Source organism: Capsicum annuum, chromosome 4, assembly GCF_002878395.1.
Source record: "Capsicum annuum cultivar UCD-10X-F1 chromosome 4, UCD10Xv1.1, whole genome shotgun sequence".
Lineage (NCBI taxonomy): Eukaryota > Viridiplantae > Streptophyta > Magnoliopsida > Solanales > Solanaceae > Capsicum > Capsicum annuum.
In genome coordinates this window covers 163,231,237-163,375,415 of record NC_061114.1, presented here as the reverse complement: position 1 = coordinate 163,375,415, position 144,179 = coordinate 163,231,237, and the positions used below count along the sequence as shown (strand labels likewise).

General features: G+C 34.0%; 2 protein-coding genes and 2 long non-coding RNA genes across 20 annotated transcripts; 2 read left to right on the top strand and 2 right to left on the bottom strand.

The window, feature by feature from the left end:
- Positions 1-26,301: 26,301 nt before the first annotated feature.
- On the bottom strand, positions 26,302-26,814 carry LOC124898004. Its single transcript, XM_047411623.1, has 2 exons — positions 26,569-26,814; positions 26,302-26,454 (listed from the first exon to the last, which is right to left on the bottom strand). The coding sequence occupies exons 1-2, from the start codon at positions 26,812-26,814 to the stop codon at positions 26,302-26,304; spliced, it is 399 nt and encodes a 132-aa protein (XP_047267579.1).
- A 34,966-nt stretch (positions 26,815-61,780) lies between these two features.
- Positions 61,781-65,633, top strand: LOC107852503. The gene is made up of 3 exons (XR_001669468.2): positions 61,781-61,897; positions 62,002-62,096; positions 64,538-65,633. It is a non-coding gene; the product is annotated as an uncharacterized LOC107852503 (long non-coding RNA).
- A 4,172-nt stretch (positions 65,634-69,805) lies between these two features.
- LOC107852484 lies at positions 69,806-126,215 on the bottom strand. 17 transcript variants are annotated; one of them, XR_007054272.1, is made up of 7 exons: positions 126,057-126,207; positions 125,211-125,320; positions 86,237-86,316; positions 85,840-86,078; positions 85,625-85,751; positions 85,266-85,546; positions 69,824-70,214 (listed from the first exon to the last, which is right to left on the bottom strand). XR_007054272.1 is itself a non-coding variant. In XM_047410352.1 (5 exons), the coding sequence occupies exons 2-4, from the start codon at positions 125,280-125,282 to the stop codon at positions 85,634-85,636; spliced, it is 426 nt and encodes a 141-aa protein (XP_047266308.1). In that variant the 5' UTR covers positions 125,283-125,320; positions 126,057-126,207; the 3' UTR covers positions 85,492-85,546; positions 85,625-85,633. The 17 variants fall into 17 exon arrangements, 3 of the variants coding, with proteins under 3 accessions (XP_047266308.1, XP_047266309.1, XP_016552996.1); XR_007054269.1 differs by having other exon boundaries at positions 69,806-70,214; positions 85,840-86,316; XR_001669442.2 differs by lacking the exon at positions 86,237-86,316.
- On the top strand, positions 121,556-124,047 carry LOC124897547. The gene is made up of 2 exons (XR_007054277.1): positions 121,556-122,046; positions 123,823-124,047. It is a non-coding gene; the product is annotated as an uncharacterized LOC124897547 (long non-coding RNA).
- Positions 126,216-144,179: the final 17,964 nt, after the last annotated feature.

The window sequence follows — 144,179 nt, the reverse complement described above, 5'->3', positions numbered from 1 at the left end:
TAAGACTAATTGACTGTATCTGACATTCCTGATTCTATAACATGAAACTGTGGGAAGTAGTATCTAACTGACATGCCCCAAAGGTGCTATGAAAGCTGAGCTGGGGTCCAATCTATGCCCTAATTGGAAGGGTGTCGATACCTCGCCACTGGTAAGGAAAACATGTGAGTAACCCTCATATAACAGGTAACTCCAGCAAGAACGGTAGGAACCCTCACATAACAGGTTAAGTCACCTCATCTACCCTCATATAGCAGGCTATGAAGTCTCAGCCTATGCTAGCTACATAGTTGTGGAATGCAAGGATTGCTTCTAGGAATCACACCCTCGTATAATAGGTGAGTCCCCATCCTTGGGTTCACTCAGTGATAAGTCCTACTCCCATCTGAATGGACACTGAACATGATTTATTGAACTGAACTGAGCATGGACTGAGTTACTAAATTTCTGTGACTGACGAAATACTACTGATATCTGATAACTGAGTGAGTCATGAGGTCATGGAAATTTTTCCTGAGTCATAAGACTATCTGAAGTCTAAGAGTTCATAGCTTGACTGAGAGTATCATGAAAACATGACATAGATCTAGGCACACAGCTAATATTTTAGGTATAAGTACCTCTAGGACTCGATGGAAGGAAACTGACATGACTTGATATTATTGAATACATGATAATCACCACAATACGTTTATTGAAGTATTCCATCAAACGTCCAATAGGCATAAGCTTGTACATACATAGGGATTTTCATGATATCATGCTAGTTCGGAAAATTTCCTTCATCTACGCATTTAATCAAACATATTGTAGGCATAGTACATGTAAAGCAAATTATACAACAATTAAACATCATGCTTCAATTCCAATTCCATCATACAAGGTGTTAGTCATGAGATTTTCATAAATATTTATCTATACTAATAAACCCACATGGAATTTATCATCAAATCATGGAATAGAAATCAATTCCTTATTTATCAACATGAAAAAGAACATACAAAGCATGAAAACATGAAGAAAATCCATAACTTATAGTTAAAAAGGATTCTTGGACTTCCTGGATGAAAGGAGTCTAAGAATGAACACTATGCATACCTTAGATCATGATTTTGTAAAGATTGATGGTGAAACCTTCCTGAATTTGAATCCCTAATAGAAACCCTAGTTTGTTCTTGAGATAAACTTGAGAGAAATTAATATGTTTTGGGTGAAAAGTAGCTGAATCATGTGTTAAAGGGATTATATAGGGTTAGGAAGTTGACCCTTTTAACCCTGAACACATAAGTAAATTTTTAGTAAAATTTCCTGGTTGGCCCCTTGGCGCGACGTTGCGTTATCGCATCGTGTCACTGGAAATTGATATTTGGGAAACTTCACGGTGGCGCGATGCGGAGCCATCGCGTTACCACCTTGTCTACAACCTGAAAGTTTGGCACGACGCATCAGTATCACGGAGTAACACTAGAAATTGACAATTTCCATTTGACCTACCTCCACGACGTGTTGAAGGCTCACGTCAAACACTATCTCACTATAAAGGCTCTAACTCTTCGCCCGGGTTTTCGGATTTGGGCAAATTATATATCGATGGAAAGCTTATTCAATTTCCCACGTGATAAGAAGTAAAAATTATGGAAACACTTCATGTATAAGAATGAATTCTTATTTTAAAGCAAGTTATAACATCTTTGAGATGATTTTCAAGATAAGAAAAACCATGGGTATTACATATATGTTAGGTTTGAGTCACCCTCCCTAATTCTCTATCTTGAACCATTGATGGGAGATTGTTTACTACTTGATATGTAGACTGTCGATTTGATGAAATAAATTCCCCCCAATTAAGGAGATAGAAATATGAACTTAAAAGAGAAATTGCGTAAAATGTTTCACCATTATCTCATTTTTATCCACGTACACCCATATATAAAAATGAGGTCCAAAATATCATTCACTTACATATACTAGCAAATCAAATGCAAGACGCATTTACTGATTTAAAAAAGACAGCTAAGTCATATATCCCTATGGTGATTATTTCTGTCTGAATTGAAGTCCCAAAAAGACCATCTACTAAAATTTTAGCTTCTAAATCTCAAACACGTCTGAAGCATGGAAGGCCATTGGTTTCAAAGGATAAAAATCCTAGAAAAAAAACACCAAAAAGGGTAAAAATAACATTAAAAAAGTTCTTTTAAAGAGACTCAAAATCTGGTTAATCCTGATATTCATGAAGAAATCAGTGAACCTGAGACTCAAGTGAATAAAAAACTTTCAGTAAGTCCTATTTGTGATAAAGTAAATTTAGATTGATAAAAAATTATGGTGGATAATATTTTTACATATCATGTCTCACTAAATATTATGCAAGACAATGAGGTTTTGAACCTCTATCTGTCGAATAATATAGATGAAGAAATGATTGGCAAAAATGGCAAGAGAAAATTCAATCAGAATTGATCCCACTTCCTAAACAGGAGGTTTTTAGACCTGTAGTCTAAACCCAGATAGTGTAAAATCAGTCGAACATAAATGGATCTTTGTACATAAAAGAAATAAGAGACATAAAATTATAAGATATAAGACACGTCTTGTTGCACAAGGTTTAACTTAAAGACCCGGTGTCAACTATAAAGAAATATATTTGCTTGTTATAGATGCACATACTATTTCGTTACCTCAGAAGTCTAGCTGTACAGGAAAATCTTGAAATTCATCTAATGGATGTGGTTATATCTTATCTTTATGGCTTACTTGATAATGAAATTTACTTGAGGATCCTAGAAGGATTAAAAATGCCTGAAGCATATAGTTCAAAGTCTCAAAAATTATATTCAATCAAATTACAAAGATCGTTATAAGGTCTAAAACAATTAGGGCATATGTGGTATAATCGCCTAAGTGAATACTTGATAAATAAACATTATATAAATGATGTCATTTTTCCTTGTATTTTTATTGAGAAAATAGCCTCAAAATTTGTTATGATATAAACCTCATTGGAACTCCCAAAAATGTCCAAGAGAAAATTGAAAATCTAAAGAAAGAACTTGAAGTAAAAGATCTTGGGCAGAAAAAACTTTGTCTTGGTTTACAAATTGAACATTTAGCATATGGGGACTTCATCTACCAAACTACCTATACCGAGAAGGTTTTTAAACTATTTTACATGGACAAAGCATATCCATCAAGTACTCCAATGGATGTACAATCACTTGAGGTGAGTAAAGAGTCGTTCCAACCTCTAGGAGAGGGTGAAGAGATTGTTGGTCCCGAAGCACCATATCTTAGTGATATTGGTGCACGTATGTATCTTTCTAATGCTACAAGAACGAATATAATATTTTTTGTTAATTTGATAGCAAGGTATAGTCCTTCTTCTATGCAAAGACACTAGAATGGAGTTAAGCATACATTGAGATATCTAAAAAGAACTATTGATATAGGTCTATTTTATACTAATAAAGCTAGTATAGATCTTATTGGTCATGCAGATGCAGGTTATTTATTTTCCCCATATAAAGCTCAATCTCAAACAAGCTATATGATTACATACAAAGGTACTACTATATCATGGCGATCTAGGAAGCAGTATATCGTTGCTACTTCTTCAAATCATGTTGAGATAATGGCTATTCATGAAGCAAGTAGAGAATTCATATGGTTGAGATTAGTGATACATTTCATCAAAGAGAGATGTGACATAAAGTTTGATATCAAGGTACTTACAATCATATTAGAAGACTATGAAATATCCATAGCTCAATTAAAGAGAGGCTTTATAAAGAGAGATCGCTCAATTAAAGGGAGGCTTTATAAAGAGAGATAGAACAAATCACATGTTGCCAAATTTATTCTTCACATATGATCTACAGAAGAATGGTGATATTGATGTACAATAAATCTGTTCAAGTGATAGTCCAGTTGACTTGTTCACTAAATCTTTACCAACTTTAACTCTTAAGAAAATGGTACACAAAATTGGAATGCGAAGACTGAACCACATGAATTGAGGTCTATATCAGGAGAAGTAGGAATACACATTGTACTCTTTTTTCATGCCCCAGCCTACACCCTGGATATGACTCAGTACTTGGAACCATGAGTGGCCCAATCTAACCTTTGTCCTGACATGAAACATAAAACTTGAATCGTAAAGTAATGCGGAAACTAAGACATGGGTTACACTTTTATGAATAAATAATGAAATAATTTCATGGCTGAGAAATAAATTATTTAAAGTCTGGGTACAACTGTCTGACTGTCTATGAGCCTTTACTATTATTAATTAGTCATTGAAAAAAGCCCCCAATCTAACTATAAACAACAAAAAGGGACTAAAATAGAATGAGAACTCTGAATAAGTTGACCTCGAAGGATGAGGACTCACCAACAACTGACTATTCTTCTTGCACTTTCTAGCCAAGAAACTATGAGAAATACCTGGATCTACATTATGAAATAATGTAGGTACAATAAGTATGCATAAGTACTTTGAATGTACTGGCATGTAAAGCAGTAATGTAAAAACAATTTTAATATCTGGGACTAATAAAGATGATAACTGAGACATGAATAATATAACCGTAAATATAGCTAAATAACTGAAAATATGAACCACTAACTTGGAGGCTATAACTTAATGTATTATAAGTAAAATCTTCTAAAAACATATTCATAAAACTAAAACTGAATGACTAAAGTCTCAAAAAAACTTAAAAATAATGCTCCATTAAAATTCTCTTTAAACTGGTGGCCTTGACCAATCATACATTATCTTAAAATAAATAAGTTTTTCTCTTGAGAGTTTCTCTTAACCGACATAAACCATGTGAGAAAATGGAGTCCATTGTCTTTCCCACATTGAGAAGAGCCGTCATTTCCATGGTGTAAGACAAAATGCAACTTATGGATCCAACTCTTAGCCCGAAGGCAAACCTATGGTGGAAACATAGTTATGGGGCATGTAACCTCGGATTCATACCCAACTCAGTGCTAAATAATCCTCCCAAAATATATTAGTTGCTCATAATGTAGTCTTAAAAATACTTTCTAAAAATCATGCTTGAGTTAATGTATCGTATCAAGAGTGTTTATATATATATATTTGTGAGGCTTGACTCTAGTTCTCTTTAACTATTCTTAACTTTAACTTTTTGAGATACGATAAGCTTTTTAATTCTGTTTTCAAGGAATGGTATATCATAAAGATCTTTTGAAAATTTTTCATGAACATATACTTGAAAACTATAAACCAAAACGTATGGAAATAATGAATAATCTAACAAGTCATGAAGTGAGTTTCTTAACAACTTTAAGGAAATTCATAAACTTTTCTGGGAAATTCAATGAACATGAAATGAGAATCAAATCAAGGAAAAGACTCCAAACTCATAGAGTTTTTACTAAAAATCATAGAACGTTCAAAGAATATCATCAAGAAATCAAGAACCTAAATTAATAATTTCAACTCCTAAAAACCCTAACATGATTCGTGGCTTAAATTAAAATATAACTTGGTTTGTGGGGAGAACGGGTTTCCATATGAAAGGCTTAACTTTACATACTTGAGAAACCAAGAAACTTGAAAAGATTTGACAAAATTTTACTTGGAGATCCTAAGCTTTGATTTTTCTTAAAATTTTAGCCTTAGGATTTGGGAAAGAAGAAAAGGAAATAACTCAAGGAATTCTTACTGATTTGGGGCAAAATAGGGTTAAAATAATCAGACTACGAGGTTATTTAGGGTATAAAAACCATAATGTCCCAAATATTAATTAAAAGCTAAAAAAATTTCTCAGAATGTTACAATATCTCTCTTTTGGGATCATTTTTCCTTGAATGATGGCTATGAACCTTTTCAAAGATCTACAAAGAAGGAGAAGATGGTATAGCTTCAATTTGGAACCTTTCATGACTCGTAAATATAAATATCTCATGAGAAACCTCATGTACAGGATGCTAGGAAGACATGTTTACATGCATTTTAAGATATGGGGCTTGAATAAACATGGGATAAAACATGATGCCATGGAATATGAATAGAATGATCTTATCTTAAGCGACACATCTATCGACCTTTAAGCTTATCAACATTTCTCCACTATGACCCTCCCTCCAGACGTGATACTTCATCACTAATAAATTATGAATCTCATTAATACACACAAAACTACAAAAGTCTAACATGTTCAAGCCTTCCTCAAAAATTCCGTCCCTAGGCTCTCTATTCCTTCTTACTACTTTGACTTGCTATCCCACGAGCTTCCATTAAAGACTACACAATTAAATAGTCCACATGTACCTCACGTGATATTTAGGTCTATTACTTAAATTATTTCATGGACATCAACACAGAGTCAAACCATAAAACCCTTTATAACAATTACATATAACAATAACCTCATCTCACTTTTTCTCTGAACTTATATAATTAGATGAAAAAAGTGCTCTAATATCATCTCCCCTTAGATCAAAAGCTACTAAGTCTAGCTTGTTCTTCTATTCTTAAATCTAATCTATAAGCATAATAACTTGCATCGCCGGAGTATCACTATTCGCAAGAATGCATAAACTCTCCTGAAAATTACACATGAAAATAATATAGTTCTTGCAGTCTTTTTTTATTTCTTTCTTAACTTCCTTCTTACCTCTAAGATTCCCACTAAGGGATTCACACTCTTATTGTTTTACCAGAAGCATACTCCCAATACTCTAGCCACCCATATAATAGATCAAATCTTATTCTAAAAGTTTCAACATGACTCATCTACAATCCCCCCTTTGTAACTCTTAAGAACTCCATGTAACACACATTAGCCTCCTCCACACTTAGCAACTCAAGGGTACTAATTAGGCACACATAACACTTACAAACTAAGAGCCCTCTTCATTTATAAATCTAAGACTCCTCTTTATCTACTGACTTAGCCATAATTCGCTAATAAAACTCTAATCCACATCTAAATTAGGATTACATACTTTCACTTCTTATAAATTATCAACTAAAGCTCTTTCAGATGCTATATCAGACCAACTAGATGTACTTTCATAAAGTCTTCATTACTGCCCCAAACAAATACTATTTCTACCTCAGTGATCAATCATAATTCAAACTTAGAATCTAACACTAAACTAAATGGTTGCACAACCTCCCACATACTTTATGTACTTACAACTACCAGATGAGAATCAAGAAATACTAGTCCTCTACAACCTCATGATAAATAATTGATCTTAACCTTACGGTCTTAAGCATAAATTTCTTCCACTCACACTATTACTTGTTCAATCATTTGTCTAAACTAACTTCATAGCTCTATAAATACCAAAGGATTCTTTCTCTCTTCAAAGTCACTAGGTTCAATCTAGATTCATCCCTATGCATCATTAGAACCTATACATGATCTATACGAACACAATGACAAGATCTAAAACACTATAACCTATAACTCCTCCTCTAAATACTACCATGAAATATTCACCACACTTATTACACCTTAGGTGATACTTAGGAACATAACACCCAATCACCCCTATCTCTCAGGTTAATTTACTATCCAAAAATTTATGTATACATTCTCCCCTCTTAAGGTTGTTGCCTAAACCAAGAATTAGAGAAGGTTCTGAATACTCATCTTATTTGGGTTTAAATGCATTATTCATAAGAACAAGGGTGAACTCTTTTGAATCAATAGACATAAAAACACTGACGAGTTTTATTAAACCCTTGTGTAATCTCTTAATTTTCAATTGGATTTTTATGAGGAAAAAACTTGATAAGAGTTTGATCTCTACTACTTCTACCATCTCAAAAATAAGGAGTAGTTTGATGAACTTGAAGCAATGCATGAACTTGTACAATTTTCTTAGGGAATTACTTTAGTGCACGATCTAGAGTAAGAAAGAATAAGGAATTTTTATTAGATGTCCATAGTCCCTTATTTATAGAAGTGAGGCCCTCACAACCATAAATAAGATCCTACTGATACTACTTTATAGACTCCCTAAGAGACTTGAACTTTGTTCTTTGATACCAAGTTTGTAAGGCCCCAAGCCTATTCCCTAGACGTGAAAAATAATTGGAACCATGAGTGGCCCAAGCTAACCCTTGGCTTGAAATAAAACATAAAACTTGAACGGAAAAGTAATACGGAAGTTGAGACATGGGCTGCACTTTTATAAATAAATAATGAAATAATTTTATAACTGAAACATAAATTATTTGAAGTCTAGATAAATTTCCTGACTGTCTATAAAGCCTTTAGTAATACTGATTAGTCATTGGGATAAGCCCCCAAGCTAACTCTAAACAACAAAAAAGGACTAAAATAGAATGAGAACTCTGAATAAGTTGCCCTCAAAGGATGAGGACTCACTAACAACTGATTGGAATCTACTTGCAGTTTTTAGCTAAGAAACTACAAGAAATACCTGGATCTATATTATTAAACTATGTAGGCAAAAGAAGTATGCGTCAGTACTTTTAATGTACTGTCATGTAAAGTAGTAAAGTAAGAATAGTTTTAATATCTGAGACTAATAAAGATGATAAATAAGAAAAGAATAATATAATTTTAAATATATGTGAATAACTAAATATGTGAATGACTAACTTGAAGGCTGAAACTCAAAGTTTTATAAGTAAAATCTTCTAAAATAAGTTCATAAAACTAAAACTGAATGATTAAAGTCTCAAAAAAACATAAAATAATGCTCCATTAAAACTCTCTTTAAACTTGTGGCCTTGATCAATCATACATTATTTTAAAAAAAACTTTTACTTTTGGGGAGTTTCTCTTAACCGACATAAACATGTGAGCAACATGAAGTCCAATGTTTTGCCCATATTGAGAAGAGTCATCCTACACCTTGCCAGGAAGTAAGACAAAATGAACTTATGGATCTAACTCTTAGCCTGAAGGCAAACTGTAATGCTTCAAATCTGGTACCCAAAACGTTACACGATGCTTATGACCCCAAAAGACCACAAGGTAACCCATGACTGATTTCTGTACCTGTATACTGTATAATATATTGAATAATGCGGAAACATGAACTGAAAGGCCATAAGGTTCACATAAATGAAGTAAAATATAATGTCTAAACGGGATATGAGATACCTAAAACAACTAAAATAACTGTCTGAACATAATAGTCTGGAAAGCCTCTAACTGACTGAACTATCTAAGTAAGGAATTGATAGGACATTTCCCTAACTCTAACTAATAAACTAATTAATGAGATAATAAAGAAATAATCATCTCCTCAAAGGATGAGGACTTACTGCTAACTCTGACTGCTGATATCTGGAATCTACTGATGCTCTAGAGCTTGTGTCTCTAAACCTATGGTATAAGACACCATAGTGCAAATGCGTCAGTACTTTGAATATACTGGTATGCATGTGAGGTAAGCTGAATGCATGGGGTTCATATGCATGAACAATACTGGCTAACTAACTACTATGAACGTGAGAATACATCCATACATATATAGTAACTATATCTGAAATCATGATAACAAGAGTATGTTGATGACTAACATGACTAATGACTAAATTCTGATAACTAATAACATGAGTGACTGTATCTAACAGTCCTGAATCTGATGGAACTAGCTGATTTCTATACTATATCTGAGTTGACTGTATCTGACAGTCTTGAATTTTGAAGAACTGTCTGAGTTCTTTTACTGAGACTATGGGAGGTAGTCATCTAACCGATATTCCCCAAATGATGCATTATAACTGAATTAGGGTACAATCTATTCCCTGATTAGAAGGGTGTCAATACCGTACCACTGGTAAGGACAACATGTGAGTGACCCTAATATAACCAATAACTCTAGTAAGAACAGTGGGAACCCTTATATAGTAGGTTAAGCCACCTCATCTACCCTCATATAGCAGGCTATGACATCTCAACCTATGTTGGCTACATAGTTCTAGAATGCAAGGATTACTTCTAAGAATCACACCCTCATCTGATAGTGTATGTTTCCATCCTTGGGGTCATTCGGTGCTAATTCCTACTCCTATTTGAATAGACTCTGAACATGATTTTTCTGAAACTGAACATGGACTGAGTAACTGACTTCCATTAACTAATGAAATACTACTGTTATCTGACAACAGACTGAGTTCATGAGATCATGGTGATTTCCTGAGTCATAGGACTATCTGAAGTCTAAGGATCATAGCTTGACTGAGAGTATCATGAAAACATGACATGGCTCTAGGAACACAACTAATATTTTGGGAACAAGTAGCTCCAGGATTCGATAGAAGAAAACTGACAAAGCATGACCTACTTGAACACATCACTAACATCATAATCCATAATACATTTATTGGATTATTTCATCAAACATGTGATCTGCATAAACTTGTAAATACATGGGGATTTCATTATATCATGCTAGTTGGGCATTTTCCTTCATCTAGGCATTTAATCAAATACATGATAGGCATAGTATGTGTAAAACACATTATACAATAATTAAACATCATTATTCAATTCTAATTTCATCATTCAAGGGTTTAATCATAGGTTTACATGAATCTACGTCTATACTAATCAAATCCACATAAAATTTATCCGCCAACATGGAATAAAATTCAACATGAACAAGAGCAGCCCAATCATGAAATTCATAAAGGAAATCCATATACTTAAACTTTTAAAAGAGATTCTTGGGCTTCATTGATGAAAAGAGTCCATGAATAAACACTATGCATACCTGGGTTGAGTTTCTTGAAGTTCTTGAACTTGAATAATTTGAATCTCTTAGTTCTTGAAGAAGACTTGGATTTTGTTCTTGGAGATTAATGTTAGAGAGAAAACCCTAGTTTTGTTGTTGTAAAATAATGATGAACAAAGTAAGCTAGGTCGGATATAATTGGGTATATAAATGGGTGGTAAAACACCAAAAATGCTCTTTTTTAAAAAATGACTTAAAATAATTGAATGGGACCTGTGATGGCTTGTGTGACGGTCCGTCGCTGGCTCGATGGTCCGTCGTTCCGACCATCACGCATAAACCTGAATAGGGTCTCACTGCCTTGGCTACGATGGCATGGGCGATGGTCCATCGCATGTTCGAAGATCCGTCAACCTGCCCATCATACCTTATCCAGAAGGTAGCCTCACTGTTTCCCTTGTGATGGCATGAGCGGCGATCCATTTATAGTACGACGGTCCATCGCTAGTTCGACGGGTCCATCGGCCTCACCGTCGTACCTAGGCAGTTTTACTGCCTTCTATATTTTGGCCATAACTTTCTCCTTCGATATCGGTTTTGATGAAATTGATATCGTTGGAAAGTAAATTCAATTTCCCACATGATAAAAGTGAAAATATTAAAAATACCACATGTAGAAAAGTGGATTCATCTTTCAAAGTAAGTGTCCAACATTCTTGAGATGATTTCAAGCTATGGAAAAGTATGGGGTATTACAATATCTCCCCCTTGAGAATATTTATCCTCGAATGAGACTGAGAGTGAGGGAAGAAGATAACCAACATACATACTGAACATGAACTAGAACATGATCTCATGACTAACATGACTGATAAATGAATATATCATACTGAACATGCATATCTGATGCATGTGTAACTGATTCATGAATGCATGACTGGGTATTCTGGTGAACTAAGTTTATCACAATGAGAATACATGTCTGATGCATAATTATATAACTGAGTTGATACATGAATGCATGACGGAATATGAAATGGTATTTAATACCAAGTTTATGACGAACACTGAACATGAAACTGAGTAAGCTTAAGGAGAACTGTTACCTTGATCTTGATCTGAGTTGTCGGAGAAGAGGTGAGGATACTTGGTACGCATGTCTGCTTCTGCTTCCCAAGTAGCTCCCTCGAAAAACTGATTTCACCAAAGAACTTTAACTGGAGGGACTTTTTTGTTCCTCAATCTACAAGTCTGTTAGTCTAGGATTTCAACTGGGATCTCTTCATAAGAGAGAATGTTCTGAACATCGATGCTCTAAATAGGGACTACAACTGCTGGGTCATGTACATAGTTCTTGAGAAAAGAGATATGGAAGACTAGATGAGCTGAGGCTAGATTTGAAGGCAAATCGAGCTCATAAGCTACCTTGCCAAAGAGACTGAGAATCTTGAAGGGACTGACATATCAGGGACTGAGCTTTTCCTTCTTATCGAACCTCTTCACTCCTTTTATAGGAGAGATCTTTAGATTGATCTAGCCACCAATCTCAAACTCGAGATCCTTTCTACAAACATCTGTATAAGACTTCTGTCATCTTTGAGCAGTTCGAAGTCTTTCTCTGACCAACTGGACTTTTCTAAGGCGTCGAATACCAAGTTAGACCCTATGACTAAGGCCTTACTAACTTCAAAGCAACCAATTAGAGATCTATATCTCCTACCATAGAGAGCTTCAAATAGAGCCATCTTAATACTGGAATGATAGCTATTATTGTATGCAAACTCAATCAAAGGCAAGTGGTCATCCTAAATATCCTTGAAATCAATTGCACACGCCCTTAGCATATCTTCTAAATTCTAAATGGTCCTTTCTGCTTGACCATCTGTCTGAGGATGAAAGGTTGTACTATGATGAACTTGGGTACCAAGACTCTTTTGGAATGCTTTCCAAAAATGAGAGGTGAATAGGGTACCTCTGTCTGAGATAATAGATAGCGGAACACCGTGTAATCTAACCAACTCCCTGATGTAGAGTTTGGCATAATCCTTGGTTAAATAAGAGGTATGGACTGGAAGGAAATGGGCTGATTTGGTTATTCTATCTACGATGACCCAACTTCCTACTTCCAAGTAGGAATAATGAACTCCTGCATAGGACCACTAGGCTTCTAATGTTTCATCTTAACCTGCTGACATGTAGAGCACTTAGCCATAAACTCTGCAACATCTCTCTTCATCCTACTCCACCAATAGATATCCCGCAAGTTATGGTACATCTTTGTGGCCCCTGGATGAATAGAGTAGCATGCACCATACGCTTATGCAAGAATTCGCTGCCTTAAGTCATCTACACCTGGAACACAGAGACGACCCTGACAGCACAGAACACCATCTCCTCCTTGGGAGAAAACCTCTATTTTCTGATTCTGAACTGACTCTTTTAACTTGACAAGGTTGGGATCTCTATGTTGCTTTTCTTTTACATCAGAAACTAGAGATGATTCTGAACTACTCTGAACCCATATATCTCCCTCTGAAGAATCGACTAAGAGAATGCTTAGTCTCGCAAGCCGATGGACTTCCTAAGTTAACTTCTTCTTACTGTCCTCAACATGAGCAACACTAGCCATGGACAGTCTACTGAGAGTATTGACCACTACGTTGGCCTTGCCCGGATGATAAAGAACACTCATGTCATAATCTTTCAAGAGCTCTAACCATCTTCTCTGACAAAGATTAAGATCTTTCTAAGAAAAGACATACTGAAGACTCTTATTGTCTGTGAACACATCTACATGAACAACATTTAGGTAATGCCTTCAAATCTTTAAGGCAAATACTATGGCTGCTAACTCAAGATCATGAGTAGGGTAATTCTTCTCATGGGTATAAAGCTGTCTAGAGGCGTAGTCTATGACCTTACCATGATGCATGAGGACACAACCTAAACCCACTTTGAATGCATCACAATACACTACGAACCCATCTAAACCTTCTGGTAACACTAAAATTGGAGCTGAGGTGAGTTGAGTTTTCAGCTCCTAAAAACTCTTCTTGCAAGGATCTGACGACTGGAACTTGACTTTCTTCTAAGTCAATTTGGACATAGGGGATGCAATAGAAGAAAATCCCTTAACAAACCACTTGCAATAGCCAGCCAAACCTAAGAAATTCCTAATATCTGATGGAGAGATAGGGTGAGGCCTGTTTCTTATTGCTTCGGTCTTTTGAGGATCTACTCTAATACTATCACCAGAAATGATATAACCAAGGAATGCTACTGACCTTAGCCAAAAATTGCACTTACTGAATTTGGGAAATAGCGGATGATCTCTAAGAGTCTGAAGTACTATTTTGAGATAGTCTACATGATCTCACTCACTGCAGGAAGAGACCAGAATATCATCTATAAAGACTATGACGAACATGTCCAAGTACTGCTTGAACACATGGTTCTCAAGTCCATGAAAGTAGCTGGGGCATTGGTAAGACCAAATGACATAACTAAGAATTCAAAGTGACCATACTGAGTACGAAAAGCTATTTTTAGAATATCACATTCTCTAACTCTGAGCTGATAATAGCCAGATCTGAGGTCTATCTTGGAGAAAGAGCTAGCACCCTAAAGTTGGTCAAATAAGTCATCAATTCTGGAAAGAGGATACTTGTTCTTGACTGTGACTTTATTGATTTGAAGGTAGTCTATACACATTCAAAGAGAACCATCTTTCTTGCGCACGAATAATACTGGTATGCTCCACGAGGAAATGCTGGGTCTGATAAATCCCTTATCTAAGAGATCCTTCAACTGATCTTTCAGTTCTTTGAGTTTTGCTGGTGCCATTCTATATGGAGAAATAAAAATGGCTGAGTATCCAGAAGAAGATCAATGCCGAAGTCTATTTCCCTTTTGGGAGGAATTCCTGGAAGATCTTCGGGAAAGACATCTGAATATTTGTTCACGAATGGGACTGATTCAAGACTAGGAGTTTCAGAACTAGTGTCCTTAACTCGAACAAGATGATAGACACATCATTTAGCTAACATTTTCCATGCCCAAAGGTAGGAAACCAGCTGACCTCTATAAGCGGATACACTACCCTTCCACTCTAGGATGGGATCATTCAAAAACTAAAATTGAACTATTCTATTTCTACAATCGACTGTGGCATAGCAGGAATGAAGCCAATCTATGTTAAGAATGACATCAAAATTAGTCATCTCTAATTTGACTAAGTCTGTTGAAGTGACTTTCAAGATATCATAACCGGGCAGTTCCTGTATACCCACTGAGCTATGATTATTTTACCTACTGGGGTAGAAACTGAAAAGGTCTCTGCTAGAATTTAGGGACTGAATTCAAAATCGACTGCTATATAAGGAGTAACAAAAGACAAAGAAGCTCCTAGATATAGCAAAGCATAAATATGCACATAAAAGATCTGTCACGTACCGTAACCACCTCAAGAGAATTTTCCTGATCTTGTTGGGACTGAAGAGCATAGAGATGATTTGGACGTTGCCCACTAGTAGCACTGGAGGTGGCACCCTACTGATTTGGGCAACCAAACTGAGCTGAGGAGAAATTCTATTGACCCTGTGGACCTGGCTGAGGATAGTCTCTGACTCTGTGGCCTGGCTTGCCACATCTAAAACAAATACCACTGCCAGCTCTGCAAATACCCTGATGGTGCTTGCCATAAGTCTGGCAAAGAGGATAGGTGCGGGCACTACTAATACTGCCCTAGGACTTAGATCCTGGCGCTCTATCTTTATTACTCTTTCTGAACTTAGGAACTAGAGCACTGGCTGAAGAAGGAGCTAGAATTAATAATTTAGGATGAAACTGCGAATGTTTTCCTTCTTCTGACTTAGGCTGAGCAAAGTTAAAACTTCCTAACCTTGCTCTCTTATTCTGCCTCTCCCTCATCTTAACTTTCTGCTCCTCTATCTCTGGGCATGAGTTATGAGCCTGGCTAAAGTCATGTCACTATTCAACATGGCAGATTTGCACTTATTAACCACGCTATCGTTCACCCTTAAACAAACTTACTCATCCTTGCCCTGCTATTTGCAACCACATAAGGGGCATATATGGCTAATTGAGTAAACTTAAGAGAATACTCTTTCATTGTCATATTGACCTACCTGAGGTTGATGAATTCTAGCACCTTAGCTTCTCTAAGCTCTAGGGGAAAGAATCTATCAAGGAATGCTGAAGCAAACTCCTCCCACTCAACTGACCCTACATTGTCTTCCTTCTCTGACTTTTCTACTTGAACCAAGTATGAGCCACATCTTGCAACTGATATGCAGCTAGCTCAGTACTCTCACTAGATATAACCCCATTATGTTTATAACCTTTTACACCTAATCTAGGAATTATTGAGGGTCCTCATCTGTCTTAGACCTAAGAAAGGATAGAGAATTCATTCGGGTGAAGTCCCAAATCCTAGCTGCAGCTGAATTGGCCACTGGATTGTTTGGAATAATAGTTGGTCATTTATTTTGAGCAGCAACTGACTAAGCAAGAGTAGTGAATGCAGCCCTAAACTCTGCATGAGAAACATGTTCGTCCAAGGGGTCTTCTTGGACAGGCTGGGTTCTTCTCTTAGGAGGCATGTTCTGAAATAAGGAGAAGAAATAGGTTAGACTGAGAGATTAGATTGAGATTATGCTCATTAGCATGACATGAATATTAAAAGAAGGGAAACTGTTCCTAGAACATCTTATAGCCTCCTGCACATAAATGTGGCGCGTAACATACCCATGTACAAGACTATACTAGATGCAGTTTTCAGACTTCCTAGGACTCTATTGAACCTTAGGCTCTAATATTAAGTTTTTAACATCCTGAATCTGGTACCAAAAATGTTACACAGTGCTTATTACCTCGAAGGACCACAAGCTAACTCATGACTGATATCTGTACCTGTATACTGCATAATAGACTGAATAATGCAGAAACATAAACTGAAAAAGGCCATAAGTTTCACATAATTGAAGTAAAATATAACGTCTAAATGAGGTATGAAATACCCAAAATAATTGAAATAACAGTCTGAACATAATATTCTGGAAAGCCTCTAACTGGCTGAACTGTCTGAGAAAGGAGTTGATTGGACATGTCCCCAACTAACTTCAACTAACAAACTAATTAATGAGATAATAGAGAAATAATCATGTCCTCTAAGGATGAGAACTCACTGCTAACTCTGACTGTTGATATCTAGAATCTACTAATGCTCTGGAGCTCGTGTCTCTGAACCTATGGTATAAGACACCATAGTGAAAATGCGTCAGTACTTTAAATGTACTGGTATGCATGTAAGGTAAGCTGAATACATGGGGTTCATATGCATGAACAATACTGGCTAACTTAAGAATACATGTATGAATACATAGTAACTATATTTAAAATCATGATAACAAGAGTATGATGATGACTAACATGACTAATGACTAAATTTTGATAAATGATAATATTAGTGACTGTACCTGACAGTCCTGAATCTGATGGAAATAGCTGAGTTTCGTACTATATCTGAGTTGACAGTATCTGACAATCCTAAATTTTAAAGAACTATCTTAGTTCTTTTACTGAGAATGATACTAGATGATGGGAGGTAGTCATCTAACCGACATGCCCCAAATAATATATTATAGCTGAATTAGGGTCCAATCTGTGCCTTGATTAGAAGGGTGTCAATATCATGCCACTATAAGGACAACATATGAATGACCCTAATATAATAGTTAACTCTAGTGAGAATGGTGGGAACCCTCATATAGCAGGTTAATCCACCTCATTTACCCTCATATAGTAGGCTATGGTGTCTTAACCTATCCTGGCTACATAGTTCTGGAACGCAAGGATTACTTTTAAGAATTACACCCTCATCTGACAGTGTATGTTCCCATCCTTGGGTTCACTCAGTGTTAATTCCTACTCCCATCTGAATAGACTCTAAACATGATTTTTCTGAAACTAAACATATACTAAGTTACTGACTTCTAATGACTGACGGAATACTACTGATATCTGACAATGGACTGAGTTCATGAGATCATGGATATTACCTGAGTCATATGACTGTCTGAAGTCTAAGGATCATAGCTTGGCTGAGAGTATCATGAAAACATGGCATGGCTTTAGGCACACAGCTAATATTTTAGGACTCGATAGAAGGAAACTAACAAAGCATGACCTACTTGAACACATCACTAACATCATAATCCATAATACATTTATTAAAACATTTCATCAAATATGTGATCTTCATAAACTTGTACATACATAGGGATTTCATGATATCATGCTAGTTGGGCATTTTCCTTCATCTAGGCATTTAATCAAACACGTGGTAGGCATAGTATGTGTAAACAACATTAGCCAACAATTAAACATCATGATTCAATTCTAATTTTATCATTCAAGGGTTTAATCATAGGTTTACATGAATCTACATCTATACTAATCAAATCCACATAAAATTTATCCCCCAACATGGAATAGAATTCAATTACTCATTTTCAAAATGAACAATATTAGTCCAATCATGAAATTCATAAATAAAATCCATAAAGTTAAACTTTGAAAAGAGATTCTTGGGATTTATGGAAGAAAGAAGTCCATAAATGAACACTATGCATACCTGGGTTGAGTTTCTTGAAGTTCTTGAAATTGAAAAATTTGAATCTCTTAGTTCTTGAAGAATATTTGGATTTTGTTCTTAGAGATTAATGTTAGAGAGAAAACCCTAGTTTTGTTGTTGTGAGAATGATGAACAAAGTAAGCTAAGGTCGGATATAATTGGGTATATAAGAGGGTGGTAAAAGACCAAAAATACCCCTTTTAAAAAAAATAACTTAAAATAACTATACGGGACCTGCGACGGTCCATCGTTTCAACTGTCACACGTAGACCTAAATAGGGTCTCACTACCTTGGCTGCGATGGCTTGGGCGACGGTCTGTCGCAAGTTCGATGGTCTGTCAACCTGACCGTCGCACCTTATCCAGAAGGTGGCCTCACTGTTTCCCTTGCGATGGCCTGAGCGACAGTCCGTCGCTAGTCCAACGGTCTGTCGGCCTCACTGTCGCACCTAGATAGTTTTACTACCTTCTGTATTTTGGCCATAACTTTCTCCTCCGATGTCGAATTTTGATGAAATTGGTATCCTTAGAAATCTAATTCAATTTTCCACATGATAAAATATGAAAATCTTAAAAATACTATATGTACAAAAGTTGATTCATCTTTCAAAATAAGTTTCTTACATTTTTGAGACAATTTCAAGCTAGGAAAAAGTACGGAGTATTACACAAACCTAAGGTGGCAACGTAGTTATAAGGTATGTGACCTCAGGCTCATACCCAACTCGGTGCTTAATAATCCTACCAAAACATACTAGCTGCTCATAATGTAGTCTTCAAAATACTTTCTAAAAATCATGCTTGGCTTAAAGTATCGTATCAAGTGTGTGTGTGTGTATATATATGTGTGTGTATGTGTGTATGTATGTGTGCATAAGCCTTGGCTCTAATTCTCCTTAACTTTTCTTAACTATAACTTTTTCAGATACGATAAGCTTCTTAATTCTCTTTTCGAGGCTTGATATATCATAAAGGTCTGTTACAAATTTTTCAACTTAGTGCTAAATAATCCTCCCAAAATATACTAGTTGCTCATAATGTAGTATTAAGAATACTTTCTAAAAATTATGCTTGGCTTAAAATATCACATCAAAAGTGCGTGTGTGTCATGCTTGGCTTAAAATATCATATCAAGAGTGTGTGTGTGTGTGTGTGTATGTGTATATATATATGTATATGTGTGTGTGTGTGCGTGTGTGTGTGTGAGAGAGAGAGAGAGCCTTGGCTCTAATTCTCTTTAACTATTCTTAACTATAACTTTTCGAGATACGATAAGTTTCTTCATTCTCTTTTCGAGGCATGATATATCATAAAGATCTTTTATAAATTTTCATGAACATATACTTGAAAACTATAAAACAAAATATATAAAAAATCATGAATAATTTAAAAAGTCATGAAATGGGTTTCTCAATAACTTTAAGAAAATTTGTAGTCTTTGCTTAAAATTTCAATGGACATATAATGAGAAACAAATCAAGGGAAAGACTCCAACTCATAGAGTTCTTACTAAAAATCATAAGAAGTTCAAAGAATATAATCAAGAAATCAAGAATTTGAATTAAGAATTTCAACTCCTAAAAACCCTAACATGATTCGTGGAGTAAATTTAAAATATAACTTGGGTTGTAGGGAGAATGGATTTCCACACGAAAGGAATAACTTTAAATACCTGGGGAATCGAGAAACTTGAAGAAGATTTGAAGAAACATTGCTTGGCAATACTAAGCACTGATTTTTCTTGAAAATTTTGTCTTAGGATTTGGGAGAAAAGAAGAGAAAATAAGTCAAGGAATTCTCACTGATTTGGGGCTAAATGAGGTAAAAAATATCAGACTAAAAGGTTATTTAGGGTATAAAGACCATAATTCCCCTAATATTAATTAAAAGCTAAAAAAATTTCTTGAAGTGTTACCTTTTTTTCTTAACCATGAGTTTATCCCACTGAATTTTTTTAGTAAGGTTTTCAATGAGGCAGCACTCAAATACATATTCAGTAAAAAAATTTTTCATGAACATCCAATGGAGAGTGTTATGAAACATGGTAGATGTCTATGTGTCAAATATAGGTGTCATGTGTCTTACTTATAGTTAAGCTCAAATACAAATCATCCTCCACCCCTTGAAATAGATAAGTTCTCATTTTGTTTTCATTTTGGGCTATTCTCACACCCTTTTTTCTCTCAATGAATCGAAGTTAAAGGATTTTTCCAATTAATGTAACGGTTTTGAATAAGAATTATTTTTATCACTTTTTAGAGTTGCTAGTGGGAATTGATTTATGGTGTTCCAAGTCACCTAATTGAACCCCTAATCAAAAGAAAATGACTATTTATTGGTCTGCAAAAATAAAAGACCGCGTAAGGAATTCTGTTGACTGAGGGGAAGGTGTGAGGCATCCCTCGAGTCCCATGGTTCTAGCATAGTCATTTTTATCAACTTAGACTTAACTAAAAATATTTTGGATAAATTGTTTAAAGGCCTTGATTTGCTCATTTTAATGTATTAATGAGATCTATATATACCTCTTGGATTAGGCTAGTAGAAGTTAATTTAAGGACGATCTTTGTTGAGGTGCAATATCGCATCCTTAAATTATTTTTAAATTTCTTGTAAAGATACGCACACTGCATTCTTAAGTGAGATAAATATTTTAAACATACCTAAAACTTGCCTAACGTTAAAGGCATTAGTTATTCTATTATAAATTCGGAATAATTTTTCGTATTCATTTTATCCTCATTCTTATCTCACTTAATTTCTTATACTTAACTAGTACAATAAAACTACAATAAGAGAATCTCTTAAATAACATGGTCTAATCATATTGCAATCTAATCCATCGTGAATGAAAAAACAATCAAATATTTTACGTTTAATAATTTAAATAAAATTAAATAAATAGTATATAGACCTGCCGGAAAAGAAAGAGAACCAACTGGTAGCTAATGGAAGCAGTCATATAATTAAATAACTCCAAAAAAATTAAATTAATAGGTGGATGCTTATTAATTAGCTTCAATGACAATAAATTGAGACAGATCGAGAAACCAGTGTATTTTCCACCCCATTTGATTTTCTCCTCAAAATGACAACTATAAAGAAGCAAAAGTTCATTTTCCTTCAATTGCTCTATGACTTCAACTTGACTCTTAATCTTTTTTTTTATCAAATTTTCAAACAAGATCTGCTCACTAAATGAATTGAGGAAAAAAAATCCCTAACTCACATTATTAAAAAAAAAACTACCAACACTCCAACAAAATTCACCAAACGAAACCCCACATCCCTTTTTTTAACTTGGTAAAAAAATTGAGAATTGAAACTATCAAACTTGAGATCTAACACCAAAATCAAGAAAAATTAGCTAATAATTATTGTAATTAAACTATAATTAATTTATTTTTGTAAGACTAAATTTCACTTTTTTCCACTTCGTCAGAGCTCCGATAAACTCAACAATGGCGAACATTGAGAAAATGGGTTGGGTTTGGCGGTCAACTGTTGGCCGGCTGAGATCCGCCGAAATTTGCCGGCAGTAATGAAGGTTGGCGGCGTAAAGAGGAAAAAAGAGATAGGAAAGAGAGAGCGATTTGACTAGTGGGAGGCGGATCATGGTTCGGCTGATGGTGGAGGCTCGCTGGAGGGGCTTCATCCAATCGGTCATGGCGGTAACGGTTGAAATGGGGCAGCGCGACTTTAGAATTTTCTTGTGATTTATTGTTGGAATCGACTACTAGGGTCAATTTAATTGGTTTTCCGGTGGATTTTGTCAGAACACTGAATGGGTACTCATGACTGCCCAAATTTTGATCAATTTTTTTGGTTCTACTGGTGTGTTTGACCGGATTTTGGGGATGGTGTGATGCGTTTCCAACTAATATGTTAATGAAATAGTAACAAACCCCAGTCTTTGTTTCTCTTTCAACTCTCACTACCCCTCTGTGTTTTGTGTGGGTGTGCAGAAATTGTTCTGCGGAGTGTGTGTCAATATAACTGTGGAAAAATTAAAGAACTCAATCAAAAATATGATAATATAGGCTGACAAATGAATATGCTAAATTTTGAATTGATGTACAAATATATAAGTACTCAGTAACTCAAATTCACACACATGGTAACGAACAGATTCACATAATAAATTGATAGCATATACTAAATAATAGATTAAACTATTTAAACAACTTCATTCATGTTTTGGTTCCTAATAAAATTTATACAATAAATAACATAGGATCAAATATGAACTTGTGTGACGAGTTAAGTAGAAGAAAAACACGAGCTCATCATCAATAACTCGAACGTAAACCCGAATTCAACTTCACACTTTTTTTATCTTTTGTCTGTCTTTTCTCTCTGTCCTTTTTTTTTATCTCCATCTATTTTTCTCTCCGTGTTTTTTTTTTCTCTGTCAATGTCCGTATGTTTTTTTGGGGTGGTGGTGATGGTAAAGGAGTTATATGTTAGAGAAGTTGAGGGAAGTTGAGTGAAAATAGGATAGTGGGGGAGGTTGGGTAGTCTTATTAGGATAATGCATTTTTTTATTTTTTATTTTTAAATTTTAATTTAAAATATATAAAATAAATAATAATAAAGATAAAAGAATATTAACTAATTAATTTTTATTTAGAATAAATACAATAAACTTCATAAATAGTCTAAAATAAATATAATTAAGATAATACTAAAACTACTAGCCTATTTATTAAAATTAAAAGAGAAATATATTGTTAAATTTTTAGTATTATTCTATAATCAAAAATGAAAAAAATAAAAAAATCTCAAAATGTAACTTTATTTATTTTCATCTGAAATTTATAAAAAAAATGAAATAAAAGCTAAAATAAATATCAGACAAAAATATAAATATTTAATGTTGAAAAATAAGTTAAAACCCAAGGAGGATCAAAAATCACGTGTTTATGTTTTTCTCCTTTTTGTTTGAAATATCGAAGAGTTTTCATAAAAATAAGTAGACAAAGAGATGAGTTTTGACCCTCTGATTATTCGAAAGGTGAGGATAAAAATAAAATAAAATAAAATAAAGGATGTGACCAAGTCCTGGTTTTGGACCTCCTACCTATCCCGGCTTACAAAGGAATCAGGTCACGTGTAGTTTAAAGAAGTAAAATTATGAGACAATGAGTTAGAGGTCGAATCAAGTACTGTCGAGTCTCCAATTCATGACTTCTACTTTTATATCCAAATGAATAGAAAAAATTGAAGAGAGGTGAAAGATCCGATCTATGCAGCTTTTCTGAAATCTTGACTTGAATCTTCATAACTTCTCAAATGGTGAGATAATCATTATTTTGAGTTGAACTTGGAAAATGAGATGTTCCTCCATGTTGAATTTTGATACTGGAGAGGAACTTGACAATTGACTTATCCTTCTGACTTGGACTTAAAATTCTCCACCCTATTTTTCAGGCGGACTCCTAAACTTGCAATTGATAATCTTCATTCCATTCTCCAGACGGGCTCCTGACTTGTTATTTCTTTACCCTATTTTTCGGGCGGGTTCCTGACTTGTTATTTCTTCACCCTGTTCTTCAGACGGGCTCTTGATTTGTTATTTCTTCACCTAGTTCTTTAGGCGGGTTCCTGACTTGTTATTTCTTCACCCTGTTCTTCAGGCGGGTTCCTGGACTCTAAAACTAAAAACAATTTTGATTCTCCAAATGTATTCATGTACTCAAAGTAAATAGTGAAATAGAAAAATAAAATCTCATTATCCAGAAGGGTCCTGAGCAGAAAGTAAATTCTCATTATCCAGGAGGGTCCTGAGCATAAAGTAATTCTCTTTATCCAGAAGGGTCCTGAGCATAAAGTACATACCCATTATTCAGGAGGATCCTGAGCATAAAGTAAATTCCATTATCCAGGAGGGTCCTGAGTAGAAAATAATTTTTCTTTATCCGAGAGAGTCCTGAGTTGAAATAAATTTTCATTTTCCAGGAGGGTTCTGAGCTGAAAATAAATTCTCATTATCTAGGAGGGTCTTGAGTTGAATTAAATTTCCATTTTCCAGGAGGGTCCTGAAAAGAAAGTAAATACCCTTTATCCAGGAGGGTCCTGAGCAGAAAGTAAATTCCCATTATCCAGGAGGGTCTTGAGCTAAAATAAATTCACATTTTTCAGGAGGGTCCTGAGCAGAAAGTAAATTCCTATTATCCAGGAAGATCCTGAGCTGAAATGAATTACCATTTTCCATGAGGGTCCTGAGCATAAAGTAAAATTCCATTAAACACGAACAAAATTTTTGCCCCAGTTTAGAGTAAAAAATTTTATGAGTGTCACCAAATCATAACTTTTGAAAAGTACAGAAAGGAGGGTGAATCAAACTTTGATAACTTTGGTAAGTACATCTCTCAAAGAATAAAATTTGTTATGACCATAACCCAGCATCTTGTGTTGTAACCTTGATTTTTGTATTGACAGAAGTGTGGAATTGCACCCTCTATTTGCAAAACTTTAAAGTGAGAGAAACATTCTTGTTTCAAACAAAGAGAAATGGTGAGTTTAAAAATATGTCGGTTGGTTTGTGGATTTTTGGTATTGATGCGAACGCTCTTGTACATGTCATACTCAGCTCTATTTCAATTGTTGATAAGCATCGTAGACTTGTACCTTGACCCTATATTCTGACTACTAAAACCTTTTGACTCAAATGATATTTCTCTTGCATGATGCCTCTGGGTTTAACTTCAAATACACCTTCTATACTTCTACGAGTTCAAAAACTGTTGGATGACAAGCATTCTTATGTACCTTGCTTTATTTTTGAAATGTGTGGCCCTTTGTCTCGGTTCGAACTATTGAAGGAGTTGGTAGAAAGTTTTGAAGTCCTTTATCATTTGTCTTGACATGAATTTGACTCAAAATACGCAAAAGATGATGATAATGACTTTTCAGTTAACAACAAAGACACAAAAATAAAAAATAAAAAGAAAACAAAGATAATTGACATCTTCTTTTCAAAAATGTCAAAAAGAAAAACTTATCAGGGTGTGGCAACTAATTCCAGTGATTATGACATGCATTTTGAATTAAACAACCAGATCAACCCATACCAATTATTTATAAACTTTTTCCCACTTATTGAATTTGAAATTAAACCACTCTTGAACTTGTCGCCTCTAGATTACAATCCTTTTTAGGCTAGTGGCACCTCAATAGATTTTCACCAACGAACCTATCTCATTTTCATTTATTTCTCAATTTATTGTCTCCTTATGGTAACCATGAGGGTTTTAACCCATAAGACTCTCTCATTTTTATTGGTCTTACAACTTACTGTCACCTTATAATGCCCGAGAGGGTTTTTACCAATAAGACTCTTTTTAAGGAAAATGATGCCCAAAATATGAAACGTCATGTACCCATAACATGTTTAGCCTTAAAATTATCAAAGATTGAGCTGAAGGTCTATCTTTGATTTTAACTTGGCTTTTGGATAGGGTTAAAAAGAAAGGGCAGCATGAGGCTCAAAAATTTACTTGACACTGGGTGAAGCATACAACTTTTGGAATCGACTCTTAAGGAAAATAATTTTTCCCCAGTTTTATTTCATACTGGATAACTTGAATGTTCACTTGGTTTGACCGAACCCCATAGTAGGGCTGCCTATGTATCTTGTCGAAGCAACAATCAGGTCAAACGTAGTTCAGGCTAAACAATCAGGTCAAACGTAGTTCAGGCTAATCATTCTTTTTCTTGATTTTGATTTTTGATTTTTTTTCATCATTGTTTTTTTTAATTCTTTTGATCTTTTTACTTTAATTTGATTCCAAAAGAGGGGTATGAAAGAAAAATCAAATCAAAGATCAAAGGAGGTAAGCAAGGGTTGATATAGTATTTGGATAGCAAAATAATATGTTTTCCTCATTTAAATCTTTTAAAATACAAGTACAAAACATATATAACATAATTGTACATAAATATCATACATAATATCCTTTAACTGCATTAGCATTGACAATCATTTCTTCCATTTTGCTGGCTATATCAGTCAAATATAATGCACCATTCGGTAACACTCTTTTTACCCAAAATGGACCTTGCCAATTAGGGAAGAATTTACCTTTGGCTTCAATCTAATGGGGAAGGATGTGTCTTAGTACTAACTGACCAGCTTCAAAATATCCGGGATGCACCTTTTTATTATACGCCCTTGTCATTATCTTTTGGTATAGTCGGCCATGACATACCGATATCAATCTTTTTTCATCAATCAAGCTTAATTGCTCCAATCGATTTTTAACCCACTGATCATCATCAATTTTGTCTTTCACAACTACTCGAAGAGAAGGAATCACAATCTCTACAAGTATAACTACTTCAGTTCCATATACCAGTGAGTAAAGAGTTGCACTTACTGAAGTCCAAATGGTAGTATGATAACCCAATAAAGAAAAAGGTGACTTTTTATGCCATTGTCGGAAACCTTGCACCATCTTGCGGTGTATTTTTTTAGGTTCTTGTTGAAAACTTCCACAGCCTCATTCGCCTTTGGGCAATAAGGAGTTGAATTCTGATGCATAATCTTAAATTGCTGATAAACTTCTTACATTAAATGACTATTGAGATTTGCAGCATTATCCATGACAATTATCTTTGGAATCTCAAACTGACAAATAATGCTAGAGTGAATGAAATTAACCACTGCTTTATTAGTTATTGACTATAAATTCACTGCTTCCACCCATTTTATGAAATAATCAATGGCCACAAAGATAAACCTGTGTCCATTCTACACGTTTGGTTCAATTTTTCCAATTACGTACATTCCTCAGGCTACAAAGGCCATGGGACAATCATTGTATTCAACTCGGATGGAGGCGAATGTATCAAGTCCTCATGTACCTTCCATTCATGACACTTATGAACGAAACATATGGAATCTTGCTCCATGGTGAGCCAATTGTAACCTGCTCGAAGTATTTCCTTTGCCAAAACATACCCGTTCATATGCGATACACAAATCCTAGAATGTACTTCAGTCATGAAATTTGAAGCTTTTTTATCATCTATACATCTTAAAAGTCCCAAATCTGGAGTCCTCTTATACAAGATTCTCCCACTCAAGAAAAATTTGCTAGCCAGTCGTCGAATGGTTCTCTTTTGGTTACCATCAGTATGTATTGGATATTTTTCAGCCAGAATATATTCTTTGATATCATGGAACCAAGGCTCCCCATCAAGTTCTTCCTCAACCACATTGCAATATGCATATTGATCATGGACCTGTATATGCAAGGGGTTAATATGAGTCTTGTTGAGATGTTGAAGAATCGAAGATAAAGTCTTCAAAGCATCAACAATCTCATTATGAACTCTGGGAATATGTTTAAACTTTACTGAGAGATCTTGCAAACAACTTTGATATGATATAAGCTTTGAGTATCGAGTCTCCTAATCTCTTTGGATTTGGTGGACTAGTAAGTCTGGGTCTCCTAACACCAATAGTTCTTGGATTCCCATGTTAATAGCTAGTCTCAAACCTAGAATGCAAGCTTCATATTCCACCATATCATTGGTACAGTATAATAGAAGTTGGGACAAGATAATATTGTCCCAATTTAGAAATAAGAACTGCTCCTATCCCTCCTTTTACATTAGTATCTCTATCAAAGAAAAACTTCCAATCTGAGTGGCAATCATCAAAAATAACCTCATCAACATACAATACCTCTTCATCCAAAAAATAAGTCTTCAATGGATCATATCTCTTAGTAATAGGATTTTCAGCCAAATGATTTGCTAAAGCTTGAGCTTTTATTGTAGTTTGTGTCACATGGATAATATCATATTTTTTTAGCAACATCTTTCATTTCACGAGTATTTCTGTGGGCATAGGCTTCTGAAAAATATACTTTAAGGGATCTATACAGGAAATGAGTAAGTAGTGTAAGATGAAGGTAATACTTCAGCTTTTGTGCCACCCAAGTCAAGGAGCTACATGTCTTTTCAATGAGAGTGTACTTATCCTCGTAAGTGGAAAAATTTTGTTAAGGTAGTAGATAGCTTATTTTTTCTGCCCGTGACATCATATTGACCCAATACACATCTGAAAGAGTTGTCTAAAATAGATATGTACAATATCAAAGGTCTACCTGGATCTGGTGGAACCAAAATTGGTGGATTCGACAAGTATATCTTGACTTTGTCAAATACCTCTTGACATTCTTCATTTCATTCGACTTCAGCATTCTTTTTCAATAACTTGAAGATTGGCTCGCAGGTTTTTTTAAGTTAAGAAATGAATCTACTGATATAATTCAACCTTCTGAATAGGCTCATTACTTCCATTTTGTTCTTTGGTGGAGGTAGTTCTTGAATAACTTTTATCTTCAAAGGATCTAACTCAATATCATGTTTACTAACAATAAACCCCAAGAGCTTTCTAGACAGGAATCCAAATACACATTTTGATGGATTAAGTTTGAGATTATACCTGAGAAGGCTTTTAAAGAATTTTCTCAGATCCTTGACATGTTCGTACTGCTCTTTTGACTTAATGATCACATCATCCACATAAACTTCAATCTCTGTATGCATCATGTCATGAAATATTGTGGTCATCGCCCTTATGTAAGTTGCCCCAGCATTCTTTAGTCCAAATGTCAGGACTCAATAACAATATATTCCCCATGATATGATAAATAATGTCTTTTCTGCATCTTCTTAGTCCATAATGATTAAGCGATACCCCAGGTAACAATCTACAAAAGATGCAAGCTCATGTTTTGCATAATTGTCTAACAAAATATGGATATTGGGAAGTGAAAAATTATATTTTGGACTTGCTTTATTTAGATCACAATCAATACATATCCAAACTTTGCCATCTTTTTTTTTACGGGAACAATATTTACTAACCAAGTAGGATATTGTGCCACTCGAATGACTTTAGCCTCAAGTTGCATTGTAATTTCCTCTTTGATTTTTACACTCATGTTAGTTTTAAGCTTCCTTAAATTTTGTTTGATAGGAGGAAAATCAGGATCAGTTGGCAACTTATGAACTACCAAATCAGTGCTCAAACCAGGATATCATAATACGACCATGCAAAGATATCCTTCTAATCATGCAAGAATTCAATTATATCTTTCTTTTGTTGTGGTCGATTATGTACACTTATCTTAGACTCCCAAATATTTTCATGATCTCCTAGATTGATTACCTAAGTTTCATCCATATTGGGGTTTGACTTATTCTCAAATGATTTGAAATTTTTGCTTATTTCCTCAAATACTTCCTCTTCATCCTATTCAACTTCTTTATTCTTCATTTCATAATTAGATTAAGTTTGAAGATCTGGTTGACAATTTTTCATGCATGTCATATCACTAGAATCGGCATAGAAAGAACTATATAATAGAAAATAAATAAGTAAATATTTGACTCAAAATAAAACAAAGGGAAACTACATTTCATTAAAAGCAAAGATAGAAGAGTTTTAACCTTAAAACAATAAGATAAAGATATGAATTATAGCCCTAGAATGATTCAGATTACATAAAGAAAATAAACAAACTACCCAAACTCCTTTATAGTAGGGAGAGGAGTGGCCTCCCAATTGTTGAGCTGGATATCAAGGCCGATAAACTACATATCTGCATTCTGGTACCTTCCATAATATCAATCATATCAGCTTTAATTAATATATTCTAAAAGAGTTCAATCAATTCTGTATCATCATTATTCAATGAGCTTATGGAAGGTAATATAGAGGACCCAACAACATCGATTTTTATGAACGACTCTTTGAGTAGAGGTATTGTCTTAGTAAGTGACCATGAATCTTTCTTATGCTTCCTAGCCTTTTTTCTATCCTCAAAAGTGGGTTCGTATCCCAAACCAAAGGTATTGAAGCTCTCAAGGAGGTATACTAGATGAGCCCTGCCTTGTAAAGACATCCCAAGACCTTTCCTTGGTTAAAAAATATGCTTTAACATTTTATTCACTACCATAACAGATGCAAGGGACAATTGTGGTCTTGCGATGAGATCCCCTTAAGGATATGCTCAACAACCAGCGCCTCAAGAACTTGATAAATTGGTGCTCTATCTGTATTGCAATCCTCAATAGATGAGATTGAATAATCTTTATACATGGAAAAATCCCCTTCACCATGAACAACTATTTCTTGTCTGTCATTTTTAAATTTGACTATTTGGTGTAACGTAAATGGGACTACCCCATCCATATGAACCTATGGCCTACCTAATAACGTATTATATGAAGTATCAATATTCAACACTTGAAAATCCACGAAAAAATACATAGGCCCTATTTTCAGTATAAGCTCTATCTCACTAATCACATTTGTTTTTACTCTATCAAATCCTCTGACACAACATTATTAGGTCGGATCCTATGTCACATTTGTTTGACATAGGAAAAATATTAGCAACAGATCCTCCATAAATCAATACTCAAGTGATATAGGAATGCTCACACTTTATAGTAATATATAGGCCTCGATTATGTCCAGTACCTTCTGCGAGTAATTCATTATCTGAGAAAGTGATCCTATTTACCTCAAAGATTCTGCCAAAATTTTTCTCCAATTAGTTCATCTTAATCTCACTAGGCACGTGTGACTCATTCAAAATCTTCATTATACCTTTATGATGATTATCTGAGTGTATTAGTAAAGACAACAGAGAAATTTGGGTTGGCTTCTTCCTCAATTATTCCACAACAAAATATTCCGACAATTTTATCTTTTCCAAGCATTCTTTAGCTTCTCCTTCGGTAACTAATTTCTTGACTAGAATCGGTCTTCATTACTTATTTTATCTTTTCTTAACTCATCTGGGGCATAACACCTCTCAAAATGGGTTAATCCTCCTACTCCATCCATTTATTTAATAACTTCTTTCTCTTATATTTCACCATAATGGGATTGTAGTTCCAAGGGACTGTCTTGGAATTAACTATGGGAAGTTGTGACACCTATTTATTAATAATGGAAGCTATGGGATCATCTTTTATGATTAAGAGAGGCTTGGTGGGCCATACAAGAACAATAATCTTTGGTTTTATCTGACCTAACCTAATACTTTCTGAAGTTTCTTTCCACATAACCAAAGAAGTATTCGATGGTTTGGGTTTTGTTACTACCTCCTCTACTTTTGTAGGTTTTACCTTTATTAAATCCATAAAATTTGATGATTTTTCCATATAAGTTTTGATCTTAATGATAAGCTTGAAGGAAACTACAACCTCCTTACCACTAGGTATCAACTCGAGTATATTTGTTTCAGTATGAGTCAGTAAGGGATTCTGATTAATGTTTGGAATATTTGGAATTTGCATCGTAATTTATTATGTTTCGATTAGCAATTGAAATAAACTTTCAAGTACCAGCATTTTTCTGTGTCATGCCCTGGGATATCTAAAATAAGCACATCTTCTAGAATAATCCAAGTTTTTCAAAGAAGGATTCAAGATCTTTCTCGCAATTAGGCTTAGAACATTCATATCCCTCAGTCTATGAAACAAAATGGCATAAGATATTCCGATAGGAGTGAAATTATCTTTGCCTATGTTAGCCTTCTTGTAATCTGCTTTGGGCCAGAAATTTGATTTATGGGGGACTTGTTGAACTTGTGGGATTAGAGGATGATTTTGAATGGCTGGTGCATGCCAGCGTGGGTAATAAAGAACTCAACCATATGGTTGTAAATTATACATAGAATACTGAGGACATGGAATGGAATATAATGGATTTTGGGGGGCAGCATAGTATCGTGAATGATTATCTGGATCTTGGACATAAATTTGAGATTGAGATTATGCGTATGGTTGATGTGCACAACTAAAATTTTGTCGAGGACCTGGAACAACAATAGCTATATCCTCCTTTCTTTTCTTCCCACCAAAACTTCCTGAACCATTTTGAATTGTCTGTATTGTTGCTTTCAAATCATCTTGGATTATGATTTTTCCAGACTTAATTCCATTCTCTACCATCTCACCGACCTTAATGACCTCAGCAAATATACTTCTAGTAGTAGAAAGAAAATGATGGAAATAGTTAGGTTCCTACGCCTGTAGAAAAATATCAATCATCTCCAACTCTTTTATTGATGGTTTGACTTTTGTAGCTTTCTCCATCCATCTAACAATATATTCTCAAAAAATTTTAGTTCTCTTTTTTCTCATGTTGGCAATTGTAGTGCGATCCAACACTATATCAATATTATATTAAAATTTCTAGACAAAATCCTGAGCCATGTCATCCCAAATGTGCCAACGAGAAATATCTTAGTCAATGAACCATTCTGAAGTTATCCCTTCTAGACTTTCTCCAAAGTAAGTCATCAATAATTCTCCCCCCTGCTCCTCTCAGTTGATTACAAACCTTTCCAAATGAGCCACATGAATGCCATGGCCTTCGTACTTTTTAAACTTAGGATTTTTAAATCCTAGAGGAAAATAGACATCAGGAAATATACACAGATCTTTGTATGAAACACTTTTTTCCCTCCTAGTCCTTGTATATTCCTCATATTCTGTTCCAAACTTCTCACTTTCCTAACCATCTCTTCTTGTTAATCATTTTTAACAATCTTCTCAATCACGATAGGAGAACCATATTGATGAGCAGGGTAATATGAATTTTAGGTTTTGAAAGTCACTTCAGGAGAATAAAATTGATCATGACTTGGTTCACCTGTAGTCTTCTATACTGTTGATTAAGGAACTACATTAGATGGTGCTAAAAGAATAAAAAGTGGTTTGTTTGTGAGAGATAGATTTAGTGGGCGCATGGTAGAAGTACCAGCAGCACTAGACACATTAGCATATGGGCCAAATCCAAGTGGATAAAGTGGATCAACATTTTGGGCTAGAATGGAATTTGGATCATTCGTATTTGAAAGTTCAGGAATTGAGGAAGCCAGGGCTTGCCCATTCATCCAAGATTAATACATACCCACTATTTGTTGTTTCAACAACCTATTTTCTTCCATTGATGCGGATTCTTATGGAATAACTGATTTTGATCTTCCTCATTGTCAAACTCTACGCCCTCTTTGTGGGTCATATTTCTCTTTCCATTGTATCTTATGTTGTAAGGATGATATGCCAGTTTAAACCACAAACTAACTACCAACTACTTTATATTTTCAGTACCAAGTGGCAAATAGGTGAGTGTTATATATTTAACACATTATAATGACACATTGTATGTTATGCCTCTACACGTATTTCTCAGCCGATCATGGAAGGCTTTGTTGTTTCATCCTGGCTTTTCTAGGTGCATTTTTTTAAAAAATAAATTATCGAACCCTTAGGAAGGTTGCCTACGTATCATGCCAGGGCATGCATCAGATCTTTGCATAGTTCGGGAAAATCTTAGCAAAATGATATTTTTGAAAGAAAATAAATAGAGTAAACGAAGTAAAACATATGTAATATATATATAGAGAGAGAGAGAGAGAAAGAGAGAGAAATAAACGATCAACTTCATTATATTCAACAATTTTCAAATATAAATATGATAGAACAAATGACACAACTCTTTAAAGTAGACCTACCAACTGACATCTAATAAATAAAACTAATCTTAAAAAAAATATTAATTGAAAGACATAAAATCTAGAAAAGAAGTTCTAAGACTAAAACTAAAATAATGCAATAAAAAAATAATTATCCATCAATACAACTAAACTCCAGTGTCTAAAGGTCTTCAACTAATTTCCACAACCTCAACATGCTCGATTAAGGAGATTTTAACTTTATTTAGCCTCCCAAACCCAAGTATATGTCCTTCAACGAAGAAGTGAGATGTTGGGCAAAAGCTGGTACTTGCGCCAAAAATTATTCACGATTCAACTCTTGGTATTCCAAACCCATTCTTATAGTATGATATTCCATAAGACGGACCTTTCCTCAAAGGAAACTGAAAGCCTAATCCCATCCTTAGACTTGATGATCACGGGAGGCAATTATCTCTTTTTCACGTTGCTCTCGAGCGGAAGCTACCTCTAGTTGTTCTAGTAGTATCCCCCTTTCACATATCCACTAATACCTCGCTTGATCTAATTAGGTCTATATCTTTTCTTTAAATTCTTGCAATTGTTGGCGGCGAGATCCATCAAGTTCTGCAATGTATGACCCCCTAGTTGTGGCCAACTTGATTTGTCCTCGAAGTGCAACCCCAATATCTGCCGACTTAGCTTTCTCCTCAGTAAATTTCCTCTGTTGTTCTTCAATTCTTTCTCTGGCTCATTCTAAATTAGCATTTAGCACCTAAATAGTGGACTGAGAATCCCTTTCTACCTCCAATCATGCTTACTTAACTCTCACCTCATTCATTGCTACCTTATCTGCTTGTTGTTGAATCAAGGTTGCACTATCACACTCCAATTCTGCTCTCAAAGCTTGATTGACATCATGATGTTCTCGCATAGCCATCTCGATCCTTATCCTTATTGTAGCCTCTTGATCTATGGGTCCTATAATTGATCTTTCCAGTCTAACTGGTAGAGTTAGTTGTTTCTCAAACCATTCATAGTAGCCTGGGTGTACTTCTCCTTTCTCACATTCTATGACCATTGTTTTAATTCCCATAAGATGATAACCATCCCAAATCTGCTATGCCAACCCCTCTCGAAGGGGAATCGCTAGTCTGACCTCAAACACAAACTCTTTTATATTTTCTATTATGGGAATTATTTGATGTCTACCTAGCTGACATAGAACCCTCTAATACCCATGAATAACAAGAAAGGGCGAATAACGGATCTATGTAGGACCTACCTCCAAGGGAACAAAGGGAAGTTCCAAGTTACCTTATCTAGTGGCAGTGAACAAAAAAGCTTATTCCAATCATTAACTCCTTCAGAAAATTTTGCAAATGACAGACCTCTACATAATTTAAATCATAAATTTTGAAGAAAATACATCTAAGTATTCTATAAAAATAAAACAATCTTCAAAAAATGTAATCATTTTATATATGTCGTGCAAAACTCAGCCTCAAGACCCCTAGAGGTTCACGGTTGTTAAGATTTATATTATTTTATTTTTTTATTTTTTTTAAAAAAAACCTAGCCTTATGAAACCTAAAGAATTAGGGATATATATATATATACATATATATATAAATTAAACTTAAGGATAAGAAAAATGTTTAATTTACTTAATGCACTCATAAGCGTTCGCATCGCTGCCCTAGCTTTGTGGGAGGTGAGAACTTGAAAGTGAATTATTTAGTGGTGGGGTGTTCATAGAACAGGCCTCTCGCAATTCTAAAAGTACTCATATTTTTAAAATATTTTCCAATAAATCTATGAATAATTTCTCAAAAGACAGGGTTGTATCTAACATGACCTGAACACCAGGCCATGTCGTATGGGCACCTCAAGCTCACCTGAATTAGAGGTCACCCCGATAACCCAACCCAAACATCTCATCATACCGTAGGAGTTAAAGAAATTCCAACTCATATGCCAATATTTGCGAAAATAATAACATAAGTCAACATTAGATTTCATCATAATAACTACCCAAGTTTACAGTTGTTCACAATGCCTCTATACAAAACCAAAGTCAACAAATGTGTATGTCGAGACAAGCCCCCAACAATAGCCAACTAAGTTTTAAGGAGACTAAGTATAAAGATAGAGAACAAGAGGTGAATTCCTTCTGAAGTAAGGAAGCTCACCACTTCAAGTCAATGCACGAACTGCTTCAATCATCAAGTCACTACATAGGAAAAGAAGAAGAAGCTTCGGCCCCTACATCGCTTAATACCCCAAATCTATACCCCTGATGCGACACGGTACTTACGACCCTGAAGGACCACAAGCTAACCCATAACTGCTATCTCCTGTGAGCACTGAATAATTATACTGGAAAAAAATACGAAACATAGGCTGAATTACCACAAAGTTCAAAACATCTAAAATACTGATAAAGTATCGTACTGAAATAACATCTAAAAATATTGAATACTATCTAAAAACTAGTCTGAAAAACCTCTAACTAAGCTGTCTAGAAGTGGAGTTGATGGGATACACCCCCAACTAACTCCAACTACCGAAACACTAAAACTACTGAAATACTAAAATAAAAGCATATCATCAATAGATGAGGACTCACTACTAAAGTTGCGACTGCTGACTGGGTCTGTCTAAGCACGGTCGGGAACCTGAGTGTCCAAACCTATGATATAATACATTATAGTGCAAAGAAAGAGTATGCATCAGTACGTGGAATGTACTAGTATGTTAGATGAAGTAAGGCTGAATGCAAGAGTTCATATGCATGAACAGTAACTGACTGAATGATATAGAGTGACTGAATATAAGAGTACGTGAATAAATGATACTTCTGAAATCACTGAGTATGCAATACTGTGGACACACATAGATATATATACTGTATTTGAGATTTTCTGAAGCTAACTACTGAGTTTTGATAATTGAGTTACTAATAATTTGAGATTACTGATAACTGATTTACTAATACTGGTTAACTGTGTCTGACAGTCCTGATTCTATAAAAATGAACTGAGTTCCAAACTAAAGGCTAAAACTAAAACTATGGGAGTTAATCATCTAACCAATATTCCCCAAGTCTGAGCTGATAAGGGTCCAACCTGTGACCTCAGTTGGAATGGTGCTAATACCGTGCCACTGGTACTAATAATGGGTGTGTCAACCCTAAATAAGCAGGAAGACATCTTTTCAACCCTAAACTAACAAAAAGACTCATAAGAAATGTATCAACCCTAAACTAACAGGAAAACATCTCAAAACTACGCTGGCTACGTCGTTCTATAACTCAAGGATTGCTACTAAGGGTCAAACCCTATACTAGCAGGAATACCCCCATCCCTGGGTTCTCTCGATACTGAATCCTACTTCCAACTGAAGATACTGAACTGATCACTAGACTATACTAGGCTTGACTGAACTATTACTGAGCGAGTTAACTGACTGGATTGGACTGATACTAGTTTCACTAAGTTTTCTTGAGTTCTGTAACTAACTGAGTTCTACTGAGTTCTATAACTGACACTCGCTTTAGGTAAATAGATAAATTATCGGGTATTAAATACCCCCAATATTCGATAGCATAATCTTGAATAACATAACATTGTTCAGTTGCTTATAATTCATCCATAGACATTTTATCAAACACTTGTAGGGAATAAGCTTGTACATATACTAGCATGTCATGATTTCATCACTTAACTCACATGGACATTCTATCAAACACTTGGGGAGCATAACTTAATGCACATAATCATGGATAACATATAAACATGGTAACTACAATTCACATAATTACCCCTAAATACTATTCTATTTTCATGAATCTTATAATAATCATGGATTGAAAACCAAATTAACATCATAGATACATTAATTACTTTGTAAATTCAAGGTTTTATCAAGATAATCACATATTCATCACACATGTTATTCAATTCCATGAAACTTGCACTTAAATCATGGATTGAAATCCAACTAATATCATGAACATGAATTTAATCTAATTCAAACACGAAAATCATAAATATGAGATCTTGTATGATTAAAAAGGGATTCTTGGACTCTATAGGTGAAAGGGGCCCATAAATGAACACCTAACATACCTTAGAAGATTCTTTCTTGAAGGTTCTTGGAGGAATTCTTGAGCTTTGTTCTCGATTTCTTGAACTAGGGTTTTTGCCTCTTTGAGAGAAAATGTTCTATTCTTGAGAGAAAGTGAGAAAATAATGAGGCAATAGGTTATTTAGGGGTTCAATTTTGTGTTAAAAGTTGACTGGGGTAAGGTAGAATACTTAAAAGCCCTTGGAATTTAAAACTCAGAATTACTGAAATTTTCTCGATTTGACAGGCTAGCGTGACGCAGCGCTATCGCGCCATGCTACTAGAATCCACTGGAAACTATTTTAAAAAGGACGACTAGGAATTTAACCTATGGAATGATATGGTACAATCGCGGAGCACCACTGGAAATTGACAATTATGAAAATGACTGGTGGCGCGATGTGGTGACATAGCATTTGAATACTGGAAAAGGACAACTATGAATTGGTCCATGACGTGACGTACCAACATCGCAGAGCAACACTGGAAAGTGACCATTGCCATTTGGATGGCCTCCGCGACGGGTTGAAGTGCCAGTTGGTACATTTTTTTACTAAAATGGTTCTAACTCTTCGCCCAGGTATTGGATTTGAACTGTATATCGTTGGAAAGCTGACTAAATTTCCTACGCATTGCTAAGATCTAAACTTAAAAATACTGAGTATTTAGAAAATTTTATATTGAATAACTCATGAACTAATAGTTTATATAAGCTAGGGAATTACGGGGTATTATAATATCTCCCTCTTGGGAACATTCATCCTTGAATGAGACTGATTAAGCTTAGAATCACTGATAGACTGAGTATATATGCTGAACATGAACAATTGAATCATGACTACACAACTGGACTATTGACATACTGAGTTCCCTTATTAAATATGTATATATGATGCATAAGTACATAACTAAACTGATTTATGAATTCATGACTGATTCTGCAACGGTAAGGGATACCTAGTTTAAAATAGCAACTAAACATGAAACTGAGAAAATCTAAGGAAGGTTGTTACCTTAGGCTAAGAATCCTGGTGAACCTGAGATCATTTACTGGACACGTATGAATAGGAACATGAGAACATTACTGAGTATGAAACATGACACATGGACTGACTATCATGAACTGAACTGGTTTCCTTGAATACATGCCATGACTTGAGAATGGTCATACGGCAGAGATTGGAATGAGAGGGTCCACTTATGGGTACCAACTACTCCAAAATAGATTCGTTATGTGAAGAGAAACTAAAAGGTTTAGGACATGAAAGATCGGGGATTATAGTGCTTCTCCTCTTTAGGACACTATGTCCCTCGAAGAATGCTTACTTGGCTAAGATACTAAGGAGAAGCTGAGTCAATGCACGAGGCACCTATAAACTGAATCGTGACTGAACATTTTGGATCTTAAATTGAGGTATGATACATGAACTGGATGAACTCATAACTACTAGGATGCTCTATCTTGGAATGATCATATTCGTGAGACTTCGGATAGGACGATTGGGTGAAAAGATGGAAAAATATACGAACTTATCTGTTTGACTGCTAAACTGAATTGCTGGTTGTATGGACTAACTCATGCTGAAAACTTATACTCAACAAGAGCGTTCCTTTTACACTCTTTATATAAGGTTCTAATAACTATAGAGAGAAAGAAAATCTTGGCATAGTCTGAATAAGACATCTGAATAAGAAATCACAACATGGTTAAAATTTTGTAATATGGGCACTGATAACCCTACCTACTGAGGTCTAAGGAATAGAATATCTACATCATGGATTTTCCAAGAGCTCTAAACTGAGAATACATGACATAGTCTGAATTTAATTGATTATTAATAGCGTAGCATGAGTCATAGGAACTGAGCATATTATAAGGTATGAGAACCTGAGTCATGAGTTGCATGACCTGAGTTGGAGTTTCTGTGTTCATGGATCATGATTCGTTATACTGAGTAAACTGGAACTCCTTCTACTAGGAATTGGAAGAGTACATAATTCTCGCAAATGTTCACAAATATGAGCTATGATCATAGAGCTTACATATAATGCATGAGTAGATATCATGATAGCTGAAGTACAAAACTTTGCACTGAGGTAAGAACGGGTTGGGCATCAACCTCTCCCAATGATTTTTCTACACATACTGACATTATTACTAAAATCTGAAAGCCTAGTTTGGTTACTTGTTCTGCCATATTCCTCTTATCTTAAAGCCATTATTCTAAAGTTGTGAACCATTTAATCATTAAATCTAAACTAAAATGTCACCACTTTATTCTAGAGTCTGGGGGGAGACACTGAGGAAGGTTCTGCTAATATTTTGGGTCTGACACTGAAGTAGATGGCTATATAAGGGTTATAAAGAAAGTAAAGCCTCAGGATCTAACAAGGCATAAACATAAAGATGAAAGACTCATAACATACCTGTAATAATATTAGGAAAAATTCCATGGTCATGGTGAGATTAGAGTGTATAAAACATGTTCTGGCGTTGACCACTAGTGGTACTGGAAGTGGCGCCTTGCTGAGTCGGGCGATTAAATGGAATTGGAGGATGACTGTGCTGACTTCGTGAACCAGCCTTAGGATATTTTCAAACTCTGTGACCTGACTCGCCACATCCAAAACACACATCACTGTTGGCTTTACACACACCTAGGTGATTTTTACCATATTCTTTGTAAAGTGGATGGGTATGACCACTGCTCACACTATCCTGGGTTTTAGAGCCTGGTGCCCCATCCCAATGATCATTCTTAAACTTTGGTACTAGCGTACTAGATGAAGTTGGAGATGGAACTAAAGATTTTGGATGAAACTGGGAATGGTTACCACCTCCTCACTTAGGCTGAGAAAAAATAAAGCTACCCATTCTGGCTCTTTAATTCTCTCTCCCCTTCTTCTTAAGTTTCTGCTCCTTAATCTGTTGAGTATGGACCATAAGCCTAGATATGTCCATCTCTTTAATCAACATCACTATTCTTTACTTCTTAACCACACTATCTAACACCCCAGATATGAACTTACTCATTCTGGACCTATTGTCTGCTGCTACATGGGGAGCATACCTGGCTAACTAAGTAAATTTGAGGGAATACTCTTTCACACTCATACTGACTTACCTGAGATTAATGAACTCTAACACCTTGGCTTCTCTCAGCTCTAAAGGAAATAATCTATCTAGAAAAGTAGTAGCAAACTCTTCCCACTCTATGGGCTCTGCATTTGTGCCCCTGTCTACCTTCCACTGCATAAACCACGTATGAGCTACATCTTGTAGCTGATAAGCGGCTAGCTCAGTACTCTCACTGGAAGTAACTCCCATGATATTTGTGACTTTCTAAACCTAATCGAGAAACTCTTGTGGATTCTTTTCTGACTTAGATCTTGAGAATAGGGGAGGGTTCATTCGGGCGAAGTCCCGAATCCTGGCTACAGTAGTATTGGCCACTAGGTTGGCCTGAATAGCAGCTGGCCGTTCATTCTGAGCTGCTATGGAATTGGCTAGAGTAGTAAATGCAGCTCCGAATTATGCATGAGAGACATACTCATCCAGGGGATCTGCCTGAACGGGTTGAGGTGCTGACTGATTTTCAGTTTTTCTTTTATTAGTCCTTTTAGAAGGCATGTTCTGTAAATGAAAGGAAGAAGTGGATTAGACTGAGAGTTTAACTTGAGCTCATGCTCACTCGCACGACATGAATACTGAAGGTAGGGAAACTTCTCCTAAAACATCTCATAGCCTCCTATCCATAAATATGGTGCACTACACACCCATGCACAAGACTCAGCTTGATGTGGCTTCTAGACTACCTAGGACTCTGTTGAACCTTAGGCACTAATACCAAGTTTGTAACACCCTAAATCTATACCCCGGATGCTACACGATGTTTACGACCCCGAAGTACCACAAGCTAACCCATGACTGATATCTACTGTGAGCACTAAATAATAATACTAAAATAAATACGGAACATAGACTGAATTTCCATAAGATTCAAAACATCTGAAATACTGATAAAGTATAGTACTGAAATAACATCTGAAAATACTAAAAACTATCTGAAAACTAGTCAGAAAAGCCTCTAACTGAGCTATCTAGAAATGGAGTTGATGGGATAAGCCCCCAACTAACTCCAACTACTGAAATACTAAAACCACTTAAATAAAAGCATATCCTTAATAGATGAGGACTCACTACTAAAGCTGCGACTGTTAACTGGGTCCATTTAAGAACGGTTGGGAACCTGAGCGTCCGAACCTATGATATGAGACATCATAGCATAAAAAAGGAGTATGCGTCGGTATGTGGAATGTACTGGTATGCTAGATGAGGTAAGGCTGAATGCAAGGATTCATATACATGAATAGTAACTAACTAAATGATATAGAGTGACTAAATATAAGAGTACGTGAATGACTGATACTACTGAAATCACTGAGTATGCAATACTGTGGACATACATAGATATATATACTGTATATAAGCTTTTCTGAAGCTAAGTACTGAGTTCTGATAACTGGGTAACTGATAATCTGAGATTACTGATAACTGAGTTACTGATACTAATTGACTGTGTCTGACATTTCTGATTTTATAAAACTGAACTGAGTTCTAAACTAAAGACTAAAATTTAAACTGTGGAGGTAATCATCTAATCGACATGCCCAAAGTTTGAGCTGATAAGGGTCCAAGTTGAGACCCCAGTTAAAAAGGTGCTAATACTGTGCCATGGGTACTAACAATAGCTGTGTCAACCCTAAACTAGCAAGAAGACATCTTGTCAACCCTAAACTAACAGGTAGACTTAGGAGATATGTGTCAAACCTAAACTAACCGGAAAACATCTCAAACCTACGATGGCTACATAGTTTTGTAACTCAGGGATCGCTACTAAGGGTTAAACCCTATACTAACAGGAATGTCCCCATCTCTGGGTTCGCTCGATGCTGAATCCTACTCCCAACTGAAGACACTGAACTGATCACTAGACTATACTAGGCTTGACTGAACTGTTACTGAGCGTGTTAACTAACTGGATTGGACTGATATTGAGTTTTGCTGAGTTTTCTTGAGTTCTGTAACTGACTAAATTCTACTGAGTTCTATAACTGATACTCTCTCTAAGTAAACAACTAAATTGTCGGGTATTAAATACCCCCAGGACTTGATAGCATGAAAACTAAAGCATAGCATAATCTTGAATAACATAACATTATGCACTCGTTTATAATTCATCCATAGAGACATTTTATCAAACACTTATAGGGCATAAGCTTGTACATATACTAGCATGTCATGATTTCATCACTTAATTCACATGGACATTCGATCAAACACTTAGGGAGCACAACTTAATGAACATAATCATGGATAACATATAAACACGGCAACTACAATGCCCAAACTTGCAATTTCATGGGTTCAACATGCAATTCACATAATTCCCCCTAAAAACTATTCTATTTTCATGAATCTTATCATAATCATGGATTGAAAACCAAATTAACATCATAGATACATCAATCACTTTTTAAATTCAAGGGTTTATTAAGATAATCACATATTCATCACACTTGTTATTCAATTCCATGAAAATTGCACTTAAATCATGGATTAAAACCTAACTAATATCATGAACATGATATCTGAGATCTTGTATGATTAAAAAGATATTCTTGGACTCTGTGGGTGAAAGGGGCCCATAGATGAATACCTAACATACCTTAGAAGATTCTTTCTTAAAGTTTCTTGGAGGAATTCTTGAGTTTTGTTCTCGATTTTTTGAACTAGGGTTTTTGCCTCTTTAAGAGAAAATGTTTTATTCTTGAGAGAAAGTGCAAAAATAATGAGGCAATAGGTTATTTAGGGGTTCAATTTTGTGTTAAAAGCTGACTGGGGTAAGGGAGAAGTACTTAAAAGCCCTTGGAATTTAAAACTCAGAATTACTGAAATTTTTCCAATTTGGCAGGCTGGCGCGACGCGGCGCTATCGCTCCATGCTACTGGAATCCACTAGAAACTGTTTTAAAAAGGACGACTAGGAATTTAACTTGTGGCACGATGCGGTACAATCATGGAGCGCCATTGTAAATTGACGATTATGAAAATGACTGGTGGCGTGATGCGGTGACATCGTGTTTGAACACTGGAAAAGGACAACTATGAACTGGGTCTATGGCGCAACATGCCAACATTATAGAGCAACACTGGAAATTGACCATTGCCATTTGGTTGGCCTTCGTGATGCGTTAAAGTGCCAGTTGGCACGCTATTTTACTAAAATTTCTCTAACTCTTCACCCGGGTATCAAATTTGGGTGAACTTTATATCGTTGTAAAGATAACTGAATTTCTTACGCATTGGTAAGATCTAAACTAAAAAATACTAAGTATTTATAAAAATGTATATTGAATAAATCATGAACTGATAGTTTATCTAAGCTAGGAAATTATGGGGCATTACAATCGCATGGGGATGTAGCATCCGGAGATGGTTAGTGGTTGGAGTGCTAGCATGTAACTCAAGGATAAGTAATCAAATAACATCATTGTTCAAAAAAAAGTCAATATATCACATTGTATCACATTTATACACTTATCTATACATAAAGGTATATCACATGGCACACAAGAGTAGAAGTCTTATCAACACTTTTAACCATTCATTAATCATATATGAAATAGAGGACTACGACATTCCACACTTATAGCTTCAATATTTTCAATAGACAGAGGATTTTAACCACATTCGTATTATCATTAGACATGGGACTTTACCCATACACACACTCATTAATCACGAACCTTAACCATATATACATTTATTTAAACAAAGGACTTTAACCATACATGCATTTATCTAGGTAAGGGACTTCAACCTCATTCTCGTTCATTAGACAAGGGACTCTAACCACATGCCATACTTGGATTTTAACCACAACCCTATTCATAAGGAGAGGTACTTTGACCTCAAGAGCTCACTTTAAGCAACAGACTTTAACCATGTATGTTCATTGGATGGGGGACTTTAACCTCAAGCCATTTCGTAAGGCAAGGAACTATAACCTTAATCCATCACAACAATCATTAGGTGACATTGAGACTTTAAACCTTTGCCCATGCATCAACATACATTCAATTCATACTCAAGGACTTTAACCATTTAGCTAATTCAATACCACACATGAACACATGGTATAGATGGGAGTCTTCTTGCTCAACCATTTCAATAGGTCAATGCCCTCAATCAATTCATCATACAAATAATTTTATGGTTATCAAGTCTTTACTCAATCATGCATCTTTCATTAGAATTCACATACTACAATTTAATTACATGTCAAGGGACTTTGGCCCTCTTTAGCCATCATGCCATCAAGATCATAATTTAACACATAATATGGCTAACAATAACATTACAACACCAATCCTCAATCATTCATACTCATTGGTCCATTGTCTTAGTTCACAACATTGTCAATATGTAACTAGTCAATTCACTTAGACATTTTCACAAACACCTTATGTGCATTATGTGCATACCTTCAACAAAGTTATATTCATGGGAGAAATCATCAAGACTAGGGTTACTCAAGACCCTTATGTTAAACCACATATAAAAAGAACCCATATATGCAATCTACCATCAATAACATGTATAAATATAAGTCTAAGCAAGAATCATCATTATTCATCATTAGGCAACAAAACTCTTTTCATTTGATTTCAAAGCCACCATGTACACTTAATAATCCAAGTGTGAAATACATGGATTTAGAGTTATTTATAAAGGGAAGAGTTACATTCCTTAAACAAGATAACACACCAATAATCTTGATTCTTCCTTGACACTAGATGAGCTTCCTTGAAACCCTAGCCTCCATTTCTTCAAAGATGAGCTTGAGAGAATATTTAGAGTGTTTGATTCATCTAAATAGATGTTTATGAGGCTACACACACTTATATAGGGAGATATTTTAGGTTTTTAGTCATGGGAAATGACCAAAAGACACTTAGTTAAAAGCTGAAAAATGCACTCATCTAGGGGTATGACTCCCCCATATGATTCCCTTAGAAATCATACCCTAGGGTTTGAGTGGTACCCTAACTCATAACCTAGGATTCTCCTAGGTCAACCATAGTATTAAAGCAAGTAAATTCAATATCAAAAGCTTGAATTCTAGTTAGCCGCCCGAGATGTCACACCCTTTTTCATTCAATGGATCGAAGTTGAAGGGTTTTTCCAATTAAAGTAACTATTTTGAATAGGGATTATTTTTATCATTTTTAAGAGTCGCCACTTGGAATTGAGTTATGGTGTGACAAGTCACCTAATTGAATCCTTAATCAAAAGGAAATGATTCTTTATTGGTCTACAAAAATAGAAGACCGGATAAGGAATTCTACAGATTGGGGGGGAGGTGTGAGGTACCCCTCGAGTCCTGTGGTTCTAGCACGGTCACTTTTATCAACTTATACTTAACTAAAACAATTTTGGCTAAATTTTTTGTAAGCCTTGATTCACTCATTTTAATGTACTAATGATATCTATCTATACCTCTTGGATTAGGCTAGTAGATGTTAATTTAAGGACGATCTTTGTCGAGGGGCGATATCTCATCCTCAAATATTTTTAAATGTCTCATAAAGATGTGTACACCACATTCTTAAGCGAGACAAATATTTTAAACATGCCTAAAACTTACCTAACGTTAAAGGCGTTAGTTATTCCATTATAAATTCGGAACAATTTTTTATATTCATTTTACCCTCATTCCTATCTCACTTAATTTCTTATACTTAATTAGTACAACAAAACTACAATAAGAGAATCTATTAAATAACATGGTCTAATCATATTACGATCTAACCCATCGTGAATGAGAAAACAATCAAATATTTTATGTTTGATAATTTAAATAAAATTAAATAAATAATATATAGACCCACCAAAAAAATAAGAGAATCATCTAGTAGCTAATGGAAGCAGCCATAGAATTAAGTAACTCCAACTAGATCAAATTAATAGGTGGATGCTTATCAATCAGCTTAAATGACAATAAATTGAGATTGATCAAGAAACCAGTGTATTTTCCACTCTATTTGATTGTAACGCCCTGAGAATAAACCCTGGATGCCACACGGTTCTTACAGCCCCGAAGGACCACAAGCTAACACATGAACTGATACCTATTGTGAGAACTGATTAAAATCACAAGGAACGTATGCGGAAATTTAACTAGAAAATCCATAAGGTTTTAACAACTGAAATCAATATTGAATAATGGTTTTTAAGTGTCTGAAAACATACTGTCAATACTGATAAAATGAATGATAATAACAGCTGAAAACTGACTAACTGTCTGTACTATCCTGAAAGCCTCTAAACTGAGTGAATGTGGAGTTGATGGGACAAACCCCCAACTAACTCCAACTGAATAGAAATACTAAACTGATAAGGTAAACTATAAACAAACCATGTCCTCGAAGTATGAGGACTCACCACTGCTACTGCTAATAATCTGGTAAGTCTATGCGCAATCAGTCCCTGAGCATCCGAACCTATGATATTAAACATCACAACGCAAGAAATGAGTATGCAATCAGTACTTTGAATGTACTGGTATGCTAAATGAGGTTAGTCTAATATGCATGGATTCATGTGGATAAGTAATAACTAACTAGATGAATAGCATGAGATACTGAGTAAGAATGCATAAAAAACTATAGAGACTAACAATGCATGACCAGGCATAAAACGTGATGCTGATATAGTCTGTAAACTGAGCGACTAAAATACTGATAACTGGATAACTTATATCTATATGCTATGGTCAAGCAAAACTAAAACTGAATACTAGATTAAGATTGTAGGAGCTATCATCTAACCGACATACCCCAATTGATCTAATTGGGGTCCATCCTATTACCGCGGTTAGAAGGGTGTCAGTACCATACCATGGGTACTAACACTGGCTATGTGGATCCACTAAACTGGAGTCTCAAAGAACTAAGGGTTACCCTCAATTGGCAGGTACCCTAATGAGATATGTGTCAATCCTCAACTAGAAGGTTAACATCTAAACCTACACTAGCTATGTAGTTCTGAAACGCAGGAATTGCTACTAAGGATCACATCCTTTACTAGTAGGTGAGCCCCCATCCGTGGGTTCGCTCGGTGCTAAATCCTACTCCCAACTGAAAGACCCTGGACACTGGACTGAACTATATTTTACTGTTTATCGTAACTGACTGAAATGATAATGCTCATAACTATTTTAAAGCCATTCTATAGATACTGAAAAATAGGTAAGTAGCTAAGTTTCGGGTATTCAAACCCCCCAGACTCGATAATGATCACAACAATATCACACTAAAACCTTGAGCACATGACATGTAAGCATTTATTCAAAACTCATTCTCTTGGGCATTTCATCAAGCACTTGAAATTCATGGCTTAAGCATAGGAATAGTTTTAACATGTAAATCTAAAATCATCAATTAAGGCTTAAATCAGCGAACAGACATCATTCAAAATATGTAAGGTTTAATAACAATAACAATTACATGTAAACATGATATAAAATTGAGATTCATGGAAATTCATGGGTAAAATTCATGATAACATGCAAAAACCATAGCTTTAAAACTTGAAATTGGGTTCTTGGACTTCATGGGAGAAAAGATCTCATAGATAAACATCAACATACCTTAGTTGGTGAAGTTGAGAAAGTAATTGATGAATTTTTGAAGATTAATCTTTAATGTTAAAAGGGATAGGGCTTATTCTTGAGAAAAAATGCTTTCAATTAGAGAAATTTTAAGAATGAGAAAGTAAATTATGCTTTTGGGACCCTAAATCCCGTGTTTTGGATCAGTTGGGAGAAGGAAAAAGGACCTAAATGCCCTTGGAAAAATGTTACTAAAAACTGGAAATACTCGGGGCACGATAGAGCATGTGTCGTGGGCTCTGGTCCATCAGAATGGACTGTGTATTGTGGACACTACCATGGGCTTTCCCCAGGGGTGAAATAGAGGGCGCGTCGTGGGCTAATCGTATGATGCTTCTATTTTGGAAGTCCAAACACTCTCTTATTCTGGTCCAAAAATTCTGAAACTCACCCGAGATGTACTATTGACCACCCCGATTATGAATCAACTTAAAAATTGACATTCTAAGGTCGAAAAGGTTGAAATAAAATTCATCAAAGTTAAGAGGCCAAAATAAGACTAAGTCCCCAACACTTAGTCAACTTTTCAATTTCTAAGCCTCTTACACATGCACTGTGAGATGAATTGAGTTAAGGCTAATGCGGGGTATTACATTGATTTTCTCCTCAAAATGACAACTATAAATAAGAAAAAGTTCACTTTCCTTCAATTGGTCTCTGACTTCAACATGACTCTTAATCTTTTTTTTTCAACTTTTCAAACAAGATCTGTTCACTAAATGAACTGAGGAAAAAACCCCTAACTCACATTATTAAAAAAAATACCAACTCTCAAATGAAACCCCACTTCCCTTTTTTAAAACTTGGTAAAAAAAATCAAGAATTGCAACTATCAAACTTGAGATCTAACACCAAAATCAAGAAAAATTAGTAAATATTTATTGTATTTAAAACTATAATTAATTTATTTTTGTAATACTAAATTTCACTATTTTTTCCACTTCGCCGGAGCTCCGGTAAACTCAACAATAGTGAAAATCAAAAAAATGGGTCGGGCTTGGTTGTCAACTACTGAACGGTTGAGATCCGCTGGAAGCCGATGGTAATGAAGGTTGGCAGCATAAAGGGGGAAAATGAGATAAAGAAGAGAGAGATATTTGGCCAGTAGGAGGTAGCGCATGATCCGATTGATGGTAGTGGCTCACTGGAGTGGCCTCATCTAGACGATCATGGTGATAATGGATAAAATGGGGTAGCGTGACTTTAGGATTTTATGGCGAGTTATAGCCGAAATCGACTACTAGGGTCGAATTTAAATGGTTTTTAGTGGATTTCACAGGAACATTGAATGGGCAGTCATGACTGTCCAGGTTTTGATCGATTTTTTTAGTTCTATTGGTGTGTTTGATCGGATTTTAGGGATGGTTTGACGCGTTTCCGACGAACCTATCAACAAAATGGTAACAAACCCCGAACTATGTTCCTCTTTCAACGTTCGTTACCCCTTTATGTTTTGTGTGGGTGTCCATGAATTGTTCTGTAGAGTGTGTGTGTGTCAATATGATTGTGGAAAAATGGAGCATTCTCAATCAAAAATTCGACAATATAGGCTGACAAAAGAATATACTAAATTTTGAATTGATGTACAAATATATAAGTACTCTGTAACCCAAATACACACACATGGTAACGAACAGATTCACATAATAAATCAATAGCACATACTGAATAATGGATGAAATTATTTAAACAACTTCATTCATGTTTTGGTTCCTAATAAAATTTATATAATAACATAGGATCAAATAGGAACCTGTGTGATGAGTTAATTAGAAGAAAAATACAAACTCGTCACTAATAACTCAAACGTAAACCCGAATTCAACTTCACACTTTTTTTTTCTCTTTTTTTCTCTCTGCCTTTTTTTTCTCTTCGTCTATTTTTCTCTTTGAGTTTTTTTCTCTCTGTCAATGTCCGTATGTTTTTTTTTCTTTTTTTTTTGTTGGGTTAGGGGTGGGGTGGGGTTGAGGGAGTTATATGTCAGAGAGGTTAAGGGAAGTTGAGTGAAAATAGAATTGTGGGGGGAGGTTGGGTAGTTTAATTAGGATAATTCCTTTTTTTATTTCTTTAATTATAATTTAAAATATATAAAACAATAATTATAATAATAATAATAATATAAAATTAACTAATTAATTTTTATTTTTTAAGAAAAATATAATAAAGTTCATAAATAGCCTAAAATAAATATAATTAAGATAATACTAAAACTACTATCCTATTTATTAAAATTAAAAGAGAAATATATTAAAATTAAAAGAGAAATATAAAAATAAATAATTTAAAAAATAAAAATATCTCAAAATGTAACTTTATTTATTTATTTATTTTCATCTAAAACTTATAAAAAATGAAATAAAAGCTAAAATAAATATCGGATGAAAATTTAAATATTTAATACCGAAAAATAAGTTAAAACCCAGGGAGGGTCAAAAATCACGTGAAAACTACAACTATAAATAGTGATGCAAGTTCGAAAAGTGCTAATTGCATGGAAGGATTTGAACCTGACATCGAAAGTTCATAGTGTATCGCGAGTGTGAAAATTAAAGAATCAACACAAGAGAAGATTAACACTATATTTTACGGTATTTTTTGGTCATAATATGATGCATATGTAATCAACGGCATTAATGTATTTTTATATCTTAGCTTACCCTAGAGGTATAAATAGAATAGGGTACAAGATTTTTTCTTTAGACAATATTTTTTGGTTGAACCCTCTTTGGTGAATTTATAGGTTTATCCATTTGTCTAGACAATGAATCTCTCTTGAATATCTTTTGGTAAGATTATTAATGTATGAGTTCAATTCACTCCTTCCTTGAATTAAACATGAAATTGTTTGTTCAAATTAGAGGATTACAAATCAATATTTGTTCATCTCTAGTTTACTTCAATTGTTGGATTATTCTTTCTTTCTTCCTATCTCCCCTCAATTTCTTGATTATCTCTTAAATCTATATATATTGTGTTTCATTTTACATAAATTAGTATCATAGCAAGGCTAAAGAATTGTTCCTATAATTCTTAATCATTGTCTTGTATCGTTTGAAAATTCAAAAAAAAAAAAAAGAAAAATCAGAAAAACTAAAAAATAATGGATTGAAAAATGGAGAAATTTTCAATTATGTATTGTTGGATTTTTTTGGAAATAGTTCAAAGTAATTGAATATCAAATTTGGGAGCATTTATTGTTGATTTGGAGTTGATTTTGCCCATTTCCTCTCATTTCACACTTGAAATTTCACCACTTTCTAATGTGCGAAAATTTGAGTTTTTGTGATCTCTTGTGCAAATTTACTCCCATCTTTTGTATTTAAGTTATTTTTATCATGGATAAACTATATTAAATCTTAATTTTTGAATCTAAGGACGAATTTGAAATCAATTTTCGATTAAAAAATTAAGCATTTTTTTCTTGTGAGAACTTTAGTAGAATTTTGAAGTTTAAGTTGATTTCTTACTTTGAAAACCTTTGGGTGATGCTTAAAAATGACCCACATTGATTGGATAAACTTGATTTGAGTTGAGTTTTGATATATTTGATGAATATGGTTTTTTGAGCTTGTTTTGAGTGATAATTTTTTTCAAACTCTAAAATTTTGAGTTGTTTGATTTATGAGTAAATCATATTGTATGTCAATCTATTTATCTAGATTATATTGAATATTAGTTATACTTGTGTTATCTAGTTATTGTTTTATTCATATTTCATTTTATGTCAATTTCTTTCATATTTTTCTCTTTTAATTTTCGTTCTGTATTTATTTCATTCCTTGTCCGTTAGTGCATTTTGTCCTTCTTTGTTATTGGCACAAACTCTTCTCTGGACCGATACTTGAAAGCTTATTTTGAAATTATTTAAGATTGTAGAACCATGAAGAGCTTAAGGAATACCCTTGAGTGGTGAGATCATTTAAATGTGGTCCTAAAAGCCTACAATCTTTGAGTCTATACACGAGCGAAAAAAATTTGAGTGCCATCATTTGAGTTACCTACGTGAGGGAGTGACTTTTGAGGTCCATAACTAACCACTTTTTTTATCCTAATTATGTCTTATATAGGTTCAAGGAATTACAATGGAGGTTTGGATGTCAATGAAGAAAGGAGAATTTCATCTTATAATTCTACTTTTAGTAGAAGTTATTGTGAAGTTTTTCATGATTATAGTGGTGCTTCAAGAAGAAAGCGAGAGAATGAGCCTAATGAATGTTTGACTAAATTTGAAGTCATTGTGAAGGAATATGAAAGTGGTTGCACATTTGGTTGCACTTTAGATGTAGATAAATTATGTTACACCAATTTCATTAATCCTTCTTTGGTTGAGTGGTTGGATATACCTTATCATACAAAAAGTTCACTATATAAATTTGGTGAAATATTGGTTGACAAAAAGGTGAAGATCATTTTTACCATGGAAGCCATCAAGGGGTATTTGGTGTGATGTCTACCCTTTGTCTACTTGTTTGGTATGTTTAGGAGCTCCTTGGTTCAATTGTAATAAATTTTGGTGTGATAGGAAGTTGAAAAAGTTTTTGTTGTAGACTCAATGGAACAAAAGCATGTATTAACTCATAGGACTATTAAGGAATCTTCAATAACAAATGAGAAAGTCAAGAAAGTGAAAGTAAAGACTACTAACTTGAAATTTGATGTACAAAGTCATTTCAATAATTCAAGTTGAGTCTTTAGAGCTTCTAGTGATGCTAAGTTGAAAATTATTGTAAAGAGTAATCCCAATGATTCAAAAGGGATCCTTAGAGCCTATTTCACTCCTAATGATATGAGTGAGAGAGAAAATAAAAAGAGAAATGAGGGAGTGAATAGTGAAAACTCAAAGGAGAAAAAAAAAGAAAAGATATTTGGAATGGAGTGAGTGGGTGGCTACAAGAACAAAAGAAAAGATAGTTGAAAAATGAAAATGAATTGTCACACGAAGGAAAGAAGAAGAGTGAAGCAAGTGAGAGAAAAAAAATAAGATAATAGAAAAACAAGAGAGTGTGAATGAGAGATTTTCTTATTCCAACTCTAACCTTTTGAATTTTTCTTCTTCTAGTGCTTCCACTTCTTTTATAAGTATTCTTGAAGAAGAGCACAAAAATAATGATTTAACATGGAAAGAAATTCGAGAATCGAAAGAATCAAGTCAAGTTGGGACTACTTCAAGAGAGCAAGTGAGCTTAACTTTAGAAAATCAAGGTAAATAAGATTCTTTAAGTATTCATTAAGGTAAAAAGGCTAATCCTATCTATTTAGTTACTTCAAATGAACGTGATAGTGACTTGAGTGTGAATGTTAGACCATCTTTAGTGAGGCTGATTATTTTTTACTTTGTGTCAATAGACAAATGAATGATGATCATACATTAGTTGAATATGATTGCAGAACTAAAATTGTTATTGATTGTGATCTTAAAATATTTCAAGCTAGTGTTATGTCAAATATGAAAAAAATATGATGTTCCCTTGAATTCTTGTGATGAAGATGAATATATTTCTTTTTTAGCTACTCGAAACACTAAAAATGTGATTGATGATGATTGTGTCTTTGCGAGTGAATTTCATTGTAATAATTCTTTATCTCGTAAGGACATGAATTTTTTTGGTGGAAGTACTCTTGAAATGGAGCATGAGGTATGTGATGATAGTCTTTTTAAGCTTAAAGAATATCAAAATTTTAAAATTTTTGAAAATTCTCTTTTTGGTGATTTTCAATTGAATGATCATTCCTTGTTGACTTATATGAAGTTGATAAAAGTGATGATCTAAAATTTAAAGAGTGCGTGACTTGTAAAATTGATTGTTGTAACTTGTTTGAGGGTGTTAATTGTTTGGATGTTAGCTAGATAACTCTCAAATTGTTTGTTGAAACTTGAAAGTACTTCTTGCATTAAAGCGTCCTCTAAAATTGAAGAAAATCTTATAAATAATGGGAGAGGCACATGTGATTGGAGTAGTGAATTGATAGATACTAGTTTTTATGTAAATTTATTTACTTACTCTAATCTTACCTTTGAGGATATAATTTGAGCTGAATTTTTAAATTCTTTTTGAAGAAAATATAAATATGATCTATTTAAAGCATTGCCAAATATCTATGGGCATAAATATGACAACTCTTCTTTTTATGAGTTTACTAACATTCTTGATCTGTTTGTGAAATACCATCAAGAGAGGATCTACAATAAGGTAAGGTATTTGGGAGCATCTTCTTGGGCTACAAAAAGATTTGAGGTATCTTTGTCTTCTAAATTCAAGAATGATTTGCTTGAATGACTAGTACTTATTTTTGGACTTTCTAAAGCCATGAAGGTAAGTTTCTATGCTTTTGACCTTTATGGTAGCAACTTTATTGTGATTAGTGAGAATTCTTTAATATTGCTATTTGATTCATGTTGTGAGTTACTAAGTGGAAAATACAAGAAAGTTTTGAGATTGATTTTTGTATTTGATCCCGAAAATGCATACTCGTATTTAAGATTTGGTGTTATTGTTAGTTCTCTTAATCATGTGGTTAGAAAAGTACAATTCAATTGTGAATTAGAAACTATTTGGTCCAAGTTGTTGAAGAAACTAGTTTTGACTTGAAAGTTCTAATGTGTAGAATTATTAGTTTCTTTAACCATTTTAATGATTGTGGTATACTTTTGAGTCAAGTTATTGATACAATTCTTGAAAAGTTGATTTTTATGAGATTTTATGATTCTTGGCTCTATCACAAAAGTGTATATGTTTAGGAGTGGTATGTAACTTATTTGGAAGACTATCTTTTAGTTTGAGTACTAACTCCCCTCTATGATTTGCAAGGTTTGAATTCGAGGTCAAATTTTTTTCAATAAGGAGAGAATGATGCAAGTTCGAGAAGTGTTAATTGCATGGGAGGATTTTAACTTGATAGCAAAAGTTTGGAGTGTATCAAGAGAGTGTAAAAATCAAAGAATCAACACAAGAGAAAATTAACATTATATTTTAGGGTCCTTTTTAGTCATAATATGATGCACATTTAATTAAGGGCATTTATGTCTTTTCATATCTTAGCTTATCATAGAGGTATTAAATAGAATATGATGCAAGATTATTTCTTTAGACAATATTTTTAGGTTGAACACTCTCTGGTGAGTTTATGGATTTATCTATTTGTCTCTATATTTGATCTCTCTTGAATATCTTTTGGCAAGATTATTCATGTATAAGTTTAATTCTCTTCTTCTTTGAACTAATCATGTAATTGATTGTTTAACTTAGAAAATTATAAATCAACATTTGTTCATCTCTAATTTTCTTCAATTGTGGGATTCTTTTTTTTTCTTCCCTATCCCCCTCAATTTCTTGATTATCTCTTGAATCTATATATCTTGTATTCTCTTTTACATCAAATAGTCATGTCATACTTGGAAGATGTTAATATAAAAAAGTCTACTCCATAATATGTTTTCCTTTTTACATGATTAATTCAACGGAAAAGAGAATTAAACTCATACATGTTGCACCTTTTTACTCTTTGTTACATTCTTATGTAATTTTACATCACTCCCCCGTTTTTGTCATTTCTACTTCTCCATTTGTCTTGATTATTCACTTACAAAGGGTAAAATCCTCATTTTGCTCCAATTTTTTTGTAAATTTTTCTCCTTTTTCTTACATCTTATGCCATCTCAATTCCGTACACAACTTATAAATTTATTATAGATGATATTATATAAGGTAGTCCTAAAAAAGAAAAGGAAGAAAATAGAACTATCATAAACATTTTAGTTAACTATATTATATGTACAATTTCAGAACAAAAAATGTTAAATCACACAATCTCCTTCGCTACCTATCAAGCTCATAATCTTTAATTTCATCGTCACACCTTTTATCATGAATATCTTTTTCTCATGCTTATATTTATCTATTTTCTTTGACGCAATAAATTTCTTAGTTAGACTTTTAATTTTTAAAACAATGGTGAATCTTTGGCACAACATTCTTTTTCCCTATCTTGTAAATCCTATGAAGAGGATTATGTGCTTCAAGCACAGTGCTTAAAACCACATGCTATTATAAAGTTTCTTTGTGTACCACCATAAATTATGGTTCACTGGATGCATGAGATTTCTCTTTCCTTATTTATAGATCTCGATGTTGACTCTTGCATGGTAGAAAGTTCTTCACTAGAGTAAGATTCTATATATGTGACATGAATCCTGATTAGTCAGACTCAATGTGAATATCAAACATCGGATTAAAAAACAAAAGAAAATTAAAGAAAGGCTTGTAAGAAAATTCTTGTTGTCGTCTATTACTCTACAAACTTGTATTTCTTTATTATATTGATAGGCTCAAACTTTTCAGACGTGTCTTCGAGCAAGACAACAATACATTCATATATATGTAGACTGATTGTCAAGCATAAGATTGGCTCATTCATATTATAAAGGAGACAAATAGGTTAGTGGAACATTTATTCTTATCGGGTGAGGTGTATTTAATGTAATAAATGGCTAAGAAATAAAGAAAGAAAGAAAGAAAGAAAGTAAAAAAGACATAATTTCCCCCCTGAACTTGTCGCTAAAATTTACTTAAGCAGGTTAACTTTATCGGTAATTATTTACCTCCTAAATAACTTTTGCGTGAATTATATACCACCCCAAAAATTAACTCTACTCTCACAATAGAGAGTGTAATATACTCTTTCCCAAGTTCGCGCCACATCGTTGCCACGCAAGTCAGACCAAAAAAACAAATTAAAAAATATTTTATATATGTATATAAAATATAATATATATATATATATATATATATATATATATATATATATATATATAATATTAAAAGTGTGAAGACCTTTAAAAAAGTTATTTGAACTTTTTGCCCTTCATTAAAAGACTCTTCTTTAGATAAAACTATCTTTTCATTATTTTTTAAAATTTATTATTTAATTATTTTTTATTATATTAACTAGACTTCCTAAAATATATAGGACTCCTAAAAATATGGTAGGAGAATTAATTAATATTTTTCTTTATACTAGACTTCCTAAAATATATGGGACTCCTAAAATATATGGTAAGAGAAATAATTAATTTGTACCGTTCAGTTAGAAAAATACTCCTAAAATAAGACTCTATCAAGGAAATACTTCTATAAATATTGAGACATACGTTAAACTAGAGAACAAACCGGTTTGCCTATTGGGAGAATATGATTGATGCTAATCTAACTTAATTTGATTGCATGTCTAGATTGGTGGATGCTTGATTTTCTAACCCTCAACTTCTTCACTGTTTTTGTCAACATAATAGAATTCAACATGTGTTTATATATATATATATATCTTCTTTGTTTTCATTCAAAATCATTCTTTAGGGTCAAAATTTTAGCTCAGACAAGAATTAGTTGGATCAAAATCGAAGCGTTGTGATTACTGTTATATTTTTTTTTTTTATAGTTTATAGGTTGTAGATGAGCTTTGAAAAATTTCTTTTATAAAGGTCAGGTTTAATTGTATTGTTTTGATATCTTTATTATCTTATTATTTTATTTTAATTTACAGATACTAGATCAATATGGATCGAATTTGAATTTTTTTTTAGGTAAAGGTTAGATTTAATTGTATTATCGTAATATCTCTATTAGTTTGTTATTTTGTGATAGTTTACAGTTCGTTGATGAATCTCGATCGGCTTTGAGAAATTTTTGTGTGTAACATTTAAGCTTAATTGTATTGTTTTGCTATCACTTTTATCGTATTATTTTGTTTATAGGTGATGAATAAATGTTGGTCGGCTTTGAGAATTTTTTTTATGTAAAAGTTAGGTTTAGTTGTATTATTTTGATATCCCTATTATCGTATTATTTTGTTATTGTTTACAGGTGGTAGATGAGTGACGGACGTCTTTGAGAAAATTTATACGTGTAAAGATTATATTTAATTGTATTATTTTGATGTCTCTATCATTGTATTATTTTGTTGCAATTTACAAATAGTAGATGAATGTCAATCGATTTTTAAAATTATTTTTGGTAAAGATTAGGTTTAATAAATTCTTCATCTTTACATACTCAACAGATATTAAATTTAATTATTATATTCATCTTTATTATTTAAACAAATATCTTATTTAATGTAATGTTTGAACTTCATTAAAGTGAGTACAAGCGCAACACGCGTACACCTAAACTAGTATGTATGTGTGTGTGTGTGTGTGTGTGTGTATATATATATATATATATATATATATATATATATATATAAAAAAAAAATCTTTTTCACCCCCTCCCCCAACTGCTGCACCCCATGTAATTGATAACCCATCCCCCCTCTCCTCGTTGTTGAACCTGCAACCCCCGCTAATAACGAAGTTGAAGCAACGAAGATTGCTCATTCAGTAGCTTCATCTTCACTTGTCAAGGTATGAAGTGAATTAGTTTGCTTATCTACTTAGGGCTGCCTAGAAAGTATATTTTGTTGATTCTTTCCTTTCAATAATCAGGTTGTTGTATACGGTAGGGATCTAAATTGGGGACGTATTGCTTGTATAACAAGAAAAAAAATTTCAATTCCACCTCCACCTCATTTTTTTCTTGATATGTAAATTCAAATTGTTGAAATTTGATTTTTATTTTAATTTGTTCGATCAAAATAAGAATGGGACAATTATGAAGTTAATTTAGCTAATGAGGAAAACTAGTTTTGACAAAATAAAATGCATTTTTCTGAAGATTTTTGTATAAGAAGATGATGTTATTACAAAAATTCACATGAATATATTTTGATATGTATTGAAAATGATTGATAAGAGTGGAGAAAAAAAATAAAGGAATTAGAAGGGAGGGGTAGTGGGGTTTGAGAAGAAGAAGAGAGGGGTGGTGGGGTGTGAAGAAGAAATATTAGTGGTTAAAAATTTAAAAATGGCCCCACTTTTTTTATTTTACTTTTTTTTAATTCAAAATGCGCTTTAATCTTTTTTTTTTTGCCACGTCAGTTTTTAATGGGGTAATATAATTCAAGTGAAAGTTGTTTAGGAGGGTAAATAATTACCGATAAAGTTAAAATGCTAAATTGAGTCTTGACGATAAGTTCAGGGGTATTTATACCTTTTGCCATAAATAAATAATAAATAAATAAAATGTGAATAAAAAAAAAAAAATCAAAACAAAAAGGAGAAGCATGCGGTATCAGCAAGCTCCTAACCTTCCTTTATATGCATATATGGATATTGATTGATTGATTTGATTCTTACTGCAAATACACCTAAGTTAGCAACAACGGGTGCTGCAATGTGGGGTTATCTTTCATTTGGAAGGACGAATTTACTACCATATATATTTAATGTAAGAAAGAGAATTTAAGAATATAGTAAATAACAATTGTAATAAAGGAGGATATTTTCTATTCTTTTTGAAAATTTTTAGAACCAAAATATAGGAAAAAAAACCCTCAAAATTCTAAGAAAAAAGATAAATACTAATATTGACCAACGAAGCAAGTCACACTAGCTTGCTCATAACCTTCCTTTATATATACTCCCTCCGTTTTATTTTAATTGGCCCTCTTTCTAAAAATATTTGTTTTAATTTACTTATCCCTTTGATGAAATCAAAAGGATTTTAATATGTTCTTTCAATAATATTCTTATCATTAAATGACTAAACAAGTTGTATATATTTAAATTTATATTTTCAAAGTATAATTAATAAGGTTAATTTGGTAAAATAGACCCCTAGTAAGTATTTTTCTTAATGGGTGTGCCAAGTCTGTAGGGCCAATTAATACAAAATTGAGGGAGTATGTATGTATGGGTGTATATATATATATATATATAGTAAAAGTGTTAAGGGTCTTGAAAATATTGTTTTAACTTTTTGCCCTTCATTAAAAATTTTTTGTTTTAAACAAAATCGTCTTTTCATTATTTTTTCTAATATTTAAGAGTTGAAAATTAATTAAATATATTTATGATAAAATCTTTTCTTATTAGAAGTCATCAAAATTAATGACAACTAATACTTTTTCCATTAGTTTAAGAATTCTAAATCAACAAAGTTTGATTTTAAAAAGATTTGAAAAATCTAAAAATAAATATAAAACTGTTAAAATAAGAAAAATTGAGATAGTATCAAAATTTTAAAAGTTTTAAGTACGTAAGAACTATATAACTAATGATTTTGTAAAGATTTAACTTTAAAAATAAGAAAAGATTTTAAATACATACAAAAATAAAAAAATAATCGTGCCAGAAATATGGTTCAAATTGATGTGTTTATCTTAGCCTCCGACAGCAATGGAAAGAGAAACTGCATGACAAACGAAAAAGTGATGACTCACCAACAACTGGAAACTTCTGGTGGTAAAATAAATATATATACTTACATTAAAATATATATTTATGTTTACATTATTATATTAACATATGAAAAGTCTTTGAAAAGTGATTAATTAAATATTTACATTTCATTAAAAATCTCCGCAATAAATAAAATTATTTAATGTAAATAATCAAATATTACACGTGTAAAGTACGTGCGATTATATATATATATAAAAAGAGAGAGAGGTTAGAGATTAGGACATTATACAATAGAGGTATTTACATCATAAAGTTAACAAAATAAGATAAAGAATAACAAAAGAAAGTACCGAAAAGGATACTTGTACAATGTCCAGATTCAGAATATTAATCACAAAATTTGAATGAATTAAATGCATATAAATCCTAGATTAAATAATTAGATTCGATACCATGTTTGTCGAAATAATTAACCAATTTCCAAGATTGAACCATTTCTCTTGCGCTTTCCAAGATTGAACCATTTCTCTTGCACTATCCCTTCGTCCCAAATTTCCTAATTTTATTTCTCGTTTTACTTGTCATTTTTCATTAATCAAGAAGAGATTAAAAAAAAAAATTCATGTTTAATCCTTTGCATTAATTACTTTTTCTTCAAATTAAAATGTAAACATTATTTAATAGGGGTACTATGATAAACTAATCATGTTATTAATTATTTTTCTTAATCAATGTGTCATCTTAATTTGGGACGGAGGAAGTATAAGTTATCTCGGAGATATAATGAAAAAACAAAGATGGTATTGAGATTAACAACTATATGCTTCATTATTTTATTTTGGAACACCATTGCCTTTTGTTTGGTTGAAGGATACAGGTCTAGTCGAGATGCAAACGTCGTCATTGAGGTATAGTCGTCACATATTTATTTTTATAGGTTTAATATTTGATATATTAGCAAAGTTTATATGTTGTTCTTTTAATGAATAATCTATTGGTGAAATAAACTTAGGTTTGCAGACTATTCATGAAGATATTTATGATTGTGTGGATCTTTATAAACAACCATCTCTTTTGCATTCAATTTCGATCAGAGAAAGAATCAAGGTGCAATATTTATACTCATACAACTTTAAAATATTTTTTCTTTTCTTTTGAGAAACAAAAGCTAATAGCATAAACTTCTGTTGTTTGCAATATTTTGTATTTTCATCATAGGCAGAATCAAGTTTTCAAGCATATGAATTTTTGAATTATACTTTTTTATTGAGTTTTAAATTAATAATTTGTACATATCCAACATTTTGAAAAGAGAATTAACTGCTAGTAATTTAAAATTTCATGTAATTGCCGTTAAAGGAATATATAGCTCCTCTTTCACTTATAAGTTCTTGTTTCATGTAAGATGTCCTCCAAAAATGTTACTAAATAGGTTAGAGTTCAAGTTATAAACTAGGCTAATTATCTGATTCAGTCATTTTATTATGTTTGACCCTTAATTACTAGATATATCGAATTAATTGGGCCATTTTATTATGATCAACTATAAAAAATATAGTGGTTTTGACCTTTAATTGTTAAATATATCGAAGTGATTGTCCAAATACACAATATAAAATTAGAGTATATCTATACAACTTTCGAGATTATCTGAGATCCACAAAATTATGTGTATCCATCAGCCGCCAACCCTCATTTCCCATTTCTTTAGGTGAATCCAAACCACTGATCCACCATCACATTGGCGCTCTAGCGAATTCTTTTGTCCGTTTATGTCAGAATTCAGTGAAACAACCAACTAGATCTTCTCTCCTCAAGTCACTCCTCCCTCACAGATCTATCACAACCCGACCATCAAACTGAAAATCCCTCACAGATCTTTCCTTTCTGTCGTCACTCCTCCCACATGTCGCGAACATAGATCTAGTCTTACTGAAAATTCATGGATGTGATCTCATCGAAAGTCCATTAATCTCCGGAGAGAATCTGAATTTGCATTTTGAGAAATGGAACAAAAACTACTTTTTCGTTAATTTCAGAGATGACAGAGGTTGGTTTGCCGTGGTAAGGTGGAGATGATGAAGAAGAACAGAGATTAGAAACTCACGCACCCGATCTAGGAACTCTGGCCACTGGATCGATTTGAAAATGGATTCGATAGTGATGATCGTATATCTCTAGATTTCGTGTATCTTTGTGATTTTTATGACTTCCAGTATCCTTGTGTATCTTTGTGATCTGAAAACTTTGTGTATCTTTATGATTTTTGAAAGTTTTATCCACGCATAAATACACGTAGATATGTACATATTTTAAGGCCTAAATACACAATCCAATCTATGTAATCTCAGATACTTAACTAGCTACATCAAACTTGTATATCAGAGGTACACATGCCTAAAATACACACCACACCTGTATGTTTTATACTCCTCTATCCTATTTTACTCTTTCCAAATTTTCTAATTTGATTTTTCATTTTAGTTGTCATTTTTTATTAATCAAAATAAGACGATTTTTTTCTTTTTTTACCTTTAGTATTAATTATTTTTTCTCCAAATTAAGATGTAAACATTATCTAATAGGGGTACTATGGTAAAATAGTCATGTTTTAATTATTTTTCTTAATCAATGTGCAATGTCAAATTAGGACGAGTAAAATAGGACCGAGGAAGTAATTTATTTTAAAGTTAATGGAGCTTTTATAATAGGTCTCTATGTTTGTCTATTTTGTTAATTTCAAGGGAGTTGAACTTTATCTGTATACGTTAGATACTCAGCTCCGGAATAGATTCAAAAACTGTGTACATATTGGCTATATGATTCGATTTCCATTCACAGAATCATGTCCCAAACCATTCAAGCTATTTCTTTAACTCTATCACCGACTGAGGTAATTAGAATTTTCTAGGTCTCACTCAATGTTTTGGATGATTTTTTAGTCCAACATGTTAGTAGAGTCAATTCCATATTAATTCTTGATTTATTCATTGTTGGTTACTCCATATTATATTGTCAAAGTTTTAGTTGGCAGATTTAGGTGTGCTGGAGAGGTTGGTTGTTAATTAAGTTGCCTACTTTGGTGGTGAACGTGACTTATTCTCTTATGTTACTATATAAATAGATTTATTTCTTTATATAAAGTTGGTTTTTTAATAAACTAGCCTTTAATGATTTATATAAATATCATGTCAATGGTGAAATCTGGATCTAGTCAATAGTAAAGTTAGAAATCTTGCTAAAAGTAATGAGGATTTAATATATAAATATAAAAAATAATATTATATATGTGGAGTATAATTTTTTGAGGAAGTGTTGAATTGATCACTCCTTGTTGGTTGTAACCTTGCCCATGTCATTGATCCACATTTAATATAATTAAGACTAGATAGAGATGCAACTACCACGAATTAACTATTAATGTATAAAATCCTTACATGCATGTATGTTTCAGTAACATTTTCTGTTTACAAGAATATAATTTTACTTGTATTTTCTTTGAAATTCTTCCTCATTTTCTTCACGTATGATCATTTTCAAAACGATAGATGACAACTGCGAATGAGCTAGAAAAACAATGATCAGTGAATGCTAAGCAACTGTAGAAGGATCAAAATATTTATTTTACAGCAGAAGAGTATTGGCTGAATAAAAAAGGTTGTCCAATTGAAACTGTTTCTATTCGGCGAATGACACAAGAACAACTCCAAGGAGCCAAAGATGCCTCCCTAAGCTTTGCAAATGAATCTCTTGCTGGAAACATCATCGATGTAACTACTTATTTACTAATGTCTTAAACATTTGTTAGAATTATTATTAACAGTCAACAAATTCAATTTTAAATAGTTATTCTAATTAATTTATATAGAACTACATCAATTTCCAGGAATTAGCATAAACACATCTCCAGCAATAAATAATTTTAGATGTATCTCAATCATTGTTACTTTGTATAATCGACAAGTAAATATGGAGATGGCCAGTACAGTTCTGCAACAATATTTCTTCAAAGTATAAATACCACAAATTTCGAGGAGATACAAGCTAGATGAATTGTAAGTTAATATGCTTTTGTTATATATTCATGAAAATTAACATATTTGAATTTTTCTTATTCAAAACAATTGATTTCATGATTTGAAATTAAAAAACGAAAATACTTATCGGTGAGTAAGTGTTGCAATTATTTTCTGGCATCCGATTATGTACTTTTTGATAATTTGATTTCCTAAAATACAAGAAGAAATACTTTTATTTCTAGAAGTGATGTTTGTTTGGTCTAGGTACATCCAAAATTATACGGTGATGGACGGACTCGATTGTACACCCATTGGACTGTAAGTATGTTAGGAATTAATCGATATATCTCTTGAAAAAACAAATAAATTCAACGACAAAAATCTTTACAAAAGCATATAGAGTAATTTTTTATTTTTTTTGTGAATTAAATAGGTAGATGCCCACCAGAAAACTGGATGTTACAACTATATTTGTCCAAGATTTGTTCAACTTAGCAGTGAAATACCAATAGATTATGCTTTCCCAAAAGTCTCTATATCAGAATCTGATTTTGCAGAATTGTAGAGTCAGATCTACAAGGATCAAGTTAACTTACTTGTTACCATATATTTACAGAGTATGATGACCAACTATTATTACCATACATATTCATTATAATTAAAATTTACCTTACAATTTTACTTCCTATGTCACTTTTTAGTTGTCATATTTTTCTTTTCTTTATAAGGGTCAAATAATATAATTTTGATCAACATTTGAAATGTAGTTTTTCATCGTATTGATATGAGAAAAATTATAATTTATAGTCTTTTTGTATAATTTTTGTATATCTAAAATTTCAATTTTAAAATATCAAATTAATATAATCCAATTTAACTTTAGAAATTAGTCAAATTGACTCTAAAAATTAAAACGTGACAACTAAAAAGGAATGGATGAAGTATCACTTAATTTTTTCGCTACAGAAGGTACTCCCACCATTCCATTTTACTTATCACAATTTGACTTGACACATTGATTAAGAAAAATAATTATAACATGACTACTTTATCATAGTAACCCCATTAAATAATGTTTACATTTTAATTAGAAAAATTGGAGTGAATTCCTCATATTGTCATTGAATAATTGACAATATCCCACAAAAGTCATTTGTTTTTTTAATGACAAAAACATCACTGAACTATTACTTTATCCATATATTGTCATCCTAACATTTTAAGCTACTAAACTCACTTAATTAAGTTTAAATTTAATGACAAATTCATTAAATTATACCATTTAATACATAACAAAAAATAATTTTGATATAAAAGCAATAAAATCCACCAAAATAAAATAGATTTTAAATAAAAATAAATTATACATGGTGAAAATAATTTTAGTTTTTTTTTAAAACATGAGATTATATAGGACCATTTTTTTTAAAATTTTTAAGGGTCACTCTCTCCATTTAATATTATTTATTTATTTTTCATGCGTCTCATAAAAAATCATAAATAAGAAGGATAATTTACTAATTTACCTTAGAATTTTTTATTAGATTCTATTAGTGTCTTATAAATAATAAAATTAACAATATAAGAACTTTTTTGGAACTTTATTATATTTATACTTTCAAAAAAAATTAATATAAAGATAAGTAATAATTTAATTTTTGTCTTATAAACTAACAAATAGCTTAGAATATATGGGACAAAAAAATTAGATAATACTCCCCCATTCTTAAATAAGTGAACAAAGGAAAAATATAAACTAGGATAATTTAATATATATGTTTTTAAAAATTTATTGAATGTATATATATTAATAATATAGAACTCATTAATTCAAAAAAAAAATAAAATTAAAATTCAGAATTCATGAACTTCAAACTGCGACACCATAATGAAACATGTAAAGAAAAAAATCTATAAATAATATGAAATGGAGAGAGTGTCCACTTTTCATTTAAATGTTCCTATAAAATCTCATGTGTTTTTTTTAAAAAAACATGTCAATATGTTTAAAAAAAGAAAAAAAAATCTCAATATGTCTAATTTTTGTTTATTTAAAATATATATTCATTTTGATGAATTTTTGCTTTCATATTTTACTCATTTTTTGTTATGTATTTGGGTGGCATAGTTTAATGAATTTTTTTATTTATATTTAAACTTAATTAAGTGAGTTTAGTAGCTTAAAATATTAGGATGATAATCTAAGAGATAAATTAATAGTTTAGTGATATTTTTGTCATTAAAAAAATAAAAATAATTTTTGTGGGATATTGTCAATAGTTCAATGGCAATATGAGGAATTCACTCGGATATTTGTGACAAATAAAAATGACAATTAAAAGTAAAAATACAATTACGAAATTTGTGACAAGTAAAATAAAACGAAGGAGTATACAGAAAAGTAAAGGAGATGGTTCTGAGTAGTAATTTAAGGTATAATATGTTAACTTATACATGCAATAGCAAGTTCCCAAAGTTTTAGCAATTTTTTAAAAATGAACTCTAACTTTCCTATTTAATTCTCTCTCGACTTCACGGAGTGTACTTAAGGAATAATTCCCTTCACTGTACCGGAGGTTATGTAATTTTCCTCCCAGGATAAAATGGCTTTAAATCAAACAATAGCGGTATCTCAAATTGTCGGATTCGTCGAACTCAATCAACAACTAATGATCACAACAAGTTTTTAAAAATATGAAGAGTGTTTTTGCTATCAAAAACTATGTTAAGTCTGGGCCTGATCTGCGGCCGCTGGTGACACTATCCGAATTCCAATGTTTTTGCATCAAGTTTCAAATAAATTTTGCCTAAAAAATAGATCTCATCAATCATTTGATAAATCCAAATCCAAAGCCGCTTCTGCAGTGCATCTATGTCCGCAGGTTATTGAAGTGCGCGTGCAGATCGCCCAACAGTGCGCAATCAGATTCTTTGGATCAAGGTTTCACTTGTTCATCAAGTTTCAAATAAATTTTGTCTAAAAATAGATCTCATCAATCATTTAACAAATCCAAATTCGAAGGTAAGCAAGTGACAATGATGACGGCACAAGGTACCACTTCGTTCTTGCCTCACTATCCAAGTGGAGTAAGTGTTCCTTATTATAAACACTTAAAAGTTCCCTTCTCCCACCAATGTGGGATAATTAGTGAACTTTCCATTAAAAGAGTACACTTTCCATTTTAGTGACTATATTTTTCTTCACTGTTTTTCCCTCCATTTTTCATCCATTCATACAGCTTGAACCTAACAGCCACATCATATTAGTTCTTGCAAATTCATGGTATTGTAGGTCTTTTTCAGATATCATTTTCTTCATTCATTCTGAATTCAAATTAAAGCAATTGAGGGATTTAATAGTTTCTGAAACTTATATATTTGATTGCACATGAAAAGATTTCTAAGTGGTTCGATGTGTCTTAGGAGTAGACTCCACTTTACTATTTGCATATACATGGATAGAAACAAAATCTACTATGAAGAAAACACCTGTCACCTGCTATAGCATACGTCTAAAAAGTTAGCAAGAGCTTTAAAACTTGTATAGTAGACTAGAGAAAAACTGATAGTGAACATGTTTTTCAACTAATAAAAGAAGCTAATATTTATAGCCGAAACATCATAAAGAACACTCTATTTCACTATAGTAGTAGATGTTTTTCTCAACGAAATGCATTCCAATTATCAAAGTTAAAACAAAAAGAATGTCTAGAAACTAACTCTTAATGATATTACTGTTGAAAAATCTCGTCAACTAATTCTCCCTCGGTTTGTTCATTTTTCAAACCCTTTGCCTTGATTTCATCGACTTCTTTCATTTTCTCATGGACAAAATCAAGTATATTGCTCATAGCAGTCTTGACCCCTTCATTTCTCAGTAATTGCTCACCGACTTCAGCAGGAGTCACCATTGCCTCATTTAAAACATCGAAGATTTTAGGGAAAAGAGGATGATCCTCAATTTCAATAGATAATTTGAAACTAATGTCTGGAAAGTGTAAGGTATGCAATAAGACATGTGGATGTGCACGTCCATTCAGCCTGGCCTTAATAAGGCAGGATCTAATATGTCTTTGTGATTTGTTTTGAATACTATTATCCTTTCATTTCCATGGCTTGACACAACCCATCTATGAAGTTTAGCAGCCCTGATAATGTAACCTAACAACATTCCACAAAGAACAAAATTAATAAAAACACGTAAGTTTTGTGCACTGACTATATATATACCTACTAAAAGATGTCTTTGAGAAAAGTAAACTTAAATTACCTCCTGAGCTTTTGGCTTCCTAACAATATTTATAGTTTGTGCTTGGGTTATATAAGGTTTGAGTGACTTCAAAGTCTGTTCTTCTGCTTTTCGGTCTTTAATCACTACTAAAAAAACAGAAAAATCGACCACAAAAATCGATCACATGTGGTCGATTTTCCTGAATTTTCGATCACAAAATCGATCAAAATGCGTGGTTGGTAAAAGTGTGGTAACTTTTTAAAAATCGACCACGTGCGGTCATTTTTTTTTGAAATATATATTTTTAAAATTCATTATTATTTTATTAAAATAGAAAAAAATAATTTTAAAAATAAAAAAATTTAAAATAAACCGACGATAAGTGGTCAGTTTTATTTTAAAATTAATTAATTATTTTTTTTAAAACCGACCACTTGTGGTTGGGTTTTTGTAAAATTTCCAGAAAAATCGACCACATGTGGTCGATTTTCTGTAATTTTTTTTTTAAAAAACGACATGTGGTTGATTTTTTCTGAAAAATCTTTTTAAAAAATAAAAAGCAACAAATGAAACAACATATAATACAACAAAAACAATAACAACAAACCAAGTGTATTCCCACACAACATACAAAATTCTACTACAACACATACAAAATGTCCAACAAAAGTATAAAAGTGTAAAAACTACAACAAAACATAAAAAAAGTGTAAAAAGTACAACAAAATGTCCAAACCCAAACTACAACACATACAAAATTCAAAAAATTATCACTAATCTTCATCGTCATCATCTTCGTCTTTCGCATCCTTATCTGTGCTGATATCATCCAGTAGTCCTAGACCTTTTGCATCCCGAACTGCATCACCAGGACTTGGAGGAATAATCCATGCAGACTGAATAAAAGAGCTGAACTGCTCCTGCAGCATCCTGATTTGTGATACTATTTTCTCCTCCTTCTTCTGCGCCCTTTCTCTGTTCAGCAAGCTCTTCAGTGAGTTTAGAAACCATATTTTTTTGGTGATTCAATGGTTTCTCTATCAACTAAAGAGGTATAGGATGTAGGACCGGACGAAGACCTAACATTCTTGCAAAAATAATTTCTGTGGTATCCGTAGTAATGGCCTCTAACTGCAGTACCCACAGTTTGTTCCCATAACTCCTCCTCTACATGATGGGGTATTGGGTCACCCTGACTTTCAAGAGGCTGACTACTACGAAACTCACTAAGGAACTACATATATTTGTCCTATATTTAAAGTAAAGTTAAAATTAATAGTCAAAAAATATTAAAGTACTTATACTTGAATCACATCAACTTTGAGAAACAGATTCATAAATTTAAAATTTGATTTTTACATGGGCAGCTTTTGCACAACCTTATCTGGTAATATTTGTTTATGACGAGTGCAGGGATTCTCTTAGAAGACCTCTGTGGAATCAAATAGTCCAACTGTCTGCAATATCTTTACCATGGTGCACGATTGGTGACTTCAATGTAATTACTAAAGTAGATGAAAAATTGGGAGGGATCCCTTATGACATGAGGAAGAGCTTAGAATTCTTAGGGGTGATTGAGGTTTGTAGATTAACTGATCTGGACTTTCAAGGCCCCAGACGTACTTGGTCCATTCTAAGGGCCATTCATTCTAGAATATGGAAAAGATTAGTGTAATACCCGTGCTTATTTCTAGCTAGAAATCATCTCAAGGATGCTAGTACTTACTTTGAAATACAAATATATTTTTTTGTACCCGTGGTATTTTTGAGATTTCAACTTTCTATCACGTGAGAAATTGAGTTAGCGTTCTAACGATACCAATTTTGTCCAAATCCAATACCAGACGAGGAAGTTATGGATGCTTTACTCAGAACTGACCAAAATGCCCAGGTGCAACGTCCAAGTTGACGGACCACCAAACAAGTGATGGACCGCCACTTTGACCATCACAGCCAAGGCAGTAGGGCCACGTTCTGGATAAGGATTGATGGACGAGTTGACGAACCATCATCCAGGCCGTCAACTCTAATCCAGTGAACCCCATTTTTAGTCCACGTATGATGGTCGAAATGACGAACCATTACGTTTCTGACGAACCGTCAGTCAGGTCGTCATACGCCATGTTCAATTTATTTCCAGGCCTTTTTAACAGGGGTATTTTGGTCACTTACCACTCGCCTATATATACCTAGATGAGTCCAAATTCAACCATTTGCTCAACTAGGGTTTCTCTCTAAATTTAATCTCCAAGAACAAGACCCAATCTTCTTCTTCTTAAAAAAAAGGATTTCAAATCCTTCAAGTTCAAAAACATAAAGAACCTTGAGTCAGGTATGCGTAGTTTTCATCTATGGATCCATTTCGTTCATAGAGCTCAAGACCCATGTTTTAAATATTATTTTGTGATTATATTGTTGTTATATGAGCATGTACATGTTGATGATTGTTGTTTAAGTTTTAAAATGATATCTAAAGGTGTTTTCATGAAGTATATGTATTTATTAGTTGAAATCCATGATCTTTGTGTGGCTTAATATGACAAAATTCATAAACACTCTTAAGCTAAAAGAATTCATGCAAAGTGTTTGATAATATGCCTAGGATGATAGAATTCATGTCCCATGATTTAATAGTTCTTAAATGACAAGTCCATGCTCTATGCTTTACGATTTCCCATGAATTCGTTGTTGTTGTGATATGGATTGACCATGATATTGAAGCTATGCAAGTATATACATGTTGTATGAATTTTCTTTCCATGTATAAGATGTTGAGAACTATGCTTAGTGTGAAATCCGCTACTTATGATATTGTAAATTGTGGACTCTACTCATACAATCAAGTCAGTCATGTGTGTCAGTTCCTTCCATCGAGTCCTGGGGGTACTTGTACCCAAAAGAATCTAGTTATGTGCCTAAAGCCATGTCATGTTATCAGGATAATCTCAGTCAAGCCATGATCTATAGAACTTAGTCAGTCATGTGACTCAGGAAACCTCAGAAATCTCATGATCTCAGTTAATTCTCAGATAGTAGTACTATTCCGTCAGTCAACGAAAGTCAGTTACTCAGTCCATGTACCGTCAGTTAAATCATGTTCAGTCTCTTTAGATGGGAGTAGAAGTTAGCACTGAGTGAACCCAAGGATGGGAACTCACCTACTAGTTTAGGGTATGATTCATAGTAATCATCCTTGTGTTTCAGAACTATGTAGCCAGCGTAGGTTGAGACATCTTAACCTGCCATATTAGTGTTGATGAGGTGGATTAATCTTTCAGTTTAGGGTTCCCACTGTTCTAATTTTGAGTACCTGCCAGCTAAGGGTCACTCATAACTGTCCTTACCAGTGGCACGGTATTGAAAACCCTTCTAGTCGGGGAAGAGATTAAACCCTAACTTAGCTATATGTATTATTAGGGCATGTCGGTCAAACAACTACCTCCCATAGTTTCAGTCTCAGTCTCAGCAAAAAAACTCAGATAGTTCTTCAGATTTCAGTATTTCAGGACTGTCAGATACAGTCAATTCAATTATAGTACGAAACTTAGGTAGTTCTATTAGATTCAGGACTCTCAGACATAGCCACCCATGTTATCATGATTCAATTATTATTTATGTTAGATATCAATAAACCAGGTATTAGCTTACAGATCTAATTATCACGTATTCACGATTCCAGTTACTATGTATGCATATTTACACTCTTACGTTCATATCAGTCAGTCAGTTTGCATCGTTCATGCATGTAAACCCATTTTCATTTAGCCTACCTCACTCGTATACTCAGTACTCCCAGTTGTACTGACGCATTTGTGCTATGGTGCTTTCATTCACCTTACACCATAGGTTTACAGATATGAGCTCCAGATCAATAGTAGCAGTAGTATTCCAGTCACAAAGTTGCAGTGAGTCCTCATCTATTCGAGGATGATATTATTTATTTTATTTATTAGTTCAGTTCAGTTTTGCTAGATGGAGTTAGTTGAAGACATGTTCCTTCAATTCCTTATTCAAACAGTATTTAGAGGCTTTCAGATTTAGTTCAAATTTGATTCAAATTTTAGTTGTTTTGGGTATTCGTTACCCCATATGGATGTTATGATTTGTCAGATATTCTATGCAGTTGAACCTTATGGCCTATTATTCATATTTTCTGCATTATTATGTCATATATTACAGTTTATAGGTACAGATATCAGTCATGGGTTAGCTTGTGGTCCTTTGGGCTCTTAAGCACCATGTAGCATTCTGTTTTAGAAAATTGGGGTGTTACAAACTTGGTGTCAGATCCTAAGGTTCAATAGAGTCCTAGGAAGTCTAAAAGCTGCATCTAGTAGAGTCTTGTGCATGGTTGTGTTGCGCACCATATTTATGTGCAAGAGGCTATAAGATGTTTTAGGAACAGTTTCCCTTCTTTTGGTATTCATATTGTGCTAGTGAGTATAATCTCAATTTAAACTCTCAGTCTAATCTGTTCTTCTCTTATTTTAGAATATGCCTCCAAAGAGAAGAAACCAGCTAGCTTCTCAGCCCAAAGATCCTTTGGGCAAACATGTTTCTCATGCAGAGTTTAGGGCCGTATTCACCACGCTTGCTCAGTCTGTGGCTGCCCAAAATGAGCTGCCACCAGTTATTTCCGCCAATCCAGTAGCTAACTCAGCCGCAGCTAGGATTTTGTACTTCATCTGAATGAACCCTCCATCTTTATTTAGTTTTAAGTCTGGTGAAGACCCTCAGGAATTCATTGACCAAGTTCAGAAGGTCATAGATATCATGGGAGTTACTTCTTGTCATAGTGCCGAGTTAGTCGTATACCAGTTATAGGATGTCGCTCATACTTGGTACAAACAGTGAAAGTCTGAGAGGTTAGAAGATGTAGGTCCTATAGAGTGGGAGGAATTTGTCATGACTTTTTAAGACAAATTCTTTCCCCAAGAGTTGAGAGAGGCAAAAGTTCTAGAGTTCATCAACCTTAGCCAGGGAAATATGATGGTTAAGGATTATTCTCTCAGATTTACTTAGCTAGCTAGATATGCCCCTCATGTGGTTGCAGACAACATGGCTAAGATGAGCAAGTTCATGTTAGGGGTGAATGATAGCATAGTAAATGAGTATAGGTCTGCGATACTGAACAATGATATGACTTTAGCCAGGCTCATGACTCATGCTCAACAAAAAGAGGAGCAAAAGATTAAGACTAGGGAGAGACAGAATAAGAGAGCAAGGTCAGCAGTTTCAGTTTTGCTCGACCAAAATCAGAAGGAAGAAACCATTCGTAGTTTTGTCCTAAGCCAGCAATTCCAGCTCCTTTCTCCGCCAGTGTCCCAGTTCCAAAATTTAGACATGGCAACATAGATCGAGCACCAGGCTCTAAGTCTCAGGGAAGTATCAGCAGTGCCCGAACTAATCGCCTATGTCAGACTTGTGGTATGAACCACAAGGGTACATATAGAGATGGTAGCGATGTTTGTTTTAGTTGTGGCAAGCCATGCCACAGGACTAAAGAGTGTTCATAGTCAGGTCTATAGGGTCAGAAGAATTGCTCCACAGCCCAGTTCGGTCGCCCAAATTAGTAGAGTACCACTTCTAGTGCTACTAGTGGGCAATGGCTAAAAAGACTCTATGCTCTTCAGACCCGACAGGATCAGGAAAATTCTCCTGATATCATTACTGGTACATTACAGATTTTCTATGTTCATGTTTATGCTTTGCTAGATCCAGGTGCATCCTTGTCTTTTGTTATTCTTATATAGCAGGCGATTTTTGAATCAGTCCTAAAATTTTAGCAAAGCCCTTTTCAGTCTCTACCCTAGGGGGTAAAACCATCATAGCTCAGCGAGTATATAGAAACTGCCCAGTTATGATATTTCAAAAAGCCATGTCAGAATATTTAGTCGAGTTAGAGATGACTGATTTTGATGTCATTCTCGGCATGGACTGGCTTCATTCCTGCTATGCCACAGTCGACTGCAGAACCAGGGTAGTTCAGTTTCAGTTCCCGAATGAGCCCATCCTAGAATGGAAGGTTAGAACTTCATCTTTCAGGGGTCAGCTTATTTCTTACCTTCGGGCAAGGAAAATGATTTTTAAGGGGTATGTGTATTATCTCGTGCGTGTTAAAGATTCCAGTTCTGAATCTCCTAGTTTTGAATCACTCACAGTCTTAAATAAGTATTCAAACGTATTTCCCGAAGATCTTCCAGGCATTCCTCCCAAAAGGGAAATAGACTTCGGCATTGATCTTCTTTCAGATACTCAACCTATTTATATTCCGCCATACAGAATGGCACTAGCAAAACTTAAAGAATTGAAAGATCAGTTGAAGGATCTCTTAGATAATGGATTCATCAGGCCTAGTGTATCTCCATGGGGTGCACTAGTCTTATTCGTGCGCAAGAAAGATGGTTCTCTCAGGACGTGTATTGATTACCATCAGCTCACCAAAATTACGATCGAGAACAAGTATCCTCTTTCTAGGATAGATGACTTGTTTGACTAACTTTAGGGTGCCAGTTATTTCTCCAAGATAACCTCAGATCAGGCTACCATCAGCTCAGAGTTATATAATGTGACTCGGTATGGTCACTTCTAGTTTTTAGTTATGTCCTTTGGTCTTACCAATGCCCCAGCCACTTTTATGGACTTGATGAACCGGGTGTTCAAACAGTACTTGGACATGTTCGTCATAGTCTTCATAGATGATATTCCGGTCTATTCCCGCACTGAATGTGGTCATTTAGACCATCTCAGAATTGTTCTTCAGACTCTCAGAGATCACCAACTATTCGCAAAATTCAGTAAGTGCGGGTTTTGGCTAAGATCAGTAGCATTCCTTAGCCATATTATTTCCGGTGATGGCATTAGAGTAGATCCTCAGAAGACTGAAGTGGTAAGAAACTGGCCTCGCCCTATCTCTCCATCAAATATTAGGCATTTCTTGGGATTGGCTAGCTATTACAGATGGTTTGTTGAGGGATTTTCTTTTATTGCATCCCCTATGTCCAGATTGACTCAGAAGAAGGTCAAGTTTCAGTGGTCAGATCCTTGTGAGAAGAGTTATCAAGAGTTGAAGACTCGACTCTCCTCAGCTCTAGTTTTAGCTCTTCCAGATGGTTCAGACGGTTTCATAGTCTATTGTGATGCATCCAGAGTGGGTCTAGGTTGTGTCCTCATGCAGCATGGTAAGGTAATAGATTATTCCTCCAGACAGTTAAAGTCCCATGAGAAGAATTATCCTACTCATGATCTTGAGTTAGCAGCCATAGTATTTGCCTTGAAGATTTGGAGGCATTATCTATACGGAGTTTATGTAGATGTCTTCACAGATCATAAGAGCCTCCAGTATGTCTTTTCTCAGAAAGATCTCAATCTTTGTCTGAGAAGATGGTTAGAGATTTTGAAAGATTATCACATGAGTGTCCTTTATCATTCGAGCAAGGCTAACATTATGGACGATGCTCTCAGTAGACTCTCAATGGGTAGTGTTTATCACGTTGAGGATAGAAAAAAAAAATGACTCAGGAAATCCATCAACTCGCCAGACTAGGTGTTCGCTTCGTCGATTCTTCGAAGGATGGTGTGTGTGTGTTCAGAGTAGTTCAGAGTCATCTTTAGTTTCTGAGGTTAAAGAAAAGCAAGACAGGGATCCTATACTTGTCAAGTTAAAAGATTCAGTTCAGAATTAGAGAGTAGAGGTTTTCTCCCAAGGGGGAGATGGGGTTCTTCATTGTCAGGGTCGTCTATGTGTTCCAAGTGTAAATGACTTAAAGTAGTGAATTCTTACAGAAGTGCATGGTGCGCAATACTCTATTCATCAAGGGGCTACTAAGATGTACTGCGACCTGCGGGAAATCTATTGGAGTGGGATAAAGAGAGATATTGCAGAGTTTGCGGCTAAGTGCTCTAATGTCAACAAGTTAAGATAGAGTATCAGAAGCCTAGTGGACCCATGGGGGAGTTCACCATTCCTACTTGGAAGTGGGAAAAAGTGAACATAGACTTCGTGATAGGTTTGCCTCGAACTCATCATCAACAAATTCAGTTTGGGTTATAGTAGACAGGATGACCAAGTTAGCTCATTTCCTTCCAGTTCATACCTCTTATTCAGTCGAGGATTACTCTAAACTCTATATCAGGGAGTTGGTCAGATTACATGGTGTTCCATTATCTATTATTTCAAAAAGAGGTACTTAGTTTACCTCTCATTTCTAGAAGGCATTCTAAAAGGGTCTTGGTACTCAAGTCCATCTCAGTACAACCTTTCATCATCAGATAGATGATCAAGCAGAAAGGACCATTCAGACTCTTGAAGATATGCTAAGGGCGTGTGCAATTGATTTCAAAGAAAGTTGGGATGACCACTTGCCTTTGATTGAGTTTGCATACAACAATAGCTATCATTCTAGTACTAAAATGGCTATATCTGAATCTCTCTATGGCAAGAGGTGTAGATCTTTAATTGATTGGTTTGAAGTTAGAAAGGCCTCAGTCATAGGTCCTGACTTGGTTTTCGATGCCTTAGAGAAAGTTTAATTGATCAGAGAGAGACTCTGGGCAGCTCAGAGCCAACAGAAGTCTTATCCTGATGTTCGTAGAAAGGATATCGAGTTAGAGGTCGGTGACTATGTCTATCTCAAAATCTCTCCCATGAAGGGAGTGAAGAGGTTTGTCAAGAAAGGGAAACTTATTCCCCGCTATGTCATTCCCTTCAGGATTCTCAGTGTTTAGTCAAGGTAGCTTATGAGCTCGAATTGCCTTCAGATTTAGCCTCAGCTCATCCGGTCTTCCATGTATCCTTGCTCAAGAAGTGTGTAGGTGACCCAGGAGTTGTAGTCCCTAGGCAAGGTAGCTTATGAGCTCGAATTGCCTTCAGATTTAGCCTCAGCTCATCCGGTCTTCCATGTATCCTTGCTCAAGAAGTGTGTAGGTGACCCAGGAGTTGTAGTCCCTAGTCAGAGCATTGATGTTCAGAATAGTCTCTCTTATGAAGAGATTCCAGTCGAAATCTTAGACTATTAGACTCGTCGATTGAGTAACAAAGAGGTCCCTCTAGTTAAGGTTCTTTGGTGAAATTAGTCCATCGAGGGAGCTACTTGGGAAGCAGAAGTAGATATGCGTACCAAGTATCAGATCAAGCTTAAGGTAATAGTTTGCCTTAAGTTTATTTAGTTTCATATTCATGTCCTTATTATAAATGTTGAATCTGCTACCATTTTATACTCTATCATGCATTCATGTATTAGTTCAGTTATAAAATCATGCATTCTCGTCTGGAGAAACTTAGTTTATCAGAACACTCAGTCACACATTCATGTATCAGTTAGCCATGCATCAGATATGCATGAGTTCAGTATATTTAGCATATCAGTCAAGAAGTCATGTCTCAGTCAAGCATGTTCAGTTCATGTTCATTTATTATTTTCCCTTAGTCAGTCTCATTCGAGGACAAATGTTCTCAAGGGGGGATATTGTAATACCCGTGCTTATTCCTAGCTAGAAATCATCTCAAGGATGCTAGTACTTGCTTTGAAATACAAATATATTTTTTTGTACCCATGGTATTTTTGAGATTTCAACTTTCTATCATGTGGGAAATTGAGTTAGCTTTCTAACAATACCAATTTTGTCCAAATCCGTCACTAGACGAGGAAGTTATGGATGCTTTACTCAGAACTGACCGAAATACCCAGGTGCGACGTCCAAGTTGACGGACCACCAGACAAGTGACAGACCGCCACTTTGACTATCACAGCCAAGGCAGTAGGGCCATGTTCTAGATAAGGATTGACGGATGAGTTGACAGACCGTTAGATTTTTGACTGACCGTTATCCAGGCCGTCAACTCTTATCAAGTGAACCCCATTTCTTCTCCACGTATAATGGTTGAAATAACGGACCATCAAGTTTCTGATGGACCGTCAGTCGGGTCGTCACATACCACATTCAGTTTATCTCCAGGCTATTTTAATAGGGGTATTTTGGTCACTTACTACTAGCCTATATATACCCAGATGAGTCCAAATTTAGCCATTTTGCTCATTATTATTTCACAAACAAAAACTAGGGTTTCTCTCTAAATTTAATCTCCAATAACAAGACTCAATCTTCTTCAGAAAAAAAAGATTTCAAATCCTTCAAGAAAGAACCTTGAGTCAGGTATGCGTAGTGTTCATCTATGGATCCATTTCATTCATAAAGCTCAAAACCCATGTTTTAAATATTATTTTGTGATTGTCTTGTTGTGATATGAGCATGTACATGTTGATGATTGTTGTTTAAGTTTCAAGATGATATCTAAAGGTGTTTTCATAAAGTATATGTGTTTGTTAGTTGAAACCCATAATCTTTGTGTGGCTTAATATGGTGAAATTCATGAACACACTTAAGCTAAAAGAATTCATGTAAAGTGTTTGATAATATGCCTAGGATGATAGAATTTATGTCCTATGATTTAATAGTGCTTAAATGACAAGTCCATGCTCTATGCTTTACTACTTCCCATGAATTCCATGTGAGTGATATGCGTTCTTGTTGTGATATGGATTGACCATGATATTGAAGCTATGCAAGTTTATACATGTTGTATGAATTTTCCTTCCATGTATAAGATGTTGAGAACTATGCTTAGTGTGAAATCCCTTATTTATGATATTGTAAATTGTGGGCTCTACTCTTACAATCAAGTCAGTCATGTGTGTCAGTTTTTTCCATCGAGTCCTGGGGGTACTTGTATCTGAAAAAAAATATAGCGGTGTGCCTAGAGCCATGTCATGTTATCATGATAATCTCAGTCAAGCCATGATCTATAGAACTCAGTTGGTCATGCGACTCAGAAAACCTCAGAAATCTCATGATCTCAGTTAATTCTCAGATAGTAGTACTATTCCATCAGTCAACGAAAGTCAGTTACTTAGTCCATGTACTATAAGTTAAATCACGTTCAGTCTCTTCAGATGGGAGTAGAAGTTAGCATTGAGTGAACCCAAGGATTGGAACTCACCTGCCAGTTTAGGGTATGATTCTTAGTAATCATCCTTGTGTTCCAGAACTACGTAGCCAGGTAGGTTGAGACATCTTAACCTGTCAGATTAAGGTTGATGAGGTGTCTTAATCTGTCAGTTTAGGGTTCCCACCATTCTAATTTTGAGTACCTTCTAGCTAAAGGTCACTCACAGTTGTTCTTACCAGTGGCGCGGTATTGACACCCTTCCAGTCGGGCCAGAGATTGGACCCCAACATAGCTATATGTGTTGTTGGGACATGTTAGTCAAACAACTACCTCCCATAGTTTCAGTCTCAATCTTAGCAAAAGAACTCAAATAGTTCTTCAGATTTTAGTATTTTAGGAATATCAGATACAGTCAATTCAGTTACAGTACCAAACTCAGGTAGTTCCATCAGATTTAGGACTTTCAGAAACAACCACCTATGTTATCATGATTCCAGTATTATTCATGTTAGATATCAGTAAACCATGTATTAATGTATAAATCTAATTATCATGTATTCACGATTCCAGTTACTATGTATGCATATTTGCACTCTTACGTTCATACCAGTCAGTCAGTTCTCACCGCTCATGTATGTTAACCCTTTTACATTTAGCCTTCCTCACTCGTATACTCAGTAATCCTAATTGTACTGACGCATTTGCACTATGGTGCTTTCTTTCATGTTACACCATAGGTTTACAGATACAAGCTACAGATCAGCAGTAGCAGTAGCATTCCAGTCGCAGAGTTGCAGTGAGTCCTCATCTATTCGAGGACGATATTATTTATTTCATTTATTATTTCAGTTCAATTTTGATAGACGGTCAACTCTTTATTCAGACAGTATTTAGAGGCTTTTAGATTTGATTCAGATTTTAGTTATTTTGGGTATTTGTTACCCCATATGGATGTTATGATTTGTCAGATATTCTATGTTGTTGAACCTTATGGTCTATTGTTCATGTTTTTCGCATTATTATATCATATATTGCATTGTATAGGTACAGATATCATTCATGGGTTAGCTTGTGGTCCTTCAGGGTCATAAGCACCGTATAGCATTCTGGTTTAGAAAATCGGAGCATTACAATTAAACAGGGCAATGGTTTCAGATGCCTCACTGGAAAAAATGCCAATAACTAACATCACTCATCTGTCTTCTGTAGGATCTGATTATTGTCTACTACTTATGGAGATGCAGGAAAGGGTTGAAGCACATATAAAGTATTTCAAATTTCTGGTCTGCTAGGTTGAGAATCCCATATTTATTAATACTATGGAGACATGCTGGCAGAAACCTTGTGATGGAACACCTATGTGGAAATTCCAACTGAAGTTAAAAAGACTAACCTCTACTTTAAGTCTCTGGTCTAAAGAAGAATTTGGTGATATTTATGCTAATGTGAAAGAATATGAAAAGAAGGTCAGAATAGCTGAGTAAAATTTGATCTCAAATGGCACAGATATAAATAGACGGGAGTTTCACAGATTACAAGCTGAATACATTAGATATCTCAAGGTGGAAAGTGCTATCCTAAGACAGAAGTCTCACTTGAATTGATTTAAGTATGGAGATTCAAATTCCAGTTATTTTCATCCTATTATCAGAGGAAGAAGAAGAGGAATATTCATTCACAAAGTTAAAAATAAAGATGGGGTGTGGATTCAAGGGTATGATAAAATTGCTACTTCCAGTTGTCAACATTTCCAGGATATTTTTACTGGAAAAATAGAACATGTCCTAGAAGAAATGTTAGCTACCATCCTATAATGCTTTCAGATGCTCAGAATGAGGCTCTTCAAGCAATTCCTACTCTAGATGAAGTAAAGACTGTAGTATTTTTAATGAATGCTTACTTAGCTACTGGTCCTGATGGTATGAATGGAAGATTCTTTCAGTCCTGCTGGAATATCATTGGTATGGATCTGTTTCAAGTAGTGATAACTTTCTTTTATGGTCACACGATGCCTAAATACTTCTCACACACTTTTCTAGTTCTCCTTCCTAAATTTTCTCATCCTAACAAACTTTCTGAATATAAACCTATTAGCCTGAGTAATTTCACTAATAAAGTCATTTCTAAACTCCTCTACCCCATACTAGCTCACATCTTTCCCACTCTTATTTTCAGTAACTAATCAGGCTTTGTGAGGGGTAAGAATATTGTTGAAAACATCATGATTGCTCAAAAGATCATTAGTGGCATTAAGAAACCAATTGTGGGTAGAAATATAGTCATAAAGTTGGACACGGCCAAGGCATATGACAGGGTGTCCTGGTCATATACTTGTTTAGTTTTAAGAAGATTTGGTTTTGGTGAAATGTTTATTGACATGATTAAGAGAACTCTATCCAATAACTGGTACTCAGTTCTTGTAAATGGTACTAGACATGGGTTTTTCCACTCTACAAAGGGCTTGAAACAAGCTGATCCTTTCTCCCCTACTCTATTTGTTCTTGAGGCTGAAGTATTATCAAGGGCCTTAAACAATTTGCATTATCATCCTCAGTATTATGGATTTCATATGGAGAGGAAAGGGCCTCAAATAAACCATCTCAGTTTTGCTGATGACATTATCATAATCACTACTAGAAGGAGACATACTTTAAGGCTAATAATAAAGACACTGGCATCTTATGAAGTGGTTTCAGGACAGCTAATAAACAAATACAAGTTATTTCGTGGTACAAAACCAAGCTTTTCGCTCCACAATTTCAAGGATCAAAGATGAAGCTGGATTTCAGCAGAAGCAGAGCCCCATTATATACCTTGGTTGTCTAATTTATATTGGAAGACAGAGAATTAGTCATTATGCTGGGCTGGTTAGCAAAGTGGCTTCAAGAATTGCAGGTTGGTAGTCAAAACTTCTTAGTTATGGTGGCAAAGTGGTGCTGGTAAAACATGTTCTGCAAGCAATCCCTATTCATATTATTTCTCCTTGTATCACTCCCAAAACCATCTTAAAACAACTTGTGAGTTTGTTTGTTGATTTTTTTTGGGGATGGAAAGACACCAAAAAGAAGTATCACTGGGCATCCTGGAGAACCTTATGTTTCCCTACTAATGAAGGAGGGGTTGGTATTAGGCATCTTGCTAAAAATATGTCAAGCTATGCAATTGAAATAATGGTGGGTGTTCAGGAGCAGCAACACTCTTTGGGCCAAATTCTTACTTGCTAAGTACTGTTATAGAGTTAATGTTGTAGCTAAGAGAGGAACAAGTGGTCAATCTCTAGTCTGGAAGAGTATGATGAGAAATAAGAAAGAAGCTAAAAAATATATACTATAGATAATCAAATCAGGTACCTGTTACTTTTGGTGGGACAACTGGACTAGATTGGGGCCTCTACACAACTATAGAACTGATGGTGTAAGATCAAATAATGCCAAGGTTGAAGCCTTATTCATTGATGGGGAGTGGAATATACGAAACTAAGCCTAATACCAACCCCTCCACAGTTGTTAAACTGCATCATCAGAATATCATTTCAGTTCAAAAGGGGGTTCCTGATCTGCCAATTTGGAGTTTGAGTACAAATAGTGGCTTTAGTTGCTCCTCATCATGGGAAATGGTCAGAAAACACAAAGAAATAACAATGCTGAACACTTACACTTGGCATAGACTGATTCATTTCAAATGTTCCTTCCTTCTGTGGAGATTGTTGAGGCAAAAATTACCCACAAATGAAAGGCTCAGGTAATTAGGTGTAGCTCCTGTTAACTGTAGATGTTGTGCTAATCTTGAATGGGAAACCATCCCTCACATCTTTATAGAGGGATCCTTTGCAGCTCACGTCTGCTAGTATTTTTCATCCTTAATGGGAATTCTATATATCCTAGCCTCAATAAAGACTTTGATGCTGAAATGGTGGAAGTATAAATCTTTAACTAGTGCACAAAAATTGGTGTTTTAGGCCCTGCCAATTATCATTTGTTGGAACTTATGGAAATATAGATGTGCTGTCAAATATGGAGGGAAGCGGCCCCAATTAGCTAGAGTGAAATTCCTGATTTAGAAAGATATCTCTCATCTCTTATGCAATGCATTCCCTTATATCCCCTGGCCTACTGGATGGACAAAATTGATAGCTTATGTTAAGAAATGCAAAAAGGAAATAAAGGTCACATTTGTGTATTAGTCTAAACCACCATCCCATATGGTCAAGATAAATTCTGATGGTAGTGCAACCACAAATCCTGGAAGGATTAGAGCAGGGGGTCATAATAGATTATAATGGTGATCTCATTTATGCATATGCTACACCACTAGGACAGGGAACCAACAATCAACCAGAGGTGAAAGCTGCTATATGGGGACTCTCTTGGTGTTTAAACAATGGTATACAACAAGTTATGTTAGAGGTGGATGCGGAGCTCCTGGTCAGATGGACAAGAGAACAAATTCCAATCCCATGGAATCTACAGCCTCTTGTGGAGTATTTACTCAAAGACATCTCTTAGTTTCAGCTATGTATTTGCAGATATGTCTACAGGGAATCCAATTTTGTTGCAGATGCTTTATAAAAAGTGAGTCACTAAGCAGATCAGCCTCAACACTATTTTCACAATTCTCAACTTCCATCAGAAGCAGTAGGGTACTTCCAACTTGATAAAATGGGACTACCAAGTTTCAAAAGGAGGAAATTGACTATGCTATAGGAACCACCTTAGTGATTTTACCTTGATAGAGATAACCAAAAAGTATATCCATAAAGTTGTATTAGTTTTACACATTCGAATATTGTTACTAATCTTGAGGTCAGGTATATGTCCCGCTCATTGTACGAATTCTTTTGTTTTAATGATAAAGCCTGGGGGTGATTCTCAACCCCTAAAAATTACATTAAAAAAAGGCTCAACCTAGGCATCTTCATCAGTTGGATTCTTTTTCTTCTTCACATGCATCTCCTTGAATATCTTATCGAAGAATATCTTCCTACTTTTTTCTTTTTCCAACTTATGAAAAAATTATTAATCTTTAAATAATTAAAATTTAAGTAGAAACAAACTATTAAAACTGTAAAAGTTACATACCATTTTTTTCTCCATAACAATCATACAAACTACACCCGCAGTATGTAGAGAGCCACCCTTGGATGATGCCCGAGCTTCCTTTCCATTGTCCCTCAACAATTGGTATTCTTCGGTATTCCAATAGCGAATATACTATTTCCATATGGATTCATCTATCCAGTTAGGTTGTACCAAGTTGGTTCTGGCATAATCCAACAGATTGTTAAATCTGGATCTAGCTCTTTTGTAAAAAAAATTCTCCTTAAAGCACATTCATTCACATCATCCCACCAATAATATTTCTACAATAAAAATAAAAATATAATAATCAATCTTTTGTTCTAACAATGTGTTAAGTAGTCAATAAGTTAAATCCTTACATAAAATTCTTAAAAGATTCTTTCTCTGTCATTTTTTGGAACCTTTTGCCAACTGGTCCAGTAACCGTTGAAGTGCCGACAAATGCATTTACTCACAAGTTTTCCAACTCCAGCATCAGGCGTAAACCTACAGCACAAGATCAAACAGTAATTTCATAGAGCATAATAATATAGTAAAGAAAAATGAATAATGTTATTATATTTAGAAATATTACCCTGTTCCATATGGAATAAGATAACGTCTCCCATAATCATTTCTGTCTCTAGGATGTGGAGCAAGTGTTGGTGGATGCACTGGCATTGGTGGATCTGAATCACTGGATAGAGTGCCTCCAAGATGAAGATCCGACAACCCAATAGACCCAGCAAAATCACTGTGTGAACCTGGGTGACTGCTACAGGAGGGTACGGATGATGGTAGATGTCCGGATATGCCAGCGGTCATCCTATACTACTGTGATGATGGTGGCATAGTGATAGAAGCAGAATGAGTTAGTGTAGACCCATGAAGTGTACCCATATGAATAGGAGCAGGAACCGAATGCTAAGACAATCTAGAATATGAGGGTCATGCTGGCGCGTCAGCAGATTAACCCTCAGTTATATGAATACCTATCAGTCATCTTTAAGGCGTAGGTTGTTTTTTTTTTTTTTTGTAGGATCAACTTTTCCCTTACCTTTGTCACATCTACCTGACATATAAATTATGTAAAGTTAACAAGTAGTTAGTTCCTAAAAAATAAATATATAAGAAAACATTCCAAGAAACTAATTTCAAGTTACTGATTCACATTTCAAATCGCTCCAACAACACGAGATAGACAAGAATATTTTTATTACTATATAAATTATGGAAAAGTGAAAACAACAATCTTAAACAGTATATTACATATCAATCTTAAAAAAGAAACATAAAGGTAAGTATATAGTACAAAGCATAAAGACATCAATATATAATAAATACAACCAACACAAACTAATCGTCCTCTTCTGAAGACTCTCCATTAAACCATTCACCCTCTTTTTCCTCATCTCCTATTCACTCAGCCTCTTCTTCCACAATATTAACTTCTTCAAATATATTTTTCGAGTGATTCAAACTATCCACTAAGTCAATGTCCATTAACTGGTGATCAATTTGCATTTCATTTTGATACGCAGTCTCCAGTACATTCTCAACTTCCACCCATCATATAAGCTTTGTTTTGATTATAGCCACCAATCAGAATTATCACTGTGCAATGGATAAGGAGCATAATACACTTATTTAGCATTTTGTTCTAGAACAAATGGATTGTAAACAGGATACGACCTATTGTGTTTCACTTCAATGATGTTATGGTACTTATGTACTCTTGTGATTAGATCAAACCACTTACATCGAAAGAGAAAAAAAATTTATTGGGAAACCAGTATACTCCAGTTCTAAGATCTTATGTATGATGCCAAAGTAATCAACATCATCATCACCCTTAACCCAAACACCACTATTATTTGTTTTTCTTGTTCTGGAGTGTTCTTTGGTGGAAAATTTATACCGATATACTGTGTAATGGGACATTGCATGAGCTTCAACTGGACCTAAAGAAATATCTCTCAAAAACCGATCGTATGCGGCAGCATTTGGTGACTGGTGTACCTAAAAATATTATACACACACACACATATATATGTTAGTTGAGAAATGTGTAAATGTTTTAAATTTATAAAAATATTAATACACTTACGAATCTTATATGTAAACCATGTTGCAAAGGATGCATACACTTGATTTTTGTGGAATTGAGTCTTAAATAAACTAAAGACCCAACATACGAAACACAATTAGTTTCCTTAAGGAAATGAGTAAATAAATAAGATATGTTAAAATTTTAATCTCTTTACTTCAAAAAGGGCTCAACTTTTGGGCAATTCAACAATACATACAAGGTTTCTGATTTGCGCTCTGTGGGAGTGAGTCGACGAAATATAATCTTTTTAGTCTTATAGTCAGATTGATTGAAAATTGATATTGGTTGTAAGTGAGGCTCATTCTCATCATTTTGATGATGATTCAGTCGATTTCTTGAACAAGCAACTTCATCATGAAAGTAGTATGAATAAAATTGAGACGTTTCTCTTACAAGATATGCCTCAACTATAGAGCCTTCTACCCTATGTTTGTTTTTGGGACCCCTTTCAAATTTTCTAATTGCCCTGCACAATATTAAGATTAGATGTTTACTATATTGAAAAAAGATATGTATAAATTTAAATATGTTGCAATTGCTTACCGCTCGAATGGATACATCCACCTAGTTTGAACTAGACTGCCTAGCCGAGGTTCGTGCACAAGGTGAATGGAAAGATGTTTCATCACATCAAAGAACGCTGGCGAAAAAATCTTCTCCAACTTATTGGTCATAACAACAATATTAATTTCCATTTGAGCCTGATTTTCTTCTTTTAATGTGGTGGTACATAAGTCTTTGAAGAACAAACTAATCTGTGCTATTGGTTTCCATATATTTTCAGGTAAACCAATAAAAGCAATTGGAAGTAACTGTTCTATAAAAACATGACAATCATGGCTTTTCATTTCATGTAAGATTCCTTGTGCCATATCAACCCTCTTTCCTAAATTTAAGGCATATCCATTGGGCATCTTCAAACTTTGGACCCACTCACATATTTGACGCTTTTGGTCCAACTTGAATGTAAAACTAGCCTTGGGCTTAAGAACATTGCCATTTGGCCCCCTCCTGTAAGTGTAATTCTCTGCGTTTGGAATATTCTGGTAAGTCAAGTCTGGCCTTAGGATTACCTTTGCTTTGCCGATGACATCCATAACTGTGTTGAACAAGTTGTCAAAATAGTTCTTCTTAGTATGCATGATATCAACATTATTTGTAAGTAAATTATCTGGCCAATATTCTAACTCCCAAAATATACTTTACTTAGTTCAGTTATGAGAAACGCCATATCCATCTAGCCTATACAATGGCTCCTCGCTGACTTTACGCAAATCCTGAACTCTCCCACATGTCATGACCAGATAGCCTTGGAGGTGGACCATCATGTTCCCTTTGATTCCTTCTGAATGCATTTCTGAGTCTCCTAAATTCATGATCAGGTGGCAAGAAATAACGATGACAATCAAACCATGAATTTTTCTTGCCATGTCTCAATGTGAAAGGTTTTGTTTTTTCCATGCAGTATGGACAAGCTAACTTTCCAGCTGTTATCTACCCAGACAACATTCCAAAAGCAGGAAAATCATTAACAGTGTATATTAGATATGCACGCAGATTGAAGTTCTGTTTAAGTGAGATGTCCCAAGTTTCAACCCCCGCATGCCATAAAATTTGAAAGTTCATCGATCAAAGGTTGCAAGTATACATCTATTCCATTTTTTGGATTATGCGGGCCAGGAATAACATAATTTAGAAATATATAGGGACTAGTCATCAATATTTCAGGAGAAAGATTATTCGGGGTGATAAATATAGGCCTACATGAATATGGCACAACACCAACTAAAAAAGGAAAGAAGCCATCCACACATAATCCCAAATGAATATTTCGTGGCTCAATTGCAAAATCTAGATAAGTTGCATCAAAATGCTTCCAAGCCTCTCTATCAGATGGATAACACATAACACCAGTGGGCCTTCTATTTTCACTGTGTCATCTCATATGAGGAGCTGAGCTGTTTGAAACATACAACCTCTCCAGCCTTGGTATTAGAGGTAAATAATGTATCGCCTTAATAGCAATTTAATTTCCACTATAGCCACACTTTTATCGAGGGTGCTGACAAAACTTACAGGACTCTAGGTTAGCATTTTTCTTAAAGAATAACATGCATCCATTTTCACAACAATCAATTCTAACCGAGGAGAGACCCACTTTGACACCAATCTTTTTGCCTTATAGAAAGAGTCAGGAACCTCCAAGCTGGGGTCAACTAACTCTTTAGTAAGGTCTATCATTGAGTCCATTCCTCCTTCAGCAATATTCCAGTCAGATCTAATACTTAATAATTTAACATCAATAGATAAATGAGAGTGCAAATACCCATCAAATAAAGGATGACTAGCAGCATGCAATTGTTCATAGAATTTTCCCGCTTCTCTACTAGGAACATCTTCAACATTTTCCCTAAAGTCTCTCCCGTGTTGCATCCCAAAAGCATCGTCCACCATTTCTGTCATCCTAGTATCTTGATATTCATTATGCCCTACAAACCTACTACTTTGTACAACAACAAAGTTATTTTGCCCAACATCAATGTCAATAGCATGCAATCTTAAAAAGTCCTCATGAAACCCCCTTTTATAAAGATTTTCCTTCACAACTTCTTCTTTTAAAAGATTTATACCACCACATCTAACACAAGGACAACGAATAGCCCAAAAATGTGACCAAACATCAAGTGTCTTAGTATGTTCAACAAATTGTTTGACACCTTCAACAAATTCCTCCCTAAGACCCATTCTATTTTTATTATTCGGTTGATATATCTAGCTATAATCAAGTTCCATCTACACAATCAGTCAGATTCAACTAATTAGATCAAGTCACAAAAATTTCACATTTCAAGTACCTAAATTCAAAATGAAAAAGTACCTACACTTTATCAGTTTCAAGTGACTAAGTCACCTATCAAGTCATCAAACTTAACTACATTCAAAACAAAATTCACATTTCAAATACCTAAACTTCAACATTTTCAACTCACTAAGTCATCACCCAAGCCACCAAACTAACCACATTCAAAACAAAAATTCACCTTTAAAGTACCTACATTTAGTAAATCTCAAATGACTAAGTCACCTACCAAGTCACCAAACTTACTTAAATTCAAAATAAAAAAAATCACCTTTAAAGTACCTACACTTAGTAAATTTCAACTCACTAAGTCATCACCCAAGTCACCAACTAAACCACATTCGAAGTAAAAAATTCACCTTTAAAGTACCTACACTTAATAAATTTCAAGTGACTAAGTCACCTACCAAATCACCAAACTTAACTACATTCAAAACAAAAATTGACATTTCAAGTACCTAAACTTCAACATTTTCAACTGACTAAGTCATCACCCAAGTCACCAAACTAAACCACAATCAAAATAAAAATTCACCTTTAAAGTACGTACACTTAGTAAATTTCAAGTGACTAAGTCACCAACCAGGTCACCAAACTTAACTATATTCAGAATAAAAAATACACCTTTAAAGTACCTACACTTAGTAAACTTCAACTCACTAAGTCATCACCCAAGTTACCAAACTAAACCACATTCAAAACAAAAAATTCACCTTTAAAGTACCTACACTTTATCAATTTCAAGTGATTAAGTTACCTACCAAGTCACCAAACTTAACTATATTCAACATAAAAATTCACTATTTATTTTTAAGTAAAGTTACCATGCCTAATCCGCACCCCTCTATTAATGGTATCAGAGCACAGTTATTTAAAAAATACAGCAGTAGCACATATGTATGTTTGAATTTATATTTTAATTTAGATTGGATTGGATTAAATGAATAAAATACAAAAATACAAAGAACTAAAACAAATTATTTCTGAAAAACGTAAAGAATTAAAAATAAGAATAGAAAGACTACATTATAATATATTTGCCGAAGTTAGTGAAAACTCAATAAATACACAAAAAAATAAAATATCAAAATTAGAATCACAAATAGATAGTTTAGAATATATATATCAACATGAACTATTCACAATAAAATGAACAAAGAAGAATTTATAATAGATGAAAAAATATATGAAAATCACGAAGGATTAAAAATAAAAATTTTATTGGGTCTCTACTTTTTATATCATTTATCTCTTTATTAATTATTCTTTTTGTTACTAGTGGTATACTAGCTTTACCTTTTGCTTATCTACTGTCTGTTACATGTTCCTTTTGGCATACTACATAATATTCTTCTTTTTTCCTAGTAAACATATTTTTTATTGTTGGTATTTTAAATATTTTTTCTACACTTAAGTCTAATTCTTTTCCTTTTATTTCATCAAATATGTTATTGTCAAATATTATGTTTTGGTCTGTTCCTTCATCATTTAAATATTCTTCCTTTGTTATTATTTTTATATCTTCTTCAGTTATTTGATTCATCTATTTCACTATCTATTTCATTATCTGTTTCATTTTCTGAAATTTCATATATACTATCCTCACTTTCTAATTCATAATCTATATAATCTATCTGCATATATTCTGTATTTTCTATTTTTATTTCTGATATTTGTTTATTTTTGGATTTTTAGGTAATTTACAATCTCTAGCTAAATGTCCTAATTTTCCACAATTATAACAAGTACATTCTTTTATAGATTTCTTTTTTCTATATGGTCTTTTGTATTTATAATTTTTTACATAATATCTTTTTCTTGATTTCTTGTATTTATATTTTGATTTTTTATATTTCTTATGTCTTTTTCTTTTCTTATAATATCTTTCTTCACATCGGAATTGGGTTGCTATTTTATTTTTGCAACATGCTAAATTTCTTATCAATATTTTTTCCATTTTTAATTCTTCTCTATATCTTTCACATAAGTTTCTATACCATTGTTGTAAAAATTTTATTCTTGCTCCTAGAGTATCTACTATTTTTGCTTCTTCCCAACTCTTTATTATCTTTGAACTAAATGATTCGGGTAATTTATTAAAATATAATTTTCTTATTTCTTTACTTTCTTCTATATTATATGCTCCTTTATAATAATATTCTTTAAATGCGCAAGTATATTCATCTATATAACACATATTACATATTGCTAATTTTAACATTAAATTCCTATTTGTATCTTTTTCTTCATCTTGTTCTTCTTCTATTGTTGTCATACTACCAAATTCATCTTTTATAGTTGTTTCATATTTTTTTAATAATTCTATAGGTGTTAGTTTAGTTGTTGTTGATGATGTTCCTTCTGTAGGTTTGTTAGTTCTTAATACCTTCTTGCTATTTTCAGTTAAATTTGAAAATCATAATTTCACTGTTCCTATTAGTGTTCTTTCTATATATTCTGGTGCATCTGTTATGTTTATATTATTATCTAATAATTGTTTTGTCATATATCCTATCCATAATTGTATTGTTTTTTCTGTATCTATTACGAAGTCTAAGTCTAAAAAGTTATAATTTTTATTAACTATTTGTTTTGGTGTCCATTTGTCATATTCATTCTTTAGATTATATCTTTCAAACTTATTCTTATAATATGTAGGTTTTCTTATTTTTGATGTTCTAGGTATTATATTTTCATCTTCTTTTTTATCAAGAGTATTTATTTCTGTGTTGATATTTTGTAAGTTTTCTTCATTAATTACTTCTTGTTTTTCATTGATTTCTAAATTTTTGGTATTTGTTAATATTTCTGTATATGTTTCATTATCTTCTGAATCATAATTATCTGTCTCTTCAACATCTATATTATTTATTTCTAATTCCTTGTTTTTTATTTCTTTATTGTTTATTTCTAACTTTTCTTTAAATTGATTTATCTCGTTTAGTAATTTTTGTTCTTTATCTTTTTCTTCCTTTTCCTTTTGTCTTTCTTTATACAAATCTTTTAACATTTGTAGTTTTTTTTCTAATTCAGCAATTCTACTATTTTTAGTTTCTTCTATTTTTCATATTTCTTCTGTAGTTTGTTGTTTTATTTTTTCTATTTTCTTTTTCCTATCTATTTCTTCATTTTCTCTTTCTATTCTTACCAGAGCTGTCAATTTATCTTCTAATTTTTATTCTTCTTTTTCTAACATTAAATATAAATGTTCACCAATTTCTTATATATTCTTCCTAGATTAGAAAATACTATTTTTATTTTTAATCCTTCGTGATTTTCATATATTTTTTCATCTATTATAAATTCTTCTTTGTTCATTTTATTGTGAATAGTTCATGTTGATATATATATATATTCTAAACTATCTATTTGTGATTCTAATTTTGATATTTCATCTTTTTGTGTATTTATTGAGTTTTCACTAACTCCGGAAAATATATTATAATGTAGTCTTTCTATTCTTATTTTTAATTCTTTACGTTTTTCAGAAATAATTTATTTTAGTTCTTTGTATTTTTGTATTTTATTCATTTAATCCAATCCAATCTAAATTTAAACATAAATTCAAACATATGTGCTACTGTTAGTAGGGGGTGCGGATAACTAACTTGTAAAATAGATTTAGTAGGGGGTGCAGATAACTATCTTGTAAAATAGATTTAGTAGGGGGTGTGGATAACTAACTTGTAAAGATAACTTGTAAAATAGATCTATTATATATAATGAATCTATTTTTCTTTGTGTTATTATTTCATCCATATTTTCTCTCCAATATTTTAAATATTTGTAGTCTATCATTTTATCCTATAGTAATTGCAGAGTTACAGATTTCTGTATAATAATTTATCCTAATTGTACTGTAATGTATATCTAATTCTAGATTTTCAATGTTATTTATTATCTTGTGTTGTTCTTCTCGTAGCGAGTTTTTTAAATTATATAAACTATCACATGTACTTTTTCCTAAATTTTCTAAGGTTTCTTCTATCCATATTAATATTTCTTTTAGATTCTCCATTATTTTCTAATTCGGTTTCTATAATTAATTTTTTTATTTAGATTATCTTTATTTTCTCTAGTTTTTCTAATATATTCTAACATCTCTTAATCTGAATAATATCCATCTGGGTAATTATCCAAGTATAACTGTGCTATCCAATTTATAGTTTCAATTTCATAGTCTAATACTTTTTCTAATATGATTTTTCTTATATCTACTACTTTTATATCCTTAAGTGCATACAAAATAAGTATTTTAAATTTATCTACCATTACATCAGATAAATAATTATTCATTTTTATAAAATTGCTATTTTCAAAATATTCCCTTCAATCATATACATAACAAAATATGGTCATCTTAGATTACTATATACTAGATTATTCTTAAATAACATGTTCTTCGGTCACTATTAGCATGGTAATCTGGATATTTTTCCCTTAAACATCTCCTCTACTCTGGTTACTCCCCACCATGGCTTCTTGTCTCATTGGTTTCACCTTTAGGATGACATAGTTCTTAGGGATTTTTCTCCTTTTCCACTTTGCTAATAAACTTCTTAACATATTATTCTTCAAATAATTCTACTATAAAGTAACTATCATGAATTTATTTTATCATACCATGATTGTTGGGAATTATGAATTTAGCTATTCATAATCATAAATAAATATACATGTTCGGGTAGGTTTGATATTTCTAAGGTTTGTTCCTCCATAGCTTTGTCCATTGAAATAAATCTATTTTTCAATAACTAAGAAAAATATTTTGTTGTGGACAAGAGAGAGTTTTTGCTTCAACACATGAAGGCTTGCTTTGTAATGCCTTCAGTTCATCTTATTTATAGACTGAATATTTACAAGAGTATTAACGTTTCTAAAATTAGTCTACAAAAAAGTCTCCTAATAAGACAAAAATTATTAATGCCTAGACTAATAATAGTCAAAAAGCCTAAAGCCTAAAAGTTTAGCCTATACAAAAGTTTTCAATATTTTACGTAAAGTAAATTGTGAAAGTTTACATGTTGCTTTCACAATTTAATAGCTTTTCTTCTATTATACTCTGTTGATATCTTCTCGTTGTCGTATCTGCTGCTTTTCCATATTTCCATTATTGCTTCTTATCTTGTATCTTCCAGCTGGCGTTCTTATCTACTTGGTTGATGTTTCTTCTATTCTACCTGAACTTCTTGGATATCATTATCTCCTCCATTATATTTTGAACATTTATGATTTGGATACTTATGTCCAATTGTCTTGCAATATCTTGTTAATAATTCTTCTGAAAAAAATTTTCTCTGATAGCTCTGGCGATAGGTTCTGTCTCTAGTTTGAGTAACGTCAGAATCCATTTCCTAATAGTTTCCATGTCTATTTCTCATAATTCCTTTGAATTTGAATATATTAGTACATGATTTCTTGAATAATAACTCCATATGGGATTCTGGTTGCAGTATGTGTTCGCTAGCTCTTGGAAAATTATAGATAGTCCGATAATCCTCTTATTCGCATAAAATTTTGGTATCTCAATTCTAGGTATTTCTGGTTGTGGAATAATATCTTGTGGTATAATCATGTCTCGTGTCATTCCTATCTTTACAACTTGTATGGGTTTTTTTAACTTTATCATAAAACATCTCTGCTGGTGCCGTGTAAATTTTTATAAAAAATAGGGTACCTTTGGTTATTCTTTTAAAAATACTAAATGCTTCATATATTTCCGGTATAGTGGATATCTCATTTCTGTCAGAGGTATATACAGTACTGAGTAGTCCATATTCATAGCAAGTTTTAAGTAGACTTGGTTTGGTTTTAGGTAAAACAATTAGCTTATTATATCCGGCCAATCTTTGGGTTATATAGTTTGTATCTGGTTCTTGGATGTTTATAGCTCCGGGGTTAGTATTTAAAAAGGTTTGTACATTGTAGATATTTTCTATATATGTCCGAGCTATGTAGTTGTAAGTCTTTTTGTCTTGGTTTAAACTATCTCGGTATGTGGTAATTTATGGGGGTATAAACATGGGATCTTTTGATGTATTTGGTATATATGGTTTATCAAATAGCTTGTTTAGGTTCATATTTGTGTTTTTTCTAATTCCTTTGCTTGTACCTGCAGAAGTAGATTGATAGACGTTATGGGTTTTATGGAGTGTCCCATCTTCTCCTTCGAGCTCTGGAACTTTGATGTCTTTCGATTGACATAGCTCTACACACTGCTGAGTTAGCTGATTTGTAGCTATAGACTTCAGTTTAACTTCATTAGTCTTTAGCTTTTCTATTTCATTACCCATACTGTCTACTTTCATTGAAAGCGTAGTTAGGGTGTTGAATATTTTTTCTAGAGTATCCTCTTCTATTATATCAGTCTGTGTAGCTTTGTCTTGATATGTAATCTGCAATAACATTTTTGTTAGTACTAATTACTTCAATTATAAATGAAAAATTTAATATATTCAAGACTAGTCTCCGAATCTCTTTTGTTGAAACTGAATTTTGTATTTTCTTTGTTAACCACTAGCATACCTGTGTATTATCCGTTCATACAATAAACTTGTCATATACAATATATGGCTCAAATGCTAACAAACTTTTATATAATGAACATAATTCTTTCCTATTTATTTCTCATTTTATTTCTGTTTCATTGAACGTACCTGAGTAGTATCTACAATGGTGTTCTAATTTTCCTGCTTCATATTGGTATTTAAGTACTCCTCCATAACTACATTCACTAGCATCTGCTTCTACTATATATATAAATTTTCTATTTTCATCTGGAAATTGTAGTTTTGGTAATTCTTTACAAAGTAATTTTATTTTCTGAACTTGTTTTTTATCTTCTTCATTATAGTTATATTCTACATCCTTTTTTAATTGTTTTTGTAGTGGTTTTAAAGTTTCTGCTAATTTTGAAATATATTCCCTTACTTGGTTTACTAATCCTAAAAATGATTGTAATTTCTTTTTTGTATCTAATTCTTCTTTCGAATTTATTATTTTTTGTACTATATGTTGTTGTATTTTTACTCCACTCTTATCTATTTGTATTCCTAAAAATTTTATCTGATTTTTCATAATTTTAGCTTTCTTTTCACTTAGACTTATTCTCGATTTTTCTATTATATCTGTAAATTGCCCTAATAATTTTAAATGTTCTTCTTTAGTTTTTGTATATAATAATATATCATCTATGTATACTATACAATTAGATAATTGTTTAAAATAACTATCCATAAAATGTTGATATCTACCTGGTGCATTTTTATATCCAAATGGTAATACGTTTCATTCATAAAATCCTTGTGGTACCGTAAATGCGGTTAATTCTTTAGATTCTTCTTCTAACTTTAAATGGTAAAATTTTGATTTACAATCGAATTTACTAAAATAATTATATCCCTATATTTGTCTTATTTTTAATATCTTATTTGGTGTTGGATAATTATATGTCATAGTCTTTGCATTTAAATTTCTATAGTCAATAACCATTCTACTTTTTCCTCTTTTTTGTTCACTAGACACCTAGGATATAGCGAAACCAAAACCCTATTTTAGGTATGAGACTAGGATGACCCAATACCCGAGGGTCTATTGGGCCTATTAGAAAACTTGTCATGGGTCTATTGACCCCGAGTTAATTACAGATGAATCATATCTATGTGTTGAAGAAGAATATATGTTTGTTTAAACCAATCCATTATCCTTTGGGGGTCAGGAAAAAAGCTTACTCTGCTTTCGAGTAAGGATTCCTCAATCATACACCAATTGAGAGCAGAATTGAAGTAAACCAAGAAAGAAATTAATCAATTTAGATGGTTGCATCTAAGGCACAACTATATGGAAATAGCTTGATTATTAACGGATGTCACCAATGATAAGAAGTGGACAAAGATAAGAAGGCGAAGGCCTATAGAAAAAGCATTCAGGATTTAGTATTTCCTATCCCCTGCGTGGGACATCATTCTTTTTCTCATGTGATTTTCCTTTCCCTAAAGATTGTACCCCCTTTGTGCAACTTTTGAAGGAGTTTATGCCATTTATGTATATCTATGAAATTGGGGGGATAATGGATTGGCTTTAAAAAATACATATTTTCTTCAACGTTCGTTAGACCTAAACCCCTGGCTCAAAAGGGTCAATCTAATTAGGATACACGTTATTATAATGCTTTTATGCGATATAACTGCCTTATGTGTTTATGTGTGTTTGTTTGAATCAAAGGCAAGTTTATCCACTATGCTCATGTGGATCAATTTGGCTACGACACAAATGACTCTACGTGGTTATTTCTTATCAAGTATCTTACATTACTTATCACATATGGAAACTAACACATCTACCTTCGAGTTATTTTACTTTATAGATAATAGAAAACTACTCCGTGTTGAAATAAGCTGGCAGAACATCCTTACTTCACTCGGTCAAAAGCGCATAAGATACCATCCCCTAATTATCATTCAAACATGACTGGAAGTGATGAAAATGCATTGACTATTAGGGACAATGTGATAATGAAACAAAGTGAGATGATTGCTGAACTCGTGAGAAAATAGAAAATGCTTTAAGAGGAGATGAATCGTACTCGAGATGTGGCTAACCTGGCCATCACTATAGATCTACCGGAAGGATACAAAGTCCCTAAATTTAAAGTGTTCGATGGTGCTAAAAATCCTATGGCCTATCTGAGGAGGTATCATGATCAAATGGTGGGATAGGGAAAAATAAGGCATTATTGATGCGCCTGTTGAGCCAAAGCTTAAAAAGCGAAGCCTTATATTGGTTCACATCTCAAGAATTGAAAAGATAGACTAGTTGGAGGGCATTGTCTAAAGGTTTCCTTGATAGGTTTGAGTTTAAAATTGAAATAGTCCCTGAGTGGTACTCATTAGACTGGACCAAGCAGAAGAATGATGAGTGTTTCCGAGACTATGCCTTCCGTTGATGGAAAAAAGCTGCGAAAGTACAACCTCCCATGTCTGAGAAGAAAATGGCATCGATTTGATCTCGCACTTAGGAGGGATAATTTTTCACTAGGATGGTATCTGCAGTTAGGAAACTTTTATAGATTTGGAAAAAATCAAGGAATCGCTAGAGGAAGGCATTCGAACGGGAAAGATTGTCAAAAGCCCAACATCATCGGAATCTTCTACATTCTAAAAGAAGAAAAGAGAGGATGTGATTGTGGTGTCTACTAATTTTGTGGATAAATTAAAGAAGAAATTCAATCCATGGAATATTCTTTCTTCATCTCCATCATCAAGTTTTCAGCTTGTATTCTATGCCCAATCCCAATATCAAGCTCCACTTCCAAATATTTTACCCTAGTACGAAGTTCCGTAGCCAAATTATCAGTCTCATGTTCAAGATATTCTTCCAAACAACCAAAAAAACATACAAGTGCCTCGAAATAATCATCAAGTACCTCCTACTGCAAATCAAATCAGTATGACCCCCAACATCCAAAGCTCAAAAAAAAATCTCCCCGAAACTTCACATCGTTATCTGAAAGTTGCACCCAACTCTTTGGGAGATTAAAGGATGCCGGTCATTTACAGCCTATCAAGTTAAATCTTATCAATCCCAACTCCTAATTTTATCATGCCGATCAAAATTGTGCTTATCATTTAGAAGCGGTGGGGCACAACACTGAGGAGTGCGTTATCTTAAAGTATAAGATTCAAGATCTTATTGATCAGAAGGTCATCACGCTTCAATTTCCGACACCAAACGTCAATAGTAATCTATTTCCTAATCACAAAGAAGGCACGGTTAGCATGATCGAAATAGAAGGCGAATGGGTTTCTAGCAAAACTATTACTAAGGTGGATTCAAAAAATTCCAAAAAAAAATAAAAAAAGTAGAAAAGATAGAGAAACTCGTGGCTGCTTTGAGTATCTTGAGTAAGAATTTGGAAGAAATCATTGAGCCTATTATGGTCCCAGAAAAAGCATCTAAGTATGGGTTAGGATACCAGCCAATAGAGGAGGATAAAATTGAGGATAAGTCAAAGACTAGTCTGCATAGGCCTTTGCCTCTCATGTACCAGTCATTTCTCATGCGTGAGATGTCAAATGATGATGGCCTTGGGGTTGGGATAGGAAATCTGTTCGAGGGATGCAATATTATATCAAAAAATTTTCTAAAGTCCAGTGGGGTGAAGAAGGTTGCACCAATAGAAGCTTTGCAAAACTAGACCCCCACTACATTCATAACTTGTCGCCCGTCATGATAGATGAAAGCGAAATTACTAGTAGTTTTAAAAAATTGGTGATGATCCGTAGGAGGCCCCGTGATGCACCTTTTTATATCCCAAATTTTTATTTCATTTTTTATAGCTTTCAAAAAGGCATGGGCCCACATTTGCGCAGGTCATGAGCCATAGTTTTTATTTATTTTTCAAAAGGCCTCCCTTCATTTTAGAATTTATTTTTGAAATATGATTATATTATTATCTTGTTATCATCTAACTTGGTTTATTTCAAAAGACTAATTTAAAGCTTGCCAATGTCATGTCATGTCAAGGATTAGACGAATAAAGCAAGGGGAATAATGATGAATAGAAAAGGTGATGAGGAGCAGTTAGAGGAAGAAATAGAGGAATTTGAAAATTAAAAGAAGCCAAACCTGGAGGAGCCCTAATCCTACCTGAGATTGATGGCCAAGAGTTGACCAAACCAATCAATTCTGATGCGGTAAAGACATACTGTGTTTGAAAGATGTTTTAGTTTTTGTTTCCTTGGCTTATTTGTAATCGTCTTTATGATAGTATCTATTTTATGATGTGTAATTTCCTAGAATCTTTTTCCTTTTATGTACGAACTATGTTTGACCTTAATTCCCAAGAAAAGGATACGTAGGTGGCCCATATCGGCTTCGCTCAACCCCTTAGGAAAATTTATACTTTTCTTTCATGTATAAACTACGTAATGACCTGAATTCTCAAGAATGAGATACATAGGCGGCCTATGTTGGCTTCAGTCAACTCATTAAATTTTTCTATATATCTCCAGAGTAGGCCTGAACTATGTTTAACCTAATTCTTGCTTCAATAGGATATATAGGCGCCCTAACAGCTCGATCCTGTAACCCCAAAAAATAAAAACTGGGGCAGAATTTTTGAGAAGGAATCTCAAAAATTCACAAGAAGAAGATCATCATCCTACAAAGAGAACAAAGACTAACAAAGACTTCAGATCCTCTCGAGTTGATATCATATCAAACAACTTTAAACTGGGGAAAAAATTTTGAGGAAGGCCTCCAAATTTCCACCAAACACTGGATATATTTCAAATTTCCAGCAGTAGAGGTCAAAGTCAAACTTTTGAAGTCACTAGTTGTGACAAAGTCTAGGTAGACTCAATTTTCTGCTATGACAGAACTATTTGAAGAACCCTCCAACAATGATTATGAGTTTTTGAAATTCTCCGTTGGATATAGTCAAAACCAAGAGGAAGACGTTTGTTGAGCTAGTACATGACATGACTGGCAGAGATTTTCTAAAACTTTTTAGAAACTTTCGAAACTATTTTCTAAAATTAAGACTACTTTTAAAAATCTATACAAATTTTTTACTTAGTGATTGCCTAGACGCCTATTGGAGAAAGGAGCCGGGATGGAGGTACCAATATGACGAAGCACCTGAAAGATGGTGAGGAGCAAATAAAGGAGTGAAGAAGGTCAACACGGAGTAGTTTCACTCAAACAAATCATTTTTCTATGGATGCAGGGATCAATACACAAAAATAAGTCTTTTTTAAAAAATCCTCGAGCAAGTTAGGAGCCACACCAGAGAATATGATGCTCGAGAAGGGTATTTTTTGGTACCCCCAAAGATAGGTTAATACACATTTATTAAAGACCTTTTGAATTGTCTATATCATTTCTTGAGACCATGAAGGACAAACAAAGGCGTCATATCTTCTTTATAAATATTGTATTGAGAATTGTTCTAAAAAATAGCCCCTAGCAAAAGTGACTTTATGTCTACTGACTATCTACCTTGTGCACAGGTACACATATAAAACAAAAATGTAGACAAAAGGATTCAGGCGAAACCATCTTCATTGTCCAAAGGGCCATTCTATCTCATTCCATTGCCAAGAGGGCCATTGCATATCATCCTCATTAAATATCTAATGATGTGCAAGATATCATACGCTGGCGCCAAGGGTATCATCTGCATTAAATATCTGATAAAGCATGAGATATCATATGCTGGCATCGAGGGTATCATCTGCATTAAATATCTGATGACGCGCGAGCTACCATACACTGGCATCGAGGGTATTATTTGCATTAAATATCTGATGACGCATGAGATATCAGACGCTGGTATGGAGGGTATCATCTGTATTAAATATATGATGACGCACGAGATATCATACGCTGTCGTTGAGGGTATCATTTGCACTAAATATCTGATGATGCACGAGATATCATGCGCTGCCGTTGAAGGTATCATTTGTATTAAATATTTGATGATGCGTGAGATATCATACGATGACGTTGAGGGTATCATCTACATTAAATATCTGATGACACGCAAGATATCATATGCTAGCATCAAGGGTATCAGCTGCATCAAATATCAAATAACGCACGAGATATCATACGCTAGTGTCGAGGGTATCATCAGCACTAAATATCTTATGAAGTGCTAGATATCACACACTGGCATTGAGGGTATCATTTGTATTAAATATCTGATTACATATGAGATATCATACACTAGCATCGAGGGTATCATATGCATTAAATATCTGATAGCGCATGAGATATCATACACTAGCATCGAGAGTATCATCATCTAATATCTATTGACACGCGAGATATCATACGCTGGCATCGAGGATATCATCAATATCTAATATCTATTGACACGTGAGATATCATATACTGGCATCGAGGATATCATCATCATCAATATCTGTTGACATATGAGATATCATATGCTAGCATCGAGAATATCATCATCATCAATATCTCTTGAGACGCAGGATATCATATGCTAGTGTTGAGGGTATCATCAGCATCTAATATCTCTTGACACCTCAGATATCATACGCTGGCATTGAGGATATCATCATCATCAATATCTGTTGACATGCGAGATATCATACACTGGCGTCGAGGATATCATTAATATTTACTATCTGTTGACAGACGAGATATCATACACTAGCGTCGAGGATATCTCATCTTGAATCAGCATTTGAGTACATCAGAAACACGAGATTCAAACTACACATGAGATTTCCTAGAAATTGATAATTTGAGGTTCATCTATTTGTCATATTATTTGAAATACGATAGTATGCAAGATTACCTTTGAGTTGATAGACCATTAGTCATCCGTAAGCCGCAACAGCATCCTAACCGGATAGTGTGCAAGGTTACCCAAAAATTGATAGATCAAAGGTTATACATAAGTCGCAAAATCCTTACTGAAGAATATATGAGATTATCAAATTGATAAGTCCAAGGTTTCTTTATAAGCAGCGTCATATCCAAGATCAATTATGTGTAGAATTACCCAAGGACTAGCAATTTAAGAGATATCTATAAGTCATATTGTATCCAAGGTTGGATGATATGTAGGAATATCTGATAACTAGAGATTGGAGGGATATATGTAAGTCATCTCTTATTCAAGGTTGTGTAATGTGCAGGGTTACCTAAAGGCTAGCAATTCAGAGGATATTTGTAATTCGCCTCATATCCAACATCAAATAATGTGCAAGATTATCCAAAGATTGTCAATTCAAGGGAAATTTATAAGTCATATCGATACAAAAGATGTGCAAGACTTACTCGAGATCATATGAAAAGAATTAGTATCAATAATCGGAAAGGTTATCATTCCAACAACAAGCATTATAGGTGACCAAAAGGGTTTCCGCATCAACAAAAGATTACACGATTACAGGGACTATTCTACATAAAGTGTCGGCACTGTCCAAAAAGGACACCCACTATACGGACATATTCAATCTACAGATGAGACAATTATACAACAACCAAGAGGATTTTTATGTCTGTTGTTCCAAGTTATTTTCTTCCAAATAGGTACACAAAAGGATGACTTCGCTTTTCACGCAACAACCCATGTGGAGATATGGTAAAAGACCACAGACCTCTTTCGTGAATTATGTTTAGCACTAACACTTTTGTTTGAAATATTGTCGAAAGCATCCGGGAGGATGAAAATCTCAAATCAAAACCATAGGTATGGATGATTCCAGATAGGACGTAGCACAATGTGGAACTCTTTCTTAGCAGCAAAATGGGATGTAGTCTAAAAAAGGACGTCAAACTCCTTAAAATCGAGCTAAAAGATGATCGCCACCACCATCCAACTACACCTCTATTAGAAGGCATTTGGGAATATTCTGGTTTCAGCTTCACCTTTGAGATATTTCTAACCTCATACCGAGGGTAAACTTCTCTTTCTTTCAAATTCGAGTGATAGGGCACCTAGAGTTTTGGAAATTATGTTCAGGTAAGTTCTTACCTATGGATGTGAAGAGATCAATGTTCATGGTTAAGAGGTTACAAGCCTCTTTTTCATAACTCGAACAACTTTTCACTCATCTTGAGCCAAAGATCGTCTGAAATAAAAGACTATCTTTTCTACCGATTAAGTCAAACTACAAGTAGTCTGATTCCCTGAGTCTTGGGGATATGTAGGTTGGGATCTATACAAAAAAATTGACTGCATTCCAACTTCCCCCCAAATCCCTCTATTCCCCAGCTTTTCAATTTTACCAAACAACTCCAAAACTAAGATAGTTGGTGAATTTTTTGAAATCACGCTTCAAATCAAGATTTATGAACTACAAGTGGCCTGAATTATCATGAAAGTTGAGATATGAAGGAAACTTGATACTGAGGTCTGTCCATAACTCCATGAAACTCGTGCGAAAATCGACCTCTTTCAGATTCAAATTTTGTTGTCAGACAAAAAATTAGAAATGTCAACCTCTCTTTGCCCAGGGTTAATTGCTTCCACCCTACCCAAAGGGAAGGGGAAGTTGTTGACACCTAATTTTTTTCCTCCGCGACTAAATTTCATCTTGGGTTTCTTCAATTTTTAGTAAAAAGTGAAATATTTATTTCATCTTGATAAATGCGCTCTAGAATATTTATTTTGGCTAATTGCGTTATTTAAGTGACGACTATACATTTTCATATTCACGTATATGAGATCTTATTAATTTTGTTACTTAAATGAATATTTTTATAGAATATTAGACTTTTATTTAGATTGAGCTTGAAAATTATTTCAAAAAGGGTAAAATCTTGATCTAAATATAATTTGTTCTTGAAAATAGTTTATTTGGAAAATATGAATTTGATTTTTGTTAAATGAAGAAGCCCGAGATTAAACAAGGTATTAATTCGTATCAAATTTTGATTTAATTTAGTTAATTTATTAAGTTCGGTCATAATTGAAATCGATTGGCCACAATCACAAAGCAATTGATCAAATTGATTTTTTAATTTGATCAAAATCTTAATCAAATTAGGCTAAATCCTAAATTTGGGGGTTATGTTTTAAATAAACCCCCAAACTAATCCAATTCAACATCAGCACCACCCAGGCCCAATATTTTCATCACCAGATCAATACCCTCGTCAGGCATAACAACGACCTGACCCAAAACCTTTAATTCTATTCTTTTCCTTCAAAACAACAACATCATCGACAATAATACAATACAACACACCAAAGCAACGACTTCAACATTGACCAACATCAACGCAATCTCTCATCAAGAACAACAAACCCAAACCTATACCCAATCACAACACCAAAATCGAAACTTCAACCCGAATTAAATCTCGACAACTCGAATTAAAATAACTGCTAAATCCAAATCCAAAAACCTTTTCAAATTTGGAATGTTTGTACTATTCTCGTACAACATATAGCTGTCAAACTGCATCACCAAAAAGGAATTCCTAAAAAACCCAAAATTACCCCCGTTGACCTCTTTTCCCACATCGATTGAACACTAAATGGGGAGCCCAGATTTCCCTATAAAAGAGACACGGCAGAGAGGAAAGAGACCAAGTCTAAAAAAGAGGGAAAAACCATTTTTGAGTAAAATCAATAAAAAATTTTATTTTTAGAAAAAAAATTAGCCGTCATTGGTTGGAATTCTCAAAGAATCGACTTCCGGTGGTGGTGGAGTCCGACATTAGCTCGATGTTCTATTTTGCTGCTCTGAAAGAGGTAAACACCTCTTTCTTTGATATTTGTTATCATTTTTTTCTTCTTTATGAATCCATAGTCGTAAATGTTGTTTGCTGGGAATAAGTTATTATAGACAGGCTTGAAGGCCATAGTCTCATTTGATAAAGATTGTGGCTTTCAACGTATTGATGTGTTAGCATATTTAGGTTTCTGGTTTCTATTTATTTTCATAAAAGTTTGCTATTTTTGATTTTCCATTGGTGATCTTAGCTTTTTAGTTCTTTAAAGTTTGAATGTTGCTCAAAGTATATGTTTTGCTTGTTAATCCTCGATTCATGTTATCGGTGTTTCCACATGCTTGGTTTCTGATTGATTGAACATTGTTTAATATAGGATTAGACTAGTGTTCTTATCATGGTTGTTAGCTTACATGTTTAATTGAAAGATTTATTTCGTAAAGTTCACTTTTGGTGTTTTGTTTTAAATGGAGACTGGGGTTTAAGTTTCTTTGTCCTTTAATACTAATGTTAGAAACTAAACCATAACAAGGTCACCAATCCAATGACTTCTTAAAAATTATTTCTACTCTTGTAGATCATTTCTTAGAATGTTGAAAGAGGATGGGGATTAGAATGGTATGATCTCACATTTTTCTTCTCCAACAGATTGTTTGATTTTCTCTTAAAACATGTTTTTTGTAGTGTAGTATGTGCTTATTTTTTCATCTAAATCAAAGTCTCTTTTTGGGAAATAAAAGATAGAGTCTCTACACGCGCTTGGTATTCATATTATTGAGTATAATTTATCGTGACAAAATAGCGTGGTTGGCATTTGGAGTTATACACTTTCGAGTACCTTAGCCCTTTTTAAAACAATCTAACTAGAACTCTACCCTTGCGTTTTCCAAAACCTTGCAGTAACTCTAAGGAAAATATAATACTCACTTTATCTAGTGTGGATATGATGTTTACCTTTGTTAAATTATAGATATTTTGTCTCCTGTAGATGGGATCTTTCTAAATTTGTGTAAATTGTCAATTCTTGTTTTTTTAGGAGTTCAATTAGGTTTGTGGCCAGGTCCCGTTCTTCATTTATTCCTAACCTTCAAGTTTCTCTTGAATTGAATCAGTGTTAGTTTGAGAGATGGAATCTATTATCGGATAAAAGTTAATTGCGAAGTTATCCTAGAAAAGCGTGATCTCTTGCAAATCTTTTGGTGCAAAAACTATTAAAGAATCCAATATGAATGCATAAGATGGTGTAACCCCAGTTGGTGTGCATTTTATTTCTTCAAATTACAATAAATTAGTTTTTCTATCATACAGTATGTTTGAAATCATTAAGGTGATTGATTATTTGAATATCCATTTTCCTTATCTTATTTTTATTATCCATTTTATTGTTGCTTGTCTTTGGTCCATTCATTTATTATTGAAATTTGGATTCCTTAAAATGGTCACTAGTAGAAGGATATCACGAGGTATCATTTTGGTGTTCTTACTTTTAAAATTGGTTTTGAATAGGGTAATATTTAAGTATCAGGTTTCTAATGTGTTGATTTACTTTTCCCTTTGCATTTTGGATATGTTTTGATTTCTTTTCTTTCATCTTTCGCATATGAATCCGCTTTGGAGTTCAAACCAGCTCCCTCCTTTTTGCATTTCATAATGGGCCAATAAGGCCCATCTTTTGAGTCGAGTTCTGCAATTACTGCAAGATCGATTGACTTTTGGATAAAGAAGTTGATATTGATGGAAGAGGAAAATAGGTTGATACCCATTGGTGAAAATTTGTCAAACTTGTATTGTTTGTTTTATTATTTTTTTCTGCTTCTTTATCTATTTATTCATTCATTTGGGCCTCGAAGCCAAAGTTGTAATTTTAATACAGGTCAAGCGGATTTTGGGCCAAAAGGTCCAAAAAAATGATTCGAGACAGGTTATGGGCTAAAAGCTCAATATTTAGATTAAGACAGGTGACGACGGGACAAAAGCCCAAATGGATAGTTTAGGACAGGTGCAAGCAGGTTTGGGACTAAAAGCCTAATCTCATTTTTTACCTTTTACTTTTCTATGTTTATTTGCTATTTGTGCCTTAAAATTTAGTTAAATTCCTTACTAAGTCATCAAATTGATTTTACACAAGTTTTGTTTTAAATCACTTTCTTTTAAAAATCAATCTTTTTAAAGTTAGTCAAAAGATATTTTCAAACAGTCCGGATAACCGCAAGTTAGCGAACGTTTTAGATGTCTTAAACCTTCTTAAAACGTTAATAAGAACCGCTTACTCAGAATCTTTAAATTTTAATGATTTTTTCTGTTTTGGATCGTTTAAAGTATTTCATAAAGATTTTTTAATTCCTTTTCAAAATTAAGTGGCGACTCTGAAAGGAAAATTTTTGCAAAACAAAAATGGTGACTCTGCTGGGGATTCTAACTAGGTTCTAACCAAATGTTTGATTTCATCTATTGACTAACTGTTTAAATTGCTTACGTATTTATGTGTTTCAATTTTGCAGAATTTAATTATTGCATTTGATGGCATGGTCCTGCATTGATTATTAATTTGTTTTGGGGGGTTTTGTGGATGTCCCAACCCTTATTGTTCACCTCTAAATCAAATGTTGGAAATATGACAGTTTACTGGCACATTGGGCAGTCGAAGGCTGATCATGTTTTCAAACTCAAGTTTTTCGCTTGGGAACATGTGTCCAAACCCACTCTAGACACCTAGGATATAGCGAAACCAAAACCCTATTTTAGGTATAAGTCTAGAACGACTATTGTGCCTATTAGAAAACTTTCCATGCATCTATTGACCCCGAGTTAATTACAGATAAATCATATCTATGTGTTGAAGAAGAATATATTTTATTTAATCCAATCTATTATCTTGCTCTGCTTTCGTGTAAGGATTCCTTAATCATACACCAATTGAGAGAGGAATTGAAGCAAACCAAGAAAGAAACTAATCGATTTAGACGGTTGCATCTAAGGCACAACTATACGGAAATAGCTTGATTATCAACGGATGTTGTCAATGACAAGAAGTGGACAAAGATAAGAAGGCGAAGGCCGATAGAAGAAACATTCAGGATTTAGTATTTCCTATCCCCTGCGTGGGACATCATTTTTTTTCTCATGTGATTTCCCTTTCCCTAAAGATTGTACCCCCTTTGTGGAACTTTTGTAGGCATTTATGCCATTTATGTATATCTATGAAATTGGGGGGATAATGGATTGGCTTTAAAAAAGACATATTTTTTTCAACGTTTGTTAGGCCTAAACCCCTGGCTCAAAAGGGTCACTTTAGTTAGGATACACGTTATTATAATGTTTTTATGCAATATAACTGCCTTATGTGTTTATGTACGTTAGTTTGAATCAAAGGCAAGTTTTCCACTATGCTCATGTGGATTAATTTGGTTACGACACAAATGACTCTACGTGGTTATTACTTGTCAAGTATCTTACATTACTTATCACATATGGAAACTAACACATGTGCCTTTGAGTTATTTTACTTTAAAGATAATATAAAACTACTCCGTGTTGAAATAAGCTGGCAGAACATCCTTACTTCACTCGGTCAAAAGCACATAAGATACCATCCCCTAATTATCATTCAAACATGACTGGAAGTGATGAAGAAAATTCATTGACCATCAGGGACAATGTGATAACGGAACAAAGTGAGATGATTGCTGAACTTGCGAGAAAATTGTAAATACTTCAGGAGGAGATGAATTGTACTCGAGACTTGGCTAACCTGGCCATCACTGTAGATCTACCAGAAGGATACAAAGTCCCTAAATTTGAAGTATTCGATGGTACTAAAAATCCTATGGCCTATTTGAGAAGGTATCATGATCAAATGGTAGGGATAGGAAAAAATGAGGCATTATTGATCTGCCTGTTCAGCCAAAGCTTAAGCGGGGAAGCCTTAGATTGGATCACATCTCAAGAATTGAAAAGATGGACTAGTTGGAGGGCATTGGCTAAATCTTTCCTTGATAGGTTTGAGTTTAACATTGAAATAGTCCCTGACTGATACCCATTAGACCGGATCAAGCAGAAGACTGATGAGTGTTTCCGAGACTATGCCTTCCGTTGGAGGAAAGAAATTGTGAAAGTACAACCTCCCATGTCTAAGATAGAAATGGTATCGATTTGCTCTAGCACTCAGGAGGTAGAATTTTTCACTAGGATGGTATCTGCAGTTAGGGAAAATTTTATAGATTTGGTAAAAATTGGGGAATCGCTAGAGGAAGGCATTCCAACGAGAAAGATTGTTGAAACCCCAACATCTGAATCTTCTGCAGTCTCAAAGAAGAAGAGAGAGGATGTGACTGCGGTCTCTACTAATTTTGTGGATAAATTAAAGAAGAAATTCAAGCCAAGGAATATTCTTTCCTCACCTCCATCATCAAGTTTTTAGCTTGTATTCTACGCCCAATCCCAATACCAAGCTCCGCTTCCAAATATTTTACCCAAGTACGAAGTTCCGCAGCCAAATTATCAGTCTCATGTTCAAGCTATTCTTCCAAACAACCAAATAAAAATACAAGAGCCTCAAAACAATCATCAAGTACATCTTCCCGCTAATCAAATCAGTATGACCCCCAACATCCAAACCTAAACAAAAAACTCGCCGAAACTTCATGTCGCTGGATGAAAGTTACACCCAACTCTTTGGGATATTGAAGGATGCTGGTCATTTACAGCCTATCCATCCAAAGCTTATCAATCCCAACTCCCGATTTTATCATGCAGATCAAAACTGTGCTTATCATTCAGGAGCGGCGGGGCACAACACTGAGGATTACGTTAGCTAAAAGCATAAGATTCAAGATCTGATTAATCAGAAGGTCATCATGCTTCAGTCGTCAGAACCAAACGTCAACAGTAATCCATTGCCTAATCACAAAGAAGGCACGGTTAGCATGATCAAAATAGCAAGCGAATGGATTTCTAGAAAAACTATTACTAAGGTGGATTCGCAAAATTCCAAAAAAAATAAAAAAAGTAGTAAAGATAGAGAAAGTCGTGGCTGCTTTGAGTGTCTTGAGTAAGAATTTGGAAGAAATTATTGAGCCCATTATGGTCCCAGAAAAAGCATCTAAGTATGGGTTAGGATACCAGCCAATAGAGGAGGATAAAATTGAGGATAAGTCAAAGACGAGTCTCCATAGGCCCTTGCCGCTCCTGTACCAGTCATTTCTCATGCGTGAGATATCAAATAATGATAGCCTTGGGGTTGGGATAGGAAATCTGCACGAGGGATGCAATATTGTACCAAAAAATTTTCCAAAGTACGGTAGGGTGAAAAAGGTTGAACCAGGAGAAGCTTTGCAAAATTGGACATCCACTCCATTCATAACTCGTCACCCATCATGATAGATGAAAGGGAAATTACTAGTAGTTTTAAAAAATTGGTGATGATCCGGAGGAGGCCCCGTGATCCCCCTTTTTATATCCCACATTTTCATTTCATTTTTTACAAGTGACGACGGGACAAAAGCCCAAATGGATAGTTTAGGACAGGTACAAGCGGGTTTGGGACTAAAAGCCTAATCTTATTTTTTACCTTTTCCTTTTCTATGTTTATTTTCTATTTGTACCTTCAAATTTAGTTAAATTCCTTACTAAGTCGTCAAATTGATTTTACACAAGTTTTTTCCTAAATAACTTTCTTTTAAAATCAATCTTTTTAAAGTTAGTCAAAAGATATTTTCAAACAGTCCGGATAACCGCAAGTTAGCGGACGTTTTTGGTGCCTTAAACCTTCTTAAAATGTTAATAGGAACCGCTTACTCAGAATCTTCAAATTTAAATGATTTTTTTTATGTTTTGGAGCGTTTAAAGAATTTCATAAAGGTTTCTTAATTTCTGTTCAAAATTAAGTGGCGACCCTGAAAGGCAAATTTTCGCAAAACAAAAATGACGATTCTACTGGGGATTCTAACTAGGTTCTAACCAAATGTTTGATTTCAACTATTGACTAACTGTTTAAATTGCTTACGTATTTATGTGTTTCAATTTTGCAGAATTTAATTATTGCATTTCATGGCATGGTCTTGCATTGATTATTAATCTGTTTTGGGGTTTCGCGGATGTCCCATCCCCTATTGTTCACCTCTAAATCAAATGTTAGAAATACGACAGTTTATCGGCATGTTAGGCGGTCAGAGGCTGATCTTGTTTCCAAACTCATGTTGTCCACTTAGGAACATGTGTCCAAACCCACTCTAGACACCTAGGATATAGCGAAACCAAAACCTTATTTTAGGTATGAGCCTAGGATTACCCAATACCCGAGGGAATATTTGGCCCATTAGAAAACTTGCCTTACGTCTACTGACCCCGAGTTAATTACTGATGAATCATATTTACGTGTTAAAGAAGAATATATATTTGTTTAATCCAATCCATTATACTTTGGGGGTTGGGAAAGAAACTGGCTTTGCTTTCATGTAAGGATGCCTTAATCATACACCAATTGAGAGAGGAATTGAAGCAAACCAAGAAAGAAATTGATCGATTTAGATGGTTTCATCTAAGGCACAGCTATACGGAAATAACTTGATTATCAACGGATGGCGCCAATGAAAATAAGTGGACAAAGCTAAGAAGGCGAAGGCCAATAGAAGAAACATTCAGGAGTTAGTATTTCCTATCCGCTATGTGGGAGATCAATCATTTTCTCATGTGATTTTCCTTTCCCTATTGATTGTACCCCTTTTGTGCAACTTTTGTAGGCATTTATCCCATTTATGTATATCTATGAAATTGGGGGGATAATGGATTGGCTTTAAAAAAGACATATATTTTATTCAACGTTCGTTAGGCCTAAACCCTTGGCTCAAAAGGGTTACTCTAGTTAGGATACGCGTTATTATAATGTTTTTATGCGATAAAACTGTCTTATGTGTTTATATGCATTTGTTTGAATCAAAGGCTAGTTTATCCACTATGCTCACGTGGATTAATTTGGCTAGGACACAAACGACTCTACGTGGTTATTTCTTGTCAAGTATCTTGCATTACTTATCACATATGGAAACTAACACATTTGCCTTCGAGTTATTTTACATTATAGATAATAGAAAACTACTCAGTGTTGAAATAAGTTGGCAGGACATCCTTACTTCACTCGATCAAAAGCACATAAGATCCCATCCCCTAATCATCATTCAAACATGACCGAAAGTGATGAAGGAAATGCATCTACCATCAGGGATGGTGAAATAACGGAACAAAGTGAGATTATTGTTGAACTCGTGAGAAAATTGGAAATGCTTCAGAAAGAGATAAACCATACTAGAGACTTGGCTAACCTGGCCATCACTGTAAATGCTCCCGCTTCAGGAGGTCACGGGACTCCACGCCAAATCACTCTTCTCAGTATGCCTGTTCTCAGGGACCATCCAAATAATATATCGTCCTCTTTCGCTCCTCAATTTATAAAAAACACCAATTGAGAAAATAACCCAGATGCTTACCATACGCTAAATCTATCCCTAACCCCACAAAATCCGTTTCCAAATCCACAAGATTCATTTTTGAATCCCCAAAACCTATTTTCAAACCCACAAAACCCGCTTCCAAATCCATAAAATTTGTTTCCAAATCTACAAAGTCCACCCCCAAATCTACCAAATCCATCTCCTAATCCATAAATTCATTTTGGAATCCACAAAATCCTTCCCATATACCACCAAACTACTTTCAAATCAAACAATACTTTTCAAATTTCCAAAATGTCCTCCCCACCTACCATCTAACCTCCTCTCATCCTCAAAATCAAGCTACCATTTTAAATCTTCCTTATGTCATCATATCCCCTGATATCTATAATTCCTTTCCTAATCACGAGATAGACCATTATGAGAAGAAGGAAAAAGAGTAGAGGATCGAGTATGAAATGAAGTTACTGGCTATGAATGAAGAGATTATGAGGATCAAGGAATATCATGAGTGGGGAACAATGATAGTCTAGATTACGATGATCTATGTGTTCACCCTGGAGTAGATCTACCAGAAGGATACAAAGTCCCTAAATTTGAAGTATTCGATGGAACTAAAAATCCAATGGCCTATCTGAGGAGGTATCATGATCAAATTGTGGAGATAGGAAAAAATGAGACATTACTGATACGCCTGTTCAGCCAAAGCTTAAGCGGCAAAGCCTTAGATTGGTTTACGTCTCAAGAACTTAAAATATGTACTAGTTAGAGGGCATTGGCTAAAGGTTTCCTTGATAGGTTTGCATTTAACATTGAAATAGTCCCTGACCGAAACTCATTAGACCAGATCAAGCAGAAGAATGATAAGTGTTTTTGAGACTGTGCCTTCCATTGGAGGAAGGAAGCTGCCAAAGTACAACCTCCCATGTCTGAGAAGAAAATGGTATCTATTTACTCTCATGCTCAGGAGGGAGAATTTTTCACTAGGATGGTATCCGCATTTAGGGCAACTTTTATAAATTTGGTAAAAATTAGGGAATAGCTAGAGAAAGGAATTCGAATGGGAAAGATTGTCCAAACCCCAACATCATCTGAATCTTTTGCATTCTCAAAAAAAAAAAAGAGAATGTGACTGCGGTCTATACTAATTTTGTGGCTAAATTAAAGAAGAAATTCAAGATGAGGAATATTCTTTCCTTACCTCCATCATCAAGTTTTTAGCTTGTATTCTATGCCTAATCCCAATACCAAGCTCTGCTTCCAAATATTTTACCCCATTACAAAGTTTCACAGCCAAATTATCAGTCTCATGTTCAAGCTATTCTTCCAAACAACCAAATAAACATCCTAGAGCCAACAAACTATCATCAGGTACCTCCTCCCGCTAATTAAATCAATATGACCCTCAACGACCAAACCTCGAAATAAGACCTCCCCAAAACTTCACGTAGCTGGCTGAAAGTTGCACCCAACTCTTTGGGAGATTGAAGGATGTCAGTCATTTACAGCTTATACAGCCAAGCTTATCAATCCCAACTCTTGATTTTATCATGCTGATCCAAATTGTGCTTATCATTCAGGAGCGGCGGGGCACAACCTGAGGATTGCGTTAGCTTAAAGCATAAGATTCAAGATTTGATTGATTAGAAGGTCATCATGCTTCAGTCTCTGGCACCAAAAATCAACAGTAATCCATTGAATAATCACAAAGGAGGCATGGTTATCATGATTGAAATAGCAGGCGAATAGGTATCTAGCAAGACTATTACTAAGGTAGATTCGCAAAATTCCATAAAAATAAAAAAATAGAAAAGATAGAGAAAGTTGTGGCTGCTTTGAGCGTCTTAAGTAAGAATTTGGAAGAAATCATTGAGCCCATTATGGTCCCAGAAAAAGTATTTAAGTATGGATTAGGATACCAGCCAACAGAGGAGGATAAGATTGATGATAAGTCAAAGACGAGTTTGTGCAGGCCCTTGCCTCTCCTGTACCAGTCATTTCTCGTGCGTGATATGTCAAATAATGATGGCCTTGGGGATGGGATAGGAAATATGTTCGAGGGATGCAATGTTGTACTAGAAGATTTTCCGAAGTTCAGTGGGGTGAAGAAGGTTGCACCAAGAGAGGCTTTATAAAATTGGACCTCCACTCCATTCATAACTCGTCCCCAGCATGATAGATGAAAGGGCAATTACTAGTAGTTTTAAAAAATCAGTGATGATCTGGAGGAGGCCCCATGATCCACCTTTCTATATCCTAAATTTTCATTTCATTTTTTATAGCTTTCAAAAAGGCATAGGCCCGCATTTTCGCGAGTCATGAGCCATAGTTTTTATTTATTTTTCAAAATTCCTCCCTTCATTTAAGAATTTATTTTTGAAATATGATTATATTATTATCTTTTTATCATCTAACTTGGTTTCTTTCAAAAAAGTAATTTAAACCCTACCAATATTATGTCATGTCAAGGATTAGACGAACAAAGCGGGGGTAATGATGATGAATAGAAAAGGTGATGAGGAGAAATTAGTGGAAGATATAGAGGAATTTGAAAACTGAAAGAAGCCCAACCTGGAGGCGCCCTAATCCTACCTGAGATTGATGGTCAAGAGTGGACCAAACCAATCAATTCTGATGCGGTAAAGATATATTGTGTTTGAAAGATGTTTTAGTTTTTGTTTCCTTGGCTTATTTGTAATCGCCTTTGTGATAGTATCTATTTTATGATGTGTAATTTCCTAGAATCCCTTTCCTATCATGTACGAACTACATTTGACCTAAATTCCCAAGAAAGGGATACGTAGGTGGCCTATGTCGTCTTCGGTCAACTCCTTAGAAAAATTTATACTTTTCTTTCATGTATAAACTACGTGATGACCTGAATTCTAAAGAATGATATACGTAGGCGGCCTATGTCAGCTTCAGTCAACTCATTAAATTTTTCTATACATCCCTAGAGTAGTCCTGAACTACGTTTGACCTAATTCCTACTTCAATGAGATACGTAGGCACCCCAACGGCTCGATCATGTAACCCCAGAAAATGAAAACTTGGGCAAAATTTTTGAGAAGGAATCTTGAAAATTCACAAGAGGAAGATCCTCATCCAACAAAGAGAACGAAGACTAATAAAGACTTCAAATCCTTTCAAGTTGATATCATATCAAACAACTTTAAACTAGTTCAGAAATTTTGAGGAAGGCCCCAAAATTTCCACCAAACACTGGGATATATTTCAAATTCCCCAGCACCAGAGGTCAAAGTTAAACTTTTGAAGTCACTAGCTGTGACAAAGTCTAGGTAGACTCAATTTTTAGCTATGACAGAACTATTTGAAGAACCCTCTAACAATGATGATGAGTTTTGGAAATCCTCAATTGGATATAGTCAAAACCAAGAGGAAGACGTTTGTTGAGCTAGCATATGACATGACTGGCAGAGATTTTCTAAAGCTTTTTAGAAACTTTCGAACTATTTTCTAAAATTAAGACTACTTTCAAAAATCTATACAAATATTTTACATAGTGATTGCCTAGACGTCTATTAGAGCAAGGAGCCGGGGTGGAGGTACTAATATGATGGAGCACCTAAAAGATGGTGAGGAGCAAATAGAGGAGTGAAGAAGGTTAACATGGAGTAGTTTCACTCAAACTAATCATTTTTCTATGGATGCAGGGTTCAATACACAAAAATGAGTCTTTTTCAAAAAATCCCCAAGCAAGTTGGGAGCCACACCAGAGAATATAATGCTCGAGAAGGGTATTTTTTGGTAGCCCCAAAGACAGGTTAATACCCATTTATTAAAGACCTTTTGAATTGTCTATCTCATTTCTTGAGACCATGAAGGACAAACAAAGGCGCCTTATCTTCTTTATAAATACTGTATTTAGAATTGTTCTAAAAAATAGTCCCTAGCAAAAGCGACTTCATGTCTACTAACTATATACCTTGAGCACAGGTACACATATAAAACAAAAATGCAAACAAAAGGATTCAGGCGAAACCATCTTCTTTGTCAAAAGGGCCATTCTATCTCATTCCATTACCAAGAGGGCCATTGCATATCATCCTCATTAAATATCTGATGACGTACGAGATATCATACGCTGGCGTTGAGGGTATCATTTACATTAAATATCTGATAACACATAAGATATTATACTCTAGCATCAAGGGTATTATCTGTATTAAATATCTGATGACACGCGAGCTATCATACGCTGGCATCGAGGGTATTATCTGATTAAATATCTGATGACATGTGAGATATTATACGCTGGCATTGGGGGTATCATCTATATTAAATATATGATGACGCATGAGATATAATACGCTAGCATCGAGGGTATCATATGTACTAAATATCTGATAACGCGCGAGATATCATACGCTGGCGTCGAGGGTATCATTTACATTAAATATCTGATGATGCATGAGATATCATATACTGGTGTTGAGGGTATCATCTGCATTAAATATCTGATGATGTGTGAGATATCATATGCTGGAGTCGAGGGTATCAGTTGCATTAAATTTCAGATAGCGCACGAGATATCATACGCTAGCATTGAGGGTATCATATGCACTAAATATCTCATAACGTGCGCGATGTCATACGCTGGCGTTGAGGGTATCATTTGCATTAAATATCTGATTACATGCGAGATATCATACGCTAGTGTCGAGGGTATCATCTGTATTAAATATCTAATGATGCGCGAGATATCATACACTGGCATCGAGGGTATCATCATCTAATATCTGTTGACATGCGAGATATCATATGCTGGCGTCGAGGATATCATCAACATCTAATATCTGTTGACACGTGAGATGTCATATGTTGGCATCGAGGATATCATTATCATCAATATCTGTTGACACATGAGATATCATGTGCTGGCATTGAGGATATCATCATTATCAATATTTGTTGACACGCGGGATATCATATGCTGGTGTTGAGGGTATCATCAGCATCTAATATCTCTTGACACATGAGATATCATACTCTAGTATCGAGGATATCATCATCATCAATATCTGTTGACATACGAGATATCATACGTTGGCATCAAGGATATCATTAATATTTACTATCTGTTGACACGTAAGATATCATACGCTAGCGTCGAGGATATGTCATCTTGAATCAGCATTTGAGTGCATCAGAAATACGTGATTCAAACTACTCATGAGATTTCCTAGAAATTGATAATTTGAAGTTCATCTATATGTCATATTATTTGAAATATGATAGTGTGCAAGATTACCTTTGAGTTGATAGACCATAGGTCATCCATAAGCCCCAACAACATCCTAACTGGATAGTGTGCAAGGTTATCCAAAAATTGATAGTCCGAAGGTTATCCATAAACTTAATCCTTACTGGAGAATATGCGAGATTATCAAATTGATAAGTCCAAGGATTCTCTATAATACGCATCATATCCAAGATCGATTATGTGCAGGATTAACCAAGGACTAGCAATTTAAGAGATATCTATAAGTCATATTGTATCCAAGGTCGGATGATATGCAGGAATATCTGAGAACTAGTGATTAGAGGGATATCTATAAGTCATCTCTTATCCAAGGTTGGATAATGTGCAGGATTACCTAAAGGCTAGCAATTCAGAGGATATCTATAATTCGCCTCATATCCAACATCAAATAATGTGCAAGATTATCCAAACATTGTCAATTCAAGGAAAATTTATAAGTCGTATCGATACAAAAGATGCGCAAGACTTACCCGAGATAATATGCAAAGAATTATTGTCAATAACCAAAAAGGTTATCATTCTAACAACAAGCATTATAGGTGACCAAAAGGGTTTCCGCATCAACAAAAGATTACACGATTGTAGGGACCATTCTACATAAAGTGTCGGTAGTGTCCAAAAGGGATACCCCACTTTGCGGACATATTCAATCGATAGATGAAATAATTATGCAACAATCAAGAGGGTTTTTATGTCTATTGTTCCAAATTATTTCCTTCCAAATAGGTACACAAAAGGATGACTTCGCTTTTCAGGCAACAACCCACGTTGAGATATGGTAAAAGACCACAGACCTCTTTCATGAATTATGTTTAGCACTAACACTTTTGTTTGAAACATTGTTGAGAGCATCCGGGAGGATGAAAATCTCAAATCAAAACCACAAGTACGGATGACTCCAGATAGGATTCAGCACAACGTGGAACTCTTTCTTAGCAGTAAAATGGGACATAGTCTAAAAAGGGACGTCAAAATCTTTAGATGCGAGCTAAAAGATGATCACCACCACCATCCAACCACACACCTATTAGAAGGCATATGGGAAGGGATATTCTGGTTTCAGCTTCACCTTCGGGATATTTCAAAACTCATACCGAGGGTAAACTTCTATTTCTTTCAAATTCGAGTGATAGGGCACCTAGAGTTTTGGATATTATGTCCAAGTAAGTTCTTCCCTATGGATGTGAAGAGATCCACGTTCATGGTTAAGAGGTTACAAGCCTTTTTTTCATAACTCGAACAACTTGTCACTCATCCTGAGCCAAAGATCGTCTGAAATAAAGACTATCTTTTCTACCAATTGAGTCAATTTACAAGCAGCCTGATTCCCTGAGTCTCAGAGATATGTAGGTTGGGATCTATGTAGAAAAATCGACTGCATTCCAACCTCGCCCCAAATCCCTCTATTCCCCAGCTTTTTGATTTTACCAAATAACTCTAAAACTGAGATAGCTGGTGAATTTTTTGAAAATCATGCTTTAAATCAAGCTTTATGAACTACAAGTTGCCTGAATTATCATGAAACTTTAGATATGTAGGAAACCTGATACCGAGGTCCGGCCATAACTCTATGAAACTCGTGCGAAAGTTGACCTCTTTTAAATTCAAATTTTATGGTCGGACAAAAAATTAGGAACGTCAACCTCCCTTTGCCCAGGGTTAATTGCATCCACCCTACCCAAAGGGAAGAGGCAGTTGTTGACACTTGATTTTTGTCCTCCACAACTAAATTTAATCTTAGATTTCTTCAATTTTTTAATAAAAAGTGAAATATTTATTTCATCTGGATAAATGCGCTCTAGAATATTTATTCGGGTTAATTACGTTAGTTAAGTGATGACTATACATTTTCGTATTCACATATACGAGATCTTATAAATTTTTTTACTTAAATGAATATTTTTATAGAATATTGGACTTTTATTTAGATTGAGCTTGAAAATTATTTCAAAAAGGGTAAAATCTTAATTTAAATATAATTTATTCTTGAAAATAATTTATTTGGAAAATATGAATTTAATTTTTATTAAATGAAAAAGCTCGGGATTAAACAAGGTATGAATTCGTATCGAATTTTGATTTAATTTTGTCATAATTGAAATTGATTGGCCACAATCGCAATGCAATTGACCAATTTGATTTTTTAAATTTGATCAAAATCTTAATCAAATTAGGCTAAATCCTAAATATTAGGGGTTATGTTTTAAATAAACCCCCAAACCAATCCAATTCAATATCAGCACCACCCAGGTCCAATACTTTCATCACCAGCCTAATACTATCATCAGGCCTAACACCGACCCGGCCCAAGACCTTTAATTCCTTCTTTCCTTTCAAAACAACAACGTTATCGACAATAATACAATACAAAACACCAAAACAATGACTTCAGCATTGAGCAATAGCAACGACAATCTCTCATCACGAACAACAAACCCAAACCCGTACCTAATCATAACACCAATATCAAAACTTCAACCCAAATTAAATCTCAACGACCCAAATTAAATCAACCGCGAAATCCAAATCCAAAAACCTTTTCAAATTTGAAATGTTTGCACGATTCTCGTACAAAATTTAGCTGTCAAACCGCGTCACCAAAAAGGAATTCCCGAAAAACTCAAAATTACCCCCGTTGGCCTCTTTTCCCACATCGATTGAACACTAAATGGGGAGCCTAGATTTTCCTATAAAAGGGACACGACAGAGAAGAAGGAGACTAACTCTAAAAAGAGGGAAAAACTATTTTTGAGCAAAATCAGTAAAAATTTTCATTTTTAGTAAAAATTTTAGTGGTCGATTTGTCAGAATTCTCGAAGGATCGACTTTCGGTGGTGGTGGAGTCCGACGTTAGCTCAAGGTTCTATTTTGCTACTCCGAAAGAGGTAAACACCTCTTTCTATTTTGATTTCTATTATCATTTTTTTCCTTCTTTATAAATCCATAGTCGTAAATGTTGTTTGCTGGGAATAAGCTGTTGTAGACGGCCTTGAAGTCCATAGTCTTATTTGATAAAGATTGTGGCTTTCAACGTATTGATGTGTTAGCATATTTAGGTTTCTGGTTTTTATTTATTTATATAAAAGTTTGCTATTTTTGATTTTCCATGGTTGATCTTAGCTTTTTAGTTCATTAAAGCTTGAATGTTGCTCCAAGTAAATGTCTTGCTTGTTAATCCTCGATTCATGTTATTGGTGTTTCCACGCGCTTGGTTTCTGATTGATTAAACATTGTTTAATGTGGGATTAGATTAGTAGTCTTATCATGGTTGTTAGCCTACATGTTTCGAGTTTCTTTAGCCTTTAATGCTAATGTTAGAAACTAAAACATGACAAGGTCTCCAATCCAATGACTCCTTAAAATTATTTTGACTCTTGTAGATATGTTCTAAGAATGTCAAAAGAGGATATGGATTAGAATGGTATGATCTCGCATTTCTTCTCCGATAGATTGTATGATTTCTCTTAAAAAAATATTTGTTGCAGTGTAGTATTTCATCTAAATCAAAGTTTCTTTTTGGGAAATAAAAAATAGTGTTTGTACACGTGCTTAGTATTCATATTGTTGAGTATAATTTACCGTGTCAAAATAGTGTGGTTGGCATTTGGAGTTAAACACTTTCGAGTACCTTAGCTCTCTTTAAAACAATCTGACTAGAACTTTACTCTTCCCTCTTCCGAAACCTTGCAGTAACTCTAAAGCAAATATAATACTCATTTTATCTAGTGCAGATATGATTTTTACCTTTGTTAAATTATAAACATTTTGTCTCCTGAAGATGGGATCTTCCTAAATTTATGTCAATTGTCAATTCTTGTGTTTTTAGGAGTTAAATTGGGTTTGTTGTCAGGTCCCTTTCTTCATTTATTCCTAACCTTCAAGGTTCTCTTGAACTAAATCAGTGTTAGTTTGATAGATGGAATATATTATCAGATAAAAGTTTATTGCAAAGTTATGCTAGAAAAGCATGATCTCTTGCAAATCTTTTGGTGCAAAAACTGTTAAAGAATCCAATATGAATGCATAAGATGGTGTAACCCTAGTTGGTGTGTATTTGATTTCTTCAAATTGCAAAAAATCAGTTTTCCGTCATACAGTATGTTTGAAATCATTAAGGTGCTTGATTATTTGAATATCCATTTTCCTTATCTTATTTTTATTATCCATTTCATTGCTTCTTGTATTTGGTCCATTCATTTATTTTTGAAATTTGGATGCCTTAAAATGGTCACTAGTAGAAGGATGTCACATGGTATCATTTTAGTGTTCTTACTTTTAAATTTGTTTTGAATAGGGTAGTACTTAAGTATCAGCTTTCTAATGTGTTGATTTACTTTTCCCTTTGCATTTCGGATATGTTTTGATTTCTTTTCTTTTTTCTTTTCCATGTGAATCCGCTTTGGAGTCCAAATGAGCTCCCTCCTTTTTGCATTTCATGACGGGCCAATAAGGCCCATCTTTTGAGTCGAGTTCCGCAATTACTGCAAGACCGATTGACTTTTGGATAAAGAAGTTGATATTGATGGAAGAGGAAAATAGGTTGATACCCATTGATGAAAATTTGTCAAACTTGTATTGTTTGTTTTATTATTTTGTTCTGCTTCTTTATCTATTTATTCATTCATTTAGGCCTCGAAGCTAAAGTTGTAATTTTAATACAGATGAAGCAGATTTTGAGCCAAATGGTCCAAAAAGATGGTTCAAGATAGGTTATGGGCTAAAAGCTCAATATTTAGATTAGGACAAGTGACAACAGGCCAAAAACCCAAATGTATAGTTTAGGACAGGTGCAAGCGGGTTTGGGACTAAAAGCCTAATCTCATTTTTTACCTTTTTCTTTTCTATGGTTATTTGCTATTTGTGCCTTCGAATTTAGTTAAATTCCCTACTAAGTCGTCAAATTGATTTTACACAAGTTTTGTCCTAAATCACTTTCTTTCAAAAATCAATCTTTTTAAAGTTAGTCAAAGATATTTTCAAACAGTCCGGATAACCGCAAGTTAGAGGACATTTTAGGTGTCTTAAACCTTCTCAAAACGTTAATAGGAATCGCTTACTCAGAATCTTCAAATTTAAATGATTTTTCTGTTTTGGATCGTTTAAAGTATTTCATAAAGATTTCTTAATTCCTTTTCAAAATTAAGTAGCGACTCTGAAAGGCAAATTTTCGCAAAACAGTACCTAACTTAGTAAATTTCAACTCACTGAGTCATCACTCAAGTCATCAAACTAAACCACATTCAAAACAAAAAAAATTACCTTAAAAGTACCTACACTTTATCAATTTCAAGTGAGTAAGTCACCTACCAAGTCACCAAACTTAACTACATTCAAAACAAAATTCACCTTTAAAGTTCCTACACTTAGTAAATTTCAACTCACTAAGTCACCAAACTTAATTACATTCAAAACAAAAATCCACCTTTAAAATACCTACACTTCAACATTTTAAAGTCACTAAGTCACCTCCTAAAACAACAAACTAAACTACCTTCAAAATGATAAATTCACATTTCAAAAATCTACACTTAATCAATTTCAACTCACTAATTCACCACTCAAGTCACCAAAGTAAAACACATTCAAAATTATCAAGCATAGCAAAATTCACACTAAAAAGTTCACATATCAAGTACGCTTCAACAAAATTCAAAATAGAAGTTCACCTTCAAGCTAAGTAACTACACTTATTCACTTTCAAGCAACATATTCATTTATAGTATAATAAGTCAAACAATTGAACAAGTGTAACAAAACAAAGAAGTAGAGGCGTCGCATGTCCCTCTCACACCATATAATCATCAAAAAATTCCTATGGCTTTCAAAGCCTTCTACAACGAACAATCCCAAACTAAACTACATTTAAAGACTTCATTACAAGAAAATAGAGATCTTGAGCCAAGGGTCTATCGGAAACAACCTATCTACTTCTTTGGAGGTAGCGGTATGAACTGCATACATCTTACCTTCCCCAGACCCCATTTTATGGGATTACACTCGGTTTGTTGTTGTTGTTGTATTACAAGAAAATAGAGAGAAATTAGCTTACCTTTGCTTGGCGTAAATTAAAGTGAAAGAGATAAGCGGTCACCGAATCTAGATTCAAATGTGCTGGTAGCATAAAGATACTAAATTAGGAGCAGAAGAATAATTTTCAACCTGTCATTCAAAACAAAAACATTTAATAAACAGTATTAACCAGAAGAATAATTTTTAGCCGATAACATCTTCATCTCAAAAGTCTCTCATCTTCATTGTATTCAAGGTATCTAACTATTTGGCAAGGAAAATAGTACAAATAAGCAAAACAAGAAAAGCTACCTAAGGTCTTCTTAAAGAGAGACAAATTCACTCTGAGAAGAATCAGCAGACATAAGCCAATAGCTCATCAAAATGCACAAGAACATGCTATATGCTACAAGTTTTCATAAGGAAGAGAGATATTAACTGACCTTTCATTTCATCCAGAGCAAACAAAACAACAAGAACCACACACCAAATACTTCATCTTTCAAGCACAAAACAGAAAAGTGTGCTTTATTTCGAGGAAACACTACAGCCTCACAATATAGCCAAAAAACAAAAAACTACTATTTTTTCTCTACAATACAAAGTTAACCAAAGCATAAAAAAAAAAAGCTTTTATTGTACTTATTTTCTTCCACAAAAAAATACCTACATACAAGACACAGTTGTTGTTCAAGACCTGAAGTTAAAAAATAGTATAAAATTAAAAAAAATCAATTCTCTTTTGGATCACTCTAAAAATTGTTTCTTTAAAAAACACTAGGTGGGGACAGTAGAGGAAGCTCCCCATTATCACATCCTCAAAGCATTTCCAATAAAGCAGACAGGGAAAATGGTATTTTAATCCACAACAGAAACAACAACATACCCGTAAAACAAGTGGAGCCGGAGCAGTCGCCGGAGTAGATCGCGGCAGCAGTAGGGTTTGCGTGTATATGTTGGTGTGTATGGAAGAGTTGTGTATGTGTTTGTATTTGTGTTTGCCGTGTATAAGTGTTTTTGTGTGGTTAATTGCTTAGTTTGGGTTGGGTCGGGTGCAGTGGGGTCGGGTTACTTCTTTTTAATATTTTTTTTAATTAACATTAAGCCGACCACATGCGGTCGGTTTTCTGAAAATATTTTTGAAAACTGACCACACGTGGTCGGTTTTTACAAAAATATTGATAAATTAAAATTTAATAAACTAATAAATTAGTAAATTAATAAATTAAAATTAATTTTTAATAAATTAATTTTTTAATAAATTTTATAATATTAATAACAATATCAAATTATTTTATTACAATGCGTATATATATAAATCTTTTAATTAGTTATTTTATCATCACATTAACACGGGTAGTATATTTCCTTAATCGTATAATAATATCAATGAATTTTTTAAATTAAGATAAATTTTTGTTTAATTAGATTTTAATTACACACACACACACACACATATATATATACCTCATAGTACAACGTGTTAATCAAATAAATTATCAATCACTTGTCTTACATTATTACAACGTCAACAATATACGCGTATCTACATTGACACAAAATAATATATCTATTTCCTCAATAGTATGATATCAATGTATTATTTAAAATATTTTGATATATCTATTCAGTTATCGAGCTTTCGATTACTGCATACGTAGCGTCACTACACAAGATATACACATATATACATATATTCAATTGTCTATCAGCTTTCAAATACATACTATAAACATCACATACAAGATTTTACTACCCCATACTAATATACAACGTATTTCACATATACTCAGATAATTATCGGTTAGTTTATCTTATGTCATTAATATACCTTCACAATATAGTATGTGTATACTATATATATACCTATACATACACACACATATACACACTATCGACTATATCAAGTTCTAAATCATATTATATACATCACATAAGTACACGAGTATGTTATCTAATAATTTAATGCGACGTATTTCATATACATACTTTGATGAGTGATCGATTAATTATATTTGATTAGCTTAATTATATTCTACTAGGTTTTGACTACATCATTCATCAATCGATCACAACATCATACATACATATATATATATATACATATATATATATATATGAACTCTTGAATGCGTACTATATATATCACATCCACAAGTATATTACCTTATAATAGAACACGTTCATTATATTTTGATGAATTATCGGCTCTATATTACATTATTATGACTGCAACAGTAACATAATATCATTATCTCAACGGTATGATATATATATACACATATCCATTATACAAAAATTATGCATGTTTAACGTTATTTAACTTACGTACAAAGAAAAATAGTTATTTTATATATTGAAAGATAAGTAAAGATAAATATTATTTTAACATAATTTTTTTATCTTATTTGATATATTTTGTAGTGTAACTTTTTCAAAAAATTTAAGATTGATTGATTTTTATTATTATTATATTAGTTATTGACTACGTGTGATCAGTGTAATTTTAAAAAATTATATATATATATATATATATATATATATATATATATATATATTAGATTATACATATAATTATTTTTTAATAAAAATAATATATATATTTGATTATATATATAATTACTGGTTTCTAAAAATTATTTATTTTTAAATTTTTTTAGTTCAAAAACCGACCACAAATGGTCAGTTTTTTAAAATAATTTTATTTTAATTAAAAAGTCGATCACAAGTGATCATTTTTTAAAAATTATTTTCTTTTTATTTTAATAAAAACCGACCACTAGTGGTTGATTTTTATTTTTTTATTTTAATTAACAACCAACCACAAGTGGTCAGCTTTTAAAAATTATTTTCCTTTTATTTTAATAAAACCGACAACTAGTGGTCAGTTTTTTAAAATGATTTTTTTTTAGTTAAAAATCGACCACAAGTGATCGGTTTTTAAAAATTATTTTCTTTTTTATTTTAATATATGGTCGGTTTTTATTTTTTTATTTTATTTTAATTAAAAACCGACCACAAGTGGTCGTTTTTCTTTTTCTTTTTTTTTTTCAAGTTTTTATTTGTAAAAGAATTAATAATTAATATAAAAATTATTGAAACGATTTTTTGAAATTTTAAAATACAAAAGCGACCACAATTTTTTTTTCTTAAAAAAACGGACCACATGTGGTCGGTTTTTTCCAACCATATTCCGTGGTCAATCTTTCGTGGTCAGAAATCCTGTATTTTTTAGTAGTGAATATAGAGGCTGCAGTCAATGTCTTCCACAACTAGAATTGATCTGTTCCCTGTGGAAAGTCGGACTCTCCCTAAGTTCTGAGTTTGTGCGTATATCAGTTATAAGCTCTAAATCATATACTATATCAAAGTTAAGGTAATTAGCCATAGCTGCTGTCAAACTTGATTTTCCAGTCCCTGGAGGACCATACAACAAGTAGCCACATTTCCATGCTTTACCAACTTTCTTGTAAAAATCCGTCTTTTCACAAGCCTCTTCATGTTGCTCACAATCATTTCCTTGATATCTCTGTCCATGGCCAATGTGTCAAATGTTTCAGGATGATCTAGCTTGATAGAAGTTCATGTATAAGCTCCCGAACTTATACAAGTATCTCATCCTCATGTGTTCACTATTCATAGTGAAAATTTGGAGCTTCTTCTCTTCTTCCACCTCTTTTTACTTCTTGAGGACGAAAGGGGAATAGGATTCAGACACCGTGGTCCATGTTCTTGTATTTCTTGTGAAAAGAGAGCTTAAAGTAGCGATTTTCAGCTTGAGATGCCGATGATTGACCTGCAGCGTAATTGGTCCGCTTTGATTCAACATGCCTTGTCACTTGCCTCCATTTGAACATAACACCATTGAGCTTATCCAAACTGTTCAAGCTATCTGTTTTACTCTCTCAACAACTTGAGCACTTGGGGTTTTCTGGATCTTCTTATTTGATCTACATGATGTTAGAGCCTATCTCATTTCAATTCTTGGTTTATTTATTGTTGGATCTCTTATATTATATTGTCAATACTTCAATTGGTAGGTTTTAGTGTGGAATGGGCCAGGTGTTTACTTGCATCTATAGGTGAAGTTATGGTCACCCTCATATAATTTTACTTATTATATATTTTTTTAAAATTCTTTCTTGTTTTTTGTACGGACATTTTAAAACAACTGATAAGAACTGGGGAGTTTGAAAAATAATGGTGACTGAAAGCTAAGCAATTGAGGACAGATGAATTTTTTTTTTTTAAGGGAAAAGAGTTAAATTTACGTCTTACTTCAAAAATTGTTAAATATATTTTCGTCATATTTTGAAGGCAAATTTACTTCACTATCATACTTTGGAGTCAAATTTAATTCCCTGCTTTAGAAAATTATCAAAATTTATCATTCATCAAACTTTGGAGCCAAATTTAACCTCGATGTAATACTTTGGAGTCAAATTTATCCTCGTTGTTAAGAAATTTTTCAAAAATACCCTTTATTTAATATAATAGTTCAAATCAACGTTAAATACCTCCCTCTTTATAAATAAAACACATCATAATCTAACCCACCAGATCCAACTCTTGCCACAAAAAATACACAAATAAATAATATACCCGTTAAGTTTGTTGGTCAAAATTTTTCAACGAGATTAAGCCACTGAATATTTATTAGTGCATAGCTCATGAAAAATTGACCTCCAAAAAAATATATCCCTATCTCAGTTCATGAATCTGCATCAATGCAAAGCTCATGAAAAGTAGCACTAGACGGTCAAATGCAATAGATTAGGCCCGCATGATATTTCTTTAGATTATTGAGTTAGTAGGTCTCTATGGGTCAATCTTGACATCTCTTTATTTATATGTCTTTATATGCAATTTAGTTCACAAAGTTTTCACTATGTCAGTTTCTCAGAAACTTATTCACTGATTCTAGAATCTAAATTCACATTGAATTACACATCAAAATTTGAAATTTGAATATAACTGAACAGGAGTAGAGTTTGTAGTCGACATTTTCTCTAGTTTTATGCTTTTACGTTATCCCATTCCTTTTTACTTTTTATTCGTTGAAAAAATTCGACCAACAGAATTGAGGAAGGGTATATTTGTTTGTGTACTTTTTGTGGTTCGGATTGAGCGAATTAGATTAGGTTGTGGTTTATTTTTTAATAATTGGGCAACTTACGTTGATTTGGAGTTTTTTGTTGAAAGAATGGTACAAGTAAAAAGTTTCTTAACAACGAGGGTAAATATGACTACAAAGTATGATATCGAGGGTAAATTTGACCTCAAAGTATAACAAAGGGTATATTTAGCTAATTTTCTAAAGTAGAAGGGTAAATTTGGCCCCAAAGTATGATTGATAACAAGAGTAAATTTGACCTAAAAATATGACGAAAGATATATTTAATCAATTTTTTTAAAGTACAGGGTAATTTGACCCTTTTTCCTTTTTTTAAGCTGAAGAATATTGGCCGAATAAAAAATACCGTCTCTATTCGACTAATGACATAAGAACAACTCCAAAGAGCCAAAGATGCTTCTCCAAGCTTGGCAAATGAATTCCTTACTAGCAACGCTACCATATAACTACTTATTTAATTACAATCTCTTGACATATTTGTTAAAATAATATTTTTAGTCTGTAAATTCAATTTCAGTTTGCAGAAATTGACCTTAAAGCGTTTACAACAACAAATAGATTTATAGCCTATAGATACCTCAAGGATCGTTACTTTGTTTAACCCAAAGTGAATGCGCTTGGCCAATAAACTGTATAAGAGCAATAATAATTGTGGATGCAGAACATCTCACTACTATGCTAAATGATGCAAATACAAATACTGACAGCTCTACACTCTTGTGTGATTATAGGCTGAGGCGGACCCATTTTGGTTTAAGTGGGTTCATATGAACCCAATTCGTCGAAAAATTATACCGTATATATAATCAATTTTTATAAGTATAAAAGTATATATTCAATTTTGAATCCACTATGAATAAGTGAAGTGGCTAGCCTAGTGGTTGTGTGTTCATATCTTGATACCTGGGTTGCAGGTTCAAATCACCCTTATAGCTGCAATCCATTTCTTTTTTTGAAACTTTTAAGAATGAGTAAAAGCTGTAAAACCTTTACTTCTAACAAGTGAAGTTGCTAGTCCAGTGGTCGTGTGTTCAAATCTTGATATCTGGGTTGCGGGTTTGAGCCCCTATAGCAGCATTTCTTTTTTACATATTGAACCCACTTAGTGAAAAGTCTGGGTCTGTCATTGTTTCCTACTACTACTTTTTTTCATATTTAATTTGTTTTCCTAAAATTTACTGAGGAGAAAAGACATGAGCAGACCATTTTTTTAAAAAAATAGCCACAATTTGAAAAGGTGGACATCTGTAGCCAGTCGGCTATTTTTAATTCCCCTTTTTAGCCATTGGCCCAATTGGGCACATGCAGTCTCTATACTCAATTGATACACTTTTTGAATGCATGTAGAAACTATATAGAGTCGTTTAAAATATGTATCTAAATAATAATTGTAGTTAAAATTGTATGGAATGTGTATAAAAATGCTATAATTATTATATAGAATATGTATATGCATATAAACTGTATCATTATATATATATATATATATATTTAACAATTGTATTATATTAAAAGTATATGATATTGTATTTTATTGTATAAATAAGTAAAACTAAACAAAACAAAACAAATAGTATGTTATTTAAATACTGTTGGTGAATGCAAAATAATCTGAAAAAAATAATAATTACTCGATTGTTTAAAAAGAATAAAAAAGAGAATCTATTTCTTTCCACACACCCAAGCACCTCCTGGTTCCATTTCTTCAAGTTGAACATTAAAAGAAAAGGAAAAAAATAGTGAAAAACAAACAAAAAAAATATAGGAAGAAAGAGGAATGCAATATTCAAGGGCCATTTTGGTGGAAATGACTACAATATGATCATATGAATTCAAGGGCCATTTTGATGAAAATACTTTGGCCGACAGGACATTCTCGTCCTTTCCCCAGAAGAAAATATTTTTAAAGTTCCAAAAGTGATGTTTTTAAACTTGGTTATATAATTGTTTTAATTATGAATTCGATACATTGCTCGATTTAATTAATTTTTTAATATATTTTGTTGTGAATTAGGCAGATGCGCACCAGAAAACTGGATGCTACAATACACTTTGTCCAAGATTCACTCAAGTAGTGGAATACAAGTAGATTATACTTTTTCAACGCCTCCTTGCCAGAGTATGATAACCAAACATTGCAATTTGTCATGCCATATATGCTCATTAAATTCAAGTTTACTTTAAAAATCTATTTTCCAAGGTCCAAATGTTTTTACCATTTTTTACCATTAATTGGGGCTGGATCCAACAAATCTCCCCCTCCAGTCCCATGCATCTGAATGAGGTATCTTTTTTTTCTTAGAGAGAGCTCATGCCAACAAGTTCTTTGCACAGTTAGAACTTGTCTTTTGACACCACCTTTGTCAGCATATCCGCGGGATTTTCACTCGTGTGAATCTTCTTGACATGGAACGATTCGTTCCCTGCTTATTCACAAATCCAATGATACCTCACATCAATGTATTTTGTTCTTGCATGGTACATGGAGTTCTTGCTCAATTCTATTGCACTTTGACTATCACAATAGACAACGTACTCCATTTGGTGTAAACCAAGTTTTTAAAGGAACCGCTTAAACCATATCATTTCCTTGCCAACTTCAGTAGCTGCAATATACTCAACTTCAATTGTAGATAGTTCGACACACTTCTGCAGCTTCGATTGTTGTGATATAGCTCCCCCTGAAAATGTAAACAAAAATCCAGTAGTAGATTTTCTGTTATCAAGTTCACCCGCCATATTAGAATCTGTATAGCCATTCAAGATTGGATCATATCCTCCAAAGCACAAACAGTCTCTTGAGTTTCCTCTTAGGTAACTCAATATTCAGTTGACTGCTTCCCAGTGTTCCTTTCTTGGATTTTAAGAAACTTGCTGACAACACCAACTGCGTGAGCAATATCGGGTCTGGTACACACAATTGCAAACATTCAACTTCCAACAACGGAGGAATATGAAACTTTAGCGATGATCTTTTTTTCCTCATTCGTTGTAAGACATATTTTCCTACTCAACTTTATATGACCAGCAAGGGGCGTGTTAAAAACTTTAGCATTCTTTATGTTGAAGTGCTCCAGTACACGTTCAATATACTTCTCCTATGAAAAATAAAGCTTTCTTTCAACTTTGAGAAGAGTAATCCCCATGACAAAAATTTGCTTAGCATGACCCAAGTCTTTCATAGCAAAAGGCTTGTATAATTATTTCTCCAACTCGTTAATTCTGGAAGCATTCTTGCCCATAATAAACATATCATCCACATATAATAAGAGAATGATAAAATCATCATCAGAAAAACTTTGTGCAAATACACAGTGATTTGAGGAAATCTTCTTGTATTCTTTCTTCCCCATGACCGATTCAAACTTCTTATACCACTGTTTGGGAGCCTGCTTCAAGTTATACAGACCCTTCTTAAGTTTGCACACATAGTTTTCTTTCCTTTTTTACTTGAAGCCTTCAGGTTGTTCCATATAAATCTCCTCTTTGAGGCCACCATGAAGAAAAACTATCTTCACATCCATCTACTCGATCGCCAAATCAAGACTAGCAGCCAAACCAAGAAATGTACGAATAGAGGTCTTTTTGACAACAGGAGAAAATATTTCGTCAAAGTCAATATCCTTTCTTTAACCAAATCCTTTGACAACCAATCTGTCTTTGTAACTAGGCTTCAAGTTGTGTTCTTCAAATTTTGCTTTGAACATCCACTTATTCTTCAAAGCTCTTATGCCCTTAGGCAATTTCACTAACTCATAAATGTGGTTCTCATGCAGCTATTTTATCTCATCTTGCATGGCTTCAATCCATTGATCCTTATGTTTATCTTCTATGGACTCCTCATAACATTCAGGTTCTCCTCCGCCAGTGAGTAACACATACTCATTAGGAGAATAACGAGAAAAGGAATACGTTTTCTTGTAGACCTTCTTAGTAGAGCATTTGACTCATCCACGGCTTCTTGAACTGGAGCATTGTCAATAGCAACATTGTTGTCATTATCAACATCAACATGCTGATTTGGGACATGATCCTAGGTGTCACCATAATTATCAAACCCACCAATATCATGCATATTTGTATAAGGAATTTGATCTAGATTAACTACACCATCAAAACTAGAAGATTTTAGTTTCTCCACTTTGTCAATATCTTCAATGGTTTGATTCTCTATGAAAATAATGTAATGACTTTTCACAAGCTTCTTCTCAACTGGATCATATAGCCTATAACTAGACTTATCAAGGCCATAACCAATAAAGATACGCTTCCTTGTCTTGGCATCTAACTTTGACATCTCATCTTTGGGCATATGTACAAAAGCTTTGCAGCCCAATACTCTCAAATGGTCATAGGAAGCATTCTTCACATAGAAAAATTTATTTGGTACATCACTTTGCAAAGAAACAACAGGAGATATGTTAATAACATGTGCAACGGTCAATAAAGCCTCACCCCAAAAGGAGTTTGGCAATTTTGCTTCAGAAAGCAAACATTTAAATTTTCCCATCAAGGTCCTATTCATCATTTCCGCCAAACCATTAAGTTGAGGTGTCTTAGAAGGAGTCTTCTGGTGTTTGATATCTTGTTGCTTGCAGTATTCATCAAATGGTCCACAATATTCACCACCGTTATCAGTACAAATACACTTTAGCTTCTTCCCTGTTTCTCTTTCAATGAAATCTTGAAACTATTTAAAGACACCCAATACTTGGTCTTTAGTCTTCAATACATAAACCCGAAGTTTTCTTAATCAATCATCAATAAAAGTTACAAAGTAAAGTGCACCAACCAAAGTCCATAGATTTATTAGACTGCATAAATCTGAATGCACCAGCTCAAGCAACTCTGTCTTTCTTGAAGAAGGATGAGACTTGAAAGAAACTCTATTTTGTTTTCCAGCTAAGAAGTGCTCGCACTTTTCTAACTTAGCACTTTCAAAATTCGACAGTAATTTTTTCTTTTCCAGAATATTAAGTCTTTTCTCACTAATGTGGCTGTAGTACCCCGTATTTTCCTCACTTAAATTAACTTTCAGTCCATGAGCTATCTTATATAAAAATTTTAAAATACTCAGTAATTTTTAGTTTAGAGTCTTCCATTGCATAGAAAATTCAGTCAGCTTTTCAATGATATAAAATTTGCCCAAATCCGATGCCCGGGCGAAGAGTTAGAGCCATTTTTGTAAAGCAGTGTGCCAATTGGCACTTCTGCACGTCGCGGAGCATGGCCAAATGGAAATTGTCAAATCCAGTGAGCCTCTGTGATCCTGGCGTGTCACGCTAAGGCTTATTTTCACAATTTTCCATTTTCCAGTGAAGCTATGCGATGTTACTGCATCGCGGTGAACTTCCAGGTCGTATCTAGTGTGGTAATGCGATACCACCGTGTTGCACGACCGTGCATTTTCTCAATTGTAAATTTCCAGAGACATGGCACGATAGCGCCGCGTCACTCCAGGGGTGAAAATTGGGATTTTTTAGTTAATTCTGAGCTTTAATTTCCAAGAGCTTTTAGGTCTTTTTCCCTCACTCTAGTCAGCCTAAACACAGGATTAAAGCCCTAAATAACCTATTATCTTATTATTTTCTCACTTATCTCAAGAAAGAAATCATTCTCTCTCAATTAGCAAACCCTAGCTCTCAAGAAATCAAGAACAAAGCTTAAGAAACTTGCCAAGAACTTATCAATTAAGGTATGTTACGTGTTCATCTATGGGTCCCTTTCACTCATAGAGTCCAAGAATCTTTTTTTAAAATTACAAGTTTATGGAATTGTGAATTCCCATGTTTGAAATTGATTGTATGCATGTCTATGATGTTAATTTGGTTTTCAATCCATGATTATTATGAGATTCATGAAATTAAAATAGTATTTATGAGGAGTTTTATGAATTGCATGGTTAACCCATGAAATTGTATGTTTGGCCATTGTAGTTGCAATATTTATATGTTATCCATGATTATGTGCTTCAAGTTGTGCTCTCCAAGTGTTTGATAGAATGTCCATGTGAATTAAATGATGCAATCATGACATACTAGTATATGTACAAGCTTATGCCCTACAATTGTTTGATAAAATGCCTCTATGAATGAATTATGGACAAGTATACATTGTTATGTCTTTCAAGACTATGATATGCTTTATTTTTCATTCTATCAAGTCCTGGAGGTATTTACAACCCGATAATCTAGCTGTTTACCTAGAGCCAGTGTCAGTTACAGAATAGTATCAGTCATGTCACGATCAGTAGAACTTAGCCAGTTATAAAACTCAGTAAAACTCAGTCAGTTATAGAACTCAGTAACAACTCAATATTAGTCCAGTTTAGTATAATCAGTCCAGTGTCTATTCAGTTGGGAGTAGAATTCAGCACCGAGTGAACCCAAGAATGGGGACTCACCTGCCAGTAGAGGGTTTGATCCTTAGAAGCAGTCCTTGCATTTCAGAACTATGTAGCCAGTGTAGGTTGAGACATCAAACCTGCCAGTTGAGGGTTGATGAGGTGTTTTAACCTACCAGATGAGGGTTCCACCATTCTCATCAGAGTACCTACTAGATGAGGGTATCTTTTTAGTTGTCGTTACCCATGGAACGGTTCTGACACCTTTCCAATTAGGGTTACAGATTGGACCCCAATTCAGTTATCTTATTTGGGGCATGTCGGTTAGATAATTACCTTCCACAGTCTCAGTTTGAATCTTCACTATAGAGCTCAGTTCTGTTCTACATAATCAGGACTGTCAGACACAGTCAATCAATATCAGTAATTTAGTTATCAGTAACTTCAGATATCAGTTACTCAATATCAAAACTCAGTACTTAGCTTCAAAAAAGCTCAGTTATAGTTTATAAATATATATATGTATGCACAGTATTGCATACTCAGTATATACAATAATTTAGATTATCCATGTACTTTCATGTTCAGTTACTACATATCATTCAGATAGTTATTGTTCATACATATGAACCATTGCATTCAGCCTTACCTCATATAGCATACCAGCACATTCCATGTACTGACACATGCTTTCTCTATGCGCTATGATGTCTTATATCATAGGTTCAGACGCTTAGGTTCCCAACCGCTCATAGATGAATTCAGATTTAGCTAGCCATGTCAGATTTAGTAGTGAGTCCTCATCTATCCAGGATATTCTTTTATTTTATTATTATAGTAGACTCAGTATTTCAGTAGTTGGAGTTAGTTGGGGGATTGTCCCATTAACTCCACTTTCAGAAAGTTTAGATTAGAGGCTTTTTAGACTAGACTTCAGACAGTATTCAGTTTTACAGATTATTATTATAGTTTGATATTCTTCAACAGTATTTTGGATATTTTGAATATTATAACATTTTAGCCTATTTTCCGCATTTATTACAGTATATTATTTAGTGCTCACAGCAGATATCAGTCATGGGTTAACTTATGGTCCTTTGAGGTCGTAAACACCGTGTAGCATCCAAGGTACAAACTCGGGGCGTTATAGTGGCTAAGCCTCTTATGCCATAATGTTGAAGTGCAAACACTTTCTACTGCATTCACCATATTAGCACAAGTAGAAGCTGTAGTCCAGTATAGACTACGACGCTTGTCTCCACGATCCACAACTAAAGAACCCTTAATGAGTTACCATTTTCCACCACCATTTGTATTAAAATATCCCTTATCATCCAGCACGCCAACAAAAATCAAGTGAAAGCGAACATCAGGCGCATACTTTACATTGTTTAAAACCAGTTTAGATCCATTACTAGTTTCTAAACAAATTATACCAATACCAACCACTTTAGAAACTATCTCATTGTCTATACTCAAGGTTCCAAAGTCACCCGAAGTATAAAATGAGAAAAAATCCTTCCTTAATGTCACGTGAGATACAACACCAGAATCGACGACCCATCTTGACTCATCATAAGCAATATTTATTAGATTTTCATCAAGGACAGTAACAAGATCTTCAGTGGTGGTGGTGGCTAAGCTATTTTCATCGTTGCCTTCTTTTTTTCCTCCTTGTCTTTGTTTTCCTTCTTTAACTTTCAGCAAAATTTCTTTGTGTGCTCTTTTAACCCAAAATGATAACACTCAATATCTATAAATTTGCCTCTGGATTTTTTTCTATGCTATTCTTTATTTTGATCACCACAATTCTTGCTTCTCCCCCTTATGCCAATCACTAGGACATCGGAAGAAGAGAAACCTTGAGACTTTCATCTCATCTTTTCATTAAGAATGCTGCTCTTGGCAAAATCCATAGAGATCACACCATCAGGAGTAGAATTTGATAAAGAAGTTCTAAATATTTCCCATGAGTCTGGTAGGGAACCAAGAAGAACCAAGCCTTGAATTTCTTTATCAAACTTAATGCCTATAGAAAATAACTGGTTCATAATCACCTGAAAGTTATACAGGTGATCTGTCATCGGAGAATCTTATTTCAAGTCTTTCGAGCATACAAACTTTCAAGATGCTCCCATAGGGACCGAACATGTGTCTCCCCAGAAATATGGTTCAACACATTATCGTCAACCCATTGCCTAGTAAAACCAAAAACCCATCTGTGCAACTAGTTCCACTCTTCATCATTTTTTTTAGGTTTTATAGTTCAAAAACCGGCTAATAAAAATTCTTGACATAGAGCAGATCTTCTATTTTCCACTTCTAAATGGCATAATTAACTCCATTTAAGGTAACCATTCTCCTTGTGTTAGCTTCCATTGTTTACCAAAAAATACAGCTATTGCAAACTATGGTCTCTAATACCAATTTGTTGGGTAAACACGGAATAACAACAAAAGTGTATGTGGCAAAATAATAGGAAAATAAATGAAAAATAATTACACCAAGGATTTTACGTGGAAACCCTTTTAAATAAGGAAAAAACCACGGGCCAAGAGGAGCAGCTGATATTACTATAGTAAAGATTTTTACACCATAGTCACAAGTACAACACTCAAAATGACTTCTACACACTCAAAGAAATAACCCTCTTTTGACTCCCATCTTACTAAAATATCGCTCACTCTAATTTTTTCTTCATAGACTATTTCTTATCAAAGTCTGTGGAATACTTCACTGCTCTCTATATGTTGTTTTTCTCTTTATTTGGTGTGATGAACCTATGAGCTGAAGAGCTCTTTTTATAGGCAGAAAATCATCTTTATTGATGTCACCAATGACATTACTGAGCCTAATATTTCAAAGTTTTACTAAGGACTTAATGAACCTTCTCTCATTTTCAACTTTGTAGGCATTATCTTTGAATTTTTAGCTAATGGAAAGTTTTTCAAAACTCCATTAATTAGAGATGGACCCCACACTGAGACATTGCAATATGAAATTATGAGCCCACTGCCAATCCATAGGAAATGGTCTATTTTGGGTAAGATAACCGCACCACACTTGTCATATGCATTATTTTTTGTATAGAGTGGAGACTAATGATCAAGTTCAACCTAACGAATCATTGGTTCAAAGTCATCGTTCTACGTATTATTGTGAAGTAAATGTTAGCTTGTAATGCTCGAGATAGTTACTAGGATTATAATTTGGTATTTGGGGTGCTGGTAATTTCACAAATTCATCAACTACTTGTATTTGATCATATCCAAAATTAAGAATCTAATATATTAGTTTTTACAATTTCATGGTATTGTTGCTTGTTTTAAAATGCCATTATTGGGCAATAAAATTCTCGAGGCCGAAATAAGTAATCGAGAAAAGAAAATACTGCAACAATCAATTTATTGATTTCAATATGCGAGTGTTACAATCACTATGAATCCTCTGATTCACCTTTTCAAATATAAAATCAAGGGCTTAAAGCTTGATCTTGAATTTGAACTTGATTTATTAATTTGAGGGACTTGATCTTGACTTGTGCCTGAATTCAAGAGCTTTTGAGCTCGTTCTTGAATATTGCGGTCTTGATCTTAAATCTTGATGAACTTGATTTGAATGCTTGAGCTTTATAGGAAAATTGCGATGTTTGATCCACGAGCTTTCTCAGGCTTCTTGTTAGAGTTCTGGGGGTTCCTTTTTTGAATTATGATACCCCTATTTATAGTTGTGAAAGGGAAGAGTCATGATAAAGATGAACTTTCTTTGACCAATCAGATTTGAGTGACATAACACCTTTTATGGGCTTTGATTTCTTTGAGCCTGCTGCATAATTTTGCCATGTGGCATGGTCTTGTTGGCTCTTTTACTTGACTTGGCATTCCACGTCGTTTGACATGTGACGCTTATTTGAGCCTCTAGAATATGACAATATCTTGGGCATAGCAAAGTGGGCTCATCATTTATAGCCCAATAAAAATTAGACTTTAATTAAATTCATACATGTTTGGACTTAAATAATTAATTCAATTATATTAATCCACAATATTTATTTGGGACTAATCTATTTTGAATTTAACATAATCCAAATTTTGTACGGATTTTAATTTAATAGAATTTTATTGCCCATAAATGCCCCCTACTTCAAGATTTATCGAGATATTTAATCTTTTTGAGACTAGACCTGAAGTATGATTTATTTAAGCATGCTTCCTTCGTGCTTCAAAGATTTTCATAAAGATGAACCAGGCAATTTATATATTTTTATTACCTCTCAAAAAATGTCTTATTTTTTTCATGAATCTCAACACGTAAGACCCGTTGGTGAGGCATGGCATCCCATTCCAAATAAATTTTAGAAAAATTTTTACCGCCTTACTTAACCAGGAACTGTAACACCTCAAAAATGTGTATCGAGACGTCACACGGTGCTCAAGACTATGAGTAGCCCCAAGCTAACCCTATAAGCCCTCTATAAGTTTTGAAACTCACACAGAGACAATCTAAGCATGCAAAAATACTGAAATACTGAATTACCACCTTAACTGTGCTGAGTTTAATTAAACATGATGTCTGAAAATATTTCACTTAAAAATCTAACAAACCAACACTTAATATCTGAGATGTAACTAACAGTCGAACAAGCCTCTACTACTACTAACTAGAGAGCTGCTAGGACAAACTCCCAGCTGGCTTGAACTGATTGAAAACAATTAAAATAAACTACTTAGAAAGATGGAAATCTGAATAATTGGGTCCCCGCACTATGAACTGACTGAAAACAATTAAAACGAATTACTTAGAAAGCTGGAAATCTGAATAACTAGGTCCACACACTATAAGGACTCACGAACTATCGAAATTTAAATAAGATACTCGCGGTCAATCAAGCTGGTGGAACTGAGTACCTGAACCTACATTATAAGATAATGTAGCACACAGACGTATATGTGGATCAGTACTTTCAGAACGTACTGAGCATGTGGGGGTGAATGTATACGTAAAATGAGTAACCAAATATACATATAACTTGTAAATAATGCATGCTAAGTGTAAATGACTCACACTGGCTTGAATATCTGTAAGCTGAAAATCACAAATCATGAATAATAGAACATACTGTATAGATCTTGCGAGCCATAATACTTAGTTCTGAAAGTTGCACTGTTATTCTATTTTAGGACTTAGGGAGGTTCTTCTAACCGACATACACCATGTGATCTATTATGATGTCCAACGTCTAGTTCCCCTAAGGGGAAAACTTTACGTTGGAGAGAGGTGTCATACTCTTGCCAAGGAGTATAACCTGATCTAAGTGATCACAATCTATATCTGCATCCATATAAATGGGAATAATCTGATTCTGTACGGACGTTGGCTCGTAGTTTTGGGGCATGTGAACTAGGACACATACCCAACTCGGTGCTAAATACTACTCTTTTTCTGTTAGGCTCATTCTGTAGGAAATCCACTTTAAAATAAATGCGAGGGTTTGTAATGAAAACCAGTTATGCATTTATCTATTTTAGACTGTTATCAAAACTAATATGTGAATTCCATATCTTAACTGAGGATCAAAATATCAAATCTTGCTTAAAATCTGAATATAAGCTAGTCATAGGATACTTAAAAGCATAATCTTCTTGAAATATCAATACATAAACTTAGGGCTTAAAACCCATGCTTTAAACTTATATCAAAGCATCACAAAGTTCATGCTCAATAATAATAATCTTGAAATTCTTTAATAAATCTAGTCAAGATAATGAATTTCTCTTCTCAATGTATATCAAATCAAGTTACACTCATAAGTATGAGAAAGTAGACGTACAATTTAACATTTAAATCACTTGTAACTTCATAAACTTCAAATAATGATCTTTGGTTATGAAACTTTGATTGAAATACACGTAAATTCAACTTTAAAAGCTAGTTTTGGGCACAAGGATGAAAGAAGTATCTTGTTAATATCCCCACATACCTTATTAGATTAAATTGATGTAGAAACTTGAACTTTAAATTCTTAATGATGTTCTTGAAAGCTTTTTCTTAAAGTTCTTGAACCCGAAAACTTGGATCGTTATCTTTCTTGAAGAAGGAGCAATGGAAATTTTCTTGATTTCTTATAGTTAGGGTTTTCTTGGAGAAAAAAAGTGAATAATGATGTAACTAATGCTATTTGGGGCTGAAATCTTGTGTTTTGGACGTTTTTGGGTCAATTGCCCTCAAATACTTAGAAATAAAAACTGGAAAAATACAGTAGCGCGTGATAGAGTGGGGGATGTGGGCTATGGAGCATCGGAATGGTGTGGGTGATGTGGGCTCCATAATGCCACAATGGAGCGGGTGATGCAGGCTCCACAGAACCGCAATGGAGCGGGCGGCGCAGGCATATCACGGACTGCTACTATTTTGGTTATCCAAACTTGCCTTTATGCTCGTTCAAAAATTCCGAAACTCACATGAGTTGTACTACTTGCTACCCCGATCATGAATCAACTTTAAAATCAAAAATACGATCTCAGGAAGGTCAAAATAAAATCATCAAAGTTTAAGGGATTTTTGTAAATGACTAAGACTTACCACTTGGTGAAATTTCTAAGTCCTGAATAGTGAGATTTCTATGTCTTGGGCCTCTTTGACATGAACTAATGAGCTGAATCGAGCTAGAATCTTATGGGGTCTTACAATATCTCCCCCATGGGGACATTCGTCCTCGAATGAGACTGACTAAACTGAGAATACTGAGGGGCTAAAAATTCATACTAAATAGGCATAACCGAAATCATGATTACATGATTGAACTAGTTAGTAAATGCATGTAATGAAGTGAAACTGATTATATGGCTGAAACTAAGAATGAACAAGAGATAATCTTGGGAAAAACTTATTACCTTAAGCCGAGTCTGAATTTTCAGAGAAAAGATAAGGGTACTTAGTTCACATGTCTGCTTCGGCTTCCCAAGTGGCACCCTTAATGGACTGATTCCACCAAAGAACTTTGACCAAGGGAACTTCTTTATTCCTTAGTCTACGAATCTGGAGATCATGAATCTCAATTGGGAGTTCTTTGTATGAAAGGATATCCTGAATATCTATGCTTTCTAGAGGGACTACAATAACTGCATCACCAATACAATTCTTCAATACAGATACCTGAAACAATGAAATAATGGATGACAAATTAGCAGGCAATTCAAGTTTGTATGCCACCTTCCCAACACGACTTAAAATCTTAAAAGGAACAACATATCGGGGACTAAGTTTTCCCTTCTTGCCGAATCTCTTCATTCTCTTCAAGGGTGAAATCTTCAAATAAACTAATTCACTAACCTCAAACTCAAGGTCTCTTCTCCTCACATCTACATATGATTTTTGAGGACTCTGAGTTGTTTTCAACTTTTCTCTAATCAACTGGACTTTCTCTATGGCTTCAAGCACTACGTCTAGCCCTATCAAACCAGCCTCACCCACTTTAAACCAATTGATCGGCGACCTATATCTCCTCTCATAGAGATTCTTAAATGGGGCCA

What these genes read in the sequence shown, in the direction of transcription:
- LOC124898004 (XM_047411623.1), bottom strand. Translation starts at nt 26,814, where the DNA reads ATGGTGCAAGGTTTCCGACAATGGCATAAAAAGTCACCTTTTTCTTTA. An exon ending in ATGAAAAAAGATTGATATCG is followed by an intron (nt 26,455 to 26,568) that starts GTATGTCATGGC and finishes CTTCCCCATTAG; the next exon opens with ATTGAAGCCAAAGGTAAATT.
- LOC107852484 (XM_047410352.1), bottom strand. Translation starts at nt 125,282, where the DNA reads ATGCTACCAGCACATTTGAATCTAGATTCGGTGACCGCTTATCTCTTT. An exon ending in TTAATTTACGCCAAGCAAAG is followed by an intron (nt 86,076 to 125,210) that starts GTAAGCTAATTT and finishes TCATCACAGTAG; the next exon opens with TATAGGATGACCGCTGGCAT. An exon ending in CTTATTCCATATGGAACAGG is followed by an intron (nt 85,752 to 85,839) that starts GTAATATTTCTA and finishes CTTGTGCTGTAG; the next exon opens with GTTTACGCCTGATGCTGGAG.